The sequence below is a fragment of the Ascaphus truei genome, chromosome 1, assembly GCF_040206685.1.
Source record: "Ascaphus truei isolate aAscTru1 chromosome 1, aAscTru1.hap1, whole genome shotgun sequence".
NCBI lineage: Eukaryota > Metazoa > Chordata > Amphibia > Anura > Ascaphidae > Ascaphus > Ascaphus truei.
Genome location: NC_134483.1, coordinates 501,184,212 through 501,328,390, shown reverse-complemented (window position 1 = coordinate 501,328,390; position 144,179 = coordinate 501,184,212). Strand labels below are relative to the sequence as shown.

The 144,179-nt window shown below is 44.0% G+C and overlaps 1 protein-coding gene across 1 annotated transcript; it reads left to right on the top strand.

Annotated features, from left to right (window-relative positions):
* The first annotated feature begins 51,729 nt into the window (after positions 1–51,729).
* LOC142472113 (proton channel OTOP1-like) lies at positions 51,730–125,343 on the top strand. Its single transcript, XM_075578903.1, has 7 exons — positions 51,730–51,795; positions 52,109–52,517; positions 55,417–55,553; positions 82,693–82,751; positions 117,381–117,511; positions 120,516–121,414; positions 124,490–125,343. Exons 2-7 carry the CDS (start codon positions 52,133–52,135, stop codon positions 124,661–124,663), a joined length of 1,785 nt encoding a protein of 594 aa, XP_075435018.1. The 5' UTR covers positions 51,730–51,795; positions 52,109–52,132; the 3' UTR covers positions 124,664–125,343.
* The last annotated feature ends 18,836 nt before the right edge of the window (positions 125,344–144,179 follow it).

The following is a 144,179-nucleotide window of genomic DNA, read 5'->3' as shown; positions in this document are numbered from 1 at the left end:
GCCTATTATGGTATATAATGAGTGTATGAAGTATGGGTGTACAATAATGGGTCTACATATTATAATAAGAATTACCAAGCGACGGATGCTGGGAACTTTACTTTAATTCATATACAGGTATATCACTGTGTCTGAAAACACAAGACAGAAATATCGAATACAAACAACAACAATAAACAACAACTAAATACAAAGTCAACATCTCCTTTTTTTCTGAGCTGAACTGCCAGGCTCACTGAGCCCCCTGGTGCAAGGCTTGCCACGCCTCAATCTTGGCACGGGCACTTTAGGTGGCGTAGCTGAGTTCCACAGAGGGTGGAGGTGGAGTTGCCAGCAACATTGAGACCCCTGATGTGGGCAGGTATTCGCTGGATGCTGTGGCTGTTGTGAGCATTGAGGGCACTTGCAGCTCTGTAAGTCCTGCTGGATATCCTATATCAGCTCTATTAGGGCTGAGCTGATCTGCCCCATGCCATTGAGTATTGCACTAATGTGCTGGCACATCAGGTTGTTGCTGATGCGGTGCTGTCACCGTGCTGTGTGCTCCATCCATGTCAGCTGGGTTGTGTGCTGCAGAAACTCCCCTCTTCACGCACTGATCTGCTTTAATAGCGGTCAGGTGAACCATGGCAGTAGGCCGTCTGAATGCAGCAGTAGAAGCTGGAGGAGCAGCAACCACAGCAGCATGGGTAGCAGGAGCAGTAGTATGGGCAGCTGGAAATGAGCAGCTGGACATTTTGGAAGGCAAAAAGATTGCAAACTTACCAAAATTCAGTTTACTCCCCCCCCCCCCAACATTAAAAAAAAAAAAAAGTGAATAACATCGTGAAATGTCCAATTTGAAGTGTTAGTCAAAAAGTTCTGGCAACATTTTTCAAATTTCCCAAAATAGTGTGAGTGTGTGTGTGTGTGTTTGTGTGTACAAGATGGATCAATCCGCTCACGAGTATGTATAGATAGTATAAATTGCAAAGGTGCATAATAGGAAAATATAATGTACACAGCACTGATCCTAATAGGATCAAAAAAGATCCTCCAAATTGTTGCACGCAATGTATACTATATGGGAATATGTAGGACAACAATGGTCCAGCAGATCATTTCTCTGCAGAAGGCTGTCAGATAGACTGTAGGATCAGTAATGAAAATGAACTAATAACATTTTTTTACATCCCAAAAATAATGGGTGACACAGTGAATATTATTATATACAGTGATACATATAATAAAATAAAATCCCTATACTGAAGTGCAGAGTAGGTAAAGAGCTGGGATACTATATTATGATAGGCTTGTCATATGCACATACAGTATGTATGCGTTTCTAAAATATATATACGCATGGTTTGTACTTGGACATCATGGATAATGAATGGTATATACATGCTGTAATCCCTATAAAGGAACAAAATTAGATATATCCTTGCTAAAATAGCATCCCAAAAGGAGGGTGTATGACATAAATGTATACATGAATAGTAACGGTAACCAATATATTCATATGTCAGGAAAAATGTATTTAGTAATACATAGAGATAAATGTGGTTTAATATACTGCTATAACAATGATTATAGGACTCTAAATTATTAAACAACTGTGGATGTGGGATTCAATCCCTGTGTATTACTAAATACATTTTTCCTGACATATGTATATATTGGTTACCTTTACTGTTACACTATACATTTTTCATATACGCTCCTTTTGAGATGTTGTTTTAGCAAGGATATGTCTATTTTTGGTCTGTGGCAAAGGGAACATGAGAAGTGGAAAAGCAGGGGACACTTTAACTTTTGCATGCTATGTTACCTGGCCCCTGGCTTATAGTGCTATGTAGCTGCCAGGGACCCCATGGTTTCAGGGTAACCAGATGGGCTTAACCTTTATTGTATATCCTGGTTACCCCCTACCATCACAGAGGTAAATAAGTAACTATCTCTGGATGAAAGTTATCAAAGCTCAAGCTGTGCTATTGGTCCTGAATTATCGATATCTGCCTTCGTCTAGTGTGGGGCGGGGGGTTATGTTGTTGATGCCCCGGGAAGGGAGGTAAGGCTGCCCGGTGGGGATTACAGGGTGGTGAGGGGGGATATTTAGGCTATTTGGATTTGGATGTTGGGAGGAGGGGTGGCATCATCTAGTGTGTGTGTATGTGTGTGTGTGGGGGGGGGGAGGGGTTATATGGGTAGGTGCCCCAAGGAGAGGTTAAGCCACCCGGTGGGGATATGAGGGGGGTATTTGTATTAACCCTGTGGTTATTTTTGTGGCCATTAAGGCATGCATAATGCATGCCTTCATGGCCACCATGGCAACCAAGGGCTTAATACACAGGTCATGGCTTCAATTTATGGTCTAGTCCAGGATTTTCAATTTGGCTTCCTATATTGCAAAGGCAATATACAGTATGAAGCCAAAGTAGCATGCTTCAGAACCCTGGACAAGGCTAATCATTTTCTACTCTCTGGCATTGGGTACTTCCAGCACCTAATGGCAGGTATAGCCATAATCGGAATACGAATGCATTAATTCCTGCGCTAACTTTAACGAACTGCTGAGGACACGTGTTGAGGTGGTCCCCACCTATTTTGTATATCATTAGCACAAGTGTCCATTACATTTAACGGCAGGCCATCATTACTTTAAGACAGCACTTAACACCTGATTAAAGTTCCCTGTTACCACTTACCACACACACACACACACACAATATATATATATATATATATATATATATATATATATATATATATATATATATATATATATATATATATATATATATATATACAGGTAATTGTTATTTTCTATCATAGGCTTGTGTAATAATAGTTATTTCAAAAGCCTATGATCGCGATAAGGTGTCATTAACACATTATTAACAGCCACATTAATTTCTACATCTAGATTTTGTCTGACTATTGCACCTGCTAAATTATTACTGCAATTTTGATGTATTCCAATTTAAAATTGCGGTAATAACACTGGTAAAAAAATGTACGTGTGATATTAACTCCACTTTGATTACGTTTTATGTATCCAGCCCTATGTATGCAATCAACTTTAGTTAGTGAACTAGTCAAATAAAACAAAATGGCGAGCGATCACGAATGTGAGCAGGAGTGGCTGATAATATCCGTGAATAAAAGGAAGCCGTGATAAGTCCAGATAATATAGTCTGTTTGCGCTACAGTAAAGTTCAAAGAATTTTTCTATTCTGGTCTTCAGCTGCTCACAAAAGTTGGCTCTACAACAGGAATCTAAAGAAAAAAGGAGAGTGCACAACCACTCAGTGTTAGTAAAAGTGTATTCTCATACAGTATGTAAAGGGGTAAGTATTGCATGTACACTCAGCCTGTCTGCTGTATGTAGATGGAGCATCCACAGCTTGGCAGTAGTCACTTAGGGCTGTCGTTTTGTGCAGTCTTCGTTCTCCTCAGTCTCGTCCGACAAGAAAACCACGAGGCTCTTCTCGAGTCTGGTGAAAACCAGAAATGACAGAATGCACCTAGCTATCTCAAAAACAGTACCCAGCATTTTGTCTGTCTTGCACATTTTTCTATTGACTTCTTGGGCTTCAGAGTCAATTTTCCCCTAGTGAATGAAGTTCAGATGTAGTAACGATCGTTTTTAATTCTATTTCTATGTTTTCATTATTGCCTTATTTACCTTGATGTAAGTATGTGAATTTGGATGGTTCCACTTAGAACCTTGATTTTATGTAACGCTACATAATAAAATATATGTTTTCTATTAGGTTTGTGTGACACATCGCTATACTTCCCTCCCTCCTGCTGGTTTGATTGTCAGTGATATTAGCTGACTGATGTTCATCACTGGCTTCTGACATCCAATCATATAAGCTGTGGTTCCCCAAACCAGTTTTTATATATTAATGATGGCAAAATGTTCATAAACTTTTTTATTGATTACATGAGATTTTTTTGTATTATCCATATGCTTGTCTTTAATAAGCTATTTTTATTTTGTATCCTTTTCAATCTATTAAAGCTCTTCATAGTCAGTAGTTTGCTATTCTACCCTTCAACCTTATATGAAAATACTCAGCTGTATTTCTGAATGCAGAGAAAAATGGAAGCCATGACATAAGAACTGCATATATTGTTACATTCAACTGGCATTAAGTAACACTACCCTAACGGCTTGTGTTTCTGGGATAAATTAGAATATTGCTCAATAGAATAACACTTGGGGGGGTAATTTAATATTCCCGAAAGGGAGTGATCATATTGCAATTGTCTTAAAACCCCATGCATGGCAAGGGGAGTTTCGAAGTATATTGAATTACCCCCTTCGAAATACACATTCCAATTGACTCTATTGTCAATTTTACAACGTTGTTTTGCAGGTGGACATGTCTTGGTCTCTAGATATATATATATAAAAAAAAAACTTACTGCAGGTTTTTTGCTTGAAGAGTTAAAACCCCATTAATATTGTGGTAGACGGGAATGAATTTATAAAACAAAAAAGGCGCAATAAAGAAAAACACAAGTCTGAATTCAATAACATTGATAAAAAAGACTAAATAATACTTACATAGTAAACTAGGACCATGTAGATTCAGTCATCCGCACATCCATAAAGACGCAGCCACGAGGAACAGATGAAAAATCCCACAAGCGCACAGTTCAAGTTGTAATTTTGAATATAGTCAACCTGGCAAGGTGTTTACAGCAGTGAATGTAATTGGAGTTGGGTTTCGCGTCCTCGTGGAGATGGGGGGATGTTAGCTTAAAGACGTCCGTTGTCATGGCATCACCTGGCTACATGATGACCTCACCTCAACACGTTTCGAGTCAAATGACGCTTCATCAGCGGGTTTGTCTTATGGATCCTAGGGCTGGTTATATATACCAAAGAGGTGTTAACCTCCATAAAAATTAGGATCTCAATCGCATACAGAATAAAGCCTTCTAATTAGTGATAGCAATCACTACCAAACCATGGGCAAGTGAGTGATAACAAAAAACATAACATACCAAGCAAAAAAAGCAGAGGGAAGGGGGACAAAGTGACATAAAACAATAATGGTTAATTACACTACAAGAAACAATACAAAGTGATAAACATGTACTAAGCTTGATCATACAAATAAAAAAATAAGAATAAAAATAAGAATATATGCCTACATGCAATAACAGTGAAAACCATGAACATCTAAATGTAACATATAGTTACGATAATTATGAATAATATAATAAATGATACCTTACTCTCCTCTCAGATCATGGAGATAGAGTACCCAAGTGTGTGGTGACCACGCGGCCACGAGAGTGAGAGTGTTATAGTTGGTGCACTTTGGTGTAGAGTTACCTGCCGAGCGCTCCTGCACTCGGACCAGCAGACTAATCTTCGCAAAGTATTCACAGACCCGTGCCTTCCGCGATGCTCCCCGGGGCGATCCCACCCGGGTAGATATAAATGTCTCTGAGGAGGTTTGGTCCCAAACCTCTGATAAAGAACTGCAGCGACCACTGTGTCCCTGACTTTGCACACTACTTGGGCAGGTTCCTATTCTAGGGCCTGTCCCTACAGCAACCAGAAGCTGCCTGTGACTAAGGGGCCTATCATGGGCCTAGGGGGGTTTCTGGTCTAGTGTAGAGGCTACTTGCCTCTCTACACATATAGGTCCTACTTCTTCACCCTTCCTCGTCTTGACTGGCCAACGTGCTCCCCTGCGCAACCTCCTATCTCCTTCCTGCAGAGCCCCTTTCACTCTATTGGCTCCCTGGCATCACATGGTCTCCCTGGTGCTCATGGGACTTGTAGTCCCCTGCTCTAGCCCTCCTCCCATTGGTCTGGGCTTCGTGCGCTACCGAAGCCACTCCCTGCGCATGCACAAACTCTCTTCAAGCGCCGTCACCTTTGAGACTCATTGCGCATGCGCGAGTATCAAAATGGCGGCGCCCTGAGCACTCGGGCCGCCGCAGATCCTCCTATGCGCCGGAGTGCTCCCTACACACTCTGTACCCTCCCTGACTTTCCCACCGCAGCGGAGGTGAGGGCAAACCTGAGGGACCTGGCTACATTAAAAACAGTGCACATTTATAACAAACATACTGTATCAAGCCCACTGTGGCATACATATTCTGGAAAATGATAGTGGACAATAACAAAGGTATATATCAGACATGCCAGTCTGGAACCCAACTGGTTAAATTACTGTTCTAGAAATGATTTCAAATAGATACAAAATTATTCCTGTCAGCGTTTAAAGATACAGAGGTGTCTATGTTTTTCAAGGATGTAGGGTACTACCACACAGTGAGGAGCTGTTTAAGCCGGTCGTTGCAAAGGTCAAATAAGGCTTCAAAAGAGCCTGCTAAAAAAGCCTATTAGACCGAAATGCAGAATGATACATTTGCCCTCCCCCCCCCACTAGTCAAAATGTAGGTCACATGACATGCCCATATACGAAAGATAACAGAGACAAATATAATATGGCTACAGATGAAGACAGAAGACAAGGTGGAGTGGTGTATAAATGACATATGAGTGAAGTAATGTAGGCAAATCTCAAAAATAGAAACAATATAAATAAGGTTTCAGGGTGTTGGCTCTTTGTGTTACTTGCCAGGTTGGGTTTTCTCTTTTGTTCAGAGTAACCCAAATCTGACTTATTACCTTTTTTTTACTGTAACACTGTTTCCTCATGAACACAGAATATACTAATGCTGTATTTACCTGTGTGGCCCTCAGGAGCCTAAGCCTCTGCACAGAGAGCCTGGGGTACATATATATATATTCACAATATCTCGTGGTGCAACGCCTCCACCTGGGAGGGATCCAAACAGTGGGAGGGACCCTTCAGTGGACACAACCAAATAACACACAATATGAATAAATAAGAATAACCTTTACTGAATCTGCATATAGGATATATGTCAATCACTTTTGTATTGCATAAAGGGTTTTACATATTATATATATACACCCTGCACGTCTGCAGTGACCCACCACCGTGTTCAAAGTACTGTTCAGGGCCCTTGGCCACTCTACCACGTAAGTGTCCCCAAGTGATACCCCCACCCTTTAGGCGTGATACTTGCGTTGCTGTACAGTGTTGGTGCACTTGTAGAACGATACCTGCCCGTGGCTCCTGCACCCGGGTTCTGCAGGCTACAACAGGGATTCCGTCCGGTCCGACATCGTCATCCGCCACCACGTGGGGTGAATTCCGGTGTGGATAATATCACCGTAAGTCTCTGTGTCCTTGGTGGCATTCTGATCCCAGAACCCACCTTCCAGGGCTGCGCTGCATAGTACTGTGTCCCTGACTACCAAACAGGTAATGGGGCAGAGTCCCTACCTAGGGCCTGTCCCTGTAGCACAACAATTTGAAATATGGTTCAGGACCTAACTGGGGCTTAGGGGGCTTATGGTCTAAGGCAGTGGGTCACAGACCCCTGCACTCACCTGCTACCCCTGGCTCTTTCTGGTCCTGATTCTCTCGTGGGTTTAACGCGCGAAATGTAACAATTTCCCAGAGAGGGAGATACTGAAGCCCCATAGGCTCCTTGGCGTCTTGTGATGCGCTCCTGAGGCTCATGGGACATGTAGTCCCTTCCAAGAGCCTTCCCTGGTTGGCTAGTGGTTGCCCGCCGCATCTCTCTCTGCCCTGCGCATGTGCGAGGGACAACATGGTGGCGCCCTGTACAGTCGGGCCACCGCAGAGCCTCCCGAGCACCGGAGTGCTCCCTGCTCGGCCCCCACTCTCCAGGAATGCCAGCGGGCCTGCCAGCTCCTGCGATTCCCCCCGCAGCGGAGGTACAAGAGGGGATGGGGGGAGCAGGGGAACACTACTACACTCTCCCCCTGGTAAAACCCCAACGGCCTCGCTTGGGCCACATACTTATGCAACTATATACAGAAGTTATATAATAAAAAATGCAGTAACATACATACAACTTATCACGTCATATCAGCTCTATATGAGATTGCACATTTCACTGAACATTACAATGACGGACTGAACTTTACTGCGAGCCCACTGCTGAGCCTCATAATGGGGTGCCCCAATTTGATCATACACTGGCGACACACTTTATTCGAGCTCGGCTAGTCCCACGAATTCGGGTATACCCGGGTGTATTGAGGTTTGTGACTGTTTTCTGCCCGAGTGCATTGGGTTATTTTCCAGGCAGGGATTGAAGCATTTTATTCCCGCTGGCTGCAATACTGCACAGTATATATATATATATATATATACTGCATTACAATTCATGAATTTATGCCATCTGGTAGACACGCGAAGCATTGCAGCCTATTACATCCTAATCATTATCATTTAACAGATCAGCCGCCCGTCAGCCAGGCATGAACCCAGGTTGGGAAGGCAAACGCAACGGGGCTTGTCAGAGGTGAGGAGCGGCGCATTCCAGGTATTTGCCAGGTACATACTGGGTATTTGCTCGAATAAAGTGTGTCGGTGCAGTAGGTCATCCTTGTTGGGGGATGCCTGTCTCTCTGGCTCCATCGGAGCTGTTCTTCAGTGACTCCCTCTGGGGAGTAATAGGTACAGTCCTGAGGCTCAGCCTCTTCCCTTGAGGGGAGAAATATCTCTGGACAATCTCTGTTTGGTACAAAGCATGGGCTTTGTGGGTCCAAAGGCGGACTCGCAGGAGCCACCTTATTAGGCGTTGGCCTATGGGACCCTTTACCCGTAGCTCCTCCGGGAGATGCCCCTTCAGTGGGAGGGTCCCTTTGGTCCCTTTCAGAGTTGGTATGATTATTTACAGTCTCTGGACCAATCTCTGATGACTCTGACTCACCGTTCAGCGGTGTGCCAGTATTTCTGCTTCCTCGAATCCCTCTTGTGGAATGGGGAGAAGATGATTGCAATGGCAGACCTTTACCCAGCCTTCAGTGTCTTTGATGCGATAGACCAGGAGGCCAGGCATCTGTGACTCTACCTCATATACACCATCTCTCCAACGGTCAGCCAATTTATGTTTTCCTGGGACTCACAGATTACGAAGCAACACAGCGTCCCCAGGACTAAGCTCACGATATTTGACTTTATGGTCGTTTCGTCTCAAATTGTCGGCATTCAGTTTAGCTGTGGACTTCTCGGCCTGTTGGTAAGCCTTTTGCAAACTGTCCTTAAGTCTTTGCACATATTTGAAATGGGTAGCATTGTGCATCCCATCCGTCAAAACTCAAAGACGTACATCTACTGGCAGTCTCGCCTCTCGCCCAAACATAAGGAATATATCGGGAGAATCCATTGGACTCGTGGCGGGTACAGTTGTATGCGTGTACCAAGGCCTCCACTCAGTCTTTTGAGCACCCTTCAGGGTTCCGAGCATGTTCAATAAGGTCCGATTAAATCGTTCTGGCAAAGCGTCTCCTTCGGGATTTTATTTATTTATAAAATATTTTACCAGGAAGTAATACATTGAGAGTTACCTCTAGTTTTCAAGTTTGTCCTGGGCACAGAGTAAAGACAAATAATACATGGTTATAAATACAGTTACATAAATGAACAGGGTATACATTATATACAAGACATTGCATGCACAGTTAAATATAATATATATTATGGGCGTATGAAACAGTTATAGACCAGATTAAAATGTGTGACAGCCTTAGATTTGAAAGAACTTAAACTGGTGGTGGATGTGAGAGTCTCAGGTAGGTTGTTCCAGTTTTCCAGTTTTGGGGTGCACGGTAAGAGAAGGAGGAACGTCCGGATACTTTGTTGAGCCTTGGGACCATGAACAGTCTTATGGAGTCTGATCTCAGATAAGAGGTGCTGCATGTGGTAGGGGTGAGGAGCTTATTCAGGTAGCTGGGTAGCTTGCCCATAAAGAATTTGAAGGCAAGACAGGAAAGGTGAACTTTGCGCCTAGACTCGAGTGATGACCAATCTAGTTCTTTGAGCATTTCGCAGTGATGTGTGTTATAGTTGCATTGGAGAACAAAATGACAAATTGAATTGTAGAGGGTGTCAAGTTTGCTAAAGTGGGTTTGAGGTGCCGAGCCGTATACTATGTCTCCATAGTCAATAATTGGCATTAGCATCTGCTGTGCGATACGCTTTCTGACCTGGAGACTTAGGGAGGATTTGTTCCTGTAAAGTACCCCTAGTTTAGCATAGGTCTTGGTTGTCAGGGTATCAATGTGCATCCCGAATGTTAAGTGGGAGTCAAACCATATGCCAGGGTATTTAAAACTAGTGACAGGGGTTACGGTGGTGTTTGCGTTGGTTCTAATCTGGAGCTCAGTCGCTGGAAGCTTTCAAAATTTAGTCTTGGTCCCAAATACCATTGTTACAGTCTTGTCAGTGTTTTAAAACAGTTTGTTTTGGGAAATCCAGTTTTTCGAGTCTCAAAAAGTCAGACTGAAGTATGTGTTGAAAGTCAGAGAGGCTTTTGCTGTGTGCATATAGGATTGTGTCATCTGCATACATGTGTATTGAGGCTTCCTGACAAGCTGTAGGAAGATCATTGATGAACACTGAGAAGAGTAGGGGCCCCAGAACAGAGCCTTGCGGGACACCACAGGTGATATCCAGGGGGTTGGAGTTTTAGCCTGAGATGGACACATGTTGGGATCTACCTGATAGGTAGGACTGAAACCAGTTTAAAGCATGCTTCCCTATTCCAGAGCTCTGGAGTTTGTTAAGCAGGATAGCATGATCAACAGTATCAAAATCCTTTGCAAAATCTAGGTATACTGCATCAGTGAGTTGTCCCCGTTCCATTCCACACTGGATTTCATTGCAAACTTTTAGCAGGGTAGTTACGGTGGAGTGTTTGGGGCGAAAGTCAGAATGGAATTGGCTAGGGAAATTTGTCTTGGAATAGTAATCGCTTAATTGGGAGTGGACACATTTTTCCATGACTTTGGATAGAATTGGGAGAAGTGAGATTGGCCGAATTTTAGATCGTGTTTTTGTCCTCCCTTTTGAAGATTGGGACAACTCTGGCAGTTTTCCAGGTCTTAGGGATATGGCCTGCAGACAGGATAGAGTTGACTATGGAAGCAATTGGTTTGGCAATGGCTGGGGCACCAAGTCGTAGGAACCTAGATTGTAGTAAGTCAGGTCCACATTGGCTGCTTAGTTTTAATTTGAGGAGCGCTTGTGTAATCTCCTCTTCGGATACTGGGCAAAATTGAAAATTGTAGGCAGTGTTGGGAGGATGTGGGGCTATGTGGGTACTCCCAGGATGAGATTCATATTTGTGGTTTGGGCTGCGTTTCGCTAATAAGTTAGTGGCACACCCCACAAAGTAATCATTGAATGCATTTCCAATGTCACTGGGGTTTGTCAGAGTAATATCCCCCTTAGTGATATTACTTTGTTGTTGATGGTTAGAAGGCTGGAATAAATTGTTGATAACCTTCCAGAAGTTAGCTGGGTTTGATGTATTCTGGTGGAGATTGTCAGAGTAATATTGTGCTTTTGCATGCCGTGTTTGCCTTGTGCACATATTCCGCAGGCATCTGTATTGATTGAGATCCTTGGTAGTGCCAGTTACTTTGTAGCTTTTCCACAAGGTATCCCTTAACTGGTAGAGTGCTATAAGGTCAGTTGTAACCCATGGAAGGTGGGCCCCCGTACCCTTATTTTGCATAGTGGAGCATGGGTATCACAGAGTTTTAAGAACTCGGATTGGAAATAGTCGAGCGCAGAATCAGGGTCGGGAATTAAATCGATTCTGTGCCATGGGCAGTTGGTAAGGTCATCCAGAAACTGTTGTGGGTTAAAGTTTCTAAATGTTCTAGTGTTGAGAACTTTAGGGCTTGAATGGGGCGGTTTAATTTTCCTTACACAGTACACTATTGCATGGTCACTGAAAATATCAGGAAGGATGCCAGAGGATTGGATTCTGCTGGGGTTTGAGGAGAGAATCCAGTCTAGCAAGGAATGGTTGTGCGATTTCAGGTTTGTCCGTATGGGTTGGGAAATGAGTTGCGATATGTTAAGTGATTTGATTTGTATCTGGATTTTGTGGTTTTTAGGGTGAAGCCAATTGTAGTTGAAATCCCCAAGAACTAGCAGCTCACTATTCTCATTCAGAGAGGAAGTGGAGCCAAGAAACTGGGTGATATCAGTCAGGGATTGTAGAGGGACTTTAGGGGGCGGTAGATGCCAGCAAGCAAAATGGGCTTAGAAAGGGGAGGCAGATTTTGCCAACTAGAATTTCAAAAGAGGGTGGGTACGGAGTCGTCCGGGTTTAGCAATGTTCAGCATTTTGAGCAGTTCCCGAATCAGAGTGCTCTCGAAATCCCGGCTTGATCGGAGTGAAGGCGATTTGGAAGACCGTAGTGGACGAAATACTTCTCCCATAGAATTTTTGCTACCGTGATGGCTTTCTGGTCTTTAGTGGGGAAAGCCTGAGCATACCGAGTATAATGGTCCGTGATAACCAACATATTGCTTATCCATCTGGTGTCAGGCTCAATGCACAGGAAGTCCATGCACACTAGAACCATTGGGCCAGAACTTTTCAGATGGCCCATGGGTGCTGCTCAGGTGGGCAGAGTCTTGCATTGTATACATAGGGAACATCGGTGGCAATGTTGTTCTACTGCATCTCGCATCTTGGGCCAGAAGAAACGGTCTCGGACCAACCCAAAGGTCTTCTCTACACCGAGATGCCCATGTTCATCATGTAGGTGTAAGGAATCCGCTCCTCGGTTTAATGTTTGCCTTACCTTGCAGACAAGTGCAGTCCTGGAACACTTCCCCTGATATTTACTGCAGCCTGGATTCACTCACCAAAGCAATACTGCCACATGCCCCTTCTGCCATTGGTTCTCTGACCTTTAAGTGTTGCCTTCCCACAATGCTCCCTGCCGTGCATAGTCCTTCCTGGATGTCTCTGTGTTCTGCCATAAGCCTTGTCTTGTCTGTCTCCTTGGTTCCTGAGATCGGCTGCTAGTGTCACGCAGCGGTCTGTTCCTGTGCTGAAGCGGAGTACTCTCCTTGTTGTTTCAGCTCCCTGGTTCCTGTGACCAGCTGCTAGTCACATGCAGCGGTCAGTTCCTGTTTCCTGTGCTGAAGCTGAGTACTCTCCTTGTTACTTCAGCTCCTTGTTTCCTGTGACCGGCTGCTATATTCATGCAGCGGTCTGTTCCTGGTTTCCTGCACTGAAGCGGAGGTTTCCCTGTGTATCTTCAGCTTCCTGGTTCCTGGGGCCTACTCTTTCCCTAATCTAGAGAGGCCGTGTCCTGGTTCCTGCGCTGAAACAGAGGATTCCCCAGCCCGCTCAGGACTCTTGCGCTGAAGCACTGGTTTACCAGTGCAGCTAGGCGGTGTGCTACTCTGGTCTGTCTACCACCTCCTGAGACCAGTACCATGGGCCATGGTCGCCGCACGCTCAGAGGCCACTCCCGCGCTCCTAAGCTGAAGCGGGGCTCTCCTGACTACCTGTTGCCGAACTCCTGCTTGAACAACGTTTACCCTGATGACTCCAGTCCTGACCCTGGCGTGTCCACCGACGATGCTGTCTTCTCCTATCCTGATCCTGCTACGTAAGACTACGAACTGCGCAATCCGGATCAGCCTGCGCGGTCTAAGGTCGGTGCTTTTACAACCCCACCTCAGCCACGCGGTCCGACCCAGGTTTGTGGCGAGCACAGTCGTGACAGTATGCTCGGCCCCACAAATTCGGACCGCCCTGTGGTGAGGGTTGGTATGTTTCTGTCTGAAATCCTGTCCCGGCCTGTAGACCAGTCCCAGTTTGAAAACCAGTATCTGTGCGAAATACTACCCCTAATTGAAGATCAGATTATGTATGAAGGTTTAACCCCATTGCAAAGACAATGCCGTAACGATCTCATTAGTAAGGCTTATTGCCTCAAGGACTTAAAACAGTCTCTGGCCGATTGTGTTTGCTCCTCTGGTTCCCCTTTAACCTGGGATAATGTGCATCCTATCAAACTTGCCAACGCCCGAAATGCACTCCTTGCCTTGGCCTTATCATTGGACATTCACCTAGTACAACAGGACCCTCTCTTCATGGTGGTTCATGCTCAAGACACACTCCGTGTACTTTCCCTGACTTTGGACATTTGCATAAAGGAACAGGACCCTCTCCTCGCCAGCTACGCTGCCGCTTGGCAGTCCACCTGTGCTGCCAGTCCTGTTGCTAAACCTGGGGACGTATCTCCCTCTCCAGAAAATGACCAAACTGACCCACTATTACTGCCCCCTAACATAGAAGCTGCCACGGTCCCTAGCCCTGATGGTACACCCGGGTACTCTGACACCAATGATACGTCTACGTTAACCCATGCTGATCAGTCCTGTGAGGTTCCACTGGAGTATACGTATATTTCTCTAGCCAACACTAAGGCTCTAGTATCCGAGAACAAGTCCCTTTTTCCCTCTATTCCTAACTCTGAATCTCCCTTTTCAGCCCTCGAAGTTTTTCCTGCTTTAACCCCTGCTAGGCAGTTCTGTATGCCTTCCCTGTCAGGGAACAAATCCCTCCTACCTCCACGTACTCAGTTTGAATTTCTAAGTTCTGTTCCCAGGGTCATTCCTGTATTAAACCCTGTGGGGCAGCTTTCTGAGTCCCCTTTGGTAACCCCCTGTTCTCCGCCAGCCATGGTCACGTCCCTAACTCCAGAGGAAGAATCCCTTGTCTCACCTATTACAGAGGAAAAACTCTCTATGTTCTACTCTCAGGTATTATCTGCTTTAACTCCTGTAAATTCTTGCTGCCTCCAAGCTAATGCCTTCGTTCTAGCCTCAGAGAATGTGTCCCCAAGTCCTATAGCAGAGGTTGCATTAAATGACTTCCCCAAGGTTGCTGAATCCTTAGTTAGTTTTTGCTATAAAACCCCTGCTTCAGCTCAAGTTTCAGCTGCTGTGCCCCCTGAAACTTCGGCTAAAGTTATGATTCCAGTTAAATGTATTCAGTTACCAAGTTTTTCCCTAAGCTTGGTTGCAGAGTTCCCATTTCCAGGTACTTCGCTGAACCAGTCTGTCACCCAGAGAGCGATGATCCCTGCTTCAGCACATAGTCCCCACGTCGTGGAATCTGCAGTCATTTCTGGTTTCCCAGACACTCCTTACCAAATACCCACTTCAGAGACCAGTACAGTTATGATTACCCCCCGTGTACTGTCTGTGTTCTCCCCTTCTCAAAGCTTAGGGTTAAAACCGTACAGTGGTCAGTATGTCCCTCCTGGGGTTCATGTTGTGTTCCTAGGAATGTTTGCTGACACACTGTTTTCACTTAAAAGCGACGCTTTTTCATATTTGCTAGCTAGAAGCCTGCACACAGTTTCCCCTCTCTCTGAAATTTGCCTTGTCGGCCCTGATACTCGGATAGGTAAAAACCTCCCTTCAGATTCAGAATCTCTTTCTATAGAGGTCGTCCTTGCTGTTAGTTCCCCTGATTTCTCTGCCCATGCAAACCCTCCAGGGATCAGCATACCGGTTGTTACCCCCTTAGTACAGTCTGAGACCACCCTGCCTATATTACAAGTCCTGGTATTTAAATCTGAGCTATTTAGTTTTACTGCTCTTGCTAAACCTCAGTCCCTCAGCACTGCAGCTAAACGTGCTCCAGCAACCGTTGGGTTACTCGGGGTAAAAATTTAAATTCCTGTCTTAAAGGGTACTTTCTCACACATGTCCAGCAAACCTAGAACCTCAGTGATTGATTCTAAGTCACTTATCACTATATCTGATGTTCTCACTAATCAAACCCTGACACCCTCACCACTGGCTAGGAGTCCCGTTATCAGAATTTTTGCACTAGTAAACACGTCTAAATCTGTTTTTGTCATGACAAGCACCCCTGTTGTTAGGGCCCTTGCAGTTTTGGATAAGACTCCTTTTACTTCAAAGGTTTCTGCTATTAAGAGTTTCCACGGTTCCAACTTACTGCTTATTGTCTCTTTAACTCCCATCATTACTCTCCCATTACCAGTCACTGATTCCCAGGCACAAGCTCCTGACGCTAGTTCTCCTATCGGTACCCCTGCTTTGCGAGATGTTTCTGTTATGGATTCCGAGCCTCCAGCTCCGGAGTCAATTCCTTTACTCGCTGCTGTTTTTGTAGTCTCTCAGGTCCCTGTCACTGAAGTACAGACTTCAGCTTCTGAGGTTAGCTCCCCTCCCTCCGCTACCCTTGCTCTGCCTGATTCTCAAGTTTCTGATATTAGAGAACCAAAGCCTATTCCTACTCCCCAGACAATACTATCTCCCACTGAGGGTTCCCCAGTATTTGAGAGCTCCACTGCTGAGTGCTTCTCTGCCTCTGTGAAACGATGTTTTTCCCCCTCGGAACCTTCTGTTGCCCCTGTTATTTCCTTTGAGTTGGAAATACTCTGTACGTATCCCAAGATTTTGGTCTCTATGTCTGGTTTACTGCTTGCCTTGTCACCTTCCATACCAATACCGGGAAATGCTCCCACCCACCCTATACCCTCGCTGACCACTACCTGGGAGACCTCTGGAGGAGAAGTCCCTCTCAAATTCCTACATGCAGAGGTCAGCCAAGACTTTGTCTGTCCCGAAGGTCGCCCGGGTATATTCGATCAACTATCAAGGCCGCTTATCCTAAATTCTGGTCCCATTACTAAAGACTGGGCTCCCAGTGGGGGTTCTTCTGCCGTTTCTGCTCCGGAACCCTCTGGTTCTTCACAGCCTTGGATTCCCAAGCCATTTCGCGGGGTGAGCCAGGTACCAATGATATCTCTACCACCACTCTCATATCCTAGAACAGTACTCACCAAGGAACTGCTCGTTTACGGATCCCCTTTCCGCCTAAAAAACTTTAGGAACAACTCGATGTCCCCGAGACCCATGGATGGCCCTAGCTGGCCGCAGTTCTCTCCGGGGGGTGGGGGTACACAAAGGAGTGACCACGAGTCTCTGAACCATGACTCTAACACCAATCCTAGATGGTTCAGGAACAACTCCTGGTCCCCCAACTCTATGAGTGGTCTTGTTCGCCCGGAGGTCTCACGTGAAGAGGGGGGTACTGTAAGGAATCCGCTCCTCGGTTTAATGTTTGCCTTACCTTGCAGACAAGTGCAGTCCTGGAACACTTCCCCTGATATTTACTGCAGCCTGGATTCACTCACCAAAGCAATACTGCCACATGCCCCTTCTGCCATTGGTTCTCTGACCTTTAAGTGTTGCCTTCCCACAATGCTCTCTGCCGAGCATAGTCCTTCCTGGATGTCTCTGTGTTCTGCCATAAGCCTTGTCTTGTCTGTCTCCTTGGTTCCTGAGACCGGCTGCTAGTGTCACGCAGCGGTTTGTTCCTGTGCTGAAGCGGAGTACTCTCCTTGTTGTCTTCAGCTCCCTGGTTCCTGTTACCGGCTGCTAGTCACATGCAGCGGTCAGTTCCTGTTTCCTGTGCTGAAGCTGAGTACTCTCCTTGTTACTTCAGCTCCTTGTTTCCTGTGACCGGCTGCTATATTCATGCAGCGGTCTGTTCCTGGTTTCCTGCACTGAAGCGGAGGTTTCCCTGTGTATCTTCAGCTTCCTGGTTCCTGGGGCCTACTCTATCCCTAATTTAGAGAGGCCGTGTCCTGGTTCCTGCGCTGAAACGGAGGATTCCCCAGCCCGCTCAGAACTCTTGCGCTGAAGCACTGGTTTACCAGTGCAGCTAGGCGGTGTGCTACTCTGGTCTGTCTACCACCTCCTGAGACCAGTACCATGGGCCATGGTCGCCGCACGCGCAGAGGCCACTCCCGCGCTCCTAAGCTGAAGCGGGGCTCTCCTGACTACCTGTTGCCAAACTCCTGCTTGAACAACGTTTACCCTTATGTCTCCAGTCCTGACCCTGGCGTGTCCACCGACGATGCTGTCTTCTCCTATCCTGATCCTGCTACGTACGACTACGAACTGCGCAATCCGGATCAGCCTGGGCGGTCTAAGGTCGGTGCTTTTACAACCCCACCTCAGCCACGCGGTCCGACCCAGGTTTGTGGCGAGCACAGTCGTGACAGTAGGGACTTCAACATCATATACTGTAAGTTCCGAGGTAGGACCAATTGTTGCCTATCAGAGTGGTTGTGATATTGTACTACCCGATAGAGTAAGCAATTGTCAAGTTCGAACTTGTCCACCTCGCACATTAGCAATGCAGCCATGTCACTGGGGGCTCGTTTCAGGAGAGCCGGATTCTTTCTTTGAACAGCTTGCCGAATGATGCTGATTACTGAATCTCTCATTTGGTAGTCCACCAGGTCTTTCCATCATATTACTTTGTCGTGAGTTATATTTATCCCTTTTGGATCGCAGTAGGCAGCTGGGATAGCCTGCGCCTGGCATCCTAAGGAGTCTGCAAACCGTAGTTTCGAAAAGGCCACTTGATCATTGATAATAGTGACTGTGCTACACATGGCTCACATCTCTGGTCCTGGGATCTCTTCCCACTCATAATCTGTTGTAGCACTCAGTCCTGGTCTTTGAGATAGAGCATCATATCCGATGCTCAAAGGCCCCGGCTTATACTTTAGATAGAATTTGTAATTAGATATGACTGGTGACCTGATGCATCCAATTTAGCGGAGGTCTGAATGTACGTGAGGGGATTGTTATCCGTCCTCACCTCGAACGTAACACCGTAGAGGTAATCATGGAGTTTGTCCACGATCGCCCATTTGAGAGCCAGAAACTCTAACTTGTGCACGAGGTATTTTTGTTCACTGGGTGTCAGACTGCGGCTGACATAGGCCATGGGTCGAAGTACCCCTGGGTGCTTCTGATGTAATATGGCGCCCAGTCCATTGAGACTGGCATCCACATGCAGAACGTTGGGTTGTTCTGGGTCAGCGTATGCAAGCTCCGGCGCTTCCGTCAGGCTTTTCTTCAAATTCAGAAAGGCCCGTTCACACTTGGGCGTCCACTTATCGCTGAACGGTTGACGAGCCGAAGTTGCCTTTCGCCCAGTATCTTCGGGATATATCTTCAAAATATTGTTGAGGGGTTTAGCTCGACTGCAGTACCGCTCCACGATGTGACGGTTATATCCACAGAAACCCAGGAATGATCGTAGCTCCGTGATATTCTCTGGACAAGGCCAGTTCACTACCGCTTCTACTTTGGCCGGATCGGTGGCAATTCCTTGGGCAGACACGATGCGCCCCACATAAGTCACTGAAGTGTGACAGAAACGACACTTGTCGAGTGACAACTTCAGCCCTTCTTTCCCAAGACGATCCAACACCTTAAGCAGCCGCTCTTCATGCTCTTCCAGGGTCTTCACGAAGACAATGATGTCGTCCAGGTAGACTGGAAGGTAGCAGGGGCCCACATATGCCTTGGGGCATACGCGTAAATTGGTAGAAACCCAGGGGGCAGATGAAGGCTGTCTTTTCCTTGTCCTCTTTTCTCATGGGTACCTGGTAATACCCAGACCGTAAGTCAAGAACACTAAACCATTGACTCCTGGTTAGAGCATTTAGAATTTCTTCAATACGAGAAAGGTTGTATTGGTCGGGTATCGTACGATTGTTCAAAGTTCCATAATCGACGCACAGTCTTACGGATCCGTTCTTCTTCCTTACCACCACTATGGGTGAGGTATAAGGACTCCTAGACTCCGTCCCGTAGGCAAGGCGTCTCAACACCACTGGGCACACACACAATATATTGTAACATAGGATCAGCACTCCAGTAAAGAAAATTATATTTTGAAAAAACTTGTGTGCTCCCAGCAAATTTCAGCAAAAAGCAGTTACTTTAATATTTATATGCTGTTTTGCATCCTTGCAAACCACAAAAGCAATGCCTGGACTGAGACTGTGTTATTAAGTATTCAATATTAATTTTAGCCATTTTACACTAAAGTTGAACTCATGATGTACATTGTCCAAACTATCATCTCCACTATTACTAATATGAATGAATATTATCATGAATAATAATAATAATAACAATAATAATAATAATAATAATAATAATAATAACAGCAGTTATTATTATTACTACTAATAATAATAGTAATAATAATAAAATTAATAGCAATAAATATCAGTATAAATGGAATTCAAATTATTCGGAATCCATGTTGTCTGTTAAGATCCATTTTGACTTGTCAGATGTGCTAGAAATCAATTTTGTAGAGAAATTGTGAAATCTGACTTGTATCAATAATAAGAACACGTGAATTTCTTTATACAACATTTTGGGTACAAAATGGAGCCCATCAAGGTTATATGCTTTGTGCCTACACTTGTCCAAAGATGAGAATATGTTACCGTTTTATTTTCTTATTGTTTCATACTAACAAAGCCATGAATAGGTTAATCTGTAGATTAAGGAATTACTACATGAATCAGTTTTTAGAGTAGATATACGTCAGAATGAACGATACCATCGAATGATGAAGAATTCTTTACCATTCTCCGTCCATATCATGTGTTAGTTTGGCCTGTACCTGTATACTGTATGAAGCTTTATTGTTGTTTTGCCTTAAATAAATGAACTGCCAAGAGATCTGTTTTTGGATTTTTCATTTGATATTGGATAAGAAGAGAGGCAAAATTACAAATAAAGGAACAATTATTTTCAATTGTGAGACAGCCCGAACCTGAGACACATTACTTACAACAGGGGGGGGGGGGGGGGGGGGAATATTTATCTTGCATAGCACTGACAGTGTATGGAGTGCTGTATATATGATCTTTCCAGGCACAAGCTCTTACACTGCTGAGGTTGTAATTTATTTGAGGTTAGATAAAGTTAAAGTCTTAGGTAACCTGGAGATGACACTGGGATTTGAACAAGGCTCCGCTGCCTTGTCACTGATTACTCACGGTGCCACTCCTTCCACACACAATAGTGTTTTGTAAAACATTGCACTGGGTTACTTGTTGCGTGTATCTTCTATTAACATCTGCTGTGCTGACCTGATTAGTAAAAAAAGGGTTTAACTAAATGACCCTAACTCATGAGCAGATTAGCACTGAAGTATTGGTGTATATGTTGTGTCATTTTGTGTGTTGCGCTGGGCATTTCTGTTTTTGTTTGTACATCTTGCCATGCTCAGTAGCACTGCTTTTTGACACTAAGATATATGCTGTATATATGACGTGAGGGTGGGTTTTGGGGTTCTGGAGCTTGCTGGGATATTGCAACTGTTGTTGTTTGGAGGTGTGGCCCCTCCTCCCCAGGGTTTAAAGCTCGCCCCGCCCCACTTTCCAATTAGCAGTTTTTATCATGTTCCTGTGTATCGCATACCCAGTATGTTTTTTTCAACTCCTCAGCCCCTCAATCGCTGAGCCCCTCAACCGCTGAGCCCCTCAACCCCTGAGCCCCTCAACCCCTCACACACACACAGACAGGCACTCAGGCACACACACAGACAGGCACTCACGCACTCAGGCACACACACAGACAGGTACTCAGCTACACACACAGACAGGCACTCAGGCACACACACAGACAGGCACTCACGCATTCAGGCACACACACAGACAGGCACTCAGGCACACATACAGACAGGCACTCACGCACTCAGGCACACACACAGACAGGTACTCAGCTACACACACAGATAGGCACTCAGGCACACACACAGACAGGCACTCACGCATTCAGGCACACACACAGACAGGCACTCAGGCACACATACAGACAGGCACTCACGCACTCAGGCACACACACAGACAGGCACTCGCACTCACAAATACACACGGGGGGAATCGGAGCACGGGGGAATCGGAAGGGGGATCGCTGACACACAGCTCGGCAGGCGAATTAACCCTGTCACTGCTAGGGGGGCCTTCAACCCAGTAGGTGCTGACTGCGGGAGTACATGAGCAGCGCGTACAACAGCAATGCCCCCACACTACAGTATGCATACAGGTGTGTGTCACACACACACACACACACACCTCCCGTGGCGAAGAGGAGAGAGTCTGTGGGAGGGAGCAGGGGGGGGCTCCCTTGGGGCTGCAGAGTTTATTTAAAATCGCTGCTTTCCCCCCACCCTCTCCTCCCCTCTCCCCGAAGCCTCCCCTCCTCATTGGTTCACAGCCACACCACGTGATGCGTCGCCGCTTGGGATTACAATTCTCTTGCATCCCCTGGTGGCTGACGCGTCACAGCGTGTAGTGAGCCGTGCAGGGAGGAGGGACTGGGACCTGCTCGGGAGAATAACATCAGATGGTGCGTAGCGCGCGCGCCGCCGGCCAAAGCGGGTTCGCAGCCTAACAGAGCTCTATCCTGGATTTCCTGTTACTTCTCCCATCGTACTTTCAGTGTCTCGTTTGCTAACACCTCCTCCTCCAGTGTTGTAATCTCTGTGGGTGTATCCCAGGGGTCTGTCCTAAGACCTCTTCTCTTTTTAGACACTCCCTTTAGGTGATCTTATCACATCTCTTGGGTTCAAATATCACCTCTATGCTGATGACACACAAATTTACATTTCAACCCCGGACCTTAACCTGCTGCACAGACCAAAGCCTCTAAATGCCTCCCCACTATACAGTATCATTCTGGATGGCTTTTCCTCCAACTCAAACTTAACATGTCAAAGACGGTGCTTCTCATACTTCCTCCCAAGTCTGGCCCTACATTACTGTTGGCAGAACTATCATACACCAGTATCACAAAGCACGCAGCTTAGGTTTCACATTTTACTCTTCCCTCACAATCTCTTTTCACATTCACACTGTAGCTAAAACCTGTTGTTTTTCTCTCTGTAAAATTGCAAAGATACGCCCTTTCCTCTGTCGCTCTACGGCTAAAACTTTAAAGCAGGCCCTCATTCTCTCATGTCTCGACAATTGTAACGTTCTATTGTCTGGCCTTCCTGCCTCTCACCTGTCTCTCCTATAATCTATCCTAAATGCTGCTGCTAGAATCACTTCACTCTCTCCTAAATCTGTGTCAGCATCTCTCCTGCTGAAATCCCTCTACTGGCTTCCTATTAAATCCTGTATTACTTAAAAACTATCCTCCTCTTTTAAGGCTATACACTCTTCTGCCCCTCCTTCCATCTCAGCCCTAATTTTTCGCTATACACCTGCTCGACAGTTGCGTTCTGCTCAAGGATGTCTTTATGTCTTCGGTCTACCCCTTTGTTATCTAAAACCCTTTCCAGATTAAAACTTCTTAATACTGCACTTTGTGAAGCTTGCGATACACGAGTCTAATGAAAGAGCACATAAAGGTTTGAACAATAAAGAAAGAGAAAACCAAAGGCATTACAATCAAAAACAATCACTGGATGGAGCATGATATGATTGTTTTTAAACTGACTAAAAACCTCAGCAATCTTTTGGTGATTTTGCTGAAACATCAGGCAGTTTTATTCCCTTTACAGATGTTTAGGTTTCCAACATTTTTTAGTTAAAAGTTTTTGTATCTGCCATACCTGTGTAATTAAATTACATAATGATGCTTTTGACTTTACTGCACATCGATGGCTATATGGGCAGACTCCGAATTTATCTCAGATCAAATATGTATTCTTCCCATCCAAAGACGTAAAACGAATCCCTTAATTTTGAATGACTAATTGTAAATCATTCTTAGAGATATCTCTACTGTGTTTGTGTATTGCAGTGACATGGTGACATTTCTACATTTGTATTGATAAATGCAATCTACCTTAAACTCATCATCCATAACATATCTTTTCCAACCTTACTCATTTGCAATTATAAATTGCCATGATATAACACAGTCCCTATGAGCACAGAGTGAGCTGCCCTACTTGTGATAATATTCAAATATGGGAAGGAGTCTGAGGTGTAGTGAAAACCTATCCATAGCTACCTATATCTTTACATAACAATGGGAAGTGAATCCCCTAGATGGTGCTTCTAATACGAAGAGGTGTGGAATAATTGTATAAAACACTAATTTGGAACCATAAGCAATATAGAAATACTGGTGACTATAGTCCATCCATAATGCCCAATTGAGTGTGTAAATGTAACATCCAGCTCACCTGATGTTTGACATGGAAGGAGGCCGATACACAGGAGCCGAGAACTGTGCAAACCAAGGGTAGGTCCCGTAACCACAGAACTCACCCTGCAAGGGTGCACAGATCTCCAGTCGGTCCGTGCTGCGGGAGTAAGGAAGTAATAACCACACTGGCTGTCGGAGGAAAGTCCCATTGCAGTCAGAGTCACTTAGTATACTCAAAAATGTAGACTCTGTCTAGGTTCCAATGATTGCATGCTTCAGTCCGGAGGAATGATGAACAAAAAATAGAACGGAGGGCTGTGCTCAGCCCTCCATTCTATTTTTTTTCTATATCTTTACATGTCCATATAACACTCCTTCAGTCCCAGTCCAATGTAAAAGTACCTCCCACTTGTGCATACTACACAGGCCTAACAATATAGACCACCATAAATATGATATATGGACAACTGTAGGATTCTTGGTTTTGCTGCAGTGACCAATGGTTTGGACCATGTTCATTCCCAGAAACAACATAACTCCCTCTTTAAATTGAAAGACATTCCCTCTGTACTCATATACACAATTAAACCCGCAAAACCTTATTCTCAACCATATATAAAAAAAATTGTGGTCTTTCAAAGTAATACTTCATTTCTCATTAGTCCCATTATATTTACTTGTACCCCAATGACTGATTATATGAATTCATATATCCTCTCCCCTTTTATATTATCCTCCCAGATAATAATAATAATAATAATAATAATAATAATTTAGAAGAGAGTCTGACACTTTTACGGCCTCTCCGAAGTGTGTGTTAGCAACATGTCCTATATGACAGTGATCCTATAGTAAAACCCAAAATATAAAAAAGCAAAACATTTTTTAATGTTGCTGAATAAGGCAATTGTCTGTTTTTCCTGATTCCCATTCACTTCCAGGTTTTCCTTTTTAATCTCTATTTGATTAATTGCTGAACACCTGGAATAAATCAAGATGGACAAGCAATTCTTAGCAGTTAATTCTTCTTTTACTTTTCATTATTAAAACATTACTGTCCTTGATTATGGAGTTTGCCACCCCTCTATAAATCTTTCCTATGGTCCCATGGGAACTGCGGGTTTGATATATATGTTAAATCAACTTAGAAGTGTCCTTTACTCTCAAACTTTCATGGTGACAATGGATGTGACGAATCTATACACCATCATCCCACATGAGGATGGTTTAGATGTTATCCGACAGAATCTGACTATTGCGCACAAAACTAATCCACCAGTTGATTACATCATGCTCCTCCTTCATTTTATTTTATATAAAAATTATTTCAAATTTGAGCAATCTTTTTATTTACATACAGCGGGAACTGCTATGGTTAGTAATGTGGCACCATTTTATGCTAATCTATATATGACCGAATTTGAGGAGAGGTTCATTTTTCCAACAGAATATTACAATAATATGCTCTTTTATTGTAGATATATAGATGATCTGCTATTTCTCTGGGAAGGTACAGAAGATGAGTTAACCAAGTTTTGTGACTATTTGGATGGGCTAGATACCACTGTGCAAATCACTAAAAGTTGGAGTAAAGATCAGATTTCTTATCTGGATGTACTCTTAACATATGAAAATGGAGAGTTACATACTGATCTTTCTAGGAAGCCCACTGACAGAAACTGTAACTTACATGCATCTAGCTTCCACCCAGAGCATTTGAAACAAATGTTACCTTTTTCATAAAAAGATCACGGCAACAAGCATTATAGACAGGCAACCCAAATTGGATGAGACTTTAAAAGAAATTGAGGAAAGATTTGCTGAGAGAGGACACAAAAGATCTGAAATAATTACAGCATTCAATAAACCCCAAATTCAAGTTTAAAAAAAAATGAACGTATGACTTTTGTCAGTAAGTTTACAACTGCTAGTGGTTTTATAAAAAAAAAAAAACAATTAAAAAACATTGGAGGATATTATAAACAGATGATATTCTGAAGGAAATCTGTAAGGATTTTCCTCGGTTTTCTTACAAAAGAAGGGAGAACTTCAAAGATATCCTGAGTAAGCTGACAATCAGAACCACTACACCACTCCACATTTCTTAATCACACCTAAGGCGGGTTGCTATAAATGCTATGGATGCAGTGTCTGTAATAGTTTGAACATAGGGGATCAGTTTAATCAACCCAGAAGTGGTAAATTATTTCAAATAAAAGAATGCATCACGTGTACAACTAGCAATATTGTATATATGATCAAGTGTCCATGTGGACTTTGTTACATTGGTAAAAGCAACAGAATGCTTAAAACAAGGTTCATAGAGCACAAGAGCAAAAATTAGTCATTGTGCTGAGGACACTGCCCTTATTAAACATTGCACGGAATTTAGTCATACAGTATCCTCTTTAAAATTAATGGAGATTGAGCATGTAAAAAAAGCCAAAGAAGGAATGGATAAAGATGTTTTATTTCTATAACGTGAATCCTTTTGGATTCACACATTAGATACAGTATATCCTAATGGATTGAATGATTTTTTGTATATTAGGATGCTTTATTGGGGAAAGATACAGTAGCAATAACAATTCTATTCTTAGCCACAGGTTGCTGCCACTGTCTGCTGATATGGACTCAACACTGTAAGGTTAGTATACCTCTGGGACTCTAAACCAATGATTATCATGAACTACAAGAAAAGACCAACCATTTTTATTATCTCTTTTATCTTCACTGGACACAGTAGGGTTAAGTATCTGTTTAATGCACTCTGTTCATATTTGCTGTTGCTGATTCCGCCTTCTCTTTATTTTATGTATTTAGACTTCCGATGATAACAAGCAGATCAGACGTTACCCCTGGCAACTGGACATTATAATAGCAATATGCTTTCAAGTGACGCCTACTGTACCATCGTGATGATGTCGGTGGACCAGAATGATGTGGGGGTGCGTCTCATACGACGGTGGTATATACAGCGCAGAGAGGACCGGTATGAATTACATATGCGAGTCACGGCGAGTGAGTGAAGCCAGGAAATGAAGAGACGCATGCGCAATAGCTGACACGCAAAGCGTGAAGAATGCGTTCAACACAGAGGACCCGGATGTGAGAGACACTTGGGGAAACATGTGCAAGTATTGATACGCAAAGCGCGATGAATGCGTTCAACACAGAGGACCCGGATGGATCCTCAGCACGGACTACGGCAAGGGAGAAGGATCAGGAGAGGCACAAAGGCCAAAATTAAGGATCTATCCACTCAGCTGCAGGCAAAGGAACCGGATGGAGCATACACTCTGGTGACCTCCTTGTGGTGTGTATTACCAATTAGTTCTCCATGATTGAAGATGAGAGCTTTTCCAGCACACATGAATATCATCCAGAATGATTGAATAGGGAACATTATGTGGTTTTGGGTGTTATATAATGGACTTCACAAGACTGTACAATTATGCCACTATGTCACTTGATAAAGACCGCAACCGTCGAAACGTTGTGTTTGACTCAATAAATTAGTTTAGTTACTTCAAATCCGTTTATGCCCTGTGTTCCTTCAGTTACTACATAGATTGTTTTACACCATTTCAATTTAAAGTTTTATTTACCTTTCAATTTACTATATAATACTGCTTTAGACATCTATATGGATCTTTATTATACATAAACGTTTTATTGTTCTTTCCCAAAATAAAATGCTCAAATTCTGTAATAATTCCTTATATAATGTTCTGTCTTTATTTTCATGAAAATATGCAACATAACAGACAACATAACAGGGTACAGAGAACATACAACACACTTACTGTAACTTGTTTTATGCAGCAAACATGTTCATTGGTTGTAACTTCTTTCTGTAAAATATTCATGAGCAATGAATTTAGACTTTGAAGGTTAAAAATCTAAAACCAAATTAGGCATTTTCCGGTAACCATGAGAAGAGCTTTAAAATCAGAAAATATAAACATTTCTTTATACAGTATAGAGAATCAATGTATGCAAGACAAAACATTACATGACTCTAGAAACTAGAATTAAATCAAATTTCATCCGATCTGCTGGAAAATACATACTAACTCTTGCGTTCTGCTCAAGGATGCCTTCTTTCTACCCCCTTTGTATCTAAAGCCCTCTCCCGCCTTAAACCTTTTTCACTGACTGCCCCACACCTCTGGAATGCCCTTCCCCTCAGTACCCGACTAGCACCCTCTCTATCCACCTTTAAGACCCAACTTAAGACACACTTGCTTAAAGAAGCATATGAATAGCACTGTGGATATTCTGAACACGATACATAATGCTTGGCCCCCTGCAGACGCACTTACCAGAACTCCCTCCTACTGTCTCTGTACGTTCTCCCTACCTACCAGTTAGACTGTAAGCTCCTCGGGGCAGGGACTCCTCTTCCTTAATGTCTAAAGCACTTATTCCCATGATCTGTTATTTATATTATCTGTTATTTATTTGATTACCACATGTATTACTGCTGTGAAGCGCTATGTACATTAATGGGGCTATATAAATAAAGACAAACAATACAATACTAACAAAAATTAATGATTGTCAAATGAAGGAAATAAACATTAAAAGGTTGGACACAAAACCAACATGTTCGTGCACATTAGTTTTACCATCAAATATAAATTAAATTGTTTAAATTGTTTGCAAACAATCTGATGTTTTAATGAGCTCATGTGAACTAACACCACGTGGTTTTCTCCTAATTGTTCACAAAAATTAGGATGTTCAAGATCCAGTCATTTAAATCATAACCCAACTTAAAATAGAACATTTTACTCCTGATTTCCTGACAAAACATACATTTATTATCTCCCCCAAAAATGTATAATTATGTTTGCATAACATTCCTGAATTAGAGACAAAAATTAAGACACGTCACAAGTTATAATCATTGTTAATTTCATCGCCAATCAATTAATCTATATTTGAAACAAATTGTAGTCTCTTGACTCTGTGAACGTCAGAAAATAATATCTGCAGCGTGTCTCATAGCCTAAATGAGACTCACAGTTCCCTCTAGCACATTAGGAATGTGAATGGGGATAAGAGGGAACAGAGATGAACGCCACGTAAAGCTTCATTCAGTTTGAAAATTACAGTACACAACACTGAAATCCAGTTTGTTCAGAAATTAAGCAGAATTGCAAATTTAGAAATAAATAGAATGGTACAAAACAAAGTACAGTATCCTATATCAGATCCCTAAGAACAAACAAGTCTAAATACTGATCATATTAATTAGGCTTTAGCCCTCGGGAGAGGGCTGTAAGGGGATTCCCATTTTTTGGCTAGGTCCTCTATTATCCTGGCTGCCCAGTCTCTGTCTATTTTTCCAGTTTTTATTCCAGTCTCTTCTCCCATATTGCCTTGGTAGTTTACAGTAGAGTTTAAAATGACCCATCTAACTACAATTGCAACACTTTACATTATTCCTATCCACAAAGCCACCTTCATTATGAACCTCAGCTGAGACCCTTTTATATGTGCCAGGTGAAGGATCTAGTTCGCGATCATGCTGCCAGTCCTGTAGGACTGTCAGACATTGTTCATATGTGGGATTAGATTTAAGAATGGAACATACTGTATGCTCCGGTCCAAGAATGGGCAACAGCTGAGGAGAGAAAGCCAGAGTCACTCATATTAAGACAGAGCTGGCTATGAAAAACTAAGCGATACAGATCATAATATCTGCGGGAGAGTCTGTTCATTCTCATAGACTCTAAAGTAGTTATGTCAATTCTGCTTCCTCCTCCCAGAATTATTTTGACCTTTTCCAATCTTTCATATTTGCTGCCCCAGCCTGAATTTTTATTAGGAGTAGTATAACTACAGATGGGCAAACTTTTTTTTCTCAGAAGCTTCAGACAAGTCAAAGAAGTATAGAGAAATGTATGCTTCCTCCTTTTGAATTCTGATCATGACAAGTATTGCCTTTCCACCCCGTATGGCACTGCATTAAGGTTGCAATGTGTTGAAGGAAGGAGTTATGCCATTGTTACTCTTTGTGATGATCAGAAGTTAGTCCCTTTCCATTTCATCTCGGGGTTGTGTGTGCTGCTTTTAATTTTGTAATCACACACACACACACATATTTAAAACGCAAGATTAATATTTCTTTGGTGTTCAGGGGTCACAGTGACAAGGACTCCATGAGATAATTTCATGCCTATAAATATGTAAGTAATATTGTTTAAAAAAAAAAAGGTGGAGTCAATCATGGATAATTCTAAATTTGTGGGAGTAAAATTATTTTTTTTGGAAACCAACTCCAAAACACATGTTGCATATACATTGGCATATGTCATGTATTTAAACACTTGCATTTTATGAGACTAGACAGGCTTATTTTTAGTTTAATAAATATGGAGTCAGCCTTGATTGACTTTAGTCGTATCCTGTGTCATTTAAAGTTACACCCATTTTTGTATGAAAACTGTGCTTGGCAGGCAGCATAATAATGCACCCCCACCCTAGCGTAAAAGCATCTCACAATATTTGTATCTGTTATAAAAAGGGACAATTAAATAGTCATCTTTATATGACAGTTGAAAGAGACTCATTCTGTGATTCCTCTAATTGTCTACTCTCTGAAAATATAAGTTGTGTCTGCGTGTTTGTATACTGTATTTACTTGAGAAAATAGTGGCATGTCAAAATCTATCTAATACTACTGTTCTTTGGGGCCAACCACCCTCTTTTAGTTGTTAAACATTAACTAAGCACAGAGAAAATGTATTAAATGTTATATATATATATATATATATATATATATATATAAAAGAAAAAACAGAAAACAACAGGCGCACTCATAGTGTAGTAAGTTAATACATTTATATTGGACTGGTAAAGGTAAAATTGCGCACTCACAAACAAATCAAGAACATAAGCAGTTATGAGTATACTCAATCGCCAACAGTGCAGGATACCAGCAAGGCAAACATCTCTGGGGCTCCACCAGGTATAACAGATTCACCGTTCACGTCACCTCTGTATACCGAGTACTTCCTCACTCCAGTCGGAGTCTCGCGAGGGTTGTGACGTCAGCGGGAGAGTTTGAATAACCTCTGATTCCTCACCGCAAGCAGGCAGGCTCTGTATCCGTAGGACAACAGGGCAAACGTTCTGGGGCTCCACATATATATTTTTTAAAAGTAACCACAATGTTGTTTCTTACAGTATTCTGGAAAAAAAGGGATCCAACGCGCTACGGATTTTGTATTTAAAGCTAATTTATTTGTGCCACACAGTGTGTGCTTTAAATACAAAATCCGTAGAGCGTTAGATCCCTTTTTTTCCAGAGTATTGCCTGGGAATTACTCTGACAGGTATTCCTTGAACCAGCAGCACCAGTGGACTGTATGTATTGATTTTCTTATGGTGGTGTGCAGCATATTCTATTGTTTCTTACAGTGTGTAATATGGTTTATCCAGACACAATTTGGACTGCCTTATTACATTAACAATAGAAGGTTATTCCCTTTTATGGAGGGATTGAGCAAATAGAAGAGGTGGAGTATGTGTATTTGTTAAACTGGATTTAAAACCTATTATGGTATAAGGTACAGTACTGTAACTTGTTCATGATGGGAATTAGGAAAATGTACAGGCTTTGTGGATAGAACCTATATATAAATGAACAATTGGTTAACTAAGGAAGGAGTGCATAGGCTGCTTGATAAAATGAAAGTAAATAAAGCACCTGGCCCTGATGGCATGCTCCCAAGGGTTCTTAAGGAGCTATATTCAGTAATAGCAAAACCATTACAGTCACCCCAAGGGCAGTACAAATGACTCGGGGTCATCCCTTAAAGGAGCAATCGAAACAGGTGATTTGTTTTGCGATAATTTTTTAACATAGGATTGAAGCAGGTGGTCTCTGGAGCTGAACCCTATTAATTTCAGCTCCGGGACCCCCGGCTTCCAAATATACTTACCTCCAAACAGGGTGCTGGTATCTCTCTGCTTTTTAAAACTCCTGCATCACATGAGCCAATAGGAAACTTCACCAGATTATGTCACGGCTTCCTATTGGCCCACAGGGCATGGGAGCTTTGAAAAGTGGCCATTACAGGATCCCTGCTACCAGCCACCCTCTGGCTACCAGCACCCTCTACAGAGATAAGTATCTCAGGAATAAGGGGTAATCCAGAGCTTAAATGAGTTGGGTTCAGCTCTGCAGACCCCTGCTTCAATTCTATACTTTTAAAAAATCGCAAAAAAACCCTGCAAGTGTAGATTGCCTTTTTGAGGTTGAGGAAAGGAAATTTCAGCAACAAAGGAAAGGGTTCTTTACAGTAAGGACAGTTAAAATGTGGAATTCATTACCCATGGAGACGGTGATGGCAGATACTATAGATATCTTTAAAAAAAATGGGTTGGACATCTTTTTAGAAAGGAAAGGTATACAGGGATATACCAAATAAGTAAACATGGGAAGAATGTTGATCAAATGAGTAATCTGATTGACAATATTTGGAGTCAGGAAGGAATTTAATTTCCCCCTTATGAGATATTATTAGATGATATGTCACTGGGGGTTTTTGTTTGCCTTCCTCTGTATAAATATACTGTAAATATAAATATAGGATAAGAATCTGGCATCTAAATGTAGCATAAGTTGAACTTGATGGACATATTTTTTTTTTCAACCTCATCTACTATGTAGCTACAAGGTTTTTTGCTTTCTTACTCATAGTATTTTTTTCTCCTATTGGTCAAGCAAGTAGGTTCTCGCCCCACAGGTTTTGTTATGTTTCGGGTACATCTCTGTACAGTAAGTCTTCTGGCTTCCTTTTCCCCGGGCAAAGGAGTAGATTTGCCAGAATTTCCCAACGATGCGGCTATACACTAGTTAAGCCAGCAGGATTGGGCTTACTCGTGGTCCTAGTCATTGTGCTAAAATGATGTCCCCAGCTTTTTTGGTATTAAGTGGAAAGCTATAGCCTCCTGCTTACTTGAAAAGGAGTTCACTGCAGTCAGCAGATTTCCCTGCTGTTGTATTCTGGAGTGTAAGGGCCACAGGAAGAAAAACAGGCCCCAATGGTGCCGCCTAGTATTTTATAGGCAGGATATGCCTTCTATGATCTATATCAGTGGTTCCCAAACTGTGCGCCGCGGTGCCCTGGTGCGCCATGGCTTGGCTAGAGGGTGTGGTGGGAATTGTGTGAGGGGAGGATGGAATGAGTGAGCGTGGGGTAATTGACTGAGGGAGAGGAGAGCCGGGGCTAGTGAGAAGCAGGGGAGAGAAATACATGCAAGGCGGGAGGGTGAGACGGAAAGGAGAGAAATACATGGGAAGGGGGGGGAAAGATGGGGGCTCGTGAGGTGTGAAATGTGGGGGGGAGGGGGGGGGCAGCGGGCAATACTGCTGACACGGGGGGGGGGAGGCCCTGCTTAAAATGTTTGTCCCAGGCCCCACACAGGGCCGCCAACAGCGGGGGACAGATGGCCCTGTGAGTAAAGGGGTCCGGCTGTGCCCCTCAATAAATCCCGTCACCACGGGGTGACAGGATTTAGCGTGCTTGCGATGCGCCAGGCAGCGCGTGCGTCTCTGCAAAAGAAAAAAAACCTCCCACCTCACCTGATTGGCTACGCGTGTTTGCTCGCTGCCAGGATTTTTTTTTGGCCCGCAGCAAGCTCTATACGAGCTTGCAAAGCTAGGCCCGCCCCTTCCTGCATGGAACACATGGTGAGTACTGGTCCATGCCTTTCTTGCTTCCCCCTTGCCCCCCTGCTCTGATTCCCCCCCTCTGCCCATTTTGATTCCCCCCCCTTCGTTCTGATTTCCACCCCTGGCTCCGATTCACCCCTCTTGCTGTATGTGAGAGTGTCTTTGTGTCTGTGTGTCTGTCTGTGTGTGTGTGTGTCTGAGTGATTGTGTGGGTGTGTGTGGGTGTCTGAGAGAGTGTGAGTCTGAGAGAGTGAGAGTGGGTGTCTGAGAGAGTGAGAGTGGGTGAGAGAGTGAGAGTGGGTGTCTGAGAGAGTGGGTGAGAGAGAGAGTGGGTGAGAGAGAGTGGGTGAGAGAGAGTGGGTGAGAGAGAGTGTGGGTGAGAGAGAGTGTGGGTGAGAGAGAGAGTGGGTGAGAGAGTGAGAGTGGGTGAGAGAGTGAGAGAGGGGGTGTCAGAGAGAGTGAGAGAAGGGGTGTCTGAGAGAGTGAGAGAGGGGGTGTCTGAGAGAGTGAGAGAGGGGGTGTCTGAGAGAGTGAGAGAGGGGGTGTCAGAGATAGTGAGAGAGGGGGTGTCTGAGAGAGTGAGAGAGGGGTGTCAGAGAGTGAGAGAGGGGGTGAGAGAGTGAGAGAGTGGGTGTCTGAGAGAGTGAGAGAAGGGGTGTCTGAGAGAGTGAGAGAGGGGGTGTCTGAGAGAGTGAGAGAGGGGGTGTCTGAGAGAGTGAGAGAGGGGGTGTCAGAGATAGTGAGAGAGGGGGTGTCTGAGAGAGTGAGAGAGGGGTGTCAGAGAGTGAGAGAGGGGGTGAGAGAGTGAGGGTGGGTGTCTGAGAGAGTGGGTGAGAGAGAGAGTGGGTGAGAGAGAGTGGGTGAGAGAGAGTGGGTGAGAGAGAGTGTGGGTGAGAGAGAGTGTGGGTGAGAGAGAGAGTGGGTGAGAGAGTGAGAGTGGGTGAGAGAGTGAGAGAGGGGGTGTCAGAGAGAGTGAGAGAGGGGGTGTCTGAGAGAGTGAGAGAAGGGGTGTCTGAGAGAGTGAGAGAGGGGGTGTCTGAGAGAGGGAGAGAGGGGGTGTCTGAGAGAGTGAGAGAGGGGGTGTCAGAGATAGTGAGAGAGGGGGTGTCTGAGAGAGTGAGAGAGGGGTTGTCTGAGAGAGTGAGAGAGGGGGTGTCTGAGAGAGTGAGAGAGGGGGTGTCAGAGAGAGTGAGAGAAGGGGTGTCTGAGAGAGTGAGAGAGGGGGTGTCTGAGAGAGTGAGAGAGGGGGTGTCTGAGAGAGTGAGAGAGGGGGTGTCTGAGAGAGTGAGAGAGGGGGTGTCTGAGAGAGTGAGAGAGGGGGTGTCAGAGATAGTGAGAGAGGGGGTGTCTGAGAGAGTGAGAGAGGGGTGTCAGAGAGTGAGAGAGAGAGTGGGTGAGAGAGAGTGGGTGAGAGAGAGTGGGTGAGAGAGAGTGTGGGTGAGAGAGAGTGTGGGTGAGAGAGAGAGTGGGTGAGAGAGTGAGAGTGGGTGAGAGAGTGAGAGAGGGGGTGTCAGAGAGAGTGAGAGAGGGGGTGTCTGAGAGAGTGAGAGAAGGGGTGTCTGAGAGAGTGAGAGAGGGGGTGTCTGAGAGAGTGAGAGAGGGGGTGTCTGAGAGAGTGAGAGAGGGGGTGTCAGAGAGTGAGAGAGGGGGTGAGAGAGTGAGAGAGGGGGTGTCTGAGAGAGTGAGAGAAGGGGTGTCTGAGAGAGTGAGAGAGGGGGTGTCTGAGAGAGTGAGAGAGGGGGTGTCTGAGAGAGTGAGAGAGGGGGTGTCAGAGATAGTGAGAGAGGGGTTGTCTGAGAGAGTGAGAGAGGGGTGTCAGAGAGTGAGAGAGGGGGTGAGAGAGTGAGAGAGGGGGTGTCTGAGAGAGTGAGAGAGGGGGTGTCTGAGAGAGTGAGAGAGGGGGTGTCTGAGAAAGTGAGAGAGGGGGTGTCTGAGAAAGTGAGAGAGGGGGTGTCTGAGAGAGACACCAACTGCGCACTGCAACTGTTAGGTATGTATATACACCTTTGTTTTCTCTTTGGGTGCCGTGGGAAAATCCTGATCCCCTTGGGGAGCCTTGAACCGAAAAAGTTTGGGAACCACTGATCTATATGATCTATTAGATCCTCTGTATAGCGTTCTCGTGCTACTAAAATTAAAACAGGATTTGCATGTTTCTCCTGTGATTGTGTGTATACTTCTGATTCAGGTTAATGCCTTCTATTATTCATTTCAACTGTTACAGGTAGAAATGTTATATTCCTTTATCTCACCTTGGGTGTGGCTGTTTTAGTTTTTTGAGACTTTCCTGTTCAGGTTTATTGGCGATTATATCGGATTGGCCATTATCTGGCAATATTTGGGCCCCCACCCGTTCAGTGAGATAGGATATGAGCCATTTATGTTTCTCTGCTGAAGGTGTCAAATGTTATATTGAATCCAAGTGTGACTGTGAGGGGGTAATCAGACTCACTAATAAAGGTTAAGCCCGTTTGGCTAACTCTGATCCATGTATTGGGGTTCGGGAGTGTCAGCTCTTGAGCCCAGTGATTGTACAAGCATTCTGTAAAATTATGCGACAATAAGGAATTTATGTGTTTTTACCTTTCCAGGAGTGCCAGCAAGCAGAGATTGCTGGGCTATGAGTTTCAAGGGGGGGGGGGGGGGTATTTGTGGAGAAAGTGTTGTCATAATGTGCCTAGATATTTGGGGTCCAGAGTTGCTGGATACCCCAAAAAGGTACCCGTGAATCAGGTCGGATTCCGGATACATATAGGCACATTGTCCCTGCAGAATCTCCCCTTGAAAACACTTGCAAGACTCACTGCTAGGCTTCAGCACAGACCTGAAAGTTAAATGGGGCTTAACTTGTCAAGGGGTCCCTAGGTTAAGGGAGATACCCAGTAAATGCCAAGGTCACCCAGAACCTGGTATAGGGGTTCTGGGGTATTCCAACCATACATAAGGTTGTGAGGAGTTTTAAAAGTCTAAGTCTATTTGTATTGTATTGTATGTCTTTATTTATATAGCGCCATTAATGTACATAGCGCTTCACAGCAGTAATACATGTGGTAATCCAATAAATAACAGATAATATAAATAACAGATCATGGGAATAAGTGCTTTAGACATTAAGGAAGAGGAGTCCCTGCCCCGAGGAGCTTACAGTCTAATTGTTAGGTAGGGAGAACGTACAGAGACAGTAGGAGGGAGTTCTGGTAAGTGCGTCTGCAGGGGGCCAAGCTTTATGTATCATGTGTTCAGAATATCCACAGTGCTATTCATATGCTTCTTTAAGCAAGTGTGTCTTAAGGTGGGTCTTAAAGGTGGATAGAGAGGGTGCTAGTCAGGTACTGAGGGGAAGGGCATTCCAGAGGTGTGGGGCAGTCAGTGAGAAAGGTTTAAGGCGGGAGAGGGCTTTAGATACAAAGGGGGTAGAAAGAAGACATTCTTGAGAAGAACGCAAGAGTCTGGATGGTGCATAGCGAGAAATTAGGGCTGAGATGTAAGGAGGGGCAGAAGAGTGTAAAGCTTTAAAAGTGAGGAGAAGAATGGAGTGTGAGATGCGGGATTTGATCGGAAGTCAGGAGAGGGATTTCATGAGGGGAGATGCTGAGACAGTTCTAGGAAAGAGTAGAGTGATTCTGGCAGCAGCGTTAAGGATAGATTGTAGGGGAGACAGGTGAGAGGCAGGAAGGCCGGACAGCAGGAGGTTACAGTAATCAAGACGGGAGAGAATGAGGGCCTGAGTCAGAGTTTTAGCAGTCGAGCAACAGAGGAAAGGGCGTATCTTTGTTATATTGCGGAGGAAAAAGCGACAGGTTTTAGAAATGTTTTGAATGTGGGGGGCAAATGTGAGAGAGGAGTCGAGTGTGACCCCAAGGCAGCGTGCTTGGGCTACTGGGTGAATGATCATAGTTCCAACAGTAATGTGGAAGGAGGTAGTAGGGCCAGGTTTGGGAGGAAGTATGAGGAGCTCTGTTTTAGCCATGTTGAGTTTAAGGCGGCGGAGGGCCATCCAGGATGATATAGCAGAGAGACATTCAGAAACTTTGGTTTGTACAGCAGGTGTAAGGTCGGGTGTTGAGAAATATATTTGTGTGTCGTCAGCATAGAGGTGATAATTAAACCCAAAAGATGTTATTAGGTCACCTAGAGAGAGTGTATACAGATAAAAGAGAAGAGGTCCCAGGACAGAGCCCTGGGGTACCCCCACAGAGAGATCAATAGAGGAGGAGGAGGTATTAGCAGAAGAGACACTGAAAGTACGATGGGAGAGGTAGGATGAGATCCAGGATAGAGCTTTGTTCCGAATGCCAAGAGTATGGAGAATGTGAAGTAGAAGAGGGTGGTCCACGGTGTCAAATGCTGCAGAGAGGTCGAGTAATATGAGCAGAGTGTAATGACCTCTGTCTTTGGCAGCATGGAGGTCGTCAGTTATTTTAGTGAGGGCTGTTTCCGTGGAGTGAGCAGTGCGGAAGCCAGAATGTAGAGGGTCTAGGAGAGAATAGGTGTTGAGAAAATGGAGCAAGCGAGCGAATACAAGACGTTCAAGGAGTTTAGAGGCAAAAGGCAGGAGAGAGGGGGCCGATAGTTAGAAAGACAGGTAGGGTCAAGCTTGCTGTTTTTGAGTAATGGTATGACTGTTGCATGTTTGAAGGAGGATGGAAAGGTTCCAGAGTAGAGGGAGGAGTTAAAAATGTGCGGGAGCATAGGGATTATAGTAGGAGCAAGAGGTTTTAGGAGATGAGAGGGAATGGGGTCAAGAGGGCAAGTGGTAGAGGGAGAAGAGGCGATCAACAGCGACACATCCTCCTCTGAGACAGTGGAAAAAGAGTCAAGGAAGGCAGGAGGCGAGTTAGGAAGAGGTGTAGGATGGGAGGAAGAAACAGAGGGGATGTTCTGACGTATGGATTCCACCTTTTCCTTAAAATAGTCAGCAAAGTCCTGAGCGGAGATGGACGAAGGAGAGGCAGCTGAGGGTGGTTTGAGTAGAGTATCAAAGACAGAGAACAGTCGGCGTGGGTTAGACTTGTGCATGTTGATTAGTGAAGAAAAGTAGGCTTGTTTAGCTTGCGAGAGGGCAGAGTTGAAACAGGATAGCATAAATTTGTAGTGAAGGAAGTCTGCGAGAGTATGAGATTTCCTCCAGAGGCGTTCAGAGGAACGAGTGGAGGAACGCAGCATGCGCGTATGGGAATTTAACCAGGGTCTAGGGTTAAAAGGGCGAGTGCGGCAGAGAGAAAGCGAGGCATGTAGATCAAGAGAGGAGGACAAGGCAGAGTTTTAGTTCCTGACCAGTTTGTCAGGGTCTGTAGCAGAGCTTAGAGAGGAGAGGGAGGAGTGTAACGTGGACTCAAAGTCAGGTAAGTGAATAGAGCGCAGGTTTCTGCAGAACCGGGGGGTAGATGGAGGTGGAGAAGGGGAGAAGCTTGATAGAGAAAATGAGATGAGGTGATGGTCAGAGAGAGGAAAGGGGGAAATGGAGAAATCAGAGAGAGAGAAGTTTTTAGTGAAAACCAGGTCTAAGTAGTGGCCATCCTTGTGGGTGCTGGCTGCAGTCCACTGTTGAAGGCCAAAAGAAGAGGTTAGAGAAAGAAAGCGGGAAGCCCAAGGGAGAGAGGGGTCATCCATGTGGCAATTGAAGTCCCCAAGGAGAAGAACAGGGGAGTCTGAGGAGAGGAAGAAAGAGAGCGAGGATTCAAAGTGAGAGAGAAAGGAAGAAGGGGGGTGAGTAGAGGTAGGTGGGCGATAGATGACCGCCACATGAACAGGGAGAGGAGAGAAGATCTGGACAGTGTGAACCTCAAAGGAGGGAAAGTCAAGTGAGGGGGGAATAGGAAGAGTTCGGTAATGGCAGAGAGAGGAGAGCAGGAGTCCCACACCTCCACCCCTGCCATCAGGGCGCGGAGTGTGGGAGAATGAAAGGCCATCATAAGAGAGGGCAGCTTCCAGAGCAGAGTCAGACTGAGTGAGCCAGGTCTCAGTTATAGCAAAGAGAAGCAGGGAGTGAGAGAGAAAGAAGTCATGCACAGAGAGGAACTTGTTAGAGAGGGAGCGAGCATTCCAAAGGGCACAGGAGAAAGGGAGAGAGGAGGGAGGGTGGCAGGGGATGGGTATGAGGTTGGAGGGGTTAACACCAGAAGGAGTAGAAGTTGTATGTGGGAGGCGAGGACGAGAGCAAGTAGAAATAAGGCAGGGACCAGGATTGGGAGAGATATCCCCAGAAGCAAGGAGGAGAAGCATGGATAGAAAGAGGATGTGTGAGGATGATTTATAGGGGTGTGTTTTAGTGCAGGGTGTATAGTTGTGTGGTGACAGAGGACGCAGGTAAGAAAGGAGTTCATGTGAACTGAGAAGTGGGGCAGAAAAGACAGATGAAGATATATGAATAGAGTTAGAGACATAAGGAGACTGGTGGAAGGAAGTGCATAATTTGAAAATAAGTGAGGTTGCAGCAAATATAAAAAATAAAGGCAGCATCACAGCAATAGTTAAGTGTTGAGATGTGCAGTCTTAGATGCACTCTTTTCCAACGTAGATCAAAAGCAGGAATCAGAAGTAGTAGGTGATGTCCACTTTTCCACTTCTTTTTGAACTTCCTTTTTAAACTTCATATTCTACTTGAAGACAAACAGAAGACAAAAGAACAGCGCAAAACGCACATAGTGAAGTATATAAAAATGGATTTTCTCATTTAAAAAGTAAGTAATCTGCGTACATCAGATAAGTAGGGTAAAAGCATGTACTGTGACAATCACAGAGGTTACCAATCGGCAGGCAGAGGTGATGGCAGGGAGGAATCGACACAGCTCATCAGAGGCGGTAGCTTCTCTCAATCCTGGCACCGAAAATCCGTTCTTATGTTGGCGCCTCCTCAGTCGGGATGCAATCGTACCTATCGAGTATAAGTCAAAGGATGATGGATTGAAAGTCCTTATAGTGGTATAATCACCAACTCATGATGGCTAGTTCAAAATGTCCATAAGTGATATTGATCTGTATACCACAGCACAATGCAGGACTCCGGCAGTGATTTAGCATACATGGCACCAGTCTATGATGTCACTGGTAGTCGCACAATCTCCTCCACGGAGCGTCACGCTCCAAGAGCTAAAAGCCCGGTATAAATGCACACTGTATTCTCACCGAAGATCACAGGCTAAGAAGCATCAGTGATAGGGTGACAGTCCTACGCGTTTCGGAGCAATACGGTTACTTCCTCAGGGATTCCTGCATTGTGCTGTGGTATACAGATCAATATCACTTATGGACATTTCGAACTAGCCATCATGAGTTGGTGATTATACCACTATAAGGACTTTCAATCCATCACCCTGGCTTACAGGACTCCTGAGTCTCCAGCGATGTTATGGTGGATATCATCAGGACTGGCTCTCCAGGTATAGCTGAGTCATACTCACTCTTGGTACAGCGCCTCCATCTCTTCCAGACCCCCAGTGTTGTAGGGAGGAGTCTCTGAAAGAGACCCTCAATGTGCATCTTCTCCCTGAATGACTCCACTCTCTGGCAAGTAGGGTTCTTTGACAACCGCAGCATACTATATTGCATCAAACAGTAGCAGACTGACCATCATTGCAGCTGGCCTTCAGCTGCTCATTATAGGTTGCCAACCCAAAGGAAGTCCCTGACCCTACACTCGCAGGCAAGGGCACTGAAAGCAGGTCTAGCTCTTCCCTTACTTCCTGATGGAGTAAGGGGGATAGTCTCCCACACCGCTCCCCTGAGAGAGGGCCACAAAACCTGCCAGAGTCCTAACAGTTTGCTGGGACAGACTAACCTCACTCATAGGTGATGAGGCACACTGCTAAATACAGGAAGTGCTGTGCACTAAATAGCTCCAATAGGCACCACCCCTGTGTCACTGTAATTGGACACAGAGCCTGATGACACTACCTTCACTGAATACTAAACAGCATATGTGTGTGGTGGAAAAGCCCCATGATTACTCCTGGCAAACCTGCCCTTAACAGGGATTATTGCACAGGGGGAGAAAGAACTATAACCCCAAAACTACACAAGGTTACATACATAAAAGTAGACATTAGGAAAAGAAGGCCCTGCCTGAGGAAGTTACAATCTATAGGGAGAACTTGCAGTGACAGTAGGAGGGTGTTATGGTAAGTGAATATGAAATGCATATTGTCAGCCAAGGGAACTGCCCAAATGCTTAATTAAAGAGCTGTGTTTTAAGATGGGCATTGAAGGTGTATATAGAGGGTGTATAACAAGGCTTTAACCCCTGTCGAGAAGGGCTTCAATAGAGTCTGTATTGGTCTGAGGAATCAGAAGGTAGCTGGTTAATTGCAGCTAGAGACAATTAACCAGTCTCCACCTGGCTCATCACACAGGTAAACAAACCTCCTGCTTGAACTGCAGATCTCTTGAGCACAGAGACAACTGTGTTGCCAGAAGAGACTGATAGAAACATTTTCTTGAGCACAGAAGGACTGTGCTGCCCGCAAGACACCAGGAACCAGACCTCTTCTATTCCAGGGCACAGCGGACCTTGGAATCTGCCAAAGGGAGGCCCCCCAATGGACACCAACCCAGACCCAGATACTGACATAAAGGACCCCCTCCTTTCAGGTACCTCTTGCGACTTTGGGGTTATAGGTTGGCAAGAGTCCTAGATTCCCAGCCCTGCAGATAGGGAATGGGAAAGTGATTTAGCCCTTACAAAGGGATAGGAGGTTTATTTATTGTGTTTCCTTAAACTGTATTGTTTAAAGTGACGGGCTGAATAAAACCTATTGTTTAATTTCCCCAAACATGTCCCTCTGGTTGTACCTCTGCACGACTCTTGCAGGGTTGTTGTCGAATTTTGAGGAGAAAGACATTCCAGAGGTGTAGGGCAGTGAGTGAGAGAGGATTTAAGCGGTATAGGGCTTTATATACAAACGGGGTAGACAGAAGACATCCTTGAGCAGAACACAAGAAGAGGGTTGGTGTATAGTGCGAAACTAGGGCTGAGATGTAAGAAGGGGCAGAAGAGTGCATATCTTTAAAAGAGGAGGAGAATTTTGTAAGTAATACAGGGTTTAATAGGAATGCAAGAGGGATTTCAGCAGGAAAGAAGCTGAGAAATATGTAGTTAGGAGAGGGTAAAGTGATTCTAGCATCAGCGTTTAGGTTGGATGTAGGGGGAACAGGTGAGTGACAGTAAAGCTGAACAGTAAAAGGTTAAAATTGTCAACACAGGAAAGAATGAGGGCATGTGTTAGAGTGTTAGCAGAAGAGCAACAGGTCATATCTTTGCAATGTTATGGAGGAAAAATCGACAGGTTATAGCAACATTGTGAATGCCAGAGGAGAATGTGAGGGTGGAGTCAAGTGTGACCCCTAGGCAGCGTGCTTGTGATACTGGGTGTATGATAGTGTGATAGTATGATAGTGCTACATACTGGACACCTAACAAGCTCCTATTGTACCCCCAAAATAACCACAACATATATATAAGCATATGAGTGTCGCAGAGGAGTGCTACAGAGCATGGCAGTATATATTTAAAACCAGAGACAGAACATAAAACACAGACAAAGCTCAGTTTTAGCACATCCAGTGAAACTCATACACGGTACAGTGCCTAAACATATATCCCAAAATAACCACAACATATATATAAGCATATGAGTGTCGAAGAGGAGTAGTATGATAGTGCTACCAACAATAATGGAAAAGGGGGCAGTACGGCCAAGCTTGAAAGGAAGTATGAGGAGTTCCGTCTTTTACATGTTAAGTTTGAGTAGGCAGAGGGCCATCCAGGATGATACCTGTAAAGCAGAGATACATTCAAAGACTTTGGTCTGGACAGCACGTGTTAGGTCAGGAGTTGAAAGGTAAATTTGTGTTTCGTTCGCATACTGTAGAGGTGATATTTAAGCAAAAAAGATCTGATAAGGTCACTGAAAGAGAGTGTAGAGAGAAAAGAGAAGGGGTCCCAGGATAGACTGCTAGGGTACGCCCACAGAGAGATCAACAGAGGAGGAGGCGTTAGTGAACGAGACACTGAAAGGCCAATGAGAGAGGTAAGAGGAGATCCATGATAGAGCTATTTTATGGCTACCAAGAGTAAGGAGAATGCTAAGGAGCAGAGGTTGGTCCACAGTATCAGGGTGTGTAATGGTCTTTGACAGCATTAGGGTCATTTATTACTATGGTGAGGGCTGTTTCATAGGAGTGAGCAGTGCGGAGGACAGATTGTAGAGGGTCTAGGAGAGAACGGAATGTAAGAAATGGAGCAAGAGAATACATGGTGTTCAAGGAGTTTAGAGGCAAATGGTAGGAGGGACATAATGCGATAGTTAGAGAGACAAGAAGGGTCAAGTTTGCTTTTCTTGAGTGAAGGTATAACTGTTGCATGCTTGAAGGAGGTGGAAAAGGTATCAGAGCTGAGGAAGGTGTGTGTGTGTGTGTTTGTGTATGGGGTTGGAGTGGAAGAAAGAGGTTTGAGGAGATGGGAGGGAATGGCGCCAAGAAGACAAGTGGTAGTAGGAAAGGAGGAGAGCAATAGCGACACATTCTCCTTTGTGACAGAGAAAAAAGAGTCAGGAATGCAGGGGAGGATAGTTAGGAAGGGGAGGTGTAAGATATCAGGGGGTACAGAGGGGATGCCTTGACTAATGAAATCCACGAAAGTCTTGAAATAGTCAGCAATGTCCTGAAATGAAATGGAGGTAGAAAAACAGCTAACACATAAGGTTCTTGCTTGTTCATATGCACATATGCACATACATAAATATGTACACACGCACACACACATATGTGCATACACATATACACGCATACATATAGACACATATACACATAGGCGCACAAGAAAAAAAGGGAAAGGTGAACAGATGATTCGTGTACAGAAAAAATTCCATATTTAGACTATATCAATTTACAATAGTGCTAATATCAAGACTCACTAAGACCTGCAGGTGCCATGGTATTTAATTAAAAAATTGAAAACAACTTCCTCGGACTGTCTGGTAATCAACACTTTCTATGTGCTTTATCTTGGAAACATTGTGAGTGAACAATTGTGAAACCTATTTTAGCTTAAAATATTTTTTCTTAAACAATTTAACACTATGGAGCACGCATGCGCTGTTATCTTTGTTTCTTTTAGACTTGTCTCTAGCTATGGATGTGGTCCACCCTTCAAGAAGCTGCACAAGTCTCCTACACTTTGGATCATAGGTTGGCTATTTATAACCTGGTTTGCCCTTTATGCTGGATAGAAAATAACTCTATAATTATCACTTTATTTTTTACATTTTCTATTCTCTGAATGTGATTTATTACTTCACTGTATTATTGTACAGTATACTGTATAATTAAGCACTAATCATTTGAATATTTTCATATCCGCATAACTACACGCCTCACTTAAATGGCTTAGTGCTTATTGCGTTCTGCTTTATATATATACATATATATATTTTTTCTTTCGCTATCTTTTTATTTCGAGTAAGCGTAGTGAACATGGCTGCTTTATATGATGTCAGACCAAAGGGGCCCTGATGACTCAGTGTGAGGAGCGTGATCTCTAAAGTCTTGGTAAAAATAAAGAGCTGATACAAATCTTGCTGTAAAACGATAGAGAGCAGGCGGATACACTTGGTCAGGACGACTAACGCAGTAGTACCGAGGACGGCTTCACCCTGGAAAATGCTAACATGTCAAGGAACCCAGGATTATCATATTCTAAGGATTCTAGCAGTTCTCAGCCTGCCAGTGCCCTGGATGTGTACATGCAAACTGCTCTCAAGCACCTGGGACCAGTAGATGACACAATGCGGTGGCAGTTCACCGCTCAGTTTCAGCAACAGGAGAGGCAAGCAGTGAGATATGCTGCAGAATGTACAGCAGAAAGAGAAAGACAAACTTCAGAACCTGAAGCAGCGAGGTATGCTGCATACCAGCAAGCAAAAAGACAAGCTGCAGAACGCAAATGTGAGGGAAAAATGTGTGGAAACTAAGGCACCAACTGGAACGTGCCAAGCTCCAGTGGGCATTGCCAGCACCAAGCAGCAGAGAGGCCAGCCCTTCCAAGCCCTGGCTGCCATGTTGTGCCAGTGGCAAAAGTATTCTGAATTGGGGTACTGGGCAGGGTGTGCTGGAGGTGGGAATAATTTATCATATTCTTGCTAATGTTTTGCTAGGTAATGATCTTGGAAAGAGGATTAACCAATATGAGACCGCTGGGACCCAACAAGCTCAGGAACCTGCTGAACAATTCCAGGTACTGATGCACACTCTGGACCATGGGAGGGTGACTGACAGGGGTTGTACAGAAGTGGGGGGCCGTGGAGACCTCCCAATACAATTCTTCACCACCAACCAGATGGTCACAGGGGCCCTACAGGGCCCCTGAGGAGGTGATTGAAATTGGCTGTAGCAAACTGAGGGCCAGAGAGAGCTTTGCATTTTTGCTCATTATCACAGGGGGCCCAGCGGGGTTAGTGAGGGAGGTTGTAGGAAAATGGGGGTCAGAGTGTGCTCCCTATTATAGCTCCTACTCATAGGGTGGCTTGAGGGAGTTAGTGAGGGGGTTGTACAGGGTGGGGGCACATATAATTTCCCCTTAAAGTCCGTAACACACAAATGACCCAGCGGAAGTGCTAAAGGGGAGTTGTACTACAGTAGAGGACAGTGGGGGTTCCCATTGCTTTCCATCACACTGTATCTGACAGTATTTATGGACCTGGGAAGTAGTGATAGGCCAGCAGAGGCCCTTATTGCTGAGGGAGAGGCAGGGAAAGAGAGAGGCTGCCAGAGCAAGAAAAGCAGGGAAAGAGAGACCGCAAGCGAGGCAGAGAGACAACCAGCTAATGGAGAAGAGAGAGGCTGGGAAAGGGAGAAATAGATACAGCAAGAGGAAGAAAGCCAGAAAGCCAGAGGGACAGCCAGCAGAAGGAAAAGAGAGAGAGAGAGAGAGAGAGAGAGAGAGAGAGAGAGAGAGAGAGAGAGAGAGAGAGAGAGAGAGAGAGAGAGAGAGAGAGAGAGAGAGAGAGAGAGAGAGAGAGAGAGAGAGAGACTGGAAAAGAGAGAGAGAGAGAGACTGGAAAGAGAGAGAGAGAGAGAGACTGGAAAAGAGAGAGAGAGACTGGAAAAGATAGAGAGACTGGAAAAGAGAGAGAGAGAGAGAGACTGGAAAGAGAGAGAGAGAGAGAGAGAGAGAGAGAGAGAGAGAGAGAGAGAGAGAGAGAGAGAAAGTTCAAGACTTTAAACATCAAAAAATGTCAAAGAAAGAGCAAGAGACAGTAAAGGAGAAAACATGGCAATCAGAGCAAGAGGGAGAGCTTAGGAGACAGTCAGAGGAAGAGACAGCCAGTAGGGACATGGACCCCTGACTAGGACAAAATGGATGGTTCATCACACCAAGTTGAAGGCGGTACTTATTTGAGCATGAACTGTTCATTTTAAGGAGGGAGGTGTAATAAAGAGGGTGGGGGATAACAAGTATTTTAATCAATCTGGTATTACAGGGGTTAATGTTGGTTACAAATTGTGTTAAATGTACAAATAATTGTGTGTATGATAGGTCAACAACATTCTTGTGTCTGTGCTGATCTACAAAGAGGGTTTTATCTTGGTGGGTGTCACTGATGGCCCACTAAAGTTGAAATATGTCTAGTTTTGAAGGCTGGGGACAATAGCCAGATCCTGGGCTGTGAGCCTCAAAGAAAACGTAAGATATCCCCTTTACATCACAGAGAGCGGTGACAAACAGGTTACCACTTAGTTGGAGGACTTCAATAAAAATGAGGATATCAAGGAACAATTCTGAATAATTACAGGTACATATTTGGCATAATTGCAATAAGACAAATCAAATCATTCCACACTCTTCATGATTAAGGTGTGCCAAAGACAGATAACTGTTTTTCATGCAAAAATAGATGGTAGGCTGTCAAATGTTAGATTCAGGTGTGTTTACAGTGTATGGAGAGAACATACGCAACCATGAAGAATTCTCTTCTACTCCAGTGACATTTCTGGGACAGGACCTATGACATACTGTATGGTAACATACTGTATAGGGAAGAACCAATAGTGTTCCCAGCACTTGCTGATGCAAAATGAATAAAGAGATGGGAATATGCCAAATGCAACATTTAATGATAGAAGCACAAGACTATAATAATGGAACCATGCCATACACATGTGCAGCAACACAAAAAATGTAAGGTGATTCTGAATGCACAATTGCAAGGGAAATAAACACGGGCATTGAAACAAAAGACAATGGAATAACCACACTGGGGGATGTATGGGAAGGGGGAGTGGGGAGAGGGGAAAATGGAAAATAGGGGGGCAACGTTTCGAGGTAAAGACCCTTTCCTCAGGCCCGTTCAAAAGAATGGACAGCAGCTCCATTGCAGCAACGACAGGAGAAGCCACAAAGAGGAGCATTCTTGTGACAGGACACTGGACTCACTGAATTCTGAATTCAAGTGCAGTATACACAGTCCTCCTCTTTCCTCAGTCCTTTTCTTGTTGACTATGTGACTTGCTGATTTAATTAATTGACATTACAATTTATATTAGCTTCCAATTCTTTTGATTTTCAGTAGATTGTGATTCTATTTTGGGGTCTGTTTTTTGACATAGGGATTAGGGAAGTAACTTTGGTCTGTGGGACTTCCACTTCAACATGGATCCATTTAAGTCCATCCATTTAATATACAATATACATATACATATACATATTATTATTAAGCGTATGTCTGTTATTTCACATAGTTTAATAAGCAAAAGCCATAGTCAGAGGTGCATGGCAAGCAAACCTACTCATAAACAGCTGTTTTGACCTTTGGGTTTTGAACATGCAGAACATGTACTGGTCTGAAGATAAGGCTCCTCAATGCTAGGTTTTTAGGAAAACAAACAGTTTTACTGTGAAAACAAGATGATACAAAGGAACAATATTTCATGAATTAAACATTTCTTCCATTTCATTACTTCTAAATTGTCACTGTGATCACAATGCATGTAGACATGAGTCAATATATAACTTAATGTCCTTTATTGCATAGTAATGTGGTAGGCTATCGCTGTTTACCCACATTTTGTAACCAGGTATTTTTAGAATGTATGCATTAAGACCCAGATTTCCCCTATAGTGCTAAGCTTTAATGTACCTGGGGTCTACTGCCCAATGCCACAATCTTATTCAAAAAGTCTTGTTACAAACTGTTTTTAAACACTGACAAGACTGTAACAATGGTATTTGGGACCAAGACTAAATTTGTAAAGCTTCCAGTGACTGAGCTCCTGATTAGAACCAACGCTAACACCACCCTAACACCTGTCACTAGCTTTAAATACCTGGGCTTATGGTTTGACTCCCACTTAACATTCGGGATGCACATTGATACCCTGACAACCAAGACCTATGCCAAACTAGGGGTACTTTACAGGAACAAATCCTCCCTAAGTCTCCTGGTCAGAAAGCGTATCGCACAGCAGATGCTAATGCCAATTATTGACTATGGAGACATAGTATATGGCTCGGCTCCTCAAACCCACCTTAGCAAACTTGACACCCTCTACAATTCAATTTGTCGTTTTGTTCTCCAATGCAACTACAACACACATCACTGCGAAATGCTCAAAGAACTAGATTGGTCAACACTAGAGTCTAGGCCAAAGTTCACCTTTCCTGTCTTGCCTTTAAATTCTTCATGGGCAAGCTACCCAGCTACCTGAACAAGCTCCTCACCCCTACCACTTGCAGCACTTATCACCTGAGATCAGACTCCAAAAGACTATTCATGGTCCCAAGGCTCAACAAAGTATCCAGACATTCCTCCTTCTCCTTCCGTGCACCCCAAAACTGGAACAACCTACCAGAGACTCTCACATCCACCACCAGTTTAAGTTCTTTTAAATCTAAGGCTGTCTCACATTTTAACCTGGTCTGTAACTGTTTCACACGCTCATAATATATATTTTCTTTAACTGTGCACGCAATGTCTTGTATATAATGTATACCCTGTTCATTTATGTAACTGTACTTGTAACCATGTATTATTTGTTTTACTCTGTGCCCAGGACATACTTGAAAATGAGAGGTAACTCTCAATGTATTACTTCCTGGTAAAATATTTTATAAATAAATAAACACAACACTGGCCATACATCTGCTATGTTGGCTTCTTGGCATCTGAAAAATGCTCAAAGAACTAGATTGGTCATCACTTGAGTCTAGGCGCAAAGTTCATCTCTCTTATCTTGCCTTCAAATACTTTCTGGGCAAGCTACTCATCTATCTGAACAAGCTCCTCACCCCTACCACATGCAGCACTTATCACCTGAGATCTGACTCCAAAGACTGTTCATGGTCCCAAGGTTCAGCAAAGTATCCGGCCGCTCCTCCTTCTCTTACCGTGCACCCCAAAACTGGAGCAATCTACTGGAGACTCTCACAGCCACCATCAGTCTAAGTTCTTTGAAAACTAAAGCTGTCTCGCAGTTTAATCTGTCTGTAACTGTTGCATACGCCTATAATATATATTATATCTAAGAGTGCATGCTATGTCTTGTATATAATGTATACCCTGTTAACTTATGTAACTATGTATTTGTAACCATGTATTATTTGTCTTAACTCTATGCCCAGGACATACTTGAAAACGAGCGCTAACTCTCAATGTATTACTTCCTGGTAAAACATTTGATAAATAAATAAATAAATAAGAAACCATCCCTGTAGATGTTTAAACCATTTTCAGAGCAGTGCTATGCACAAAAATCCACCTGAAAAAAAGGGACCCTTGTGGCCCTGAAAACTCTTTTCAATTACAAGTTAGCTACTAAAGCTACCTTACGTTTGTCAGAATATTTTAGTGTGTTAAAGAACTGCTTTTTTTTGTTCATTTGAAAAAAAACATATCATCTACTGTATGATAACTATAATTTGCTAAGCATCAATTATTCATGGTATACAAAGTATGCGTAGATAATTAGGAATGAATGCATCCAAATTGCATGCCATTCTTATGTAATTTTGCATTGCAAATATTAGAGTTTAATGAATAGGCCCCTCGTTCCTAAGCACCCTGAGTGATTACTAGATGTCTATTCCTGTGTATGAAAACCAACTGTATTCTTATTCTCTACAGTAAGAATGGGTTTCATCTCATACAGTAGATGTCTTTTTTACTACTTTAAGTGTAGGACATAACCAGGCTATATATCATGGGCAGGACAGAAACACATCGTTTTTAAACCATTCCAGTTTCCTAAGGCAATGAAATGGCAGTATAATAGGAGAGAAGGAAAACTGAAAATCTAAGGTCCTTAAATCGTAACTACTGTAAATATATCCAGAAAATGTAAGTCAATGGGAGGTTTTGGCTGATTGTGGTTAGATTGGCTGCTTTGGCACATATTGAATTAGCCCGTTATTCAATAAGCTGTGAAGAGGCTACCCCATGTTGGAGAAGATTTCAGTCAAATTAATTTGAATGGAGATTAACTTTTCTGAAGAAGGCATATATAATTGTAGCATGAGAGTAGTTCTACAGATTACTATGAGTTTAAAAGACAGGCAGTTTTATTACGTACTCTTTAAAGGTGTAATTAATTTTAGTGTAATTAATTTTAGGTGATGTCTTATAAAAAACTTGAATTTTTTTGGGGGGTGGATTTAATTTTGGTTCCTCCTCTTGGTGGGATATTATTGAGCACTTAGCAAGATGTGCCACACTATTCTTAAGCATCTAGCCCTTTCATATTACCTTCTATGACAGGGAGAGGTTGTGTATAATAACAATTTCATCATGAAGGTTGGTGCAAGCGGAACAATAATCCCCACTCAAAAGAAAAACAACCTTGATTTTCAAAGCAACCAAAAAAGTGAAATGTATGCCTTAAGGGTGATTCTTTTTTTAAAGGAACATAATTACACAGGCAAGAAGTTTACAAATGTTTGAAAACAAAGTGGGCCTGCACCTTTAACAAATAACATGACTATAAAAATGTTACTATAAAATAAAGCAGTGAGTCCCTTTTTGATATATATCTTTGCTAAAAAAGTCTCCAATACAAAGTAAAATCCTTATGTTTATCACACAGTTGATTGCAATTCTATCCTGGGTGATGTCAGCCTCTGCTGACGTTTCTTAGCATGCCAATTTAAAAGGGATCAAAAGCATTAATTGCAGACTCAGAGGACACATGAACTAGCTCTGTCGTAACAGAACCTGCTCTGGAGAATTGCACATTTCATTTCTTTCTTGGGTAAGGTTAAGACGTTCGTGGTGAAACCTTTACTGTGATTTGTTATTTTTTAAAGTATAATTTTAGCATGCATTATTTAACAGTGTAGTTTTTTTTTTTTTTTTTTAGAATGTTCAATTTATAATTAACAGAAATATGGTTGAGTCTAATAATGAAAAAACTTTACTAATATCATGGAGCTGTTTTTTCCCCTCTCAAGTGTAAGAAATGTATATAACGTTTACCTGATTTCTTATTTATTTCTCATTTTGAATTGAAGGGAACTCTGCAATGGACGATGCTAATTTTGCATTATTTCTTTCATGTATTCTAGGAATATTTTTATTTTGTACACACGATGAGTATTGCCCCAATGCCTGTAGAAGACATTAAAGACAACAATTTTAAACTTCAAGAAAGTGTTATTGGAACCCCATCTCTCCCTTTAACTCGGATCTCAGAGCCTCAGAAGGAAAAAGAGCTCCTCGGTTTAAGTCTGCCACATAGAAATGCTGAAATCTCAAGTAGTCAATACGGGATTAATATTTTCTTGGTTGGACTTTTTTTGATGCTCACGTTTTCCCTCAACATCACTGGATTGACTAAAAATGTCACTCTCACGTTCTTGATCATATTAATGCTGATCCAGATATTTTGGATGCTTTGGTATGTTTTAATAAGTGACAAAAAGAGACAGGTTCACAGAGAAAAGGACGCGCATGCTGGAGCGAGGTGGCTACGGTGTAAGTAATAATACTCTATTACCTTACCTAAACATGCAATATGACAAATTCTTATTCAGTCCACGCCTGAGCTATAATAAAAGGGTTTGCAAAGATTTGTTTATCTCAGTCAACAAGGGAAGCTTATAGTTTATCCATGAACAGAGTATGACCCATATTTTCAACACGGTACGTGCTGCTACTATTTAGTAAGTATAGCGCTTTGTGTATAATGCCATAAACAAAATGTGCGTATTACATACAGTAGTTACATAGTTACATAGCAGATGGGGTTGAAAAAAAGACATGTCCATCAAGTTCAATCTTTGCAACATTTAGATATCATCTTGTTTTCTGATACAATTGTACTTGATCAGGAGTGATAACTATATGATGATTATTTCCAAATTTCTGCGGTAAATTTTCGTTCCTGCTAGATAAGAAAGCAGCACTTGAGTTTGTTTAGCATTAGACTCAAGCGCACAGTTTAAGGAATACACGCATGCACACATTATACTGTATGCCTCACCATGTAAAAGGCATCAAAGCAATACAATGCCCAGGGCAAAGTGGAATTTTCAAAGCACACTCTTTACAATGTAAGTCATCTTACTGCACAGATTTTGAAAGAGTGGATGAAATAGTATGTTGCTTAGGAATTTTGTATAACAAACAAATGCATGGAATGGGGATTTTTTTGGACTGCAATTACATTTGTGATAATTCATAGATGAAGAAATACTGTACAATACAATTTTCACACTCACTTTTTTTTGCATTTTCATTGTTTAAGGTGCAGCAACTTACAAGACATTAACATCAAGACAGTGTTTATATTTTTCTTTCTAAACATGTATAATTCTGGCAAACTGCAATAGGATTTTTCCTGATAGACGGTAACATATCAGGTTTTATACATCCAAAAGAATGAAAGGATTTGAGGTTTGTCTTTATGTGTGGTTTTTATTTTCACGATGCCAAATGAGAACTATATCTGATACTCTCTAGTAAATAGAGGCATTTATTCTGTAGTATTAAGACATATAATTTTTTCCAAATACCGGGTTCTACATTGTGTTGTGGATTTGCTGCTCCTGTGGATTAAGTGCAGTTGCCATCATTTTGTCACACAACCCAGGAAATGTGTTTAGAAATACTTTGGCCTCCAGCCTTTTGTTTTATATTTACTATTCCTTAAAAATGTAATTCTGTACTTGAATGTAGCTTTCAGATTTTTTTTTTTATAGAACTGTAAATCAAAACCATTTTATCCAAACTCTAGAAATAAAAATAGAAATCTGTGCATAGCTTAACAAAGAATGTAAATAATTGCTTTAGGAAGCATTACATTTGACGCAAGTTGTGACATCTTTTAATGGACCAATACATCAGTTCCTCATAGTTGAATGTATAGTGAGTGCAAAGGGAAGGAATTGATCTATGTAACCAGTGGTCAATAATATGTCGTGAGACTTTACTAGTGAGTGAGTACATATCACCACTGCCTTTGTATTTACAAAGGTACACTTACCTTTTTTAATAATACATCGTATACATATATACGGTAAAGCATAAATATTCTATAACATGTAATTCTATATTTTATATATGTTTTTATTGATATATATTTTTAATGTATTCCTAAAATGTTTTACCAGGAAATAATACATTGAGTGTTGCCTCTCGTTTTTAGGTATGTCCTGGGCACAGACTTGTGTTGACAATAGTGTACATGGTTAAATCATACCGTATGAACAGAGGTTATGTGTATATTTTCAGACATTTCGTGTAGAGTGAGAGACAATTAGTGTTACAGGCGTATGTAACAGTTACAGACCAAATAAAAATGTGAGACAGCTGAAGTCTTGAAAGAACATGACATATTTTGATAAATATTATAAAATATATCTGTTTGGAGAATAAACCTCCCCTTGATCACAATTACACATTAAACTTTTTTAGGGTGGTTTATCTCCCTCTTGTGTAAAATGATGGCTCTACCCTTCATTCCTGCACAGTACTGCAATGATCCTACTAAAGATAACTTACCTCTGTATTCCACCACTCAACATGATATTTGCTGATACAAGTAAAGCAAAACGCACCAAGTTCATCACAAAGTAGCATGACTGATTGACACTGGGGCATCCATCTAATAGTTTAGTAACACTTGTGACTCTGTAACAATAAGTTTCCTATGCAATCCTTTTATTAGTTTCTTAATGAGAGAAAAGAACTTGAAGAGGACAGTCATCATAAATTTGGCCCACAAAAGGTATATACAGTATTTGCACATAAATGGTTTGTTTGCTGTGTCAGTGTAGTTAAAGGTGGGAATAAGCAAATTCCCCGACATTGGCATAGAGCTAATCGGGGCACTACCCAATGGGAAATTTGATTGACTTCAGTGTGAGCCTTTGTGCGTGCAGTAGTGCCCCAATTAGCACTATCCCAGCTTAATGAATAACCGCATTGTCCTTAACAGACTTTAAGAACTAGGAGGTTGTAAACCTAGAGAACACATGTCAGAGTAATAGATCTCCGTCCCCAGTTGGTATGCAGAGGTTAATATCACAGCATAATGTTATCATTAATAAGGGTAATGGTATCGTATCTGTGGAAATGTTCAATCGATATCACAGTCAAATATGAAATCTCAAAGGCATAGGAGAATACAATCCAGAACATTTTATTTCAAGAGGGATATTATTCAAAATGATTTGCTAGTCTACTACAGTATGTGACATGTGGCTTGTTATTATGAGACTGAATTGTAATCACAACCTCATGTCAGATTTTATGCCATTGTTATTTATGCTTAATAAATACCTGAAAATTCTCATGATTAGATATAAAAAGCAGTATATTGTTCTCTGTCACCTCTCATACATGGATCTGTACAATCTCCCTTTGTGTGCAGGTGGTGTAGCTCTGTTTGCTGTGACAACTTTAGTAATGGATTCCTTGAGGCTGGGTTACTTCGTTGGGTATTCACAATGCATAGAAGTAACTGAAGGAATTTATCCAGTCACACATGTTGTACATACAGTTCTCCAGGTATGTTGTGCTCTGCTAGTAAAGCATTTATTGATCTTTGATTTTATTACGCTAAAAGTTCTGATTTTTAAAGCTACTGCAATTGTTTTGGTCTAATGTGAAGCACTGTGCAACAGGAAAACATGGTGCTGAAATGTTCGAAAGACATTAAAAACAGCCATAGGAATATTTGCGTTTTATAGCAGTCTGCCTATTATCTGAGTATTTAATGCAATGTAATTGCTTTTTATGTCTTAAAAATAGAGGATATGTTGTAAATTAATCCTGAGTGATAATACTAGAAGAAATATCTCCCAAAATAGACACAAACCAGTAGACTTGTGCAAAAGGTGAACATGTATTTCTAAATCCTTGACGCTTTGGCCCCTAGATGGGCCTATGTCAAGAGCAATCTTTCTGTGTAGACTAGAGGGGTCCGTCCCACTTCTGCAATATTACTGCCCAAAAACTATATCCAAGAAAACATTCCAATTGAAACAATAGAATTTTTATTTTATTTAGCCTCATGCTAATAAGTAAGATTTCCCTATTTTGATTTATCGGTCAAGGCAAAATGTGTTTTGACACACAGCATTTCTTTCTCCACATTTTATGCAGTTCTTTAATAAAATTAACCATGAACTAGATCAAAACCCGTCAAAAGTTTTAAATATAAATCAATAATAATAATAATAATTTTTATTTTCCCCAAACAAAATAGCAACAGCATCAAGCATCAAAATGAAATACATTATCACTCAAGCAGACTACTGAAGCAGATACACTAATACTGTATACGGCACAAATACAATAATTATCATTATATTCCTTTTCAGTATTTTCAAAGATAGATTCAAGTATAAAATGAAAACAACTGTAAACGTGCACCATTCTATAGACTCTCTAGGATACTGACAAATGCTGCAAATATGAGTAGCAATAGCTCATGCTCTGAGACCAGGGACTGCACAACTAAAAACTGCACTACCAGCAATCAGTAGTACAGAATAAGGCGAATCTTGCACCCTGTCCTGCCATATTCTGAGCCCTCTCTGCATACTGTAACTGAAAACAAACAAGTCACACAATCATAATAATATTTTTTGTAGAACATAAATCAACTTTTCTATTTAGGCAAACTAATAAACATTTGCGTAAATAGGTGCAGAATGCTTTGCTATATTAATGCTAAGAAGCTCTGCTAAAATACCTCACACAGGCCGAGATTTACAATGCTCTGTTAAGTCACTTAACATGAAGTTAATCAAACTTAGTGTTATTGTGATGTTAACAAAGTATCTGTAAAGGACAATGCCAAAACCAATGCCATAACGTTTAGTCAGGTCTTTTACTGAAAATCACATTTCCTCAAAAGGCCTCAAGGTTGACATGGTGATGTTACATTAGTTAGGTGAGAGGTACTCAATTCCAGTCCTCAACCCCCCCCTTTCACCCCCCACAGGTCAGGTTGTCAGTGTATCCCTGCTTCAGCACAGGTGTCCTCTGATTGAGCCACCTTGCTGAAGCAGGATATCCTGAAAACCTGATCTGCTGGGGAGTGAGGGGGGGGGGGGGGGTGTTGAGCGCCCCTCAGTTAGACCATACTTAACTTGATGTTACTTACATACAGACCCTGAGACAGGGCTTTTAGAGGGTTTGGATGGTGGAACACCACACTGAGGTATGATTACACTAACATAGCATTATTTTCTGGCGTTATTTCCCTGCTTTCTCTTTCTCAACTTGAGTTAAAGGTCAATTTTAGGCTCTGGATCGGAGGAAAGCTAAGATGTGCAAAAGTGCAGCTTACACAATTATTTTACGAATATAACATTGTAATTATTACATTAGCACCATTACCCAGTAGAGATGTGGAGATGATCTTTGCTGTAACAAGCATGGGAAGGATATATATGTATATATATATATATATATATATATATATATATATATATATATATATATATATATATATATGCATATATACAGTATATATATATATGGGCACTTTATTTTTTAGATTTTTTATACACTATATTTATTGGGTCACTGCTTGTTTTTAAACCAGTTTTAACTACACTGTAGTTCATACATAGCACGTACAGTGCTTCTTAATTATAATCCCCTATATACATGTCACAGATCCCATGCTGTTGGCTATATTATTGTTTTGCTCCCTCTTTTCTCTATGCAGTGGAAGAAATACAAAAGACACAATATAAACATGGAATTGTGGGACCTCCTGATAGAACAAATAAAGAAAGAAAGCATAAAATACAAATAAGAGGCCGGCATGTTTTATATTGTTTATAGTGGACACAGTATATCAATAGAGACAAGCGATCTCTGTCTGATACCATTAAGCTTATGCCTTAGGGCTGGGACCAGCTGCGCTCGGCAGCACGGGCGGCGGGTCGGGCGTTCCCCACCAGCAGGGGAATCCCCACCGAGCCATTACCGGTCCCCCCTGGCTGCACAGCTCGCTACAGGCTGTGACGCGTCAGCCGCTAGGGGATACAAGAGAATTGTAATCCCTAGCGTCGACGCGTCACGTGGTGTGGCTGTGAGCCAATGAGGAGGGGAGGCTTCGGGAGGAGGAGAGGCTTCGGGGAGCGGGGAGGGAAAGCAGTCAGTGTTTGTGTTTGTCTATGTGTGTCTAAGTGCCTGTCTGTGCTTTGTGTGTGCCTGAGTGCCTATCTGTGTTTGTGTATGTGTGTGCCGGAGTGTGTGAGTGCCTGCCTCTGTCTGTGTGTGTGAGAGAGAGTGCCTGCGTGTGTGTATGAGTGCCTGCGTGTGTATGAGTGTGTGTGTGTGTTGCTTGTCAGCTCCAGCATGAGCCCGTGGAGGAGGGGGGGGAAGAGTAGCGGGTCCCTCCGGTCAAGCCACGCCCCCCCTCCCGCTCATGCCTCCCACTCCCGCCCACCTCCCGCTCCGGCTCCCGCTCCCTACAGACCGCATATCGCGGTCTGTGTATGTCAGCGCCCCGCCTGTCTGCAGCGCGGGAGCGCTGACAGAGGGAGCGGGGCCTTAGCCTTATGCTTAGATTTGCAATAGGCACAGACTGGCTGTTTCACACCTTTGCCAGATCTGCCACTTTATTGATCTGAGTTTAGAGTATAGGAATGCATTATCATTCTAAAGGATACTCTTTTGCAACTATCGTCTACTCCAGCGGTGCGCAATCTTTTCTACTCGTGCCCCCCTCCTGCTTCCCTCCCTGCTCGCGCCCCTCTCTTACCTTCTCTTTGGCTCCCGGCGTCAAATAACGCCGTGGGGTCACGTGATGTCACGTTTCTATGCCAATGTGATGTCACATGACCATGCGGCATAATTTGACGCTGCGTCGCCGAAGAGAAGGTAAGTGAAGTTGCAGAGGCCTCACGCGATCCCCGGCATTAATCTAAATTCCTTGAGGGAAGAGCGCAGGGCCCCTGCAACCGCCTGCACCCCCCCTGAATAATCTTGCACCCCCCCGGGGGGTGCTTTCCCAGTTTGCGCACCACTGGTACTCTATTTGAAGAGACATATAGATGTCTGTTACTCAGGAATAGTTTTGTGATATACTTTCTGTATTACCTAGCCATAGATAGGTTCATCAATTATCAGCACCTATCAGCATTTCGCATCTATAGGTAAAAGCAAGAAGTATATCAAGGTCTCTCTTTTCTGCTAGTGAGTGGAGATTTAGACATTACCACAATCGGCATTTAGCCAGTTAAGTTTGGATCGAGGATTTCATTTACATTCACTGTTATTAGTGTTTGTATTAGCCGTATTACATCCAATCATCACCCTCGCATTTTAATAGTTTTTAAAGTTTGAGTGTAATAATTATATGATGTATTAAAATAATTTTATTTTGTCTATATGCGATCTCACTAATATCCTATAATCCAGATATCGGTGTCCTCCAAAACTGTGCCCATCATTAACCAGTCTTATCATTGTTAGTCCTTAGGAATACTGGTTATCTGCACAAAGTGACACCATAGCTGGGACACATATTGTTAGCTAACCAGTTGTAATTTGGGAATTTTTAGGAGTGCCCCCATCCAAAGGATTTCTCTCCTTCCCCTTCCCCAATTCCCCAACGTTTTGTGTAGCTACCTGCTGATAGAGTTATACCTTGATGTGGTTACAGTCTTGACATTTTTTGGCTAAGGAATTAATGACCCATACTTAGGAGAGGAAAAAACACAGAAAAAAAACAAAAAATAATTTGACATATCAGACGTGCATTTGGGCTTCTTTGTCTATTGTTGAATTATTACATGCTACCTGAACAATGTTAAGCTTATAATAATATGTACTTAAAATGCTCAAAAGCATCATAAAACAATGCATTAAAACAAGGCGACCAATCAAAAACAAATTACATTTCCAGTGGCTGAAAACTTATTTTTATTAGCACTGTCCTGGGGTTCAATGCAAAGAGTTGTTCATCTTAAAATAGAGGTAATCAGAGGTAATCAACAGACATAATTAATTGCATACATGTTTAAGGTGAGTCACCACAGAAAACAAAATATTTCCTGGTGCACTGAGGTCATTGGGGACTTTAGAAAAAACATTTCAGAAGTCTGGTGAGAAAAAATTAGTTTAACATCTTAATTTGTACATTGCCCAAACGTTATATACCTGTATATTAAAACAGAGTAAGCATATGCCTTTGGGACATAGCTGGTCATTTGGGGGTAAAAAAAAAAAGATCTGTTTGAAAGGTTTTCTTCTGCCAGTAGACAACAAAGCTTAGCTTGCCATATAAAACAATCTGTAATTGACAATGTTAAGAAAGGAACATGGTCAAATTTAATCACTCACTCCTTTGAAGGACCTGGTTAGGACATTAGAAATAAATCCCCAAATTATCTGACTGGAATGTCTTTTTAGACAACTCGAACTTCTGGACTATTTTGGGTTCCTAGATTGATAAAATCTTTAGTGAAATATGCCGGTCCATGTGTTGCTCACTTTTAGTGGTTTCTTTTCAAATGTTTTTAGTTTGTTACTTTAGTAGTCTTTGGACTTAAATAGATGGGCTATTTACTTACAAGGCTAAAACCTGGATTGTGAAGGAAGCCTCATGTCCCTCCAACAAGCCTACATAAGCGAGCCCCCTTGTATTATCGGCCTGTTTTGTTGCTTGAAACATCCACATTTCTCTTTTTCTTCCAGGTCCGAGCTTAACTACTCAGACCCAAAAGTTTGTACGGTAGCTGAATAAATCCTATAAAATCAAATTGTTTCTCTTTGCCCGTGGGCCGCACACAAATATATCTTTATTGGCATCTGCACTGCTGCTTGGTACAATATAAAGTATGAAGTAATATTGGGTAACCGATAATCAAGCATAAGAAATTGGGACCCTATACAGTTATGTACAAGAAGCTCGTTTGTATGTGATGTGTGACGGTGAAAAAACAGGCGCTAACACTATTAGTGACCACTTAAAATATAGTGATAATAAATAACTCAATAGTGAACAGTGAATAATAATAGTGCAAATACGTGAAAATATATATATGAATTATAACCCCCTGCTCAGACCCATCTGGTAGGGCCTGTTTCCTTTGGTCCCCAAATCGTGGAAATGTATTCGCAGTCCAGGGGGAGCATAAAGGGAAACAAGACAAAACAATCTAAGTGCAGACAATAAAATATAGTAAATAAACTGTGTAGAATTCTTGGCTCCTATGTGCAGCCTACTCACAGGATTTTAGTAAAAAACGGGCAACAAGAGACAGCTTGGATAGCAGGAAAAACTTCAGGCTTTGGAGTGATGTTATTCTCCAATCACAGCGAGATGAGGATGCATGTAAAAAAGAAATATATCCATAGTGCAGACCAATAGTAAAACGTAATTTTATAATGGTACTAAAAATGCACACTTACAATAAAAAACGTTAAAAAATGCATGAATCACCAATTGTGATATAGGAGAGTCGATATGTGCCTGGCTCACCCCCCGCCTCCGTTTAGCAATCGATTAGATGGTAAGACACCTCTGCGGTCAGCTCTCTGCTTCCCAGTGACTCTCTGGGGCGTCCCGTCACTTCCGGTTCGTCGCGTCACTTCCGGTTTCGGCTTCTGGATTGACAGTCACTAGCACCTCGTCTCTCCTCCTCTGGGCGGCTCTCACTCAACGCGTTTCGCCAATCAGATGCGTGGCTTCGTCAGAAGCCGAAATCGGAAGTGACGCGACGAACCGGAAGTGACAGGACGCCCCAGAGAGTCACCGGGAAGCAGAGAGCTGACCGCAGAGGCGTCTTACCAATCTGTAATTGACAATGTTAAGAAAGGAACATGGTCAAATCTAATCACTCACTCCTTTGAAGGACCTGGTTAGGACATTAGAAATAAATCCCCAAATGATCTGACCGGAATGTCTTTTTAGACAACTCGAAGGTTGATTCCCCAGCAAGAACAAAAAGCTATGCAAGTATGCACAATGTAACAAAGTCATACAAATCAGACCATTAGCAAAAATAAAAAGTGAGCTTCAGACTTTTGACTTCTGGACTATTTTGGTTTCCTAGATTGATAAAATCTTTAGTGAAATATACTATATATTATTGTCTGCACTTAGATTGTTTTGTCTTGTTTCCCTCTATGCTCCCCCTGGACTGCGAATACAGAAGCTCGTTTGTATACAGGGAGCTTACTCTACTCTACATTGGTTACAATATCAAACAAACCCATTCTAACTTTGTCCAGCCCTCAACAGGCAAGTGGGAAGGCAGAGAATAAAGAAAGCTGATCACGTTATATTCCCTGAATTATTCTCAGTGGTCACATTCCAGGTTTGAAGCAAAAAAACTGTATAGAACCCCCTCCACCCCCGTCCCCATATAATAGACGAGTAAAGATATGTGGATCATTCACATATATGGTATTTGCAAAAATTGTGAATATTACACTAGGGAATTGAAATAGGTCATACACAGAAGCTTTATTTTTTTACATTTCCTATACCTGTCAGTTATTTTTATCATTATATTTATGTAACATGTATTTTTAAACATTTTATGTTACTGATTTATAACAGTGCTATTTGTCCTTTTTCTTTATGCATAGTTTTGGAGTGAGGCTAGACTCTTTTGCATACATTCTTGTGTATAATAAAAATGTATTTATATATGCACCCTCCCCGCACCCCCGAACCTCTCAGGTACAGAAGCACAGCATTTGCCTGCTGGTATTTGTATTAATGGTGGTTTTAAAGATTAGGGGGCAAACTGGTTTACGCATGTAATTGTTGCTGGTATTGCTATAATTTATACATTTATCAGGAATTATGGCAGCTGTGATGTGGATAACAGACTCTATTAAAAGTGGTCACACAAACTCCATTTTAATATGAATATACATTTTTTTCAAAGCTTTTTTAACAAAGTAGCTTATTTTTTCTACAGTACAGTAATTCTTTCATTTCATTACTATGTTCATTTGTTAATTGTTTACCACTTCTTTCTGATGCAAGTTAAGGTAGGTTTTCTGTAAATAAATGGACATTCTATGATTTTTTTTTAAGCGGGCTGTAAAAGAACAGAATTCAGATAAGTTAAAAATGTGTGTATTTTCTGGGTTCATGTGGATATTGGTACAGTCACCATGCAAACTATCAGCATGTCTAAGTCTTCACATAACTTAAACCCATAAGTGAGGTAATTAAAGTGGATCTGTTATTATGCTTACCTTGTGTCGTCACCACAAGGTTGTTCAGGTGAAACACAGAGGAGTCAGGAGCAGCGTGACAGTACAGGAATTTAACTTCCACAACCACTGCCCATGAGGCAAAAATATATATATATGCAGTGGTCGACAAATCACCAAAAAATCTACTCGCCGAACAAAAAAATCTACTCGCCACCTAGTACCACACGTGTGCTGCTTGGGCCAATAGGAGCTCGCCACGATGTTAAATCCACTCGCCCGGGGCGTGCAAATGTATAGGTTTGTCGAACACTGTATATATGCACTGATATATGCACAATTGGGCTCAATGGCCTAAGACAGGGGTGCTCAACTCCAGTCCTCAAGACCCCAAAAGGTCAGGTTTTCAGGATATCCCAGCTTCAGCACAGGTGGCTCTGATTGAGCCACCTGTGCTGAAGCTGGGAAAAATTGAGCCACCCGTGCTTAAGAGGGATATCCTGAAAACCTGAACTGTGGGGGGTCTTGAGTACTGGAGTATAACACCCCTGACCTAGAAGACTATTATTATCGTTTATTTGCAAAGTGCCAACATAGTCCTCAGTGCGGTACAATGAGGTACGGAATTAGGTATAGTACATAAACAGTTAGATACAAGTGAGTAGAGATAGGCGCACTTTTTGGGCAAATTTGGATCCGCAGTGAATCAGCTGGTTCCTTTGGTCAGCGGATTTCACTCTCATAAAGGGTGATTTGCTTTTTGTGGATTTTTTAAATTATTATTACCAATACAGTACATTCAGCGGATTTCGCAACCCATGGACGGATTGGTGGATTCTTAAGATTCCGCTCACGGATTTCTGAATCCGTGGATTGGATTCTACAAATCAGTCAACGGATTGTATCCAATGGCGGATTTCGATGAATCCGCGCAGATGAAAACCGAACAAATCTGTACGTGAATTTTACAATGCAAAACACATTTTGGGGGAATATGCGAGAAAATATGGGAAACGGATTTGGTCAGATTCGGCCACCTCTACAAGTGAGGACAAACATGCACAAACAGATACCAAGAGGTAATGAGGGCCCTGCTCGTGAGAGCACAGGCCTCGGTCAGGTAGGGAATGGACGCGCTGTGCTCATGCACTGCGCCCTGCTCGGCCGGGCAATTCGTGCCCGGATTTGTGCGCGTACATCTGGGGGTTGGGCCACGACGTCACAGAGCTGGTTCGCCCTCATTGGGCGAACCGCTCACGTGACGCTCTTGCGAGCAGCAAATTTAAATTTGCTTGCTCGGCAAGCAGCTAAGCACCGAGCAGGCGCACCCTCCCGCTCACGCTGGCCACACACATTGTCGCAATGTGTGGCATCGTGGCGAGCGTGAGCGCGCCCACACGCTCAGCGCCTCCCTGGACAAGGCCTAACAATCTGTTATTCTGAGGCTTAAGTGCTTTGTTTTAGCCATATATAGATTTTTTTTTTAATGAAACAATGGCCATTCAGTTCTATAATTCCAGCATACACAGATTGAAAATAAACTACAGAAGGGAGTAAAAGAATAGAAATGCCATCAGAATAGTTATACCCTCTAAGTAATGCACACAGCATTTTCAAATCTACAAAATGATCATCACAAAACTGAGAAAGAAGTTCATAGGCGGCTTGATAAACTTAAAGTAAATAAGGCACCTGGCCCCAATGGCATACATCCAACAGTTCTCAAGGAATTAATTTAAGTAATAGCCAAACCATTACATGTAATATTCAAAGACTCCACTTCCACAGGCTCAGTACCACAAGATTGGCGTAAAGCAGATGTGGTGCCTATGTTTATAAAAGGGAGATAGATCACAACTGGGGTATTACAGACCTGTAAGCCTGACATCAATAGTGGGGAAACTACTGGAAGATTTAATATGGGATAATATTCAGGAATACCCAACAGAAAACAATATTATTAGTAATTGTCAGCATTGATTTATGAAGGATAGGTCATGCAAAACTAACCTTATTAGTTTCTTTGAGGAGGAAAGTGGAATTTAGACCAGGGTAATGCAGTTGATGTGGTCTACTTAGTTTTTTCAAAGACTTTACATACGGTTCCACACAAGGTTAGTGTACAAAATAAAGCAAATTAGACTCAGTAAAAATAATTGCATCTTGATTGAAAACTGGTTGAAGGATAGACAACAGAGAGGTGTCATAAATTGAAGTTTTTTCTAGTTGGGCTAATGTCGTAAATGGAGTACCTCAGGGATCAGTACTGGGACCCCTGCTTTTTAACTTGTTGGCATAGAGAGCAAAGTCGCAACCTTTGCTGATGACACTAAATTGTGTAAGGTAGTAAAATCAGAGCAGGATGTAATTTCTCTCCAGAAGGACTTGTATAGACTGGAAACTTGGGCAGGTAAATTGCAGATGAGGTTTAATACAGATAAATGTAAGGTTATACATTTGGGAAACAGGAATAAACTCGCAATTTACAAATTAAATGGGGATAAATTAGGGGAATCCTTGATGGAGAAGGATTTAGGAGTGGTTGTAGACAGCAGGCTTTGCAATAGTGCCTAAAGTCATGCAGTAGCTGCAAAGGCAAATAAGATCTTATCTTGCATTAAACGGGCAATGGATGGAAGGGAAGTAAACATTATTATGCCCCTTTATAAAGCATTAGTAAGACCACACCTTGAATATGGAGTACAATTTTGGGCACCACTCCTTAGAAAAGACATTATGGAAGTACAGTAGAGAGTGCAGAGAAGAGCCACCAAATTAATAAAGGGGATGGACAATCTAACTTATGAGGAGAGGCTAGCTAAATTAGATGTATTTGCATTAGAAAATAGGCGTCTAAGAGGGGATATGACAGCTATATACAAATATATTCGGGGACAGTACAAGGAGCTTTCAAAAGAACTATTCCTCCCAAGGGCAGTACAAAGGACACAGGGTCATCCCTCAAGGTTTGAAGAAAGGAGATTTCACCAGCAACAAAGGAAAGGGTTCTTTACAGTAAGAGCCATTAAAATTGGAATTCATTACCCATGGAGAATGTGATGGCAGATACAATAGATCTGTTCAAAAAAGGTTGGACATCTTTTTAGAAAGGAAAGGTATACAGGGATATAGCAAATAAGTATACATGGGAAGGATGATGATCCAGGGATTAATCCGATTGCCAATTCTTGGAGTCAGGAAGGAATTTATTGTTCCTTTTAAGAGTTATCATTGGATGATATTTCACTGTTTTTTTTTTTTGTCTTATTCTGGATCAACATAGAACAAACATAGGATACAGTACCTGTCGTCTAAATTTAACATTGGTTGAACTTGATGGACGCATGTCTTTTTTTCAACCTCATCTACTATATGCCCTTCTAGTAGGACCCTATGTTGATGTAATGATTATATATCAGTGATTGTTGGAAGGGTGCAGCACTGAGATCTTAATGTTACACCAAACAAAAACTGAAAAATGGTGTGCTTCCAAAAGAACATCTTTCTTTGAGTGGAAATTAATTTTTTTCACTTTGTTTTTTTTTGTTTGGTGAACTCCATTTTTGTTTGAAAGAAATATAAATATATTTTAAAAAGTGCTATTTATTATTATTTAATTTATTTACTTATAAAAAATATATTACAGGTAGTATTACATTGAGAGTTATCTCTCATTTTCAAGTATGTCCTGGGCACAGAGTTATGATAATACATGATTGCATTAGATGAACAGTGGTAATATATTCATGAACAGTTAGAGATAATATATGATTACGTGCATATGTAACAGTTACGGATATGTTTAAAATTGCTTTAGGAGAGATAGGATATCCCTGCAATGTGTTGTGTTAGAAGACTTTACCCAAGCAAGTAACCGAACGGCAGCAAACAGCTGACACCCTTTGGCTGCCCTTCGGCTGTCCTCCTCTGGGGTGATGCAGATGTACTGTAGGTTGAAGGTGTTCTGAATGAATTCAGCTGTGCTATGAAATTTGCTTGTTGAAAGTCATAAATAATATAGGGGTTGGGGCTGGTGAAATACATAGCAACAAGCAATCCCAGATGTTAACCCGTAGCACACTGGTTCTGTGCAGAGGGGAGGAGCTCTTGGGGAACTCTTTCATATATCTGCCTTTGGAACAGCGCAGATGTAGGTTGAATTCATCAATACACACACAAAAAAGTTAATATTTTTAATCCAGAAGTTAGGGTCAGTGACCAGAGCAAAGATATCTGACTATAAAAACCTAATAGAAAAATCGCACTGTATGGCTAAGTTTTTTCACTCAGTGCTATAGGGCTAATTTTTCGGGAATACTGACGGACCTTGCAGAAATGAACAAAATGTAACACAATGTTGTTGTCCCATAGACTGTTATGTTGAAGAGGCTTTCTTCATTTTTTACACTTAAGTAATAAAATTCATGTGCACTTCAATGGGACTAAAAGGAAGTACTTGTGATAAGAAAGTATATTTTACAAGTACCTAAAAGCTATTAATTATTATTATTATTATTATTATTATTATTATATGCTTGTAGCAATAGCTTTTTTTCAGCATATAGATGGTTCTTTCAAACAATCACGTTATGATGTTGGGATATTCTGTGTTATAACACAATATTCTGTGTTATAAGTAAGTATATGTTCATTTGATTAAATATGTAATGTGATATATCAAGTAGTGATGAGTGTACATGTCAAAGGTTACTTGATTGTAATCGGTGAATTCTTGCTACAGTCCCACAACACAAACTAAACATAATCCCAGAACCAATGTAAGTATCTATGTATGAATATCTTTATTGATGTAGCGCCATTAATGTACATACATAGCGCTTCACAGCAGTAATATACGTCACAATCATATAAATAACAAATAATACAAATAACACATAATGAGAATAAGTGCTTCAGACATAAAAGTGACACTTGGGCTAAGGCCCCAGTCACAATGCTGTAACGCGTGCCCGCACTTTTGGCGGCGCGTTCAGCCGATTCCCCGGTCTGCAGCTCACTGCAGGAGCAGAGATCGGGGGGGGGGGGGGGGGGCGTGGCGGAGGAGTGAAGGGGGCGCGGCCATGACGTCACCAGGCAGATTCGCCCTCATTGGCTGAACCGCCGGGGGGCGTGCCTAATCGCTTGACGCGAGTCCTGCTCTCAATTCTATTGAGAGCAGGAGTAGCTCTCGCGGGCGCTGCGGCCCCCCCTCGCAGCGGGCCCGGCGCCATTGCGGGGAGGGCTCTCGTGCACGCAGCGGACGCTGTAGTAGGCAGCGGGGGCAAGGCCTTAAGAGAGGAGTCCCTGCCCCGAAGAGCTTACAATCTAAGGTTACTTGATCTTAATTTGTTAATTCTTGCAACAGTCCCACAACACAAACTAAACAGAATCCCAGAACCATTGTGGGAAATATAGGGTGGGGTTATTTTTTGGAACGCCCGAAAGCTTTTTCATTGACAATAGAGATATTGTATATGTTATTGTATTTCAATAGAATCACATTTAGATTGGGAAGAAAATGGTTATTTACTGTTGTGAATGTCAATACATTTCTGTATTCTATTATAAGGTCAAGTAAAAGGAGAATTCTTACTTCCTTCTCAGACCTGATAAAGGAATGATTCAAAGGGAATTACATGAAAAGCACTAAATGCAATGTAATTCTAAACCTGTTGTTAGTCATAGAAGCATTATACTTGCATGTAAGCAGTAACTTAGACAAAACCCAATCTTATGAAAGAAACAGATGACCAGCTATTGTTACACCTTTTTACCAGTGTAACAGTGTTTCCCCCACCCGGTGGGAGATTTGGCCATTACCTTGTGTGTGGTGCATTCTACCTGCTGCTAAGCAGAAAGGCTGAGTCGTCCGCCGACGGTTGTGGAGACACAGGACAGGTTTCTGGGGTTCATACCCACATGGCTCTCTAGCAGTGCAGCGCCTCCATCTGCCGTAGGCTCCAGATTTATGGAGACGATCTCCTACATTATAAATACTTCCTCTCCTCCCCCAGTAAGATTACACACCAGGCAGGAGGTATATGAAACAGGAACGGCTTTATTTGGGACAGCACTCACAACACGGCAGTGGACTGCCCAATTACAGTTTCTGAGTCAGCTACCCAGCTGTAGGATGGTCTCTAGACACCAACTACAGTTCAAGGGCCCCTACAGCTGTCCTGGCTCTTCCCTGCACTTCTAACAGAGGCAGAGATAAGGTCCACACTCACTCTCCCCAAAGGGGAAGAGAAACAGAGAAGGCATAATGTTCAGGCACTCTGATGTGTGACCTGCCTTTTTCAGTGGAGAGAGGCACTACTCAATTTGGGGCGGCAATCTCCCTTAAGTACAGCCAGGAAGAGGGCACCAGGTCTGATACAGGATTGGATATACTCAGGCCTAGTTCCACTTTCTCCTCCTGTCACTCAAGGGTATTGCAGGGAGGGGGGAAAACCCATGATTACTACTGTCAGGCCTGCTCTTACCAGGGCTTACTGCCAGTGAGGGCAGACTGGTAGCCAGAAAATCAGTCCTGACTACACCAGGATCATTCTTTGAGCAAAACAAGGTAATGAAATAAATTGTAGTTTATTCACACAAATTCGCTTACAGACAATGGAAAAAAATATAGATGAAAAGACACACTTACTTGGTGTCTGGGGTCAAAAATTAGACTTTCTTAGGTGCAGGGAACTCTAAATAAGAGTTTTACTCTGACCGGGACTTAGCCCGGAAATTCCTGGAACTCAAATCGGCATAAAGTTCCACACGCCACCGCACCCTTCTCTCCTGAGAACTTGGACTTTCTTGACCGTGAGTTACTGCCAATTCTCTGGAACCGAAATGTCATCAAATCCCAGCCGCTTCCGTTACGTTCAATTTTGAGAACTTGGGTGCAAAAGTCGGGACTTAGTTTCTGGCAGGCAGGTTTTCCAGGTTTGAAATCAAAGCCAGTCGCTCTGCTATTCGCACAGAGCAAAGTAGAAAAGCCAGTCCGTGCTCTTACTACTGGAAGACTTGAATCTGATTGGCTCACAGGTTCTTTATAGTAGTGTAGCCAGGACCCCTTTTACCACCATTTGTTGTTGTGGGGTGGGAGATGCTGCACCTAGGGAACGCTCCGATAACGGAGGTTCCGCGTAGAGCGAGCTGCCATGTTAAGGTTGGCGCCTGCGCAAAACTGGCCTGGCAGGAGGTTGCGCATGCGCAGACAAGGTGAGCAAAGTCCGCGAAGAAAGAGAGCTCGGATAGGAGGGAAGTTAGGGAACTACGGGTCCCAGAAGCCCCGTGGGTCCCCGTGACGCGCGAGGACCAATCAGGTACGAGGAAGGGAGGAAAAGGAAGTGGTTGCGCGCACGTTTGGTTCAGAGCTGGCTGTAGGAGGAAGGAGATGGAGCTCCGGTGTATGGTGGCAGTCCGCTCCCTACCGAGGCCGCATGCCCCAGGCCCAGTTAAGCCCTGAGCCCCAGTAGTGTGAAGCTGAGCTAGGGACTGGCCATAGACAGGTTCCGGATTCCCTTACTGTTACGTGATCGCTACCGGGACAGTTCTAAGTCAGCGGGAGGTCTGGGCTCAGGCCCCGCTACCAAGTTGTAGCGTGTCTGGATGGGATCGCCCGGACACCTACGGGTGACGTCATCTACGCCCACGCCGATCCTTTGTGAAGATTGTTGCAGAACCGGGTACTGGAGTGCCCAGCAGGTAAACTTCAAGTGCACCAACGGTACCATCATTCACTCAGGACACGGTGGCTGCGCAGTCACATACATATACATTCACTGTCTCACTTGAGGGTGGGGGACTTATTTCAAGAGGGAACTGGACACGGGTGGGATCACCCGGTGAAAGTACGGGGAGAGTGAGCGTTCGGCAGGACGCTAAGTGTAGTGTCTCCTCTAGGGAGGGACACCTGTTGATATAAAGCTTATGGTTGCTACAAGTAAAGTTAATTGGTTAAGGTATACTGCTGTGTGTGCATGTTAATGTACATAAGTTCCTGCGAAGACCCACTTCCCCTCGGGTGGAAGCTGTCGCAGGTGGAGGCGCTGCACCAAGTTATAAGTATTGTGAGTACCCCAGGCTCTCCGTGGCAGAGGCTCAGGCCCTGTGAGCCTACAGTTTATACAGCATATGGTAGTAGTCTGTGTTCGCTAGGAACCAGGGCTACATTTGGAGGCTCTGCTGAGAGCGCTTAGACCTGGGGTGCCCCTCGAGCCAAAAATACCGCCACCATGGCCCTTAACTCTCTTCAGGACATACATGACTGGGCGCGGCAAATGCGCACGCCCGCCCGCTGCGCAGTGGCTGTGACCCGAGTACCCATGGCCCTACCTTTAGAGACATTGCAAACGGCCCTACGATAACTACCGTGTTTTGCCAAAGCCCGCCCGGTAGATGTTCTCATAGATCAAGATGCTAAGTGGAACACCTTGCTAGTAGGTTGCCGGCGAGATCTTGGAGTCCTCGAGCCTGCAGTCCCACAATATCTGCCGCTTCCAAACTCTCCGCCCATCGGCAGTCCCTTTGTCTATCCACTTCGGGACCCCCCTGTGGGGGAACTAGGTGACGACGACCCTACGCTCCCCTTTGCACACTACCCCGCGAGCGAGGCGGGTAGCTGTCAGTCAGAATCCAGCTATCCTGGGTCTAGCGCATCCGCAGAAGCGGGGGTGCGTAGTGACATGCTGCAGAAACTCAATGACAAGATAGACCAGTTAACCACCCCCTCAAGCTTACTGCCGTTAGTAGAAGCACTTACCTTAGACACGCATTCCCAAAGCTACCGGAAATTAAAGGCCTTCTCGGGGACTCTACCTGTGCCCACGGGAGAGGATGGGATAGATCCTTGGAAGGAGCACACTAGGGGAGTAATGGAAGAATGGTCTTGTACAGACGTGGTGAAACGCCAACGGCTCATGGAGTGCTTGAGACCTTCGGTGTCCACCTTGATCAGCATTCACCGGGAGCAGTGCCCCGACCTGACCTCTCGTATGATGATCGAGTTCCTCGTCGAGGCCTATAGCGCGACCGAGGATGATGGGGCCTTATGGGCCAAATACTATGCCATCAATCAAAAGGATGGAGAAGAATTGTCTGCCTATATCCACCGCTTGCAAATCTCCCTAGGACCCCTGCTGCATCATAAATATGTGACCGCCTCACAGATGGATGAATACCTCCGCAAACAATAACTATGGGGGTCCAGTCCTACATAAACTATTGCAAACATGATTCGCGATAACCTCACTCGAGGACATCCCCCCTCATTTATCAAACTCTTACAGCAAGTCAAAGAGCACGAAACGCATCTCATGCTTCACTCCCCACAGAAGGCTAAAGCAGCCAGCAGCACTAAACCCAAAGGGAATGCTGAGAAGAAGGAGGATCCGCCGGATAAACCAGGCCCGGAAAGGCCGAAATACGCCGGACGAACCTCGCCTCCGTATGACCGCCGTACCCCACCCAGAGATATGATCTGCTACAAATGCGGGAAAAAGGGACATATCTCCTACGATTGTCGGATGGGGGAGTCTCGCCACCGGAGCCCGTCACCCGAGAAGTTCACGCCCCAGGCCATGATATGCGGTGTTTATGCGGCCAGCCAAGAAGCCCTTGTTCCCATCCAAAGTTGCGACGGACCCGAGGATGAGAGTAACCGTGTAGGACCGGTAGCGCTGATCCGGGTGCTAGTGGACGGTATCTACTCCTCTGCGCTCCTGGACATGGGATCTCAAGTAACCATCATATATCGAGGATTCTATGATCGACACCTCCAGAAGCGGCCTCTGAAATCGGCAGGGCATAGCAAAGTAAGAGGCCTAAGCAATGATGACGGCATAGTGACCGTGGCCCTGGAGATACAACAGTTCAACACTGGGAAGTCTCACCCCATGAAGGTGGACGCCTTGGTGTATCCAGAACCCAAAGATCCACATAAGTATCCAATCATCCTAGGCACGAATGCGGACATTGTACAAGCCGTCATCCGGGCCTATCTACAAGAAACTAATGAACTGCCCATGTCCAGCCTACTGCTGCAGCTTGTCCAGGTGGATCCGGATTCCCCTCTGCCACCCTCGGAGGACTACGGACTGTTGTTCTGCGGCCGGGGAGGGCTGACCAGACTCTTACCAGGAGAGACACAGAGGGTACCCGCCTGTGTGCCTACGCTGAACGAGTAGACGAGGAGCAGCTCTTTTCTTTATAAAGCATGCCAGAAGAAGATGTCCGCCGAGGATATCGGCTAGTACCGGAATTCCGGGATTGGCCGACCGCCATTCCCCGTCGAATTTATGTGATGGTCCAGAATCGTTCGCCATTCCCCATGGCCATCGACGCGGGACAGAGAATAGGGAGAATTTATCCCGTCAGCTCGGTGGATGAAGCCGTACAAGTAAAAGCTAACCGAATGGAAGATCCCGGATCGCCGTTAGACTTCGACTTTGGCTCGTCCGGACTGTCCGACGCCTGGATGGAATGGTTACGAGTGCAGCTGGAAGAAAGACGATCAGTATTCTCTACAGGGGAGATGGATGTGGGGTGCAGCCGCAATACCCAACACACCATTCGGATGACTGATACAAAGCCCTTCAGGGAACGTTCCCTTCGGCTCGCTCCTAGGGACGTAGAGGATGTACGAGCAGCTCTGCATGAGATGGAAGAAGCCGGAATCGTCACGGAATCACGAAGCCCTTACGCCTCACCCATAGTGGTAGTGCGAAAGAAGAATGGGACTGTGAGGTTATGTGTAGATTACCGGACACTGAACAATCGAACGGTACCGGACCAGTATAATCTTCCCCGCATAGAAGAAATCCTGGACGCCCTACATGGAAGCAAATGGTTCAGTGTACTGGACCTCCGGTCTGGCTACTACCAGGTACCTATGAGTCCCGAGGACCAAGAAAAAACGGCGTTCATTTGCCCACTGGGGTTCTACCAATTCACCCGTATGCCCCAAGGCATATGTGGTGCCCCTGTCACCTTCCAGCGGCTAATGGAGAAGACTTTAGGTGACTTGAATCCCTGAGAATGCCTCGTGTATTTGGATGACATCATAGTCTTCGGGAAAACCCTGGAGGAACACGAGGCTCGACTCCTGAAAGTACTTGACCGATTAGCTCAAGAAGGACTTAAGCTCTCCTTAGATAAATGCCGTTTCTGCAGGACATCGGTGACTTACGTGGGACCCGTAGTGTCCACCGAGGGAATTGCCACGGACCCCGCCAAAATAGAAGCCGTCGTCAATTGGCCCCAACCTGACAAAGTGGGGGAGTTGCGTTCGTTCCTGGGGTTCTGTGGATACTATCGCAGGTTTGTGGAGGGATATTCCCGATGGGCCAAAGCCCTCAACGGCCTCCTCAAAATATATCCGGAAGACACCGGCCGAAAGGCTACGCCTGCTTGACAACCCTTGGGGGACAAATGGACGACAGAGTGCGAACAAGCCTTCACGGACCTGAAACAGAGTTTGACCGCGGCCCCCGTATTGGCCTATGCAAACCCCGACCAACCGTATATATTACATGTGGATGCTAGCCTGAGCGGATTAGGGGCGGTGTTACATCAAAAATATCCAGAGGGACTGCGACCCGTAGCTTATATCAGCCGCAGTCTTTCTGTCAGTGAACAGAACTACCCCGTGCACAAACTCGAGTTCTTGGCCCTCAAGTGGGCCATTGTCGACAAACTTCGTGATTACTTGTACGGTGTGTCGTTCGAGGTGCAGACCGACAACAATCCAATTACCTATATCATGACCTCAGCCAAACTCGACGCGGTCGGAAATCGCTGGCTGGCCACCCTGTTCAATTACAATTTCACCCTGAAATATAAGCCAGGTCCCTTGAACATTGGAGCTGACGCCCTGTCTAGGCGACCAGGGCTGGCCACTACCCCCAACAAAGACCAATGGGAAGAAATTCCGGGACCCGGAATAAGGGCTCTATGTTGTACCGCTGCCATAGTCAATGATCAAGTGGCGTTCTCTGAACTAAGGGTGGCTGACTCTCTAGGATGTGCATCCAACGCTATCCCGGAAGCCTATCAATACCCCAGTGGTATGAACGTTACTCCAGACAAGATCATAGCCTGGAAAGATATCTGGCAAAATCGCCCGGCCCTCCTCAGACAGGCTCAGGGTGATGTAGGAGGTATACTGATGCAGGAAGCTGACAAATTCGAAATACGAGACAATTTGCTATACAGAGTTGTAGAGTACCATAACCACCCGAATAGGAAAAAATTAGTACTGCCAAAAAGATTACAGTACTTGGTATTGAGGGCTCTTTACGATGAACATGGTCATTTGAGGGTCGACAAGACCTTCGGACTAGTGAGAGATCATTTTTTCTGGCCCGAAAATGAGAGAAGCAATAGAGCATCACTGTCGACGGTGTGTGCGGTGCATTCAGCGGAAGACATTGCCCACCAGTGTCGCCCCAATGGGCCACTTAAAAAGCACCGGGCCTATGGACTTGGTGTGTATGGACTTCCTATGCATTGAACCCGATAGCCGCGGCATAAGCAATGTGCTGGTCATCACGGATCATTACACTAGATATGCCCAGGCCTTCCTGACAAAAGATCAAAAAGCCATTACGGTGGCCAAGGTGCTCTGGTCTTCCTGGTCTACCGCATTAAGGACTCGGAGGGTAAGGTGAAGACATTGCACCAAAATCATTTGCTCCCTATTCCCCGAGTGGAGGAGGGGGATTTGGAATGGCCTGCATCCTCGTTGGATGGGGAGACGACATTGGAAGAAGACGAGCCAGGGAACTCAGTCTTTCAGGAAGATCCACAAGAGGGAACCTTTCAAAGGGGCCCTCAACAGAGAGCACCTCCCGGTGGAGCTACGGGTAAAGGGCTCAGGGAGCCCTCGCCCCATGGGGTGGCTCCGGAATATTCATCACTGGACCCGCTGAGCCCGTGCTTTGTACCAAGTCATGATAATTTAGAGACTGTAACCCCCTCAAGGGAAGAACTCAAGATTCAAGACCAAGATAGTCACTCTCCCAAGGGAGTGACCGAGCAACAGTTAAGGCGAAGTCAAAGGAATGGGCAACCTCCAATGAGGATGGCCTATGATCAGTTTGGTGCACCCCACTATGAGGCTCAGCAGTGGGCTCGTAATCGAGTGAAATCAGTGATTGTGATGTTTAGCGAAATGTACAATCTGATTTAGAAGGAGTGATTGTCGTATGTTATGCATTTTTCATTATATAAATGTTGTACCAGTTTAAAGGTATTGTCCAAGCGGGGAAGTTGGAATCCACAGGGGGGAGGATATAGCCGGGACCCCTTTTACCACCATCTGTTGTTGTGGGGTGGGAGATGCTGCACCTAGGGAACACTCCGATAACGGAGGTTCCGCGTAGAGCGAGCTGCCATGTTAAGGTTGGCGCCTGTGCAAAACTGGCCTGGCAGGAGGTTGCGCATGCGCAGACAAGGTGAGCAAAGCCCGCGAAGGAGGAGAGCTCGGATAGGAGGGAAGTTAGGGAACTACGGGTCCCAGCAGCCATCCCGCGCGAGGACCAATCAGGTACGAGGAAGGGAGGAAAAGGAGTGGTTGCTCGCACGTTTGGTTCAGAGCTGGCTGTAGGAGGAAGGAGATGGAGCTCCGGTGTATGGTGGCAGTCCGCTCCCTACCGAGGCCACATGCCCCAGGCCCAGTTAAGCCCTGAGCCCCAGTAGTGTGAAGCTGAGCTAGGGACTGGCCATAGACAGGTTCCAGATTCCCTTACTGTTACGTGATCGCTACCGGGAGAGTTCTAAGTCAGCAGGAGATCTGGGCTCAGGCCCCGCTACCAAGTTGCAGCGTGTCTGGGTGGGATCGCCCCGGACACCTACGGGTGACGTCATCTACGCCCACGCCGATCCTTTGTGAAGATTGTTGCAGAACCGGTTACTGGAGTGCCCAGCAGGTAAACTTCAAGTGCACCAACGGTACCATCATTCACTCAGGACACGGTGGCTGCGCAGTCACATACATATACATTCACTGTCTCACTTGAGGGTGGGGGACTTATTCCAAGAGGGAACTGGACATGGGGTGGGATCACCCGGTGAAGGGACGGGGAGGGTGAGCGTTCGGCAGGACGCTAAGTGTAGTGTCTCCTCTAGGGAGGGACACCTGTTGATATAAAGCTTATGGTTGCTACAAGTAAAGTTAATTGGTTAAGGTATATTGCTGTGTGTGCGTGTTAATGTACATAAGTTCCTGCAAAGACCCACTTCCCCTCGGGCGGAAGCTGTCGCAGGTGGAGGCACTGCACCAAGTTATAAGTATTGTGCGTACCCCAGGCTCTCCATGGCAGAGGCTCAGGCCCTGTGAGCCTGCAGGTTATACAGCATATGGTAGTGGTCTGTGTTCGCTAGGAACTGGGGCTACAGTAGTATGAGTTTCATTCACAAAACTCAGCAGCCAATCATTGCGTGGGAAAATTCCCACCAACCAATCAGAGCCAAGCGGCTAGAAAAGCCAGGTCAGCAGGAAATATGAAATAGCCAGGAGACATGCGTAAGCCTGGCACCTCACTCCCATGCTATCTCAATGCCACCCGCTGGGACAGGCTCCACCAGGTCTGGGGGAACCAACAACTCTGGACCCAACCTACTAGGCACATTCTGTTAACGGGTCCTCCGCCCCCCCCCACCCACACCTTGAAACTCATACCCTAGCAATCCTTGTTCCCTGGCATGCCCGGAAAGGGAAAAACACAGAAAATACCTTTATTACGCATGGTACATTGGAAACATAAAATGTTACTGGGCCCAAGAGCTAACTCTCTTGGACCCTTATACATGGATTAGGGGTAACCAAAAAGGGCTTAACCTTTAGTTGAGAGCCTGGTTACCCCCTACCGTCACAACAGACAATTAAACAAGTTTATTTGTGACACATTATTTGTTGCATGTAAGCCTATGCATTGGTTCTGTAAAGTAGAATTGGTAGTGGAGCACTACAAAACCGGCTTACGAGGCATGAGAAAGAGATAAAAAAAACTTTTAATTAACCAAAGTGTACATACAACGGCAGGCAGAAAGGTCTCCTAACGCGTTTCACACCAGAGGGGCTTTGACAAAGCACATAGGCAAAGGCCAAGTGTAAAGATATAAGTGCAGTACTAATTGTAATTACAGGTATTATAAATACACAATTTTTGTGCCTGGGCAGGCAGAGTCCATGTTTTCTATTGAATAAAATCAGTATGAATGGTTTCACTTTGATAATACAGAGATATATAGTTTTGGGTTGCATCAGCCCAACATATTTATTTTACATTGGTTGATCATCTTGGGGATCACACGTTGGTGCAAATGGTCTTGTAAAGAGTGAATGTAATCGTCAGATGTATTTCTTATTCATTTGAAATCGTATTAGGTGTCCCCTGAGCAGTTAGTAATTCGAATTTGAAAGAATAAAAAATAAAAAAATAAAGAGGAAGAATATGGACAGGACAATGTTTTAAATAGAAAGATAGAGAATAAAAACAGAAAGGCAAATATAACAGAGCTCTTTTATATGTGTACCAGTTGTGTATATATCCAGCATATTCATGACATTGCATGTTTACAATTTATTCACACACAACAATAGGAGAATTAAAAAAAATAGAAAGGTTTTTTTATCATCATTACATAGCCTTTTATTTTAATCCCTATAGCAAACTAGTAGGTACGTCCCAGCTGGCGGACTCCCCAACAATTTGCATGATCTCAACTGCATTGTTTGATTCCCACTAGTCTGACTACTCGACTTCAGCAAGTGCTAATCCCTCCAAACATCTGTTCATTACAAAGTTGGTCATTATTTAATAGGTTGCATTTGTTTGTTTGTTTTTATGTCTTGAAATGACAAGATCTGTCCACATTGTAAATGTAGTCAGTATTTAATGGTTTTTATGCCTTTATTTTCCCAACGTCTATATTTTGTATTTGCAGAACCAATTTGGGAATCAGGATTTCCACAAAAAAGGCAAATTTAGTGAGTGATACTGTATAGTGAGTATCTCATTTATTGCCAAACTTTGCAGGGGTTTTGGATTAAAATATTATTTTTACATTCTACTGGAATCTTGGATTTGTGAGCATGAACTACTGTATATATTTTACGTTTGTTAGAGCTGCCACCTGTTGATCTCTCTTTAAGTCTGTAAATGTACACTTATCCAGAATACAATTCCAAGCGATTCTAAGCAAAATTAATTATGATGAGGAATTTAAAGTAAAATTGCAGGATGCATTCTAACATCTCAAGAAATGAGTATAGAGTGTTAGTCACTACAGGAAAATAAAACACAATGGCTTAGAGAGCAGATAAAGTTAGAACAGAGGTAATACTTGATGAGAATACATACATAGCAGAGGCTGAACGTCAGTCATACCAAACTTTACTACCCATTATTACTACCCATTACGGACCACACCTCTGCTTTTCGGGTCATGATCGAGAATATTGTCTCAAAGACACCAAATAAGGAAATAATTAATAAGACAACAGCACAATTCCTAGTAAATAAAATTCCCTATCATGCCAGGGTCTAAAATACACAATAATCCCCCAGCTAGAGCTATAGTGTCAGGCTCTGCTAGCCTTCTAGAACCACCATTGCATGTCCTGATCTGTGTGACTAAATTACTCTATGTATGTGCGGAGTCAATGTCCTTATGGACTACAAAGCTAGCAGAGTGGATAGGTTTCAGTGTACAGGAGGTTAAATTCCTCTATGGGAGCATGCTGCACCTGGTACTAATTAAGACAGCACTCCTAAGTGAAGGTTTAAAAAGGCAGGAAGTACCCTACACAAGAGAGACTGCTTTTCCTCAGCAAGGGGAGATTGATTTTCTCCAAGCCAGGAAGAACCCTGGCTGTTCTGGTTCCCCAGCTTTACAGGAAGCATTGCTGCTGGGACCCCCTCCCTCCCCCCACCCAGGATAAAGATTTCCACGGCTGGACACAGCCTGCTCCCCGGAATCAGCATTCCTCTTTGGACCTACACAGAGACCCTGGAATAGGAATCCCCTACAATACAGATAAGCAATCAATAAGACTACGCAATGTTAAAAGGCTGTTTGGTTGCATATGATAGTATATGTTTTGGGCTGGGAACCAGTTTAGCTGGACAGCACCATTAGAAAGGGCCACAGACAAATTTAGTTAGTATTCCTATAGGGAAAAGGTTTTTATTTTATAATTTTGTTTTCTTAAAGGCACAGTGTACCCGTGGTTTAAGTGGCTTGTGGAAAAATAAACTGCTGAAGGTTGAGGGCTTGTGTGTGTGTGTGTATACACGTGTTGGTCATTTTCTACAAATTAAACCCAAGAAGACTGTGTCACGAAGAGCCTGGGCAAACGGCAGCGCTACACAAAGGGAGTCATTTGTCACAGTATGTATGTACTGTATGTATGTATGTATGTATGTATGTATGTATGTATGTCTTTATTTATAGAGTGCCATTAATGTACATAGCGCTTCACAGCAGTAATATACGTGACAATCATATAAATAACAAATAATATAAATAACACATTAAGGGGAGAAGTGCTTCAGAAATAAAAGTAACATTTAGAAAAAGGAGTCCCTGCTCTGAAGAGCTTACAATCTAATGTGTTGGTTGGAAGAACGTACAGAGACAGTAGGAGGGCGTTCTGGTAAGTACGTCTGCAAGGGGCCAAGGTTAATGTATGAGTGTTAGTTATCAGCCATGGATCTACTCATATGCTTCCTTAAGCAGGTGTATTTTTAGATGGGTCTTAAATGTAGATAGAGAGAGTGCTAGTCGAATATTGAGGGAGCGGGCATTCCAGAGATGTGGGGCAGTCAGTGAGAAGTGTTTAAGGTGGGAGAGGGCTTTAGATACAAAATGGATAGAGAGAAGACATCCTTGAGCAGAATGCAAGAGTTGGGATGGTGTATAGCGAGAAGTTAGGGCTGAGAAGTAAGGAGGGGCAGAAGAGTGTAAAGCTTTAATAGTGAGGGAAATTGAGTGTGATATTGGATTTGATTGAAGCCAGGAGAGGGATTTCAGCAGGGGAGATGCTGAGACAGATTTCAGAAAGAGTAGAGTGATTTTGTCAGCAGCATTTAGGATAGATTGTAGGGGAGACAGGTGAGAAGCAGGAAGGCCAGACAGCAGGAGGTTACAGTAGTCGAGACGGGAGAGAATGAGGGTCTGTGTCAGAGTTTTTGCAGTCGATCAAAAGAGGAAAGGGTATATCTTGGTAATATTGCGGTGGAAGAAACAACAGTTTTTTGCTACCTTTTGAATGTGAGAGAGGTGTCGAGTGTGAACCCTACTGTTTGATTTCAAGTGTTGTTTGTATCAAGTGTGGACTTAGAACCAGAAGGGAAGTGCTGTGCTGTGTATACTAGTGTATCCAAGAAGCCGGGCCGCAGACAGCTTTACCGGGGCTAAGAACTAAAGTTTCCATCGGGGCCCCCATCTCATGTGTCGTGACTTTCCGAGAACCATCCAATTTTCTTTTACACTTTCTCTTCTCACAAACCTCCTAGATCTCTCACCCCCCTCTCACACTCCCCAGTCACCCTTTCCTTCCCCCCCTCTGTCTCTAACTCTCTCCCTCTGTCTATTACACCCCCACCTCTTGCCTCCCTCTTACACCCCTCTCTCAAACTTCCCGGTCTCTCAAAGTTCTTCAGTATTAGGTGATACCTTTTGTATTTGGACTAATCATTTATGTCATAGGACAAGCTTTCGATAGTTCTCCTCTATTCCTCAGGTCAGGAATACTGGTTTACAAAGGAATCTATGGCTAAAACAGAGGTTTGGAAAGCAGAAAAAAATAGAGATTTAGATAAGTTGGGGGGACAAGGGATGTTTGAAGAAATTGGAAGGGTAATAAAATGGTGACAAGTAACAGCATGGAGGGGGAAGGGGATGCTGCGGGGGGAGGAGGGGGAGTTGTGGTTAAGAACAGTGGCAGAGAGACAGGCAGGAAAATTACAAACAATTGTGATAGTGTGTGAGATACCGCATATCCACATTAAGTCCTCTTGTTTTGGTGTCAAAGAGTCTTATCACCCTGAGTTCAAATGTTTTCCATTCTTGGGTGCGTTTAAACATTCCATTGAGGATTTTCATTTTTAAATCATTTATGGAATTATCTGGTTGTAAGAAATGATGTCCCACTGGTGAGCAGTATCTTCCTTCTTTGTGGTGTAGTATAGAGTGTCTGTGCATATTCATTCTGCTTTGAAGTTTTGGGCTGGTTTCCCCAATGTAGCATCCTTGGTCACATATGTTCATTGAATCATAAAAAGCACATTCCTGGATGTGCCTCTTTCTAAAATGCATCTTTAATGCAAGAACTATGTAGTGTCTGCATTTCTAAGAGTTAAATTAGCTTTTTTTTTAAAAACTATGCTGAGTTGGTTGTTGTAGACATTTTAGATTGCAAGTGCAACATCTGATATGCTTCAACATTTTTGCTTCAAATTGATATTATACACTAAACATACTGTATTGTCCTTTTTTTTTATTGCAGGTTTATTTTCTTTGGTATCATTCAAAGGATATCATCAAGACATTCAAAACACTTGAAAGGTAATATAATATATATATATATTTATAACTTTCTATTAATACATTTAATGATCACTATTTCCCATTGGACACAGATGCATGCATGCATTATTGTGTGTCTATGTTTTACACGTTTTACACGTTTTTTTGATGTATGTACGTACAGATGCAGCCACCAGTATTAGAACACTTACCTGGGAAATTCTGGGGCAGTCTCACAGTAAATGCCTCAACATGCCTCAAGATTGCCTCAACATTTCTGTGAGATTCTTAATGGCTCATCGGATTAAACAGCAGGGTGTCCCTGCAGTCCCATTCAAATTGAATGGGACTGCAGGGACCCCTGCTGTGTTACTGCCCCAGACTTTCCCAGGCAAGAGTTCTAATACTGATGGCTGCATCTGTATGCATGTCTTTATTTATATAGCGCAAACAGTGTACTCAGCACTTCTCAAAGACAATACAGTATAGAAAATTATAATAATAGAATAAGTGGAGAAAAGTCAGACAATAGGAAAGGAAGTACCCGCCCAGAGAGTTTACAATCTAAGTGGTATGTTGGGAGATTTACAGAGACAGCAGGTGAGGGAATAACTGCAGTAGATGGCAGTGCTTGGCCACAATTGTTGGTAGGAGTGACTGAGTGTGGGATAGTATCCATGAGTCCAAGCTATTGGGATGCTTCTTTTGTGATGTGAGTTTTATGTTAGTCGGTATTAAATTTGATAGGTTAATACCATAAGCATGGAAAGAGGTGGAATGGGGGCGTGGGTGAGAGCAGATGTGTATATGGCTAGGTCCAGGATTAGGAGAGATATACCCAGCAGCTAGAAGGAGAAGTAGAGAGAGAGAGGAGGTGAATAGAGGATTTTTGGGGTGCTTTTTATTTAGGAGTGTAGAAGTTATTGGGAAAGAGGTGTGTAAATAGTGGAGCAGTGCACATGCATAGGTGGAAGGGAGGAGCGATGAAGAAATGTGGATAGGAGGAGAGTGGGGAAGTTGGTGAGAAGAGTTTATAAAGGAGTGAGAAAACAGCAAATAGGGAGGGCATAATGAGAGGCAAGGGATAGAGGTAGAAGGAGAGAGTTCCCAGGTATTGGAGGATAAGAGTAGAAGTTGAAAGAGAAGGTGTGTAAATCAGGCCTGGGAGGGCAGTGTCGCACTGAAGATTAAGCAGCATCTTAGAAACTGAGTCAATAGATGTGTACAAATTGTCAGAGCATTTAGAAAGTCAAGTTCTGATATTACAGAGTTGTTGAAGTGCAGAGTCCAGTTCTTCGTGTAGTTTTCAGCTCCAATTCTAACTCCAATATTAATTCCACAGACACTTAAGATGTTACACTGTAATGTTACACAGCCATTTTTTTAATGCCGCGTCACTGGTCACATCTGCACTGGATAATGTATACAGCATTCTTGGATTCATGGGATTATAATTTTTCAGTGTTAAATATTGTGCTGATTGTGGATTAACTTGATCTATTTTCCTAAAAATCCCACACTTTTTTGTCTTTTACAACCATAATATAGTCCTGAAATGTTTGTAAAGGGAGCAACATTGGGCTATACAGCAAAAAAAGAAAAAATATATTAGGGTAATATTACTCTATCAATATAATTTTCCCATTCATCAATTACTGTATATAAATTAACATTTGCTTTATGAAAAAATCATGAATATATATTTTTTATATAATTAAGCACTTTTAACAATTTTGCATTTAGAACCGTGAAGCTATTTTATTGGACAATAGTGAGTAGGTCCATCTTTTTGTCCTAATTGTCTTACTACATTGAATGTCTTGATAGCACGTAGACAGATGAAAGTTCTCTTTTCATGCACTGGGGTAGGTCCTCTGAAGTCTTCAATTAACGTCTTGTTAAGTGATAATGGGGATCTTCAAAGCTCCGTAACGAGGTGTTAAGTGCTGTCAATGCTGTTGGCCTGCCTAACCGACGTTAGTGGTGTGGAACACCTAAATGCATATCCTCAGTAGTGCATTAAAGTTAATGCGGGAATTAATGCATTTTTATTTAGGTCGTGTCAAAACCTGGCATTAGGTGTTTCCAGCATGCCTTCATGTTTACGAAGGTAACAAAGGGGTTAATACAAATACCCTAACTACCCTACTGCCGATTGTATGTCATATCGGTGCAACTGCTATAGCATACAAGGGGTTCACCTCCCCCTGCAGCTCCTCCAGGCAGCGTAACCTTCCTCTCCAAATTATTTACTCCCATAACCCACCCCCCCTACCTCCACCCTCCCAAAAAAACTACCCCTTAGAAACCAGACATATGGGCACTAGCCCTATTATCCCAATGTGGTGCATAGGGATTTTGCCCATTGAAAAAACCTTACAACAAATACATTCAAAATAAATACATAAAATAAACACAATCATATCATAAAAAACTATCATTTTAATCCATTGTAATTGTGGCTCAATAGGCCCTCAATTGTGGCCTAGATAGCCACATTGGCAATTAATGTTGACCCTAAATAAATCAATAAATGAGTTATTTACCTCAGCCGGCGTGAAGGCCATTCTCCTCATCTCCATGGGCACCTAGAGAAAAAATCATTAAAGGGTCAATGCCCAACCATAAAAAATAAAAACACAATCCAAGCTTGATGGCTAAAAAAAAAAAAAAAAAAAAAAAAAAAAATCCTTAACTTAATCCAGGCCCAATGGGAAAAAAATAAACAAAAACAGAAAAGTAAGTATGAGGCAAAAGTGAGTGACCACATGGTACATCAACCAATAGGATTGGTTGTGTACTATGTAACTGGCCTTCAGTGATGGAACTGGCCTTATACAACACACTATATTTAGCTTTGTACATACCCGTTAAACTCAGGGAAACTAAGGGACATTACCTACTGTATTTAGGTAACATCAGGTTAGTAGCCCAAATTTAATGAAGCTTTGAATATCTACCCATTGTATTTAATAACTAAGACCAAATAATTGACATATAAGTGTACTCTATCTTCCATAGACACGCCAATAAGAGTAATAACGCCAAGAGCAGGTAACTATTCCCCAGCAGCTTGTCCCTGGACTTTATTTGGTAGAAGTGCCTTCTATGTGTAGCACCTTTTCCCCCATCCTAAGTGAGATAGTGTCGCTACCTGTTTATTCTGATGCTGGTGCGTACCTGTGAGGTGTAACAGGAGGCCGGAGACCTCCGCGGTGGTATAGGGAGTGCATCAGGACAGGCTAAACAGATGTTCCTCATCAGTGGCAGTGCCTCCAGCCCCAGAGGATCCTGGTGCGGCCAGGATGGACCTCATGGGCACTTCTTCTTGGGTTGGCATACTCCAATTAGCACCCCAGAGATTATATAACTGGAGTTTATTGAATACAGCAGGATACACAGGATACAGTACAGGTAATTTCCCTGATGGCAAGTACCCAACACTTGAGGCACGAAGCACCCCTCCTAAGCACACCTTACCCCCTAACAGGGCAAGCCTCAGTCTACTCCTTTTGGGGAGAGACTCACTGCTGCATCCTCATATCATTGAGGACAGCCCAGAACTACCCCAGAATACACTTCTCTAACTCTAGAGGGAAAATGCCCATCCTACCATGGGGAGTGGCTTGTAAGCCGGCCTACCTACAGTAATAGACCCCCCCCCCCCCTTACAATAACAGGCTATTCCTGAACTTTATTGATATTACACACACAACAATAGAACAGGCCCTGCATAATCTACTCCCAACACTGCCCACTCTTTACTGGTACTTACAGTGTTAGAGGGGCCAGAGAATCAGTAGTCCAAGGGGACTTGGCTACATCTGGTACTGATGATATCACAAATTTTGTTTGAAGAACGATACACAGACCAGAAAATAAGAAGATTGTGTTTCCTCTTGGGTGTAACTGAGATTAGCATAGATTTATCAAGAGCAAATTCTGTGGTTGAGAAATCTCTTGAGGATGCATTTGCAATATTATTTTAGCATCCCAAGATAGGGATTAACAGAAAAAGGGATTAAATGTGAGCATGAACACACACATACACATTACTTTTTCCTATTTAATGATAATAAAACTGAGCCAACAAGAATATTTACCTTCTACCTTGTTATGAAGTAAAAATCCACCGGTTTGGTCAGAAAAATGCCACTCCTGTTCATCTACATGATCTATTTTTACTAGTCTGCAGACAGTGATGCTGGTAAATTAATATTAAACAATATTTGCATAATATTCAAAAAACAAAAGAGGGACTAAACTGTTTTACAAAGGGTAATCCAATATTTTCTGTCCATATTAAATTAGATAAAGATAAATTGTAACTACAGTATACTGTACATACTAAGTCCTCTTTTCTCAGATAAGATAGGAGTTGAGAGTTAACCCACCTCCCCTCTCAATAAAAAATACCCTTTGCAATTATTAGATATGTGTGATGAATCCATATTTTGAGGTTGGTGAAATACAGTAAGTTATATATGTAGGCAGTTACGTAGGTCAAAGTAGGATTTTAGTAGAAATATAATAATCTCACACAATTAAGAAATTTAGTGCTCCCCTTAAAAAAAAATAGATAACACATATATGACAACATATCACACCAAAATATACAATAGCCTAAAATACATCTGCACTTTTTGAGTTTGTTATAGTACTTCGTGATTATAATAACCGGTTTGTTGGTAACTGTACAATATATTACTTAAGAGATTTGAATTGAATAATGATAGTCTGAACACCTAATTGTAAATACTATTTCATCATAACTATAATCTGAAATGTTATTGTAACGGGGTTTCTCCCACCCTCTAGGAGATTACGCTATTACTCTGTGTCATGTGCTGGTTACCTGTTTGCTCACAGAAGCTCTGAGGTTCAGCTGGTGTAATGGGGCAGACTGGACAGGCTTTTGGGGTGATGGTTGGTTCTTTGTCACTGGTGCGGCACCTCCATCTCCAGCAGGCTCCAGGAGTGCTGGAGGCAATCCCTGCAGGAGAACTCTCTTCTGCTTCTCCCCCTGATTAATTGCACTCCAAGGCAGGGCATATAAAAAGAACTGGGACACTTTATTCTTCAACATATAGAATGCAGCCTTTAACTGATTCAACTATGTTCTTTGCTCCGGATTTTCCCTGGAATCAACCCAGGAGGCTTGAGGCCTCCAGAGCCTATCCTCTGCTCTTCCCTCACCCCCTGGTGGGATGAGGGGTAGCTGTCCCACTCCCCTAAGGGATATGATGTTATGTAGTCAGAGTCCTGACTTCACACTCCCAGCAACCACTCTCTCATGGGAGAGAACACCCCTTACATTTGGCTGTGCAGCCCCTTAAGTACCCTCAGGTCTGAGCCCCTGATTGGGCAGAACATAGACCTTAGGCCCACCTCTCCCTGTCACTCAAGGGAGCTGCTTACTACAGGGGAAAACCCGGATTGATCCTAACACTGCCCGCGCTGGTACCAGGGCTTATGTGTTAGGCAGGGTGGATTAGTAGCCAAAAAGAAGACCTGGCTACATTATATTCTTAAAATGTTTGTATTTTGTGCAATCTTTTTGTGCATGTACTGTACATGTAGCCAGGGTCCCACCGGTACCCCTGACTTCCAGTTCTCTTCCCCCTTACCTCCAGCTTTTCGGGGGCACTGCAGGGGCGAGCGCATCGCCGGGGGCTCCCGGTGGTAGCTGCGGAAGGACGTCGCCATGTTTAATGTGTCCACGCATGCGTGGGGGGTTGTGCATGCGCAGAAGTGATGCGGCGGCCATTACAGTGTTTGGAAAATGGCAAAAGAGGCTTTCCGTAGCGCAGGGGCTTTCCTAGGTTGCGCCTGCACAGTTAAGAGGAGTGGCGACCATTACAGCATTGCGCATGCGCGACAGACATAGCGCACGCGGCCCCAATGATAGAAAGGCTCCCAAGGGACTACAACTCCCAGCAGCCCCAGGGGCTGGAGCACAGGTGACGCATTACAGCCAAAAGAGCTCTGGGATTCCCTACAGCAGGGAATAGATACATTGTTGTGTGCTGAGTCAGTTAGGAGTTGAAGCTGGGAGTGAGACAGGGGAAGTTGTGTGTGCAGGGGTCAGGGACCCAGTGCACTAGGCCGGTAATCCCTAGGCCTCAGCTAGGCCCTGAGTCATTGAAAGGTTGTGGCTGCACAGGGACATGCTCTAGATAGGGAACGGATCCTCTTAGCAGTCAGGGGTATTCCAGTATAGTTAGGGACACAGCTGTGTGCAACGTGGCCTAGCAAGTTTGGTCTGGGAACAGACCTCTTCAGGAAAGAGACTGTCTTCATGTGGGATCGTCCGGCGAGACACCACCCCACGCTGAGGCGGATTCATCGCGGGATCGGCGGATCCTTTGCAAAGAGATCAGCGGGGCCTAAGTGCTGGCGCACTGGGCAGGTATCGTAACTAAGTGCACCAACAAAGTACACACACATTGTGGGCAGCGCTGTCTCACATACCAGGGAGGTTGGGTGTGGGACTTTGGGGTGCTGTGGACACGGTGTGGGGTACAGGGTGTGGGCTTATAGCCCTGCGAGGCGACCGGCTAGTTGTACTATTAGGGGTACAGAGTGATACATTTGCTAATGTTATTGTCTGTTGCCTATACAGTAACTGTTATATTGTGGGTCTGTTACAGCAAAGCCTTTCTATTTTATTACTGTGTGAGTAATGTGATTGTGTCCTGTGAGGAGCTGATTCCACTCTGCTGGGATCCCTCACAGCTGGAGGCGCTGCACCATATAGTAGTAAGTTGTAAGAGTAATTCACCCCAGGCTCCCAGTGGCAGAGGCTTAGGCTCCTGCGAGGCAACAGGTAAAGGACAGCACAGTAGCTATTTATAGCCCACCCTCCTGATCTCACTTAGGGGTGGGGGAAACAGGGCTACATACAGTATCAGGAAGAAGCTTAAATATCTGACGTAGTTAGAATAATAATAATGTAGAGGTTGTGAAATATACAACTTTGAAATGTTAAACCTTTAATCTAGGACATGCTTATTGTATTATAATCCATTGCCATATAATTGTAATCTGATCCTATGGCCTAGTTAAAAGAAAAAGCAGAAAAGAAAAAAAGGTTGAAAAGTTACATGAATTAAAAACAAATATGAGAAACCTTGAAATATTCACCTTTAGTGAAGACTGATCCATTATTTATTTTTTTACATTCAATTTTAGGCAGTGTATGGTTGGTATATATACTGTAACTGCAGATACATACATTAATACACTACAAAGCCTCAGGCTATCATTCATCTTTACAGCTACTGTGGGTTGAAAAAAAGTTGAAAAGGCCAAAACATTACACATACGTCATACAGCGAATGGCTTTAATAATAGTTCTAACACTTGATCTGTCTTTTTCTGACATTACAAATACAGTACATTGAGAACAATCTATGAAATTGGACCAGCACTCAAAAATAGACTTTAATGCAAAAATAAACTCACATGTCATCCTCATTATTCACTTGTTGGCGTATTTCTTATTTAATATAGATTTCTTGCAAAATGTACAAATGTAGAATAAGGTAATTAGACACATACAAAAAAACAGCAACGTTTCAGGGCCTCTACCCCATTTCTTGAACATATGTAACTTACACGTAATACGCAGAATAATTCAGCTAAGAGAATGACTGTGGTGAAACTGAGTCTAACAGTACTCACAATTTGACTGTCACAATATGGTTGCTAATGTTTATAGTCTTTCTTTGTGTTGCTCACAGAATGATAGAGTGCCCAGAGTCATTTGTATCGTTAAAGAAATTGAGAATAATATCCATAGTGCTCACACATTTAAGGCTATATTTAGAGCCATATTTACTAAGCGGTGCTACTGTGGCAATAGAAATCATCTCATGGTCCATTCACTTGAATGAGATCTTAGGTATCTTCTGGAACAGAACGTATCTTGTGGAATAGCACTTACATTTTGTTTAAAGATGCAAACAGCCTGAAATAGGGCTTTTACAGTACAGAAAAGGAGAGTAAGAGAGATCCCTGTGAACACATCTTAAATGCCTTGGAAATATACACATTTATGCAAAGTGTATTCAAACGATTCAACTTAGCATATTTCCTAAGTATCTCAGATGTGTTCAGTATCTCTCAGGTGTAACAGTAACTTAGGACATACAGTACATACACTCAAACGAGCCAAGCCAAAGTAGATGTTACATTTGTGGTGGGGAATGCTGTAAGATTTATAGTATGCCATTGGTAGTGGCAAGAATTGATGATGCTGAATTAAATGCTGATGGCAAGGGCTGTGGACACTAATACTACTAGTGGTTGTTGTTGTTGTAGGTGGTGATCATATTTATGCAATGGGCAGGAATATGGCACTGGCCAGTCAACCAGCAACAGCTTCACTTATATCAGTCAGACTCTCGCTTCTCACTGAAATTCTCCATCACTAGACTAGGCCCTGTTGATGTGCAAAAGGTCACATAAAATAACACTGTTAATAACAGTTTTTCATCATCACAGGGGACAAATTAAACTAAAAGTAGTATGTCCTTTGGCCATCTCTAAAGCACCCTTGTTTTACAGGTGGAACAGTTAGGACATACATTAACACAAGTCAAGCAGCACCGTGCCAATCCAAACTACATGTCACTGAGAAAGCGGTATGAGTGCTGGCTTGTACGTTCATGGCTGGGAAAGCGGTATGAGTGCTGGCTTGTATGTTTGTGGCTGGGAATGTGGTATGAGTGCTGGCTTGTACGTTTGTGGCTGGGAAAGCGGTATGAGTGCTGGCTTGTATGTTTGTGGCTGGGAATGTGGTATGAGTGCTGGCTTGTACGTTCGTGGCTGGGAAAGCGGTATGAGTGCTGGCTTGTACGTTTGTGGCTGGGAATGTGGTATGAGTGCTGGCTTGTACGTTTGTGGCTGGGAAAGCGGTATGAGTGCTGGCTTGTACGTTTGTGGCTGGGAATGTGGTATGAGTGCTGGCTTGTACGTTTGTGGCTGGGAAAGCGGTATGAGTGCTGACTTGTTTTGGCCCCCATGGTATGGTACAAAGAAATTAAATAAAATGTATGTTGTTGGTAATGGTTGCAAGAATGATGATGATTCTGAATTTCTGATGGCAGTAGTGGTGAATACATTACTACTATCGTAGCAGTTAGTCAGATTGGGCCTCACACAAAAATGTGTGCCTTGGGTTCAGTATTAGGCCCTTGGACTGGGGCTTTGGGCCTCTTCATCCCCAGTGGGCATGATCTACGCATTGATATTCAGTTGCATCTCGGATTCAGTCTCTGATTGGTGCTCACTGTCATGTTGGAAAAGTCACTGGTCTCTATGAAAGACATTCCAGTGGATTCAAGTCTCTCTCCCAAGATCTCATTAAACCAGAATCTTCACATTAAGCGTTTTGGGTCAGCACTCCACCAGAGCTCTGACAGGAGATGCATAATGCCTACATGAGTTCTTTCCCCTGTACAGTATGGGATTCAGGAGAACTTCTGGGAAATCAAAATGAGTTGCAGGTATAGCAGACACTGCACCCTCCATGATGCTCCTATTTTTATGTGGCAACACTATGTTGATTCTATTCAACAAAAAGGTGCTCAATGTGTGGTCGGGTCACATGTTTCCTTTACACATGTCCTTTTGATTTCAAGAGATGCTCTATCTGCCCATTGCACAGTAAATGAGGAAAGATTTGTATCTTCTCCTTACCTTTACATTGGTTGCTCAGTACTGGGCAGGCCACAGTTTCACGCTGCAGGTGTGGGCCAATAGACCATGCTTTGCACAGGTCTCCAGACCAGGAAGCCTTCAAAAAAATCCAGCAGAAATAAAAACATGTATCCAAAAAGTGCACAAAATAGCAAACAATCAATAATGTCCCATTTGTTTTCATCCTGTCCCACATTGAGCACTAAAATGTAACCCCATCCCAGCATAGAGCCCAAACTAGAGTGTTCTCTCAGGGGCAGAATCTAAAACCTCCATTTCATCCAAGGGCAGAGCAGTGAGCGAAGGAGGACTCATGAATCAGGGTCCAAGGGAGTATTGTAAAATAGCAAGATATTTTATTGAACAGTACAGTAGCTGTACAAAATGAATTACTTAGGTACCAAGATTTAACTTTTCCCTCTTGTATTTTTCATAGGGCCTCTACCAGAGCAGACTCTATACTTTGAGAGAGAGATAAAAAAGTGGGCAGGGTGTTCCAGATAATTGATCCACAGAGCCTAGGTTCTTGTCCTTTGTTATGTCAAGGCCTAGGATCCTCCAAATTTGAGTATACTGGGGTCCTCTTTGCAAGGTCCTGGTAGGCTTTGCTTCCCACTCCATAACACATCTCAGGATATCTTTAAAAATGCTGCATGATGGCCAATAGTATGGACCTACCCAGCTATGTATGACTGGAGCAAGTGGAACTTAACTGTAGTACTACAGAACTTAGAACTGAACTAAAGAGAACTTAAAAATACATTTCTGGGAAGAAAGGACTAGCATATTTATACTCATATTTATACTCTGTAACTACAGTAGATAGTCCTTCCTCCTTAATGACTGTATGGGAGAAACATACTGTACATCAGGGGTGCGCAAAGTGGGAGGCGCACCCCCCAGAAGGGGCGGGAGAATTTCCAGGGGGGGCACAGTGGCTACAGAGGTCCCGCACTTTTCCCCAAGGCACTTAAATTAAGTGCTGGAGGGACCGTGCGAGACCTCTGCAGCTTCTCCTATCTGATCTTCGGCGACGTGTCACCATGGTAACCGGCATCAAATGATGCTGCGGCATTACGTGACATCACATTGCCATTGCAACGTGACGTCACATGACCCCACAACATCATATGATGCCTGAGCCTTACCGGAGGTGGGGTGAGAGCCGGGTGGTGAGAAGGCAGGGGGGGGGGGCGCATGGTAAAAACGTTGCGCACTCCTGCTGTACATGACTACCAAATTACCTTAACTCATTGGAGGATAATTAACCCAATAGGGGACAATTATAGGCAGACTCAACTTAGGAGGGCTACATATGTTAAAAATTCCCTTGAAACGCTGCATTTTAGAGGACGTAAAGAAACACGGTGATGGTGAAACCGGCTGCCCTGCCCCTTACTTAAAGACATAGATGTACTAGCAGCTGTTGCTGGCATAAGTAGCATTCTAGATGAAGAGACAATATCCTGCTCCTCCCCTCGCTTGAGCTACAGTATCACTGCTGCAAGTGCTGCTGCCACCACTAACATATTATTCCCATTCATCATCATACGCCTTTACCTTAATAGTGTTTTATGTTGTGTAACATTGTGTGATTATTTTTCTGAGGGTGATAAAATTGTCTTGCCTGTCCATCCATGCCACTTGCCTCTACATCAGGCCTGCACAACTCGTAAAGTGAGAAGGAAAAACTGCTCCAAGGAAAAAAAAATTGGGCCGAACGGGTAAAATCATCATCATCACCATCATCATCATCTCTCCTCCAGCACCTCATCATCATCATCATCATCATCATCATCATCATCATCATCATCATCATCATCATCATCATCATCATCATCATCATCTCTCCCCCAGCACCCCTCATCATCATCCTCATATCTCCCCCAGCACCCCTCATCATCATCCTCATATCTCCCCCAGAACCCCTCACTATCCATCTATCTCTCATACCCCCATCTCTCCCCCACACACATAATACTCCCCCTCCACATCAAACACACAATACCCCCCTGCACAGCACACATAACACCCCCCTGCACCTCACATCCCTCTCCCCCCTTGCACCTCACATCACTCTCCCCCCTTGCACCTCACATCACTCTCCCCCCTTTCACCTCACATCACTCTCCCCCCTTGCACCTCAAATCACCCCCATGCACCTCAAATCACCCCCATCCACCTCAAATCACCCCCCTTGCACCTCAAATCACCCCCCTTGCACCTCCAATGACCACCCCGTGCACCTCCAATCGCCCCCTGCACCTCACATCACCCACAGGGCCGCCAACAGAAATCATGGCCCCCCCCCCGAACCCATAGCGCACCTACCACGAAAAAATATCTTTTAGCGCGCAACTTTTACTTAACTGTTTTGCAACGTGACGTCACATGACCCCACAACATCATATGATGCCTGAGCCTTACCAGAGGTGGGGTGAGAGCCGGGTGGTGAGAAGGCAGGGGGGGGGGGGGGGCGCATGGTAAAAACGTTGCGCACTCCTGCTGTACATGACTACCAAATTACCTTAACTCATTGGAGGATAATTAACCCAATAGGGGACAATTATAGGCAGACTCAACTTAGGAGGGCTACATATGTTAAAAATTCCCTCGAAACGCTGCATTTTAGAGGACGTAAAGAAACACGGTGATGGTGAAACCGGCTGCCCTGCCCCTTACTTAAAGACATAGATGTACTAGCAGCTGTTGCTGGCATAAGTAGCATTCTAGATGAAGAGACAATATCCTGCTCCTCCCCTCGCTTGAGCTACAGTATCACTGCTGCAAGTGCTGCTGCCACCACTAACATATTATTCCCATTCATCATCATACGCCTTTACCTTAATAGTGTTTTATGTTGTGTAACATTGTGTGATTATTTTTCTGAGGGTGATAAAATTGTCTTGCCTGTCCATCCATGCCACTTGCCTCTACATCAGGCCTGCACAACTCGTAAAGTGAGAAGGAAAAACTGCTCCAAGGAAAAAAAAATTGGGCCGCACGGGTAAAATCATCATCATCACCATCATCATTATCTCTCCTCCAGCACCTCATCATCATCATCATCATCATCATCATCATCATCATCATCATCATCATCATCATATCTCCCCCAGCACCCCTCATCATCATCCTCATATCTCCCCCAGCACCCCTCATCATCATCCTCATATCTCCCCCAGAACCCCTCACTATCAATCTATCTCTCATACACCCATCTCTCCCCCACACACATAATGCTCCCCCTCCACATCAAACACACAATACCCCCCTGCACAGCACACATAACACCCCCCTGCACCTCACATCCCTCTCCCCCCTTGCACCTCACATCACTCTCCCCCCTTGGACCTCACATCACTCTCCCCCTTGCACCTCACATCACTCTCCCCCCTTTCACCTCACATCACTCTCCCCCCTTGCACCTCAAATCACCCCCATGCACCTCAAATCACCCCCATCCACCTCAAATCACCCCCCCTTGCACCTCAAATCACCCCCCTTGCACCTCCAATGACCACCCCGTGCACCTCCAATCGCCCCCCTGCACCTCACATCACCCACAGGGCCGCCAACAGAAATCATGCCCCCCCCCGAACCCATAGCGCACCTACCACGAAAAAATATCTTTTAGCGCGCAACTTTTACTTAACTGTTTTCTTATTGTGATACAGAAAAAAAAATTACATCTCCCCCTCTCCCTTCTCCAACCCTATCCCTCTCCCCCCTCTTCCTCTCCCCCCTCTCCCTCCCTTCCCCCCCTTTCTCTCCCTTCTCCCCCCTCTCTCTCCCTTCCCCCCCCTCTTTCTCTCTTCTCCCCCCACTCTCTCTCCCTTTCGCCCCCCCCTCTCTCCCTTCTCCCCCCTCTCTCTCCCTTCTCCCCCCTCTCTCTCTCCCTTCTCCCCCCTCTCTCTCCCTTCTGCCCCCCCTTCTGCCCCCCCTCTCTCCCTTCTCCCACCTCTCTCTCCCTTCTCCCCCCCTTCTCCCACTTCTCTCCCTTCTCACCCCCTCTCTCTCACTTCTCCCCCTTCTGCCTCCTCTCTCTCCCCCCTCTCCCCCTTCTCCCCCCACCCCTTCTCCCCCCACCACACCACTTCGTTTTCCCCCCCCTGCAGCCCGTTTTAACACCCCCCCCCCTTGCAGACCATTTTGCCACCCCCCCCCCTGCAGCCCGTTTTTCCACACCCACACAACCCACCCCCTGTGCCCCCACATAAAACCATTATTTATTTTTTTACACACAGGATTAAAACCACAAGCAAGCGAGGGTCACCGGGTGGTCCCCACGGGTGTCCACAGGCCCCACAGGTTTCTGCGGGCCCTCAAGTGGTCCCCGCTAGGCTCTGTGGGCTCCAGGTGGTCCTTGTGGGTGTCCGTGAGCCCAAATGGGGTCCACGGGTGTCTCTGAGGTTGTCTGCGGGTCCCCAGGTCATCCCCACGGGTGGGTGGGCGCCCACGGGTGGTTCCCACGGGTGTCTGTGGGCCCTCGCGTGGTCCCTGTGGTTGACCCCGCAGATGTCCGGTGGACCACGTCGGCGTCCGGGGGTCCTCGGGTGGGTCCTTCTGTGGTCCACGCTGGCCGGCGATATCATTCCTGAATTTAAAAAATAAAACAAGGCCTACATTTCAATAAATACACCTCTCCCCCCCCTCCCACCAAACACATACAGTACAGTAATGTGCAAAATAACTATTATCCAGATATTGATAATAGATAATTCGTCCATTATTAAACACAACATTAGCCAGCCAGCATAAATAAAGTAATTAAAAACCATTCTACTTACCCCTGCCAACATGAAGGGTGTCCTCATCAGCATACTGCAGGGCCATGTCCTCTGATGCCAGCAACAATACATTAAAATATACAATATAATGGCCCCTAGCCGCTTCATCACCTTAGCGGTTAATAACCGCTATAGTAATTATGGGGTTAACCCACCCACCCCACTACCCACCTGGGAGGCCTAGCCACCCACCCTAGACCCACTATACCCACCTTGTACCCATTGAGTTGCATAGTGTAACTCTGTGTTCACCACAAACAAGGCGGGACCTCGGTACTGAGGTGGGAATGGGTATAAACGCCACTCACAGCCACGGGGGCACGTCTGGTGTGCGGATGGTCAGGCAGCTTGGTCAGGATTGGAGAGAGTGGAATGGTTAGGTACTTGCTGATATCTGAGGTAGGAGCCAGTAGAATGGTCAGTGTCCAGTGGTCAAGGGTTGGAGCCAGTAGAAGCGTAAAGGTCCATAAACCGTGGTCAGGATTGGAGAGATGCGTAAGATCAGAGGTAAACCGGGTCGGTAAGCCAGAAGTTTGGGGTCCAAAGTAATAGCTGGGTCGGTACACAGTAGGTCAATCTGAAACAGGGAGCTAGGAGACAAGGCAAGGAAGGACAAGGAACCAGGAAGTGGGAGAACAGCACTAACTGGAACTATGCTCAGCCAAAGTGCAAGTGGCACAGCTGAGCATATATGGGAGAGCATGACAATGAGAGAGGGAGGCGGAGTGTAAGCACGGCCTCCGCGGAGGCACAGATACGAGTAGAGACACAGGAGACAGGTGGTCATGATAAAGAAAGTTGCCATGCAGCTTGGGAGCGGTACACACACGTCATGTGTGTGCACCACGCGACGCTGGTGGGTGGCGGAGCCAGACTCCATGACGTCTATAAAGCTCATGCGGGAGCACGCGTGTGCTGTAAGGACAGCGGGGTTGCGCAAGACATCAGGTAAGGAGGGAGTGCGCCACGGGAGACCCCCTCCCTGATTCCTTATAGTACCCCCTTTAAGGAGCGGCCTCTGGACGACTCCAATATGGCTTGAGAGGGTACCTTGCGTGAAACCACTTAATGAGGTTGGAAGCATGTATTTGGGATGAGGTATCCAAGATCTTTCTTCTGGAGCACATCACTTCCAATGTACCAAATACTGTACCACTCCTCTAGCAATTCTTGAATCAATAATAAATTGTACCTCATATTCTTCTTGTCCTTGTACGATAACTGCAGCAGGAGTAGAAGAGGTATCTGGGAAGAGAGAACTTTGGAAAACAGGCTTTAACAGAGAGATAAGGTAGACGGATGGCATCCTCATAGAAGAGGGAAGTTGTAGGCGGTATGCAACCGGATTAATCTTCTCTAGGACGGTGTATGGACCCAAAAACCTTGGGGCCAATTTGAGAGTGGGTGTCTTGAGACTGATGATCCTACAGGAAAGCCACACCCTGTCTCCTCGTTGGAACTCCGGTACCTTGCGCCGATGACGATCCCCCTGAGATTTTTGCCTGCGAGTGGCCTCTCCAAGAGTTTTTTGTATTCTCCTCCAAGATTCTTGTAGAGAATGTGCTGTATTCTGTTGTCGGTCGCTGGGACCCTGGAAGAAGAGGAAGAGATGGGAAGGCGTGCAGGATGGAATCTGTACTTAACCAAAAATGGGCATTCCCAAGTTGACTCATTCCTTAGGGAGTTGTGGGCGAATTCAGCCCAGGGAAGAAGATCCACCCAGTTGTCTTGGGCATCAGAAATAAAACATCTTAAGTATTGCTCCAGAGTTTGATTTGTCCATCTCGCTCTGACCGTTGGTCTGAGGGTGGTGCCTGGACGAAAAATTTTGAGAGATACCCATCCTCTGGGAAAAATATCGCCAAAATTTGGAAACGAATTGTGAGCCTCAATCAGAGACTGTCGAGGGCACTCCATGGATGCAAAAGATTTCCTTGGTGAAAATATCGGCCAGGGTGGCCGAGTTGGGAAGACCTTTAAAATGGATGAAATTAGATTGTTTAGAGAAACGGTCGACAACAACGAGGATAGTAGTCATCCCTTTGCAGGGAGGTAATTCAACAATAAAGTCCATGGACAAGTGACTCCAAGGGCGGTCCGGTATGGGCAGACGGTGTAAGAGTCCAGGTGGTCTATTGTGAGAGTTCTTGTTATGAGCACAAGTGAAACACGACTTGACAAACAGTTTGGTATTCTTCTTCATGGTGGGCCACCAAAAAGTATGTTTGATGAGATCGATAGTCCTTCCGGTGCCTGGATGCCTGGATGTCTGGATGCCTGCAAATTTAGATGAATGGCTCCATTCCAAAATGTTCTTGCGAAAACGTGGCGCCGCATACAGACATCCATCTGGAACCTCTAGACCTTCCGGAATATGTGATTGGTTCTCCAATATGTCATCCAGGAAGTCGAAAGAATTGGCGGACAGGATGTATTTAGATGAAAGAATAGTCTCGGATTGACACTCAGTTTTGTCTTCGGCTATGAACTGGTGGGATAAGGCATCTGCTTTAAGATTTTTTTACCCCGGAATAAAAGTGATAATGTAATTAAAACGTGAAAAAAAAGGGAGCAACGGGCCTGATGGGCTCCAAGACGACAGGCGCTCTCAATGTACAGCAAGTTTTTTGGTCTGTAAGAATGGTGATAGATTGTACCTTCCAGGAGGTGTCTCCATTCCTGTAGAGTGAGTTTTATGGCTAATAATTCCCGATTACCGACGTCAAAGTTCTGTTCTGCTGACGACAATTTTTTGGAAAAAAAAGCACACTGATGTAGCTTGGCTGGGGTGTCTGTCTCTGAGATAATATGGCACTGGCCCCGACATCGGAAGCACCCACTTTCAGAGTGAAGGGAAGTTTGGGGTCAGGATGGACTAAGATGGGAGCAGAGATGAACGTCTTTTTGAGAAGATCAAACGCCTGGAGCGCAGCAGGTGGCCAATAAGCAGCGTCTGCCCCTTTCTTGGTTAGGGCTGTGATTGGGGCTACCGTGGTGGAGAAATTTCGAATGAATCTACGATAGTAGTTTGCGAATCCTAAAAAATGCTAGATTGCTTTGAAAGAAGTAGGTTGTGGCCAGTATAGAACTGCCTTAAGCTTGACAGGATCCATGGCAAAACCAGAGTCTGAAATAATGTATCCTAGAAATGTGGTAGAAGTCTGATGAAACTGGCATTTCTCCAATTTGGTAAAAAGGTGATTTTCATGGACGAGATAAGACCATTTGAGTGTGTTTGATATGTTCAGAGAGAGATTTAGAAAAGATTAAAATATTATCAAGGTAGATGATAACAAAAAGGTTCAGGAGGTCCTGAAAAATATCGTTAACAAATTCTTGAAAAACGGCCGGGGCAGTACACAGCCCAAAGGGCATGACTAAATACTCGCAATGGCCATCTCTGGTATTAAAGGCCATCTTCCACTCGTCGTCCTATCTTATCTGTACAAGATTATAAGCACCACACAAATCTAATTTAACAAAGATGGTGGCTCCTTGGAGGCGATCAAAAAGCTCGGAGATAAGGGGAAGTGGGTAGCGGTTCTTTAAGGTGATCTTGTTTAACCCCCTATAGTCTATGCAAGGGCGAAGAGAACCATCCTTTTTCTTAACGAAGAAAAACCCTGCTCCGGCTGGGGATGAAGAATTGCGAATTAAACCTTTCTTTAAATTCTCTTGAATATACTGTACTCCGACATGGCTTTCGTTTCAGGTAGGGACAGGGGATAAGATTTACCTCTGGGTAAGGAAGAACCTGGCAGGAGATCAATAGGACAGTCAAAAGGGCGATAAGGGGAAGAACTTCGGTTCATACCTTATCGAACACATCCTTGAATTCAGCATAGACTTTGGGAATAACACTCTTATCCTCTTTGGGAGTAATTAGACTGCAAATCTGTTGAGAAGAGTTCAAGCAAGTCTTGATGCAATGGGGACTCCATTGAATGGGTTCGTTATCAGTCCAATCAAGTTGCGGATTATGTTGCTGTAACCATGGCAGTCCTAGAATTATTTTAACAGATGGAGTATGGATGACATCCAGGGAAATCTCCTCCGGATAGCCATCTGTAGTAAGAAGAGTAAATTTGCTGGTTTACAGTGAGATGAAGGCCGGTTGCAGAGGGCGTCCTTCTATGGCTTCCAATCCGACAGCACGGCTTTACGAATGAGAGGAATATTATGTTTAAGAGCTAAGCTATGGTCAATAAAGTTGCCCCTAGAACCCGAATCAATAAAGGCAGAGGAAGTGACCTTGAAGTTGGCCCCTTTGAGGGAGATGGGAAGCATGATCCGAGTAGAACGGATTTCTGGGGAAGACGGGGAAGGAGAGATAGTGCCCAATGAGATTCACTGATACCTCAATGAGCGCTGGCGTTTCCCAGTTTGAGCGGGTAGGAAAGGACATCATGGTCGGAGTGACCACAATAGTGACAAAGTCCATTGGTACGTCTGCGCTGCCTCTCCGAGAAGGATAACCGGTGGCTTCCCAGCTGCATGGATTATGGATCATCAAGAGGATCTGTAGGGGAAAATTGTAAAAGCTGTTGATCTGGCCGGAAGCGGCTGAGGGCGAGAACGTTCTGCCTTTCTCTCCTTAAGACGTTGGTCCACTCTAATGAAGACAGCAATAAGTTCCTCCAGGTCAGCAGGGCGTTTTTGAGCAGCTAGTTCATCCTTAATAGAGTCAGATAAACCTTGCCAAAAGGCGGCCGACAGGGCCTCATTGTTCCAGTCTGTTTCAGCTGCTATGGTATGAAATTCCAGAGCGTAACGAGACTGGGCGCGAACCCTGGGAAAGGTGAAATAGAGAAGATGCAGCAGTCACCTTACGGCCTGGAGTGTCACAGACACGTCTGAATTCCATAGTGAAGTGGTCGAGATTCAGTGTCAGCTCCGGTCTCCGTTCCCAGATGGGGGAAGCCCATGCCAGGGCGTCTCCGGAAAGTAGAGAGATAATGTATACCACCTTAAATCTTGCAGAGAGGAATGAAGAAGAGGTTAACTCGAATTGAATAGCACATTGGTTAAGGAAAGCCCAAACGATGGGTGTCTGGTGACAACAAAAAAGGGGTCGCGGGTCTCAGGGGACTGGCCTGCTGGTGTTGCAAAGTAAGAGCCTCAAATGATTGCGCAAGTGAAGCAACACAAGTCTCTAGTTGGGAGCATCTGTCCACAACTGAGGACAGGGCCCGACCCACCTCAGTGGGGTCTACTTTTGTGGGGCTAAGCATACTGTAATGCTGTGCTCACCACAAACAAGGCGGGACCCTGGTACTAAGGTGGGAATGTGTGTAAACGCCACCCACAGCCATGGGGGCATGTCTGGAGTGCAGATGGTCAGGCAGCCGGGTCAGGATTGGAGAGAGTGGAATGGTTAGGTACTTGACGAGGTCTGAGGTAGGAGCCGGTAGAATTGTCAGTGTCCTTTTAGCCATGGTCAGGGGTTGGAGCCAGTAGCAGCGTAGAGGTCCATAAGCCGTGGTCAGGATTGGATAGATGCAGAAGGTCAGAGGTTAGCCAGGTCGGTAAGCCAGAAGTTTGGGGTCCAAAGTAATAGCCGGGTCGGTACACAGTAGGTCAATCTGAAACAAGGAGCTAGGAGACAAGGCAAGGCAGGACAAGGAACCAGGAAATGGGAGAACAGCACTAACTGGAACTATGCTCAGCCGAAGTGCAAGTGGCACAGCTGAGCATATATGGGAGAGCACAACCAATGAGAGAGGGGGCAGAGTGGAGGTGCGGTCTCCGCGGAGGCACAGATAGGAGGAGAGACACAGGAGACAGGTGGGCATGATAAAGAAAGTGGACACGCAGCCTGGGAGTGGTGCACACGTGTCACATGTGCGCGCAGCGCGACGCTGATGCACGTTGCAAGGGGGGGCAGAGTCAGACTCCGCGATGTCTAGAAAGCTCCTGCGGGAGCACGCGCGCTGTAAGAATAGCGTGGTTGCGCAAGACATCAGGTAAGGAGGGAGTGCGCCGCGGGGGACGCGCTCCCCGATACCTTACACATTCCTTACACATAGTAGTACATCATACCCATATAATATGGGAATGATAAGCAACTATAGCAGTCAATGGTCACACTAATACAAAAGCATGAATGTCAAAAATACACAAGAATAAAACAGATACAACAAGCACCCAGAAACAAAAATTGTAAGCACTAGCCAACAAAGCAATTAACTAAATAAAACCACTAGCCAATCAATTAAAGAAATAAAACCACAAGTCATTCAATAAAATAATTAAAAACACTATGCAATCAATTACATAGATCATACGACTAGCCAAAAAATATATGTAGTACCTCAAAGCAGTAAAAAACACAACAATTAATTCATACAACCACAAGGCAACACATTAATTAAAAGCAGTAGCCACAAAAATACATCATTAAATAAAATCGCTAACCAATCTGTAAAAAGAACAAGTGGTGAAAAAAATTAAACTAAAAACATATAATCAGCGCTCAAACCTATAAACCCTAACCTATATACTATTGAAATAAATAGGTGCTCTACAAATGAAGAGAGATCCCCTTTATGGGAAACCCTGTATGTGATCCCTCACAGACTATTTTATTAGAATGGGGAATGGCTGCCTAAGGAATAAACAAACCTATCCACAAGGCATGTATACAAAGCATGAACAACAAGAAACAGAAAACACAAAAACATATACAATACAAACAATGATTCCCTGGCGCACTAACAGATATAAAACCTGACAGCAGAGTGCAGTCCCATGAATCAAGTAGATGATATTGGATGAGATCTACAGTCCACACTGTCCCATTCTTTTTAGATTGAAGACTTGTCTGGAAATAAAAACAAAACAACCATTGCGCAGTACCCTATGGTCAGTTCTCTACACCTCCACCGTTGCTATCTACTCACTTAAAAATAGATAGAAATGGGCCTCAAAAGGTTTCTTTGCTCTCCTCCCGGTTGGCTCCAACTTGTTGCTGCTGCTGGTGACGTGATCTTTACTTCCAGCGTCAGCACCGCCATACACCGTGTGGGAACAAGAATGGGCACCAATAGTGTGATAACATAACATTTATTGATAAAAATAGCAGGGTAGAAAACATGCACTCACATGCTGTAATGCCCTATGTGCGTCCTACAACGTGCCGTCCGCTTACATGGGAGGATGCCGAGGGATTGCAGGAGGAGCGTGGGTCCCCGCTTCGTGGCCGCGACTCGGAGCGCCTATTCCCTCCTCTGATGACTTTCCCCGCCAATCAACCTCTTCTCCTCTCAATGGGTATGCATGCCGCAGCACGTCCTGGAGGCTCCGGGAGGAGAGCAAAGAAACCTTTTGAGGCCCATTTCTATCTATTTTTAAGTGAGTAGATAGCAACGGTGGGGGTGTAGAGAACTGACCATAGGGTACTGCGCAATGGTTGTTTTGTTTTTATTTCCAGACAAGTCTTCAATCTAAAAAGAATGGGACAGTGTGGACTGTAGATCTCATCCAATATCATCTACTTGATTCATGGGACTCCACTCTGCTGTCAGGTTTTATATCTGTTAGTGCGCCAGGGAATCATTGTTTGTATTGTATATGTTTTTGTGTTTTCTGTTTCTTGTTGTTCATGTAAAAAAAACAAGCCATCACAATTCAAATCAATTTAATCTAAACAATTAAAAGACATAGAAAATAAAACAGTCAATAGAAGAAATGCATTTACCAAAAAATGCATTGCCTCCCACTGTATTCATCTGTACCTGTAAATAGGCACAGATTAATATATTAGCAGTCAATAGGCAGTGAAAAACATTAAAAAAAAGAAAAATCCAATCAAAAAACCTGTAAAAATAAAAGTACATACGCTCAATATTTATCTTACCTTAAGAAGCGTTGGCCCTCCGAATCCTGGGAAATCAGCAAGCTCTCGTATCGTGACGTCACGAAACACAATCCAATGCCATCTACCGTGAAGATCAAGCACAGGTAACAAAATGCTGTGATGAAAGGAACCACGGATCTAAGGAATACCCAAGGAGCCTCCGTCTCTACGGTGGGTGGGTCCCGTAGGGATTGTACCACCTTTGATAGTCTCTGTAGTAGATAGGTGTATGGTCCCAGAACAACTCAGGCCAGGATGCAACCGTGTCCTGGCTGTGTCCCTCACTTTAATACCAGAGGGGCAGCGTTCCTATCTGTGGGCCTGTCCCTGCAGCAACCACAAGCTGAGGGCATCAGGGCCTAACTGGGGCCTAATAGGGGGTATCTGGCCTAGTGCAGGTGTACCACAGACACCTGCACACATAACCTACTCCTTCCTTGTTCGCGCTCCGACTGGCGTGGTCTCCAGCACACAAATTGTATCTTATCGGTGAGCAGGGGATTGCTGCAGCCCTATTAGCTGTTCGTGCCCGTGTGATCGCAGACACTGAGGCTTCTGGGGGATGTAGTCCCTTGTGGAGTGCATTCTAAATAATGGCTGCCGCTCCGGGAGTCCTGCTGCGCATGCGCAAACTCTCTTTTGGCCGCCGATGCCTTCCGACGCTCTGCGCATGCGCAAAGTGTCTCTCGCGCCGGCGCAACCCCAACATGGCCGCTGGACTTGAGGATTCCTCTGCGCATGTGCAACTGCACTGCGCATGTGTGAGAATTAACAAAATGGCAGTGCCCTGCAAAGGGAGCCGCTGGAAGTCTCCGGCGATGCGCTCGCCTGCCCGCATTCTGCGCGTTCGGCGCAAGCACGTGCATGCTTCCGCTGGCCACCCCGCAACCCCAGGAGGTAAGGGGAATGATAGGGGACCCAGGGAGAGAAAAGGGGACCACGGGGACCTATACTATACTCTCCCCCTGGTGAAACCCCAACGCCTCGCTTGGGACAGTGTACACATAACATACAAAAGTTATATAATAAAAAAATACAACTTAATATCATTGAACAACTTTATACAATTGGTTGAACACCACAATCCCAGAATACATGTTGTCCCGAGACCACTGCTGAGCCTAATGGGGTGTCCAATATAATGGTAGGTCATCCTATTTGGAGGATGCCTAACTATCTGGCTCCTCCTGAGCTGCTCTTCAGCTACTCCCTCTAAGGAGTATTTTACAAAGTCTTGAGGCTCAGCCTCTCCCATAAAGGGTGCAACAAAATGTCTCAGAAAGTCTCTCTGGGATGAAACACGGCTTCTGGGATCGAGGAGATGCTCATTGGAGCCACCCTAGTAGGCATCGTTTGTCGGGGCCCTTATGGTACAGTCACTCAATGTTTGAGGCCAGGGGATGCAACCACTTTATGACCCGTCGCCGTTTTATAATGGCTGAACACGTCCACTCTGAAACCCCCTGTCCTGCATGCTCCCGTCAATCATCAAACATTTCTTTGCCTAGTGACATGGGTTGCACTCCAAAGAAAGCCTTTAGTGTCTCGCAATCCTGCGACTGTGAAGACATGATCAGGGTCTCCACTAGTTGCGATAGGGTCACTCCCAGTACAGAGCCGCCACTTGCTACGCAACTATCGGTTCCATGCCCGGGGCTAGGGACCGGTGTTAAACTTTTCATCTGAGGGCTTGGTGGAGGGGACTGTGGTGGATTCCCGGCCCAGCTGGTGACTCCTTGCGCAGCACTTGGGGTGAAGGTTACTCGGGGTAGGTGTACGTCTCTCAGGATGGGGGTACTTGACACCGGGGCATTAGCCTTCCATCCTCAAGGGGTGTAGGAGGAGGTTAACGCTTCAGCTTGATCAGGAGGGTCCCGGAGGGGAAGGTGCCAAGGAAACTAGTAGGCCAGGATAGATAAATGGGCACCCATCGGTCGGAACCTCTGGCAGATTGAGGAATTGAGGGCCATCTTCCTCACATATGGCATGGCCTATGCCCATTATTAGAGCACACCATTGGAGGGTGGGGTCAAACCTTCGGTTTATGACCCAAGCATGAACTAGCCTGGGGAGTTACCGAGTATGCTCCCGGATGTCCAGCAAGGATGTGCGAACAGGAACTCCTCCCACGGCAACCAGGTGGCTGGGAGTTGTGCTGAGCTTAAGGCCCATGTGTGGACCTCCTGCCTTGTAATGAAAGTGAACGTTAACCAGGGTAGGGATAAGTCCGATCTAGCCGGAGTGCTGGTGGCCACATTTATGGTCCTCCACTCCCCTAGATTGGAGGGGAGTTGGAGACCTTGATTGGTGAGGAAACCTATGTGGAGGGTCCCGCCGGCAAGGGGTAGCGTGAGGGGATGCTAGCCCAGAGTATAAGAGCGGACACCCTTGTGGTAAAGCCTCTGGCGGGTATACAACCTGTGGGGCATCTTCAGACCATATTTCTGACTCCGTGGCCTGTAATATGTTACTCCCTTGTACGCGGAATCGTACATCCTACTAAGAAGTCTGACGTCGCCCAGGCCAGGAAATTTTCGCACTACATCGCAGACAGCGAACATTGAGGACTCCACCCACTGCGACCACGTGTCACGGGAGTTCTTTGAGCTTTACTGCCCAGTCACCGATTTGTTGTGGCGTAGGTGTAAACATGGCGGGTTCATGGTTTCACAATTTAGACTGCTGAGAAGGGCACCCCAGGCCTGTGCTCTCAGCAGAGCCTCCAAATGTAGCGCACTTTCCCCTACCACCTGGGAGATGTGAAGCTACAGTTTATGTAGGGTACATTACCTAGTGGCTCACAGGAGGCCTGAGCCTTCGCTGCTGGGAGCCTGGGGTGTATCCTGTAACGATGCTCTGTAGTGCCTCCACCTGTGCGGGATTCTATGATGTAGAATGACCCCGTCACATGACACAATAAGAATATACACTTGGTAAAGCAGAACAGTTTTACTATATGCAACTAATATAGTTACAGCCTATCCACCAGGCCTCGCACGTACCTTCCAATACTCTGCCCCTCTCAATGATCACCGTCCCTCAAAGAACCTAGGGGCCTTTGGGCACCCAACCAACCCGGTGTCCACCAGGTCAATCCCACCCAATGTGTGGTAAAGCGCTGCCCACTAATGTGTAAAGGTGAGTTGGTGCACTTAGTTGAGTACCCGCTTGGTGTATCCACACCCAGGCATGCGGATGCCGTGATAAAAGGATCCACGGATATTAAGAAGACCCGCAGAGCCTCCGCCTCTACGGAGGGTGGGTCCCGCAGGGATTGTACAACCTTTGATAGTCTCTGTAGTAGATGGGTTTCTGGTCCCAGAACACCTGAGGCCAGGATGCAGCCGCGTCCTGGCTGTGTCCCTCACTTTAATACTACAGGGGCAGTGTTCCTATCTGTAGGCCTGACTCTTCAGCAACCACAAGCTGAGGGGAGTCAGGGCCTAGCTGGGGCCTAATAGTGGGTATCTGGACTAGTGCAGGTGCCACAGACACCTGAACACATAACCTACTCCTTCCTTGTCCAAACTCTGACTGGTGTGGTCTCCAGCGTGCAAATTGTATCTTTTCGGTGAACAGGGGATTGCTGTAGCCCTATTAGCTGTTCGCGCCCACGTGATCTCAGCCACTGAGGCTTCTGGGGGTTGTATTCCCTTGTGGAGCCTATTCTAACTAATGGCCACCGGGTTCTGCTGTGCATGCGCAAACTCTCTCTTGGCCACCACTGCCTTCCAACGTCCTGCGCATGCGCGAAGTGTCTCTTGCGCCAGCGCCAACCTCAACATGGCCACCGAACTTGGGTAGTCCTCTGCGCATGCGCAACTGCACTGCGCATGTGCAAGAATTAACAATATGGCGGCGCCCTGCAAAGGTAGTCTCCCGCGATGCGCTCGCCTGCCCGCACTCTGTACTTTCGCCGTGAGCACGCGCATCCTTCCACTGACCACCTCGCACCCCCCGGAGGTAAGGGAAATGAAAGGGGACTCAGGGAGGCTAAAAGGGGAGCAGGGGGGACCCATGCTACCTTCATATACACTAATAGCTTGATTTAGTATATATAATTTAAAACATTACAGTATAAGATTTCTTAACATTTTTGAGTTAAAGTTAAATCATTTTGATGGAAAGATGTGGGAATATAAGTCCCCCCTTGCCACATTTTTCTCAAGAGTCCTCTGGTAATTTTCCACCATACAGTACCCCATTTTCCACAAAACCCAGGTTAAAAAAACACTTTCCTAAACTGTTCACTATTCACACAATGCTTTCACATGATGTGATACTTTTTCAAACTGTTGGATTCTCTTAACTCCGCAGTCACTTCCATGTAAAGGAATTAAATTGAGTCATAATCACGCACACATCACTGCACTTAATAACAGATAAATAGGAACGTAGTACGAAGACAAACGAGCACAATCCCACCAGACACAACACTCACTCAGACAACTAAGACATCAACAGAAAGACAGTCCCTCAAAAGCACAATGGAAAAATCACAAAAATCCCCAGAAAGCCACTTTCTCACATAAATCTACAGTACATTTGTGCTTAGGAAAAATGGCTGTGTATATAGGTGCCTTGGCTTTTAGAAGCCTAGAAAGATTATTTTGTCTTTAGATAACCTCATTCTCATAGTTCTGGAGTATTTGGAGTGTTTTTCCCATTCCTGGCATATGCTAATGATAATTTGATTGTGTTTTGCCAAAGCATATATCATTTCTATTGAATTCAATGAAAAAAAATATCCATTTTGAGGTCATTCACATGGTCAGACAGGTCTGAAACCCTGCTTTTCACCATTATTTCTTAGCATACAATGCTTCCCCTGCAGGCAGGGATTCTGGGAAATAACATGCAAATGAGCACACAGTGCCTTTTGCTTCTTATCCAATTATAGCACTTGTCCCCCCCCTCTCTGGAAGATGTTGCTGCTACTACAGATGTTCATGATGCTTGCATACCTGTGAGGATCCAGGAGAGCTGAGTGGTGATCCGCATTGTATTGGGGACCAGGACACGCTTTGGATGAGTTCAGACTTTTCCCATGGTGTCAGCGCCTCCAGCTTCAGTGGGCTCCAGGATTCCCAGGGACAGTCCCTACTAAAGCAGACTTCTTGTACACCCCTGCACAATAGACTGTAGACTCAGGCAGAGGTATATAAAAGCAAAGGGGCTTAATTGGCAGTCACTGAAGATGTTATACAGCGGATGCATACAGTGACAGAGGATCCCAGGCCTCTGGATGGTGCTGGGCCCTCAGGTAGTATTGCGGCCTATAATCTATTTTGGCTCAGTCAGCCCAGGAGGGACTGATTGGCCTGGCTCACTCCCAGCCAGGAGGAGCAGCACACACCTCCTCTCCCAAGGAGGGGTGGAAGAGAACTCCTCTCAATTTGGTACTTCCTCCCTGAGACTCCAGAAGGGGAGGGCACAAGGTCTGTGCCAGGATTGGCTATACACAGACACTTGTGGCACCACCTCATTTGTCACTCAGAGAGTAGCATGATAGGGGGTAGGGGTTAATGCCCCCTACAATAGCCTGTCACAGCCTGTAGCTATCAGGAACTTAGGTGACAAGAGGTAGAGATGCATTCTGGGACAGCAATGCAACACATTTTAACATGAATAAGCTTATCACTGCAGTGAAGGTCATTTAACAAAGTGCACTGAATCTGTCCCAATGAGTCTTCTATTCTTACTATAATTCACTACATCATTTCATGAAAAAACTGTTCCTGAAACATGACTCATAGGTTATTCAGGTGACAGCTTTACATTAATTTGACAAAGGGAGTACTGTACCAGTGCAAATGTAAAATAGATGATGACCTGGCTGTATTGTTTGATTTTTTAACATGATTGTTAAAAATCCCACAAAATGTATAGCTTCATTATTTTTTTATTGTAGATGTAGCCCGGGTCCCCCTAGTCCCCCGTAAGCCCCTTACCTCAGCTGCGGCGGCGTGTGCGTCCAGCGGGTGCCGGGAGCGTTGCAGGGGTGCGCATGTGCCGGTGCAGTGTGCGCGCGCCTCCGGTAAGTGCAGGGAGAGGACTTAGGCAGAGTATGTGTTTTGGAGCGGTCAGCGGGTCGCCGGAGCCCCGATGAGGTTTCAAGTGCAGGGAGTCTCCATCTTTTAGCTTATGCAAGCGCAGAGTAGGCAGTCAGTGCAGGGAAGGACTCAAAGGAGTACTACAAGCCCTACGATGCACTGGGGCATGTCACATGAATGCAGCTAAGCCAATAGGGCTGAGAGGATTCCCTGCTCAGGATATTGATACTTCTCTTGCGCTGCAGACCATGCCAGTTGGAGCTGGCAAGATACCTCCTATTAGTCGCCAGCTAGGCCCCGACCTCCCTCAGCTTGTGGTTGCTGCAGGGACAGGCCAATAGAAAGAGACACTGTCCTGTAGCTTCAGAGTGAGGGATACAGACAGGAGCGGCTGCATTCTGTCCATAGGTAGTCTTGGACCAGATCACCCTTCAAATATAGACTCTCATCAAAGGTGGCACAGTCCAGGCAGGATACCACCCAACGTACAGGCGGAGGCTTCGCGGGTTTCGGCAATGGATTAGTGGATCCCATCATCAGTTACAGCATCTGCACACCTGGGTGTGGACACACCCGGCAGGTACCTACAAAGTGCACCAACTCAGCTTTACACATTAGTGGACAGTGCTGTACCACACATTGGTTGGGGGGAATTGACTTTGTGGACACCGGGTTGGTTGGGTGCCTAAGGGCCCCTAGGTAATTTTGGAGACAGTGACTCAATTGAGAGGGGCAGAGTATTGGGAGGTATGGCCTGCTAGGCCTGGTGGGCAGGCTGTAACTATATTAGCTGCATATAGTTAAACTGTTTTGCTTTACCAAGTGTGTATTCTTTATGTGTCCTGTAATGGGGTAATTCCACACGCTAGAATCCCATACAGGTGGAAGCGCTACCAAGCATCACTCAGGTATACCCCAGGTTCTCAGTATCAGAGACTCAGCTCTCCTGTATGCCACAGGTATAGCACCACACATATACCGTAGCTACACATCTCCCAGGGGGTGGGGGAAAGTGCGCTACGTTTGGAGGCGCTGCTGAGAGCTCAGTCCTAGGGTGCCCTTTTCAGCAGTTAAATTAATAAAGATCTGAACACCATGTTTGTATCGTCTAAACAAGAGGTCCGCGACTGGGTCTTGGGGCTGCACGTGAGTCCCCGCCACCTGCTCACAGTGGGAGATATTCCCAGCACTACCCCGTGCACGAACTTTGCCAGTATCTCTGTCAACACCCTGACGTAGCCAAAGCACGGGTGTTAGGGAGCAAGTATGACACTACACACCAACGGACCATATTCCTAGTGGCTGCCGGCTATGACCTATGCGAAGAAGGGGCTCCAAAGGCCCTGTATTTACCTGATGCCCCAGCCATGGGCTGCACAGTGATATACCCAGTTCTTGCCACCTTACTCTTGACCTCTACCCTGGGACTCACATTGGCACCCCCTATCGGGCTGAACTCTTACATACCCCTTTTCCCCTCCAGAGGAATAACACTCCGGGTGTAAGTTCACCCATTCCTCGAAATGGCCTTCACTCCCAGTACAATACTAGAGACATCCCATAGAGCAAAAATTCTCCACCTGCCATCTACCCCCAGACGAGATGAGAGTAGTCTGGCAACTATTGGGTCCAACTTGGGAGTGACTCTACCGCAGTTAGTGGAGGCCTTAACTATGTCTACACAGTCACAGAATTACAGAAAGCTCAAAGCCTTCTCCGGGATAGTGCCAATGCCCTTAGGAGAAGAAGGGTTTGAGACTTGGAGGGAATACGCTCTCCACGTGCTAGACGAGTGGTCGTGCTTGGAAGCCATCAAGCGACAGAGGCTAGTTGAGTGTCTCCGTCCCCTGGCCGCACAATTGATACGAACGCATCGGGACAGAGAGGGAGAAGTTCCTTCCCACAAGTTGGTGGAACTGCTGACTCAGTCCTACACAAGAAAAGACAACGAGGATGAGCTCATGGCCCAGTTCAAGGCTCTCCACCAGAGGGAGGATGAGGAATTGTCCGCCTTCGTCCACAGGCTCCAACTATCCTTGGGGACACTTCTTGCTAAGAAAGTTATTTTGGCTGCAGAAATAGACCAGTACCGGTTCAAGCAACTGCTGAAGGGATAACTGCCTTCCCACCTAATAACACTTGTGATGCAGGCCGCTTTGGCCACAACAGTACCTCCCAGTTACATGGATTTAATGTGGCACGTTCCAAAGCACGAAGTTCAGCTGCACTTCCATGCCCTTAAAAAGACTAAAGAGTCCCTTAAGGGTGAATCCGAGCATCTGCTCTGAAGGTCAAGGAATCCTATACTATGGAAGAGGACTCTCAATGCGAGCCACCAGCTGTCAAGTCCAAGCCATCAGGGAGAGTATCTCCTACCTATAAAGCTCACACAGCCCCCGGTGGCCTCATCTGCTACAGCTGTGGGTGGAAGGGCCACTTCTCCAACGAATGCCCCGACAAAGAAAAAAAAACTCCAACTAAGAATTACCACCCTAACGTAATGATCTGCGGGGTTCACACCGCTGAAACACATGTCCCATTGGACGAAACCACCCCCACCCTCCGAAGACCCTCCTGAGCAAAGCTCCAATGCTGGAACCCACCATTGGACGCTTACAGTCGGGTAGGACCAGCCGCAACCATACGTATCTTCATTGATGGAGTATATTCATCAGCGTTGTTGGACACTGGGTCCCAAGTGACCATCGTGTACAGAGGTTTCTATAACCAACACCTTAAACACCATCCCTTGCCGTCGGCTGAACATATGTAAATGACGGGGCTAAGTAATAAGGATTATCCCATTGATGGGATAGTGAAAGTTCGGCTAGAGATACTTCAGTTGAATATGGGCAAATCGCACACTATGGATGTGGAGGCACTATTATGCCCCGAATCCCGAGAGCAGCCCAAGTACCCGATTATCCTGGGAACTAGCACGATATAGTATGGGCAATAATCAGGGCCTACCTGCAAAATGCCGATGAACTGCCTCTGATATCTTAAACCTCCATCCCATCCTGTTGGAAGAGTATTGAAAGATATCTGACCTGGACCGTCATGGAGATCTCTTCAACCTGCGAGAAGGACTAACAGAGATTCCACCAGGGGGAGTGAAGCACATGGCCGAATTGTGCTGCTACCCTGACCGAGACAAGGCCGATCACCTCTTTTCCCTGGAAAGCACACCGGAGGAAGATGCCCAGGGAGTCTACAAGCTGATTCCAGAAGTGCAGGAATGGACTTCCAAGATTCCTAGACGAATCAAAGTGTTTGTCCAAAATATCTCTCCGTACCCCACGGCTTTCGATCCAGGACAGAGATTGGGCCGCATATACCCCATCACCCAGTGGAGATAATGCCGCTGGTGAATGCCGCTACAGTGTCCGAACAGCCAGCCAAGCTAACCTTCAACTTCAGAGATTCAACCTTACTGGCTGAATGGAAAGACTGGCTAATGGCCAAATTGGAAGAATGCCAGGCTATATTCTCCACAAGTGAGATGGACGTGGGCTACAGCCGCAGTGCCCAGCACACCATCAGGCTGAGTGACACTACGCCTTTCCGAGAACGTTCTGGTTGCATCGCCCCTTGGGATGTGGACGATGCAAGGAACGTCTTGCAAGAGATGGAGACGGCAGGGATTGTGACCGAATCCCGGAGTCCCTACGCCTCGACCCATGGTGGTGGTGAGAAAGAAGAATGGATCGGTAAGATGGTGTGTGTCGACTACCGGGCACTGAATAACCGTACCGGATCAGTACACTCTTTCCCGCATCGAAGAGATTCTCAACCTGCTAACTGGGAGCCAGTGGTTCAGTGTTCTGGACTTGCGATCTGGGTACTTCCAGGTACCGATGAGTGAAGAGAACCAGGAGAAGACTGCCTAGTCTGCCCCTTGGCTTCTACCAATTTATGCGCATGCCCCAAGGCATCTGCGGGGCTCCAGCAATATTTCAGCGCCTAATGGAGAAAACCATTGCAGACATGAATCCTCAGGAATGCTTGGTCTACCTGGACGATATAGTTTTTGGAAAAACCTTTAAAGAACATGAAGAACGGCTACTTAAATTGCTGGACGATCTGGGCTGAGAGGATCTGAAACTGTCATTCGACAAATGCCGGTTCTGTCACACCTCTGTGACCTACATTGGACACATTGTGTCTGCAGATGGAATCGCCACTGATCCGGCCAAATAGAAGCTGTGGTGAATTGGCCGTGACCTGAGAACGTTATGGAGCTACGTTCTTTCCTTGGCTTCTGTGGCTACTATCGTCGCTTTGTTGAGGGGTATTCCAGTAAGGCTAAGCCTCTAAATAACCTCCTCAAGATATACCCTGAGGACACCGGGCGAAAAGCCACCTCGGCCAGACAGCCGTTTGATGATAAATGGACGGCTTACTGTGAACGGGCCTTCCTGGGCCTGAAGAGGAGCTTAACCAAGGCACCTGTTCTCGCGTTGCCGATCCAGAACATCCCTAGTCCTTCATGTAGACGCGAGTCTTAACTGCGTAGGTGCAGTCTTGCACCAGAAACACCCGGAGGGGCTCCGACCAGTAGCCTACATAAGCCGCAGTTTGACTTCCAGCGAGCAGAGTTATCCGGTACACAAGTTGAAGTTTCTCGCCCTCAAATTGGCCATCATGGACAAACTCCACAACTATTTCTATGGCTTAACTTTCGAAGTGAGGACGGATAATAATCCACTCACCTGCATACTGACATACTCCAAACATGGATTACTCTGTCCCAAGCGGGGACATTGGGGTTTCCACCAGGTGGAGAGTGTTGCCCGGGACCCCCCTAGTCCCCCGTAAGCCCCTTACCTCCGCTGCGGTGGCGGGTGCATCCGTTGAGTGCCGGGAGCGTTGCGGGGGTGTGTGGGTGCTGTGCAGTGTGCGCGCGTCTCCAGTAAGTGCGGGGAGGGGACTGAGGCAGAGTATGTGTTCCTGAGCGGCGATCGGGTCGCCGGAGCCCCGCGGAAGCTTCACTTGAAGGGAGTCGCCATCTTTTAGCTTACGCATGCGCAGAGTAGGCAGTCAGTGCAGGGAAGGGCTCAAAGGAGAACTACAAGCCCCATGATGCACTGGGGCATGTCACATGGACGCAGCTTAGCCAATAGGGCTGAGAGGATTCCCTGCTCAGGATATTGATACTTCTCATGCGCGCTGCAGACCTCGCCAGTCAGAGCTGGGACAAGGAAGGGGTAGGTTATGTGTGCACGTGTCTGTGGCACCTGCACTAGGCAAGATACCCCTATTATATGCCAGCTAGGCCCATCTTTTAGCTTACGCATGCGCAGAGTAGGCAGTCAGTGCAGGGAAGGGCTCAAAGGAGAACTACAAGCCCCAGGTGGCACAGTCCAGGCGGGATACTACCCAATGTAGAGGCGGAGGCTTCGCGGGTTATGGCAACTGATCCGTGGATTCCATCATCAGTTACAGCATCTGCGTGCCCGGGTGTGGACAAACCTGGCAGGTACCCAACAAAGTGCACCCAATCACCTTTACACGTTAGTAGACAGGGCTGTACCACACATTGGTTGGAGGGAATTGACTTTGTGGACACCGGGTTGGTTCGGTGCCCAAGGGCCCCTAGGTACTTTTGGGGACAGTGACTCCATTGAGAGGGGGTGAAGTATTGGGAGGTACAGCCGTGCGAGGCCTGCTGGGTAGGCTGTAACTATATTAGCTGCATATAATAAAACTGTTCTGCTTTACCTAGTGTGTATTCTTTATGTGCCCTGTAACGGGGGAATTCCACACGCTAGAATCCCGTACAGGTGGAGGCGCTACCGAACATGACTCAGGTATACCCCAGGTTCCCAGTAGCAGAGACTCAGCTCACCTGCACGCCATAGGTATAGCACCACGCGTATACCGTAGCCACACATCTCCCAGGCGCTGGGGGAAAGTGCGCTACATAGACATAAAGAGATTCTCCTTTTCTGTGATTATATTGTAACTAAAGCACAGATCTATTGAAAATAATTCCAATGGCTTTGCCCACAAATTATTGACTTTATTTTGAGGCTTTCCTGAATTTAGCCCAACTAATTATATTTATTAGTATGACTACTCTTTAATAAACCTTAAAACTAGTATTTATTTTTTAGAAGATTGATATCTGTTGGCACGACTGTTGGCAAATAGTATTATTTAACTGGTTTTTCAATGTAGCGATAAGTAATGTAAAATCTTGAATGACATATACATATTTTTTTGTGTCATTTTTTTATATTGATCTGGAATCTACCTTACTTTTCAGGTTTGGCTTAATCCACTCTGTGTTTACCAATTTGCTTCTGTGGGTTAGTGCAGTACTAACAGAATCAAAGCATCAGCTTCAGGAACATATGGGAAGACTGTCTACTCTTGGCTTTGAAAACATAACGCATGGTGAGTTCAGTAGTAAGATGGATGCCAATTGTCGAAGTTCATTTTATTTCTCACAGGGAATGAGTGATTATTAAAGTCTTGTGTGAGTGGTATTGATGTCACAAAGACATTAACTTAGTCCTGCATGGAGATGTACATGTACACTGTATGATGCAGTCCAGGCATATTGAAAGATTTCAATTAAGGTTATTTAAAAAAAAAAAAAAAAAGGTTAAATAATGCATACATTCCTATATTATTTAAGCCAATTTTGGTGAAATGCGTAATCTGTAATTACCAATGTTTAATTCGGACAGTTTTCCTGAAATGTGTGGTCATTGTACACTATAAGGCTCAGATCCACAAATATCCGTTAATTTAAATAATTTGAATAGCATACTGTATATCCTAGGTATATTGCTTCTTTATGCACAGGTATCTCCACTTATTGTGTAAAGGTGTTTTTGGGGAGGTACAGTATATAGGTAATTTGGTACTCTAGTAAAATAGTCTCTCCAATATGCATACTTCAGAGTCTGGATGGAAGTGATGCCACCTTTAGGTATAACCTAACTAGTCTTGTCAAATCCCTGCATTAACTATAATTGAACTCTGTGGAAGAACACCTCTTTTGCATATCAATCCGTTATAGTTAACGCAATGCCCTTTGCAGCCAAAAATATCACTCAACGGTGTGTTAGTGTACTTTGAAGATACCCCATAGCACTTAACGAGGCATTAACTTACCTTTTTGGATCTGGGCCTGAGTAAGATTTTTGGTGAAAGCTATTTTTGGCTAAGATTTACATCTTTGCCACTTTTTTCCACAGAAGGAGTAGAGAGAACATTCTAGGGCGGAAAATTTTATTCCAGGATGGGCAAGTGGCTCATGGAAGTGAGGGGAGAAACAGAGAATCTCAAGGAAGAAGGAGGCAAGAATAGGAAAGTGAACCATGGAGGGAGAGGGAGAGAGGGAGAGAGGGAGAGAGGGAGAGAGGGAGAGAGGGAGAGAGGGAGAGAGGGAGAGAGGGAGAGAGGGAGAGAGGGGGAGAGGAAGAGAGGGAGAGGAAGAGAGGGAGAGAGAGGGAGGGAGAGAGAGGGAGGGAGAGAGAGGGAGAGAGAGGGAGAGGGAGGGAGAGAGAGGGAGAGAGAGGGAGAGAGAGGGAGAGAGAAGGAGAGAGAGGGAGAGAGAGGGAGAGAGAGGGAGGGAGAGGGAGAGAGAGGGAGAGAGAGGGAGTGAGAGACAGAGAGAGAGAGTGAGAGACAGAGAGAGAGAGTGAGAGAGTGAGAGAGAGGGAGAGAGTGAGAGAGAGACCGAGGGAAAGGTGTCATAGTACAGTATGTAGATTTTAATGAACAAACATGAGAGTTCTTCATAGATTAAAATATTGTGTACTTTCATAGTGTACTGTATGTTCAAGGAAGTCCGTCACACTCATTTCATACAAACGGCGGTTAATTTGACATGTCAATACTTTTATTATGCAGAAAAGTAAACATGCACGTCATCCTCATGATGTTGTGCACCAGTTCTACATAATCAGAGTTATCAAATGTCCTATTGATCTCAGTTTCTATGAATTGAGTGTGACGGACTTCCTTGAACATTAAGTTTATCCAGCGGTTACAAGATTCTCAGCTCAGTCCGCTCTGTACCGACCTATCTTCTTCCCGTTCCAAAAAGTGAGTGCTTTATCTCAATACCTTCAAAATGAGCTTTTGTACAGTACTTTTATAGCATACACATTGTACACTCCAATTTCATTCTTGAAGAACCAATATGATAGGCTATTAAAAGGGGTGACACTTAAGGACTGATGAAGCTTCTAGAAATGTAAACAGTATGCAGTTTAAAGTACCTTTTACCTTAACAAATGATATATTCATCTTTCAATCACATAATAGGCGCTTCATCTTCTTTTAAAAACATACCAGTGGGATGGGATGAGTGCTGAAATTAAATAGTTTAAAAACGTACTATGCTATTTTCTTTATCTTCACCTAAGCAACGTAATGCCATATATGTATAATTAGAAATCATAACAATTAAATCTGATTCCATTATACTAAAAAAAAATAGTGATGGCTCCCACAAAAAAAGGATAGAAATATCACATCCCACATGTAACCATTCTTTGCAATAAATATTACCGCTGTGATTTTGTTAGACCTTAGTTCAATTGACACTTGAAGACCCTTATTTAATATTCCGGGGAGCTGCTTCCTGGTGCTGGAGAAGATTTTAATTTCCTTAATTTGTAGCAGCAATCCCACCCAACTAACCTACCTTTTTGTTTATAAGATTAGTACCGGGGAGCTCTTCAAAAACAAACGGTGTTATTTTCAGCTCCGGGGACCCCCTGGTTTCCGAGACACTTACCAGTGGTGTTACCGCTATTACTTCCTGTTTTTTTTAAAAGAGGATCTCAATAGCCGTTCAATATTAGTGACTTCTTATTGGTCTGAGACTTTGAGGTCATTTTTTTTCCTGGATGGAGATTTAAACATGATAACTTTGTCGGTAAGTGTCTCATGTACCGACCGGGGTGATCTCCAGAGGAGAAAATAGAGCTGTTAAGCTCCGGGGGATCCTCCAGTTTCCATGGTGTAAAGAAATTGGTTAGAAAAAGGAGTATGGTTGAGTGCTGCTTTAAATTGAGAAAATTATTTTCTCTAGCACTGAGAAGTGGCTTCATAGCACATTGGATAGAGGCTTGTCTTTTATTTTAACCATAAAGCCAAAAATGTACTCAAGAATGTGTCCAGTTAATTCGGTGACTTGCATGTCAATGGACATTATCTGTTGATTTAATACCTGTGTGATGTTTAAGAGACTGAAGGAGATTCAGTGACTGTTTGATTCTTAAATGCTTGTCTTTATAGTTCATTCAATAGTGGAATTGTTGAGTCAAAATGTTTCTACTTATCTTAACCTTATTGTGTCATGTATATATATATTGAAATGAATATGTATTTAAAGAAATATGCCGCTGATCTTATGCTTTTTTCATATTCTTTCCTTCAGACGAAAAGCCCCCACAGTGTAACTGCTCTACTAATCTATGTGATGAATTTTCCAAAGGAATATATTACATCTACCCATTCAACATTGAGTATCATATTTTAGCATCCGCCATGTTGTATGTCCTGTGGAAAAATATTGGGAGTAACATCAGATACCATCAGCATGATAAACACTTCAAGTTCCAAGGTGTAATAGCTGGTACCCTTGTTGGACTCATTGTTTTGATCACCACAATTGGAATTGTTGTAATTTATCTGTTCAGGATTGGACGCTCAAAAAGTAATAGTGAGTCAGCACTAACAATTTATTATTTGTATGCAATGGTTATGTTGAGTATAATGTCCGTATTTTCAATTATTGGTCTTATAATATATAAACTGGAAATTAGGTCTAAGGCTGAAGAGACAAGCCCTGCTAAAAAACTAGATGCAGAGCTTTTGGTCGGTTCTGCCTGTGGTTCTTGGGCTATCTCATGGGGATCTATCCTGGCAGTTATATTTGCTGAAAGCCATCCAACTTATACTTGGTATAATTTGCCTTATTCATTGCTAATCATCATTGAAATATATGTACAAAACCTTTTCATAATTGCATATATATATATCAATAAGGAAAAAAGTAACCTTGACAAAAGCATTAACAGGGAAATATCCACTATAACAAGAGAAATCACAGTGTCTCTTGACATTGGGCACATGGAAATTCATAATGAAGCAGTCATGGATGAGAGTATTTCATCAGAAGACAGTTATGCCATCAATGATGAGAAACAAGAGACTAATTCAGTTGGTCCTCCTGGTTATATCATGCCAAGCAAAGACACAGCCCCACCACAATGGAACATGAAGACATTTGTATTAAGAAATATTACAGTTGTCTTGTTCTTTTGCAATATTTCGGTAAGTTATTTTAAAATTATTTATAAAATGTTTAACCAAGGAATACATTGAGAGTTACCTCTCATTTTTAAGTATACCCTGGGCCCTGAGTTATGATGACAATACATGGTTACGTTAAATGAACAGAGGTTAAAAGTTATATTTACAGACATCTCATGGACAGTTAGAGACAATATATGTTATGGGTGTATGTAATAGTTACAGACAAGATTAAAATGTTAGACAGCTGAATGACCTAATATCTATTGTAATTATCTAGTAGTAAGCATAAACAAATGTCTATTCACAACGTACCCCTGTATCTGAGTATGGGATACTTAAAAAGATATGCCCTTAGGCACATATTTAGAAATTCAAATAACAATATTTTAAGTTATAAAATATGTAAACTCGTATGCCTGAGGAACACAATCAGAGTAAATCTTAAAAAAAAATACACATTTAAATGCTCTTTGTTTTGAATTTTTGTAAGAATACAATAATCATTGTTACAAAATATTGTAATAACTATAAAAGAACAAGTTATGAAGTATCGGATTTCTGAAAACAGATTCATAATTGACAAGACAACTAAGTACAGTAAGCATTCGAAAAATTAGAAACACCATACAATATGCAAATAAAGCTAAATTATTATCGTTTGCATTCTATAAGAAATTACAGACAAAAGTGAACATTTATTGAAGTGTCCGGTCTCCAACACAAGGAAAAAACTGGTTTAAAAATGATGCACCACATTTATTAAATGAGAAGATGTCCATTGGTATAATTGGGAATGTCTTTATGGTGTTGGTTTTTGCCAAAGTTTTGATGAACAGAAACTTCCTTTGTCTTTTTACTCACGGATGTACCACAATGGTTGGTCGCGCAGTCGGCGCAGATTCCGCCACGGGGACGGTTCTGGTCCCGTGTGCATGCGGAATCTCTGAAATCAGACAAATGACCCATTGGGATTAACATGGGGGGGGGGGCTACATCAGAATGCTTCAGTGTGAATCCTACCGGAGCACATCTGTCACATCTGTCTGGAAGAGATGTGCCGTAAGAGTAGACAGAATCAGTCTCTCTTTACATATATGGTTATGTTTTTTTTTTTTTATGTTGATTTTTTTGTCTAACTTGTATTTGGACAAGGACTTAAAGCCTTTATAGCCAGGTTTGGCTAATAGTGCTATAAACCATTCTTATAGAAGGGTAGGGGAGGCGGTCTTAAATGTGTCTGTGTGTTGGGAAGGGGTGGGGTTTCAGGGTTTGGTTCTTTTGGAATGTTGCCCTATGATGAGGACGGTGGGAGTTAACCCTTATGCTTGTCATAGATGTTAGTAAGGCACTGCCAAGTAGGGTGGTCTTCTCTGGCCCACTAATTCAGATCAACCAGCCTGGGCCGTCCCTCACTCCAGATCCCTGAGGGGGTGAGGCCGTAGGGTCAGTGGATCATAAAGTGGTGGGAGGGGATAGGGAGGTACCCCAAGAGTCAGAGGCAGAGAACCAGAGTGCTATACAGCACTATAAATGGATATTGGGGTGCACTCCATTACCTCTGTCAACTAGAAAATAGTACATGGGGGCCACAGAGGCAGGTGTTTCAATACACCTACTGTACTGGATGCAGCTTTCCACGGGGACCCGGGGGTTCAGCCAAGATCCCCCTCCAGCTGTGCCACCTAAAGATGGCACACCTAGGGCAATGCCCCAGTTTGTGTCACCGGATATACTGTGGCTTGATAAGTATTCCCTAGACAAAGTCCTATAATGAAACATGTCATGTTGCATGTGCCTGAAGGCGTGAAAGTGTGGCATGTCTATATCTTGTAATATTTGTGAAATCCAAGCAAGCATGCTCATAATACAGCATTCTCAGAGGAAGAATGTTATATTTCTTCATAAGGATAAATCCATGATATGCCCAACTTGTGTATACACCCATTTGATGAATATTTACAGTTATTCAATAATTTAAATGTTGTAGCACTCTACCACATATTTACTAAGCAGTGATCTACCACAAGATATTTTCCAGTGCAATTTCCCTTCTGCATCCTGCTGCTGCTGTTAAAATCCCCTTTTAAACTGCTGCACTGCATTGCTGCAAAAGTCCTGTAAGCCTGTACTGATCTCAGCAGTGCCTACAATTGTAACACATGTACCCCCACCCTCTGGGAGATACTGCTTAAGCTACAAGGTGTTGTGGTGCGTCGTACCTGTGAGGGTCCACGAGAGCTGAGCTGTTTGCGATGGGATGGAGACCAGAACAGGCTTTTGGTGACCTCTGATGTTCTTTCTGGTGTTTAGCGCCTCCAGCTTCAGTGGACTCAAGGGTTTCTGGAGGCAGTCCCCACTAAAGCAATCATATGCACCCCTGCTCCACAGACTGGAAACTCAGGCAGGGGTATGTAGAAAAGAAAGGGGGTTATTTATCAGTCACTGCAGTTCTTATCCATAAAGCGGATGCAGGGTTCTCAGAGAATCCCAGGTCTCTGGATGGTTCTGGCTCTTCTAATGTGGAGCCTTAGATATTTCTGAGCCAGCCAGCCATGAGGGCCTGGCTGGCCTCTCTCTCCCAGGGGAGATGACAGGCCACACACCTCCACTCTCTTGGAAAGGTGGGAGAGCACTCACTAACTTTTGCACTGCCTCCCTGAGGAACCAGAAGGGGAGGGCTCAAGATCTGTACCCTGATAGGCTACACACAGTGTCACCTCTGCTGACACTCAGGGAGGAGCCTAAGGTGGGTAAATTACCCACAAGACTGCCTGTCACTGCCTAGAGACTGCTAAGGACTTATGTGACAGGAGGGCAAAGAGAGGCAGGGTGGACTAACCATGTTACATATGCAATATGTGTACTAGTATGTACTAATGTGTTAAAAATGAATAAGTATACTGTACTCTTTATCCAACCTGTTTTCAACAGACCACCTACATTACTTTATCTACACCTTGTTAAACAGAAGACAACAAAAATTGGATCCTAAGTAATCCGGTATTATAGTACATAGTGATACAGTGTCATATACAAGATAACAGTGAGGCTGACAAAAATGGGAATGGTATTAATAGATCTTTTCTTCTGCAGCTCTGGATTCCACCAGCATTTGGATGCCGCCCACAATATGATAATGGACTGGAAGCAATCGTATTTGGCTTTACACCATGGTTTATTATAATCGATATTGCTCTTCCCTTCTCTATTTTCTACAGAATGCATTCAGCCTACTCACTTTTTGATGTCTATTGTAAAATAGGATAATACTAATAGAAAATGATTGAGGTATAGGAGTTAGAGATCTTGTGTGTTATTGAATCAGTAGTGTTTACATATAATTATTATGTACATGCCATATTTTGACATTATAAATAGAGATGTGCACAAGTTTTCAAATCATAGACAATTAGCCTTTTTATTGGTCCGCAGAAAATTTCATGAATCTTTGACCATTTCACCAAGATTTGCAAAGCAATTTTTGGCTATACAGTCCAGATTGGGATTTTCTGCATGGAAGAGATAGAGAGATAAAGAATATATTTTTTCTCAGGTGTCCTAGGTGTATTCACAGGTATCTCTCGATGCATTGTCTCCATCTATCTCTCTCTTATGTGCAAAATTCTGACAAATGTTTTTCTCGTTTTCTGACAATGTGAAATTTTACAAAAAAAATGTAAGAACCACTTGTGAAGTTGTTCACAAATCATCATTCAGTCAGATTTACAGCGAATATTCCTATTGTTAATTTATCTGAATTATGTGTTCACTAAATACATAAATATTTGGGCCTTATTTAAGATATGTTATATAGTGTAGATTTACTGTAAGTAGTTTCTAAAATGTACAGTATTTTTTGCTTCCTGATCTTTGCTAATTTACTTATGAAATGTATATGTATATGTTACATGGTAATAAATCGTAATGAATTTACCTATTGCATATGATCCACCTTCGCAAGAGATTTACTATACAGTCGTAATTTCTTTTCTATGCAATTTCGTAAAATCAATGTGGTAATTGATCTAACAGATTTCTTATGGTTAAAGCTGACATAGTTTCTGCCAATCTCTAACTAACTGATGTCTACTGTAGGTGTAGCAGGCTTCATGTTGTGATATTCTGCACCAACACTGCCACTAAAACATAGGGGGAAACACTATGATATTTTACTTTATACCTGGATATGTTGTGTAACAGTGTTTCCCCCGGCCCAATCTCATATGAGCCCTATCTCCAGGAACCCAACCCATGTTACATAAGGTGTAGTGTGGTGCACCTGCTGGCTTACAGAATCCCTGAGTCTCCCGCAATGATATTGGGGATGGCATCAAGACTGGCTCGTGAGGTATAGCTGAGACATACTCACTTATGGTACAGCGCCTCCATCTCTTCCAGACCCCCAGCGTAGTAGGGAGGAGTCTCTGAAAGAGAACCTCTGTGTGCACCTTCTTCCTGAGTGACTCCACAATCAGGACAGAAGCGTTCTTTATACATGGCATCCTTTATTACAACAGACACTGTCAGACTGCCCATCATTGTGGCCGGTCTTCAGCCACTATCGTAGGTTGCCAACCCAAAGGAAGTCCCTGGACACCACTCCTAGTCAGGGCCCTAGAAGCTGTCCTTGCTCTTCTCTTACTCCCTGATGGAGTAAGGGGAATTAGTCTCCCACACCTCTCCCCTAAGGGAGGGCCACATTACCTGCCAGAGCCCTGGCAGTTTGTTGGGTCAGACTAGTCTCACTCATGAGGGGTGAGACATTCGCTAAATTCAAGAAATGCTGTGTATTAAATAGTTTCAGTAAGCACCACCCCTGTGTCACTATAATTGGACACAAAGCCTGATGTCACTACCTTCACTGAATAATACACAACACATGTGTGTGGGGGAAAACCCCATGATTACTCCTGGAAAACCTGCCCTTACTAGGGATTATTGCACAGGAGGAGAAAGACCTATAACCCCAAAACTACACAGGGTTACACTTGTGTTATCTCTGGGAAGAATTTATTTTTAATTATAAAATGTTTTACAAGGAAATACTCCATTGAGAGTTATCTTTATTTTTCAAATATGTCCTGGGCACAGAGTTTTGTTGACAATACTGTACATGGTACATTAAATAAACAGAGGTTATACATTACATTTAGTAAATAAACATATCACTTCATATGTCTCAGACAGGTCTGCAGCCTGCTTTTCACCATTATTTCCCAGCATACAATGCTTCCACTGCAGCTGGGGATTCTGGGAAATGACATGCAAATGAGCACAGTGTTAGCTTTTACTTCATGTCCATTTTAACATGGAAACCGATAAGTATATTCCTGCCGTATTATGCAGTTATTCAGCATAACCTGGGTTAAAGAAGTGCACAGTCAGTAATACCTATTCACAGACAGCCGTTTCTCTTCATTCAATTTACAAACATTTCATGGACAGATAGAGATAATGAATGATTATGACTGTATGTAACAGTTATAGATGTAGCGCACTTTCCCCCACCCCCTGGGTGATAAGGCAACTACGGTGTGTGTGGTGCTTTAGCTGTGGCTCACAGGAGGTCTGAGCCTCCGCCGCTGGGAGCCTGGGGTGTGCCTGGAATGATAGGTGACAGCGCCTCCACCTACGTGGGATCCTAACTATGTGGGACAACCCTGGGAAGGAACATATATGAATGATACATACCAATGTGGTAAAACAATAACACTTTACTCTTAGCATATGAAACAGTATAATCAGCACAACACTTAGATCATAAACAGCAATAAGGAATGCTAAGGAGGTACAGCTACCCGCCAAGCCTTGCAAAGCTGTATCCCACCACCGTGTTCCCAACACCGTGTCCTCTGGGTCCCGTATCCACCCCAATGTGTGAGACAGCGCTGTCCACTAGACTAGGTGTGAGGTTGGTGCACATGGTATTGTTAGGTGTGACGGTGAGGGGGTACCCAGGCCAATAAATAAAGGTATTATGCTCAGCTGGGTGCCCCTGAGCCATATTGGGGGATTATAGAGTGCTAGCTCTGCACACCAATAGTGGCTGCAACACTGTAAATGTATTACCAATGTCTGTGTGTCCCGCTAGGTATAAGGGGACGATATTTGCACTTTTATATGTGTGTCTCTGTGTGTGTTTCTGTGTGCTTGTGTTTCTGTGTGTGTGGATGTGTGTCTCTGTGTGTGTCTGTGTGTATGTGTCTCAGTTCACTAGAGTGGGGAGGGGCAAGTGTTGTACCTGTGCATGTGCTCCGAGCCGACACCTAGTGTGCATGCGCGCTGACGGCTACTGCACATGTGATCAGAGTCGCCGGCTACTCTCGCTGTTAATATGTGCTCACGGTGCCTCCAATCTATGCGCATGCGCTGCCAGATGGAGCCGCTGTATTATGCGCATGCGTTGGCAGAGATGGACGCTGAGACAGCACTTCTGGTGATTGCCGCTGAGGACTGTGGGCATGCAGTAACTGGGAGGTAAGTGTTGGTGAGGGCCACTTCTGCACATGCGCGGACCGACGCCCTCATCTGCCAGCACTGACGTCACTTCCATACCCTACTTCCGTCTCCTTGAAATGCGATTTGGTCCCGGCAAAGAAGTTTAACTTCAAAAACAAAACAACAACAAAAAAATTGTGCGTGTGCTGATCACGCACATTTTAAGTGAAACTTCTTTGTCTTTTGTCACTGTTTTGTCACCAAAATTGTATTTGTAATGGTGATATTTTAAATTAATAATCAAAACACAATTTCAGTGCCAAAATGCAAAGAAGTTTGACTTAGAACGTGTGTTTTAGCTATTTGCACTTCTATATTTATAGTAGCTGAATTCCGTGTGTGTGTGTCAGTCAGTGTGTCTGTGTTTGTCAGTCATTGTGTGTGTGTGAGAGAGGGGATCAGTGCGTGCAGTAGAGGGGGAGAGGGGATCAGTGGGTGCAGTAGAGGGGGAGATAAGAACAGTGGATGCAGTAGAGGGGGAGGGAGGATCAGTGATTCCAGTAGAGGGGGAAAATCAATCAGTGGGTGCAATAAAGGGGGAGGGGGGACCAGTGCGTGCAGTAGAGGGGGAGGGGGATCAGTGCGTGCAGTAGAGGGGGAGAGGGATCAGTGCGTGCAGTAGAGGGGGAGTGGGGATCAGTGGGTTCAGGAGAGGGGGAGAGGGGATCAGTGGGTGCAGTAGAGGGGATCAGTGGGTGCAGTAGAGGGCGAGAGGCGATCAGTAGGTGCAGTAGAGAGGGAGGGGGGATCAGACAGGAGAGGGGGTCAATGGATGCAGGAGGGATAGAGGGGATAAGGGGATGAAAGAGGGAGCCGGCGGCTCACTGGGTGGGGGAGCAGGTGGGAGGGTTCGGCGGAGGCTCACATGGAGGCGGGTGGGAGTCTTTGGCGGCGGCTCACAGCTAGGGCTGGCTTTTCAAAGTTGCTTTGTTCGAAATAGCAAAGCAACCGGCTTCATTTTGAAGCTAGAAAAACTTGCCTCACAGAGACAGACATTACTGGGCTGCAGAGCTAACACTCTACACTTTAACTTAAACCCTGATAACTCTCTTCACCTTATCCCTGGTGAGAGATGTACAGAACCCCTCACTGAATTCTGGGGTTTGGGCATATACCGGGACCTGTACAGTAACCCAGTTCCCTGCCCTGTCTTAGTGCCTCGTTCTGTGCTGATGCAGGGAGATTTGGCGGTGTGCTGCAAACTGCTTTCTAGGGAGGATTTTATCCGGTGGTCTGTGTACCTCATGTCTTCAGGAATCTAGGGAGAATCCTCAGTGCATGTTTCGGGGGTTACCCGCAACATTGGCCCCCTTCTACCCAAACACACCCCGTCACAGGAGGCCAAGACTTATGCACAAATAATACCGGGATTCTGCACTGAGCACACAAGTTGAGTTAAATAAATTGTAATTTATTTCTTTTCAGACAAACACACAGAATCTTCACAAAATACACTCAATAAAACACTTACTGGGATGGTGGAACGAAAACAAATGTCCTTGGAATGAAACAAAGTCTTTGAGCCTCCCTGCACGCATGCGAATGGGTGCGTTAAAGGATTCGTGTAGCAATTCCTGGCTAGGGGCACAAGTTGCCACCCTTGTATCTCCGCCAAAAAGACAAAGTTTGTTCAGTCCTTATAGGGTTCGTTCGTGAACCCTTAGCTCTAATAAATTCCAGAAGAGGGTGTAAATCTTTGTTGCGATGTATATTAACCTAAAAACAGAAAAGACGGTGCAAAACAGCGCTAAAAATCACAAACCCCTATTGGGACAATTAATAAACAGTGGCAGCCAGACAAAGACTAACTGTACAGTCAGTAACTTAGCATGAAAAGAAAAAAAGATAATGTCGGCGCCAATTAAAGTAGTGAAAATATTCAAACCATGTGGTGAACAGTCCAAATCAAAGTCCTTTAGCAATGGTGATGGAGGATGAACAAAATGCAGATTCTCTCCAAGACGTGACGTGATATATGAAAAAATAAAGAGAAAAGATTATAGTGCAGTATGTCAGTATTGTGGACATAAAAACATATAACACTAACAACATATAACATACAAGGCAGACTCACAACAACAAGCCAGACAGAAAATAATAAAAAAGCTATTTATTAACAACTAGTGCAGGAATCTGGAGGGTGTCACACATCAATCCGGGGGGGGGGGGGTAAAATCGTTACCCTACTCACAGAATGGAGGATGTTTGAAAGCAGTAGGACTGGAAACACTTTCTGTGGATCCAAGATGGCAACCGGAGCTCTCTCTCTGGCGTCCCCACGTGTGGCAGATGCTGTGTGGAGCTTCAGGGACGCAGGAACAGTGATGCTGCTGCGCGGGCGTCGCGTCACGCTCTCTCCTCCTGCCGGTCTCCTATTCTCCTGCTCTCCTGCTCTCCAACCGGGCGGTGTGCTCCCCAACTCCAGGAATCAATTGCTTCTAAAAACGGATCTTCCCAACGCGTTTCGTGCGCATGCGCGCACTTCTTCAAGGGATGTAGCTACCCCTGAATCTGGATACTTTATATACACACAGTCCACTAGTCCGATTGGTTAATATTACAATTGGCAATAAGTTAACTGTATGACTGCCAGAATGGAGGTAGCAAACAGAAAAAGCCTGGCTAAACATACATACAATGATTAAGACAAAACAATACAACATTAAAACATTAAAAAACTTCTAAAATGTTTAAATAATGAAAGGAGCTCACAGTGAGGGAATATGTTATAAAAAAGCCTTCAATTCAAAGTCTATATTTAACCCCCTCGGTGAGAGTGTCTTCAATTCATAAATCCAGTATGCTTCCCGCATACTGGCATGATTTAGTCTATTCCCACCTCGGGGGCCGGCTTGCACCTCCTCAATGGCCTGACACCTTAAGCCTATAGGGTTCTTATTGTGGCATAAAAGAAAGTGATGGGAAACACTATGTGTGACTAGTCCTTTTCTTATATTGTAAATATGTTCATAGACACGTCTCTGATAGGATCTCCCCGTCCTGCCAACATATTGCAAGCCACAAGGGCATTGCAGCAGATAAATTACAAAAGTTGAATGACAGTTAATAAATGTTTTTATCGGGTAGGTCTTAGAGGTGACCATAGATGTAAATTGCCTAGCATTTTTACTGAAGGAACAAGCCACACATTTCGCACAAGTAAAGAAACCCATAATGTTCCCTATCTGTTTTGATTTGTGCTGTTTGATAGGACAGCTAGGGGCTAGTTTCGATTTTAAATTATTGGCCCTTGTGAATATTATATTTGGCTTTTTGGGCAAAATGTCCACCAAATCTTCATCTTTAAGTAAAATGGGCCAATATTTATTCAAAATGTGCTTAATTTTTGGGGCCATTTCGTTGTACTGAGTGATAAATGAAACTTGGTTATTGTATTTCTCAGTTCTCTCTTTTTTCTTTACATTATAATTGAGTAAAGTGTCTCTTTGAAGGTTATCGACCTGATCAAATGCTTTATCAATAAGATCTTCTGAGTATTTTCTCATGATAAATTTATTTTTCAGATCCCTTGCCTGTGTCCTAAATGTTTCATCATCAGTGCAGTTGCGTTTAAGACGTACTAGCTGGCCCTTTGGGATATTCCGTAGCCACTGTGGATAAGTTGATAAAGTCCCGGAGAGGGACGAAACGCGTCAGAGTGCCCCCTTCTGAGATGTACAGCATGTACTAATAAAGCTGCTTTTAACCTCAACTGTTCCTGAACCTGACTTTTTGCTGTGACCGCCTCTTCACCACTTTCACCTTGTCTACTATATGGCTGGAGCACGCAGGCATTTCACCGCGAGATTCGCCCGTCTGGAGGTCTGACGTCATCACTCCTTCCCCACACACGTGGACACGCCGGAACGCAGGGTTTGCAGAGACGCACTAGCACTCCTCCGTTAGCCGGAAACAGCGTGAGCGCGATCACCCAGCGGGATCCCACACATACCCTGTGAAACCGTTACCACGGAGGGAGGACACCCCGACTGCACGTGCAAGGATCGACAAGACGCCGCCGACGGCACTCCAGCGGGTCACCCGCATTGCATCGTGGCAAGCTTACTGCTAACCACACAGAGATACCAGTGACACCGGGCGGGTAAGGGCAACAGCTGTGGCGCAAAGAGGCCCGCGAGTGGAGTGTCCCTGGATGCTTCATCCTCCGCACCCGGCCATAGTCTGCACAACGGGCCCCCCGCCCAGGGTGAGTTCTTATAGTGTATCTTTTTCCATATTTGATGCTCACGGTGATCTGCTATATATATTCTCTAGTGGACTGTTGGTTTAATCCCACTCTAAGTTATACCAGACTTTAGCAGCATCAGGTTACTTGGGTTTACTCCCTTAGTCTTTCCTATCAGAGACGTGTCTATGAACATATTTACAATATAAGAAAAGGACTAGTCACACATAGCGTTTCCCATCACTTTCTTTTATGCCACAATAAGAACCCTATGAACAGGCTTAAGGTGTTAGGCCATTGAGGAGGTGCAAGCTGGCCCCCGAGGTGGAAATAGACTAAATCATGCCAGTATGCGGGAAGCATACTGGATTTATGAATTGCATACAAAGGAAACTTATCAAAATGTGGCGCTCTAAGTAATCAGATATAACCAATAATAATACTATAAATAGTACAGTGATACTTATACAAATATATGATGCAGCTGTGACCCAGTTGAGGTTTGCTCAGTCAATCCTAATGTAGAATAGTAGCGATGAAATGTCCGGGAAGCGCAATATATGTAAAAAAGAAATAAAATACAATGGTGATAGTGCAATATTGTTAAGGTGAAATGGATAAACTCAAATACAGATGACACTGCTCTCAATATATACTCACAAACGTGTGAGGTTATTCAGGCACATAAAGGTATCTTTTAAGGTATTGTTGTTAGTCCTTCAGTCATCAGGAGATACAGCAGTCAATGCAGCCCCATACAGATGTACTCCCAGGAACCTTAATCAAAGATACGACTGGACATAGTGCAGACTGTATGTATAATTTATGAAGATAAGTCAAAACAAGTTTACACTCACATGGTTTTAAATAAGGATAAGCATTTAGATCTCGATGGATCTCTCCGGCCGGGTGAATGGTGTTTCAGCTCCCCCTCTCTCGTGGCGTGCGTTTCACCGGTGCGTTCCAAACACCGGAAGTGATGTCATCCGCCGCGTCCACTTCCTGGGGTTCCGGCCGTCTCAGGGATAGAGCGTCACTCTACGCGTTTCACCACATAGGTTTCATCAGGACTCCTGATGAAACCTATGTGGTGAAACGCGTAGAGTGACGCTCTATCCCTGAGACGGCCGGAACCCCAGGAAGTGGACGCGGCGGATGACATCACTTCCGGTGTTTGGAACGCACCGGTGAAACGCACGCCACGAGAGAGGGGGAGCTGAAACACCATTCACCCGGCCGGAGAGATCCATCGAGATCTAAATGCTTATCCTTATTTAAAACCATGTGAGTGTAAACTTGTTTTGACTTATCTTCATAAATTATACATACAGTCTGCACTATGTCCAGTCGTATCTTTGATTAAGGTTCCTGGGAGTACATCTGTATGGGGCTGCATTGACTGCTGTATCTCCTGATGACTGAAGGACTAACAACAATACCTTAAAAGATACCTTTATGTGCCTGAATAACCTCACACGTTTGTGAGTATATATTGAGAGCAGTGTCATCTGGATTTATGAATTGAAGACACTCTCACCGAGGGGGTTAAATATAGACTTTGAATTGAAGGCTTTTTTATAACATATTCCCTCACTGTGAGCTCCTTTCATTATTTAAACATTTTAGAAGTTTTTTAATGTTTTAATGTTGTATTGTTTTGTCTTAATCATTGTATGTATGTTTAGCCAGGCTTTTTCTGTTTGCTACCTCCATTCTGGCAGTCATACAGTTAACTTATTGCCAATTGTAATATTAACCAATCGGACTAGTGGACTGTGTGTATATAAAGTATCCAGATTCAGGGGTAGCTACATCCCTTGAAGAAGTGCGCGCATGCGCACGAAACGCGTTGGGAAGGTCCGTTTTTAGAAGCAATTGATTCCTTTAGTTGGGGAGCACACCGCCCGGTTGGAGAGCAGGAGAGCAGGAGAATAGGAGACCGGCAGGAGGAGAGAGCGTGACGCGACGCCCGCGCAGCAGCATCACTGTTCCTGCGTCCCTGAAGCTCCACACAGCATCTGCCACACGTGGGGACGCCAGAGAGAGAGCTCCGGTCGCCATCTTGGATCCACAGAAAGTGTTTCCAGTCCTACTGCTTTCAAACATCCTCCATTCTGTGAGTAGGGTAACGATTTTACCCCCCCCGGATTGATGTGTGACACCCTCCAGATTCCTGCACTAGTTGTTAATAAATAGCTTTTTTATTATTTTCTGTCTGGCTTGTTGTTGTGAGTCTGTCTTGTATGTTATATGTTGTTAGTGTTATATGTTTTTATGTCCACAATACTGACATACTGCACTATAATCTTTTCTCTTTATTTTTTCATATATCACGTCACGTCTTGGAGAGAATCTGCATTTTGTTCATCCTCCATCCCCATTGCTAAAGGACTTTGATTTGGACTGTTCACCACATGGTTTGAATATTTTCACTACTTTAATTGGCGCCGACATTATCTTTTTTTCTTTTGATGTATATTAACCTGTCACACTCCAGAACCGCTGACTCTAACCTTGGACACTTCTCTTAGTTGAATCAGGTGAATCTTTGGTGAATCTGGCCAGCAGGCATTTTTCATGGGGTTTAGGGCCCTATAACTTACATGCATAACCAATCCCGCCCGTGGGAACATTTCTCCCACCTATCCCCGACTTGCCAGTACTTTGCAGGAAGGGCAGAAGTTGCGTCCCGGTTTGCACGGAGCAGGCACTAACGTCACACCTGGGCTCCTTAGCATACCAGGGTCCAACTTCTTCCCTGGCAGCACGAAGTCTGGGGTTTGGCCACCAAGTGTGAAGTACACATACTTTGCACCGGTATCTGGCACTCACACTATCCCGGCCATCCTAACACCTAGGACCTCTGAGGCTTTTGAACTCCAGACTTCTCATAGACATTGAGGCACCCTCACTGCAGGGTGTTTTTGAAGCCTGGAGTTGAGAAATCCCTCAGTTCATTCATCCTTAACATACTTGCATGTTAAAAGGATTTATTCCCGGGCTGACAGAAAAAAGTTTCCTGTCTGCACATTTAAAACCATCAGTACAATACACTTTATTAATAAAAGTATGTTCTGCTTATGCAACTGTAATAAACTTTATATGTGGGTGCATGGTTTCTTTATTCCTAGCTGCACCCAAAAAGTTAGAGTGCTAGCTCACTTTTAGCACGAGTTATCTTACTTAATTGACCAGGCTATGATGTGGTTTGCGAGTTAACCAAGTTCTCACATCAATTTACTTTACCCCTTTCAAGTTAAGAAGCTAACAAGGTAACGGATACATTTTGACAGAAAACCACTTCAGCTAAACCACAAACCACTTACTCAATTAACCTTGCGGTTACGAGGTCGAGGGCTTTGAAAATTCAAAGTTTCAAAGTGGCCACACATACACAGCCACGCATCTTCAATCAGTGCTCGCAGCTCCCCATTGTGTCACAAAACCAATTGGCACAGTTCACATAAAGTTCTATTACTGCAGCTATGGATTCAGCTGCAAAATGTGGACAACACAGAGGGTGTAGGGGAAAACATGTCAGGGTGTTGCACATACAGTTAACCCCTTCAGTCCCAAAACAATTTAGGATTAATCAGGCGGGTATAATGCCTTTATTAGTGGCCTGATTAACCCTCTATCGCCATACACCCTGACAACAGTTTACCGTAAAATCATCCCTGACTCTCACGCCTTGCGCATCTCCGCTGGTTAGCACTCCTGGAACAGTAAAACACACATATTTGTATTACACATGCAGTTACATACCGCAATTGGGTGGAAGAGCTGACACTCCCAATTCCCCAATATTGCTTAGGGCACCTGTGAAAGGGTGAATGAACGTCACCAGCCATATACCTGGCAAACATATGTCTAAGTTTGCAGTGGTTAACTTTCAGTGGAGAAGGGCTGCTTAATGAGTCTGACCCCAGCTGCATAATCAAGGTGTTTAAAACCCCCAGGCTACACACACATGTATGCTAGCTGGTCAGGAGATAGGACTGAAAATACTGATTACTGCTATAAGGTCTGTGTTGCAAAGTATATATGTGATGAACTGTCTGTGTCCTGCATGCAAAAGAGAAGCTGCCTTGTTTTATAAGCTGAAGAGAAGCTATTTTGTTTTGTCTGCTAAAGAGAAGCTATTTTGTTTTGTCTGCTGAAGAAGAAGCTATTTTCTTTTTGTCTGCTAATGAGAAGCTATTTTGTTTTTGTGTGCTATATGTTTTAAGGCTCAACAAAGTAGCCTTATCAAGAGAACCCAAGTGTGTGGTTGCATGTACCCTGCAACAGCACCCCGCCGGGCATAATGCCTTTATTTACTGGCCTATGTACCCTCCGTCACAGTGTCTCATATTAATGTCATCAAAACTCTTTTCTACAACTCTTTACCCTTACGATGTATATGGCTAAAATGATAACATTCTTTTAAAAACCTGCCTCTGTTCTAATTAAATCCTCCTCCTTTCCTTTAAGGCGATGCACTCATTCCTTATTCCTTCAAGACTGTATTTTCTGTTTCATGCTTTTCTACTGCTGTCTCCTGCATGAAATATTTATCTCTCACCATCCCTACCCTTGAACGCTCCACCATTTACATCTCTATCTGGAAAGCACTCTCTTTTCCCATCGCAAAGCAGCAATATGAGTTAACTTTAAAAAAAAAAAACGATTACAAGTTTGAAGCTGGGGGTATCAGGAACTGAACCCCATTAATTTAAGCTCCGGTGACCTCCTACTTCCAGAGATATTTACCTCCATAGTGGTGCCGGATCCCTGCAGGCAGAGAAACTGTTTTCCGGTATCCCCTGCACTTGTAAAGCTCCCGCGTCACGTGACTGGGACATTTAAATTCTGCAGGGGATACCAGCACCCATAACGGGGCCTGTATCTCCTGAAGTAGGGGGTCCCCGAGCCTGAAACCAATGCGGTTCAGCTCAGGAGACCCCTTGCACATCTACACTATTATTACAAATCATATTTGTACAGCATGTTCTCCTGTTAGAGCCGTGCATGTTCTTACAGACTGCTTTATTTATATCAGTTATCGTGCTATATAACTTTAAGCACGATAACAGGGGGTAAAGAAGGTGCGATATGGCACTTTTTGGCAAGGCAGGCCGAAAACGCGCCGAGCAGCCTTAGTGAATAGCGCATTTAGCTTCACCCTTTTTTCCCATTTCAGCGCAAATAATCGGAGCTTAGTGAATCACCCCCCATGTCTCCCAAAACACTACTCTCTTCTCTGCCAATGTTTACTTTTATGTACTATGCATGTATCCCTATTTGCATTATTATCGATATGTTTTGTACTGTATAATATAGATGTGAGATGTGCTCATCTACCTGGCTTGGGAACATCTTAATTTGCTGTAAGACACATTGGGCCCATGCAAGTAAATATATTGGAAATAAAAACATAAGGAATTATGAGAGAATACACATTAGCAAATGAAGAAAGTCTGATCTACAGTCAAAGGGAAATGAATGCATCTTTTTCTAATTACATGAAGATGAAATTACCAAGGTAACCTTTGGTCCTTATCAGCAAATATCTTTATTCAGCTATCCAATCTATTCTACAATCTGCATTTACCACTATCTCACTCTTTGCTAATTAAATATATCCTCTCCAATTTATCATCCTCCCTCCTGTGCATTTCTTATCTCATTAACCAGGTACTTTTCTCAGTATATGCATGCCCTTTCTTTTCCCAGGCAGCCTCTACATTCCGATGATGTATGATAGCATTGTGACTTATAGCCCTCTATCTCTGGAACTTCCTTCCTTTATATTGTGGCTATCCACTTTCTCTATAATTATGCAGAGTTGCATCTGAAAATGTACTTCCTTATAAAGAATTTGAAGAGAAGCTCCTGCAATCCTAACCGATCCCTTAGGACTAGATTCAATAAAGGTCAAGCAGTGAGATAAGGGGCTTTTTACTAGATCAATATGTTTTGGATATTTTTTAATTTGACGTATGCAAATGAGTAATTAACACAAAATTACTAATTCTCATGCTATGCACTGAACACCGATACCTGACTTTATCAGACTACTGCTCAAAAATATTGCCATTCATGTTAATCATTTTCCCTAGGGTAGTGTTAGGCCTATTTTAACTATGTATCAAATAGCCACTATATACATAGGCAAGAGAAGACTGGCCAACATAGAATATGTAATTTTATCACCATTACATTGTAGAACATATTAATATATTCACCCCTTTGCAACCCAAGTTGCCAGCATGTCATGGTGAATGCATGATTAGTAGTATGGATGTGGGAGTAGGCATGAGAGAAGGGTATGTAGGAGTGGGCATGGGAGTGGGCATGAGAGGATTGGGCATGAGAGGATGGGAGGAAAGGGAAGTGACCATGAATAGGGGAGCAGAGAGTAGTGGAGTGTGGAGTCAAGAGAGGAGGAGTGATGAAGTTAGGAGTGGTGTTGAGAGGAGTGGAGGTATGAGTGAGGTTAGGAGAGTAGGTGGGGATGAGGAGACAAGGGCTAGAGGGGATCAGGAAAGGCCAGAGATTGGGGAGTCCAGAAGTGGTTTGAAGAAGAGAGGTAGTTAGAGGGAGGAGACTGCAGTGAGGCAGTATAGTGAACAGCTCAGGGTCTGGGTCTCCACCTATGGTTCACGGCACAGGAAAATGTTCTTGTGGAGCATGCGCTACAAAATGAGGACCTGCTGTTGGCAGCAAGGATCAAAAGCTATGAAAAGAACCATCCATGAGAGAAAATATGTGGCCATGTCTCCATCCTGGGAGTGGTCAGAAGTGTTGTACTGCAAAAAAAAAGTTCTCCGACATAAAGCACATGATCAAGAAAAAGATGGTAGAGGCACGCAGGCATGGAGCTGGGACAGAAGGAGGCCCCCCAAGACCATTCCAGATTAAGCTTATGGAAGCCTGGCTCAGCAGCATCCTCTACCCAGATGCTGTCTATGAGCTGGAAGGAAAATGCTATATTGGACCACGAGTCTGAAGTCGAGACCGGATAGTACTACAACATCATTAAATGCTATAATCTATTTTTTTTTTCAGTGTTTCAAGCTCATGCCTGAACACAATGGTGATTGGTATATATAGCAACGAGTGCACCTACATTCCAAAAACCTTTAAAGGGACCTCTGTGGTGTACAAAGTACGTTAAAGCAATTGCACTTGATGGAACATTCTTAAAATATAATTTTTATAGGTATAATCCCATTACATGAGGGATACATGGTTCTACAAAACTCAGGTAATCTACAGAAAAGTTAGATTAGACTGATGCACACTAAGTAGCACAGAAGATAATATACCGTCATGTATTACATGCATGAGTAGGCTTCGTCCTGTTGCTGATCATAATGTGAAGAGAAACATATGTTAATGACAATCTTTAAACACTCATCTATGGTGCCTATTCACTAAACCTCGATAAATTTAGTGCATTGCCGAGCGACTGCATTGTTACACAACACTTTTAAATATTTGTGTCAAGACGGTATTCACTAAGAAAAGACAATTTTTAAAAAAAAGTGCAGTCAAAAAATATAAGATCGTACTACATTTTTTTTTCTTTCTAAGTCTTACCGCACTAAGGGTATCATGCAGTAAGCGGCAGAAAAATGCATTAGCCAGTTTAGCAATTAGCCAGGTTTTTGGCGTGTTAAACTGGCTGTATGCTGTAAGGGGCGAATCCCTGGCGAATGAATGTGCCACCAACATTTTATGAAATGGCTAGTAACCGGTGGTGGGACGGCTGCCTGGCGAGAAACGTGCGAGAAGCCGTCCCCTGCCGAGTTGTGTTGGCAGCAGAGAGAGATACGCTGCTCTCTCGGCGCAAACATCAGCACAATAAAAATTATTTTTAAAACAACTTTTATTCATAGTGTGCATGTGCAGGGGGTCTCCGGAGCTGAACCACATTGGTTTCAGGTCGGGGGACCTCCTGCTTCCCGAGATACAGGCCCCTTTTTGAGGTGCCGGTATCCCTCTGCATTTAAAGGTCCTGATCACGTGACCGCGGAATGTAAACAAAGCAGAGGGATACCTGCACCCCATAAAGGGGTCTGTATCTCGGGAAGCAGGGGGTCCCCGGACCTAAAACAAAAGCGCTTCAGCTCCGGAGACCCTCTGCACATCTACACTATGAGTAAAACACACATATCAAAAAAAAGACTCGTTCCTTACCTTACAGGGTATCTGCTATGGTAGCGAAGCAGCATTAACATTTATTTAATAATACTGTACGTGAGCAGGGGGTCCCCCGAGCTGAACCGCATCACTTTGTGGACCAGGGACCCCCTGCTTCCCGAGTTACAGGCCCCGGTATGTGTGATCGGATGGGCTGTGTCGCCGCCATGTTTTTAGCGTCCCATACGCTACGTGCCCGCAATAAACATGGCGTCCACACTGTAACCGATGCCCCAAACCGGGGCCTGTAACTCGGAAGCAGGGGGTCTCAGAGCCACAAATAAATGCGGTTCAGCTCAGGGGGCCCCCTGCTCCCCCACAATATTATTAAAATACATTAATGCTGCTTCATTACCATAGCGGATAGCCGCTAAGGCAATGAAGGGGTTAACGCATAATAGCATGTTTATTGGGGACAAATGCCACCAATAAACATAGCAGCAATACACAACATACAATACAGTAATGGGCAACATTACTATTATCCACAAATGGATAATAGTGCATGTGTCCATTTAAAATACATACAGAACAATAAATAATAATAATAATACAAAAATAAAAACATTAAATACATATAGCACTCACCCATGTCCGGCTGCCACGATGAAGGCCATCCTCATCTTCATCCTGCCCATGCCCCATCCGCTTCTGCAAAACAGACACAAGAATAAAAACATCCAATGTAATGTCCCCTAACCCCTTAATCACCATAGCGGTTATTAACCACTACAGTCATTAAGGGGTTAACCCACCATCACCCACATACCCTCCCCCACTAACCCCCCCATCCCTGAGGCCTAACCACCCTCACCCACTACCCACAGGGGAGTCCTACCAAATACCCTTAGGAACAATACCCCCTCCCCCAGCACATACAGTACAATAATGTGCCAAATAACTATTATCCACATAGGGATAATACATTATTTGGCCATTATTAAACACATTAAATACCGTAATAAAATAAAGAAAATTCTACTAACCTCATCAATAAGAAGGCTCCGTCGCCAGCATCATCCTTGGGGTCCGTTGCCAAAATAATAAATAGCCAATACATATCAATGACATTAACATTCCAATGAACCCCTTAATCACCTTATCGGGTACTAACCTCAAAGGTAATTAAGGGGTGAAGCCATCCTGCAATGGCAACACCACTTATGCATAACATCCTCAATGAATTAAAAAGCAATTTCCTAAACAAATCTCATTTAATCATTCAATCAGAAGCCTCAAATGCCACTTAAAACATTGCATTGACATTGTATACATGTAGCATAACATGTAAGCTACATGTACACGCTGCAAATCAATGTTAACAATACAATAATCCAACTCAAATAGCCTGACATCACAAGAAGTATATTATGTAATCCAATAAAGTCACCATCAATGAATTAACAGACATGAATTACATCCCTAAACAATAGCATCCATACCAATTACACAATTAACTATAGCTATCGTTACAGAGAACAAGTTCAAAACATACAAAAAAGACACCAAAAATTACAATATACTAAAGCAAGCCTCTCCATAACCTACAGTACAGCATAGAAGCCCCAAAATTACATCTCTCTAATAATAAAATACATTTAACACACATCTATGCATAGCAGCATAGTCACAATCATTTACAATACAGTAAATCAAGCTTTTACAACACTATCATTTCTTACCCTGTATGTATATATCTCTCTAGACATACATACATACATACATACATACAGTGGCAAGAAATGATATGCATAAAAAAAAATAAACACATGAAAAAGCAAAAAAAAACAGTTACATTAAATACATTTCTTTATTTAACTTACCATTACTTGACCCCATCGACTCCCGTTGATCAGCTTACTCACGAACCAATCCACGAACAGGAACCCATAAAATAAAAAAACATAAAATAATAAACATTCAAATAATAAAACACGACAATCCAGGGGTCTTCTAGTTGTAACCCATCTTCATCTGTATTCTTCTACCTTCTTCCGGGGTCTTCTTCCCGTCTGCTGCCACGCCCTGGTCTTCTTTCTTCAGTAGAAGGTCCTTCCTCCTCGGCGTCTGGCTTCAAAATGAGATGACATAGGCTTTTAAAGGCCTATGACGTCACATTTTCATCATATGATTCCCACGGCCCTGATTGGGCCTTGAAAACCATGTGTTTTCGCCGATGTAAAAAAAAATGATGACGTCACTTAAAGGCAAAGAAAGCACAGCCAATCAGAATGGCTTTGCTTCAATTGCCTTTAAGATGACGTCATGAAAAGAAACATGGCCACCCTCACATGGTACGGCAGCCAATCAGAGCGTGGGAACTCCATCCCTACTCTGATTGGCTCTAGTAGACCATGTGACAGAGGCTTGGGGAAGAACGGATACGATGTCATTGAAAGCCTGTCACATGGTACTTGAACCAATCAGAGTAGGGATAGATTTCCCACGCTCTGATTGGCTGCCGTACCATGTGAGGGTGGCCATGTTTCTTTTCATGACGTCATCTTAAAGGCAATTGAAGCAAAGCCATTCTGATTGGCTGTGCTTTCTTTGCCTTTAAGTGACGTCATCATTTTTTTTACATCGGCCAAAACACATGGTTTTCACGGCCCAATCAGGGCCGTGGGAACCATATGACGAAAATGTGACGTCATAGGCCTTTAAAAGCCTATGTTGTCTCATTTTGAAGCCAGACGCCGAGGAGGAAGGAACTCCGGAGAAGAAAGAAGACCAGGGCGTGGCAGCAGATGGGAAGAAGACCCCGGAAGAAGATAGAAGAATACAGATGAAGATGGATTACAACTTTAAGACCCCTGGATTGTCATGTTTTATTATTTTAATGTTTATTATTTTCTGGTTTATTATTTTATGGGTTCCTGTTCGTGGATTGGTTCGTGAGTAAGCTGATCAACGGGAGTCGATGGGGTCAAGTAATGGTAAGTTAAATAAAGAAATGTATTTAATGTAACTGTGTTTTTTTTTGCTTTTTCATGTGTTTATTTTTTTTTATGCATATCATTTCTTGCCACTGTATGTATGTATGTATGTATGTATGTATGTATGTATGTCTAGAGAGATATATACATACAGGGTAAGAAATGATAGTGTTGTAAAAGCTTGATTTACTGTATTGTAAATGATTGTGACTATGCTGCTATGCATAGATGTGTGTTAAATGTATTTTATTATTAGAGAGATGTAATTTTGGGGCTTCTATGCTGTACTGTAGGTTATGGAGAGGCTTGCTTTAGTATATTGTAATTTTTGGTGTCTTTTTTGTATGTTTTGAACTTGTTCTCTGTAACGATAGCTATAGTTAATTGTGTAATTGGTATGGATGCTATTGTTTAGGGATGTAATTCATGTCTGTTAATTCATTGATGGTGACTTTATTGGATTACATAATATACTTCTTGTGATGTCAGGCTATTTGAGTTGGATTATTGTATTGTTAACATTGATTTGCAGCGTGTACATGTAGCTTACATGTTATGCTACATGTATACACTGTAAATGCAATGTTTTAAGTGGCATTTGAGGCTTCAGATTGAATGATTACATGAGATTTGTTTAGGAAATTGCATTTTAATTCATTGAGGATGTTATGCATAAGTGGTGTTGCCATTGCAGGATGGCTTCACCCCTTAATTACCCTTGAGGTTAGTACCCGATAAGGTGATTAAGGGGTTCATTGGAATGTTAATGTCATTGATATGTATTGGATATTTATTATTTTGGCAACGGACCCCAAGGATGATGCTGGCGACGGAGCCTTCTTATTGATGAGGTTAGTAGAATTTTCTTTATTTTATTACGGTATTTAATGTGTTTAATAATGGCCAAATAATGTATTATCCCTATGTGGATAATAGTTATTTGGCACATTATTGTACTGTATGTGTTTGGGGGAGG

Coding starts and splice junctions, on each gene's coding strand:
- LOC142472113 (XM_075578903.1), top strand. CDS start 52,133: ATGAGTATTGCCCCAATGCCTGTAGAAGACATTAAAGACAACAATTTT. Junction 55,554..82,692: donor TTGTACATACAGTTCTCCAG/GTATGTTGTGCT, acceptor TTTTTATTGCAG/GTTTATTTTCTTTGGTATCA. Junction 82,752..117,380: donor ACATTCAAAACACTTGAAAG/GTAATATAATAT, acceptor CTTACTTTTCAG/GTTTGGCTTAATCCACTCTG.